The sequence below is a fragment of the Lepisma saccharinum genome, chromosome 18, assembly GCF_977018435.1.
Source record: "Lepisma saccharinum chromosome 18, izLepSacc3.1, whole genome shotgun sequence".
NCBI lineage: Eukaryota > Metazoa > Arthropoda > Insecta > Zygentoma > Lepismatidae > Lepisma > Lepisma saccharinum.
The window spans coordinates 65,078,238-65,219,060 of record NC_139246.1 but is presented as its reverse complement, the minus strand read 5'-3'; the positions used below and the strand labels follow the sequence as shown (position 1 = coordinate 65,219,060).

At 37.7% G+C, this 140,823-nt stretch overlaps 1 protein-coding gene and 1 long non-coding RNA gene across 2 annotated transcripts; both read left to right on the top strand.

Moving 5' to 3' along the window:
- The first annotated feature begins 43,609 nt into the window (after positions 1–43,609).
- On the top strand, positions 43,610–104,521 carry LOC146002136 (uncharacterized). Its single transcript, XM_083139856.1, has 8 exons — positions 43,610–43,707; positions 61,792–61,888; positions 81,859–81,917; positions 83,126–83,161; positions 83,336–83,459; positions 98,515–98,579; positions 103,135–103,187; positions 104,273–104,521. Coding segments are annotated over exons 1-8 (486 nt in total). The 5' UTR covers positions 43,610–43,656; the 3' UTR covers positions 104,274–104,521.
- A 26,413-nt stretch (positions 104,522–130,934) lies between these two features.
- Positions 130,935–132,094, top strand: LOC146002135 (uncharacterized). The gene is made up of 2 exons (XR_014443681.1): positions 130,935–130,999; positions 131,573–132,094. It is a non-coding gene; the product is annotated as an uncharacterized LOC146002135 (long non-coding RNA).
- Positions 132,095–140,823: the final 8,729 nt, after the last annotated feature.

Here is a 140,823-nt window from a genome sequence, read left to right as displayed (position 1 = left end):
TCATCACATCCGAAGTACCTCATTTTTTTTCTTTATGTGGTACTTTTCAGAGCAGTTTTTCCCCAGTGAAGGTCCAGAGCTGCAGCCCTCAAAGTCACCCTAAATCCTGATCTCATCTTGATCATACCCTGCATAATTTTGCACCTCCTAAGCCTACTAGCTGCTTCTAATCATTGAAGTATTCAATTGATCACAGCTTTTCTGTTTCAAACGTTAGAAACGTCCATGATTCGAAATTAATGTGGAAAGAGATAAAGAAATGTGGTATTTACGGAAAGGTGGAGCCGAGTGTCCCACACTTTTTAAATGATCCACATCTGTTAAACACTCACTTTATTGACAGCGCCAGTCCCTCTAACCAAGAAACCGATCTCATCCTCGAAGAGTGCGAACGCTTCCTTACAACTACATTTACTGAAAACGGCGACACCTTCTTCTTTCGACCCGTCAAAGAAGTAGAAATTGCACAACTCGTGTCCAAAATCCGTTCCAATTCCTGTGGCACAGACGGCATAAACCTAAAAATGATAAAGCTAATTCTTCCACACATTCTTTCACCTCTTACTCACTTGATAAATTTCTCGTTACATGAGAACACCTTTCCCCTTGCATGGAAGGAGGCTAGAATCCTGCCCTTGCCGAAGAAACGACACGTGACCGACACGAACGACTTACGACCAATTAGTATATTACCTGTCTTATCAAAAGTTATCGAGAAAGCAGTGTACAAGCAGATAGAAAGTTTTGTTACCAAAAATCAAATATTGCCTGCAGTACAGTCTGGTTTCCGACCTTCCCACAGCACCGCAACGGCGCTCATGAAAGTAACAGACGACATTTTACAAACACTGAACGAAAGTAAGGCTGCAGTCTTGGTGTTGCTTGACTTGTCCAAGGCGTTTAATCTTGTATCTCATCGGCTACTCCTTTCGAAAATGAGTTACTACGGTTTTTCGCCGGGAGCAATAAAATGGTTCCGGTCTTACCTTACTGGGCGAGTGCAATCGGTGACGCTTCCCTCAGGAGCTACATCGACTCCCCTTACGATACCCTCAGGGGTTGCGCAAGGAAGTATTCTAGGCCCTTTTCTATATTCCCTCTTCACCGCCGACCTACCCCTAAATGTACGACACAGTGTACCTCATTGTTATGCAGATGACACGCAGCTGATGATGCCAGTAGACCCCAAAAATGCAAAACCAGCAATTGGTCTCCTGAATCGTGACCTTCATGCTATTTATAAATGGTGCAAACGTAATGGTCTTGTAATCAACCCCTCTAAATGCTGCTTTACATTAATTGGTTCTAGCGCTGCCTTAAATAAAATTCAAATAAATGGGTTATCAATTAATATTAATGATGAGAGGGTCCCACACTGCACAACTGTTAAGAACTTAGGTGTGATATTTAATGAGAAACTTGACTGGCAAAACCACGTAACGTCTCAGAGTTCAAAAGCTTATGGTATACTTAGATCACTCTATAAATCATCGCACTTACTTTCGACTGATGTTAAATTGCGCCTTATGCAAGCTCTAGTTCTTCCAATTTTCGATTACTGTGACGTTGTTTACGGTGTTAATTTAACAAAAAAGAATGCTAAAATTGCACAAAAAGTACAGAATTCATGTATACGTTTTGCATTTAGCTTGAAACGAAGGGATCACATACTGCCTTACTTAAATGAAGTTAATTGGCTGAATATGACACGACGCAGAAAACTTCATCTGGCCTGCACAATATTCAAAATTCTGCAAACAAAAACACCCACATACTTATACGACAGACTCCAATTTAGACACGACATACACAACTACACGACTCGACACTCTAAGAAACTTAATCTGGACAGATTCTCAAAATCCATATTCCTGTCATCCTTCAAAGCTGCTTCTGCATATTGTTGGAATGCGCTGCCACCAGATGTTACCTCGTGTGCGACATATAACAGCTTTAAAAGGGCAGTAACAAAAGTACTTCTACATGAGCAAGGACAAATCATCAGTACACATGACTAGATTCAGCATGCTTACGTTGAAATCAAATCAAAACAAAAATGAGCAGATTCGAACCCAAGATGAACATTTTGATGTGTATGAATGAGAGAAATTGTTTTTTTTTTATCTTTTTAGTGTGTTAATTACTGAAATATTTAGAAGTGAAAATGTAATGGAATCCGTATGTTATAGTAGTAATTGTATTTTGTCTGTTTTATTGTAGTAGATTTTGCGGGTTAAGTGGTAGAGCAGCCACAGGCTGAACTTCGCCCATGAATAAAGAAATTCTAAATTCTAAATTCTAAATTCTAAAATCTCTAGTAATTCCTTTTGCTTTTTAATGACAAAGTTAAGACAGCTTTTGATGGGATGATGATATGTGAACATTTCTAGTATAGATAATATTCATGAGTAAAATATACATGTAATGAATACCAGAATACACTTATTTATTGAAACATTCACATTTCCCAAGTATATGTAAATACTTAGTGAATTTGATTGGGTGGGCAAGCGGGTGGGCACGGGAATTTTTGGGTGGGCGCTTGCCCACCCGTGTCCACCCCTGTCGCCGTCCCTGTTTCTTGGAAAGGCCAGTGACAATAAGCAATTACATCACGTGACAATAGTATATTTAATGAAGTACTGCGCATTAGAAACTGTGGATAAACTGAACCTAAACATATATTTTAATGAGAGGGATTGAGCTGCTATTACCCGTACTGCATTACATTTTAGACTTTGTTATTCTGTACTACTATTGATTTTCAATTGTTTACTTTTGTTGTTTAAATAATAATAATTATTATTATTGTTATAATTATAATGTGATCGACTCACATTCTCGCTTCTGGCGGTTTTTCGTTCTAGAGTAGGCTTGGGAATGGATGTTGCAAGTTGTAAGTTTCCATTAATCAATTATATCCAATCATCATTCATTCTCATCGTTGCGATTTTCATCTTCGTATGTACCATAAATCCTTGTCCTATGGATATTTAATTCCACAAAATAAACACATTATGACAGTGGTATTCAAACTGTGAGGGGCGCCTCCCTGGCGAGGTGCCAAAGTATTGCAGGGGAGGTGCGAGAACTTCTGAATAATGTATATTCCATTTCTATCTAAAAGTTTAAAATTTATTAATAATAATATATTTAAATAATTATCTCCAAAACAAACTATGCACAATTTACTTAGTAATAAGCATGTTTCTTCGTACAATCTTGAGCCGACCTCCGTGTTGAAGTGGTTAACACAGCGCACTACGACGTCAGGGGTCCCGGGTTCGAATCCAGGGCTGGACATGGGTGTTCTTTGTGAGTGTCCTTTCATTACTTTCATCATTCATCCTCCCTCATCTTTCCGATTAGACAAAAGTGACAGAAAACCAAAGTAAAATAAATCAAATCGATCAATCGTATAATCTTGACAAGAACCCAACATGTAGGGAGAGGACAACAACTTATGGCTCACCATCCGAGTGGTGGTTAAAAATCTGAGTAGGATTAGTGTTGCCAAGTGCAGAAAGGTTCACCGGGTTCACACGTTTGTTTTTCAATCGTATATGAAAGTAATGTTTCCGTGGATAAGTTTCTAGGTATGCACGTACAAGAAACATGAAATGGATAATGCAGAAGACAAACTAAAGCTGAAGTGCAGGAAATATGATGGAAGATATTTGGGTTTCGGTTTGATCGGTACTAATGTTGATAATGAAGAACGGAAAGGAAGTTACTGCTTTGGAAAAGAAATACTGAAAATAAAGTTATTGGTAATTGCTTTCCTACATTGAACATGTTATAGAGACAGAACTACAATAAAATGTGTATTTGTGGAACGCTTGCCACAACTTCATCTCCACTTCAAAAAATACTTTCCACAGGACACGCAGCTCAACTTGATCAGGGATCCGTTCAAGGGAGACCCTCCACCAATTTTTTACCACCTTAGTGATCTTTTCTCGGACAACACAGTGAAGATTGTGGTGACCCTCTCATGCACGTAGTACACCCTATTTTGCAGGCTAGCGAGCTGTGACGTCTGACGCCAATATAATCCTCTATGGGGTTTGTGCTGTCCTTGTGCGTTTATGATTGTACCTTCACCCATCTCATCATAATTCATCCTTATCTTTCCGATTAGTCCAAGTGGCAGAAAAGGAAAGTAAATAAACTAAATCAAATCAAATCAAATCAAATCAAGAATGAAGACTGTTTCTTTCTGCAACACTACCTGAAGTTTGGAGCTCCGTGAGGAACGTGTATCCAGAATTAAGTAAGAAAGCCTCACATATTCTGCTTCCTTCCGTGGCTTCCTATCTATGTGAAACTGGATTTTCATCCATTGGAGTGATGAAGTCCAAATACAAATCAAGAGTAAATATCCAGAATGAAATGCACCTTAGAATTTCCAAATCTGTACTCACTTTCGATGAACTGTGTGACGCGAAGCAAGCTCATGCACTCCACTGACATTGCTGAACATTTTAATATCTTATAACTGTTATTAACATCTATTATCCAAATTTACTTACTGTCTGAATGCATTCTCTTTTCTCGTGAATATCGTATCGCTGAATTAACACCAGCTCATAAACATTAAAAAAATGTACATCACCTGTGTTAATCACACATTATTTTATCATTACTTGTATTATACATACCAACGTAAAGAAACAATATTATTATTATTATGTAATATTATTGAGGAGAAGCGCGTGCAGATTTTGGCAGTTCTAGGAAGCCGCGACAGCAAAAAGTTTGAAAACAGTTGCATTATGACATTGCCGCAGATAATAACCCTTGTTTCGTTACATTACTAGAAAGCGCTGCGCTGTATCTTTCCAGTATTTGTATTTCTATTTCTCTTATTTAACGTCACTTTTCTTCCACTTGCGGCTGATCGCGACGATGAGGCTGAGTGAATGCTCAGAAAAAACACCCGTATCCAGCCCAAGATTCAAACCCGAAACTTACGGTGACGACATCGTGAGTTCACAACTTAACGCGTTCGGCTTACATAAATCGGAGAAAGGAGTAAATGAAAGGTTCGACTAATATTAGTGAAACAACTACTTCGACTAATAATCTGTACATTAAAGCTGCTTTAGCGTCAGTGCAGTGGGGGGGGGGGGGATCGAGTGCGCAAAGCGAAGCAGTACACACTGCTGCGAAGCCTGTTAACTGCAGTCCTCTTGCACGCAATCCCATTCCCTTTCACGTGTTCATTGGTGGAGCCGTTTTGCGTCATTACTTGCTCAGTGACTTCTTTTCGTTCGCTTGCTCCAGAGACTAATATTAGTCGAAAAGGTAGTCGACTAATTTTTAACGACTAATTAGTAGTGATGGGCATTAGTCGAATAATATTACTCGATTATGAAAAAAACATAGAAAACTATCCACTAATGAAAATTAGTCGTTTCTGCTAATATTAACCGAAGTAGTAGTTCGTTGTTAGACGATAGTGATAATTAGTCGATTGTGCCCATCCGTCGGACACCTCCAGGGACGTCGTTAGGGGGGGCACGCGGGGTCACTGGCCCCGGCAAACGTCCACGTGGCCCCGGGAAACTGTTCTGTATTTGCTGGAAATTTTACTTTGATGACAAATATTGCAAAATAATTATTCAGTAAATTTTGCTTGCAGTTTGAAACACTTCTTCATTTTCAGTAGCACGAACCCAAGCAAGGCATTTATTTTATTTCCCTGTTTCTTGCTTGTTGAATACAAACAGATGTATTGGGAGGGATGCAGTTAATGGCTTTGTGGTCCGCCCCTTTCAGGGAAGTCTGAGACGTATTGAAAATGCACTTTTCCTCCCTGCTGCACACCAGAACCCGCACTTTTCATTCATCTGGTCCTGCACTGGCTCCATGGGCGCCGAAGGACGACACAAACAGGAAGATTTAACTACGGGTGGCTAGAACTTTCTGCGTCAATTATTTTATGGTTCAGAAAAGATATTCCCATGCGTATCAAATTCTAATAACATAATTCAATTGTTTGTCCCTTTTTCGGCGCTGGAATGAATGACATAGCGGTTCTTCTCACATACACTCAACCCTCCTGCTAATGACCTTCCCTTTCTAAGGAGGGGAAAGGCCACTTTCTGAAAATTTGGAGAAACATTGAAGCGATCGGTTCATCTGTTGAATTATTGGACAGTTGATATCTGTCAATTTGAAGTAAGATTTGTTGTCCGAGCGGTGGTAAACTTCTGTAAACGCGAGAAGAGAGCATCACGAAGTGTTTGTGATCTCCTTTTTCTACATCGCGAGCTGCCAGATTGTCATCCTCTGGAAACAATGTACCAGAATCGACTGATCGACCAAATATCCAACATATTGGCATTCTAAATGAGAGAGTCTGACTACCACACAAGATTCTGGGTTCGACTCCCAGGGTGGTTGATCTCATGCATAATGAAAATAAATGTTTCTTGGGTTATGTGCGACGATGAGGATGGATAATGAGCCGAAGGAATGGCTATGGGATAGATTTGATAGAACCATACCTGTCCAATGTCCGAAACTTGGATCTCTGGTTTCGTAGCGTATTATACTCAGTGGAATTCGTAGGAAGAAAAACTGTAAAAGTAGGGTGAATAGAAGCAAAGTTGTACGATGCATAAAAAGCCATGTTTAGTTCTTCTAAAACCTTCCAATTATCGAGTTCGTGTTTTAAGTCCACTGTAAGGCTAATCGGGGATCCAAACCACTATGTGCCTCCACCGGGTATCGAACCCGGGACCTCTTGATTGCAAGGCAACGACGCTACCACTGCGTCATCGAGGAGGCAGAGAAAAACTTACAATTAGCCAGTAAAATTAATATTGAGGGACAAGGCCTGCGAAGAGTTATTTCATTCGGTTGCGCGTAGTCATCACATCGAGTACCATCTAGTTTCGAGAGCAGAATTTGCTTTCATATCGCTTTCAAGTTGTCCTCACGATGTTGGAGCAGCACAGAAAGTTTGGAACTAATACAAGCAGGCATATACCCAGGAAACGGGCTCGGGGGCTGCAGTCCTTTCCCGAAATCCTACAAATATCTGATTTTAATAATGTGTAGAAGTAATTAAATTAACTTCATTAACAGGATTAAACATCTTGTATATGGTAAGTTGCAATATACCAAGAAATTCATCTTCATCGCATTTACTCCTCCCCCCAACCTTTTCGTCTTGAGATGGCGGCTGCCGGTAAGGGATAAGCCTCTTCCAAAATCAAATTCTGGCTACGGGTCTGATCACCAGCGATCGGGAAGGGAAGTCGAATTGGTTCTTGGACACCCATGAAAATTGACATAGTTCATTTCAAGTAAGAAAAAAAAAAGCAGAAAGGTTATTGTTAATAAGATAAATAGAGAGCAGAATAACCAAAGTAAAAACTGCATTTAGTTGGAAAAATACAGAAACCAGGTTATGTTTTCTCATTCTACAATTTAATTCAAGGAATAAATGGTTTCACAGTTTATGAAAATTCGTTTTATATGAGAGATCACACAATCTTTAGGACTAAAATTTAGCTTTACTTTTGTGGGTAAAATTTAGTAACAATCTAGAATAACATTTCAGTACGCCAACTACATGAAATGTGAAAAGAAATTAAAAACAGTTTTGTTAATCACTTGTCTGTAGTGTTGCCCACGAGACGAGACTTTGGCCTGTCTCGTCTCGTGGAAATGCTGTGAAATGCTGTCTCGTCTCGAAAATATTCGTTTGTCTCGTGACACATGATCAATCTCGTCTCGTCTCGAATTTTTAGAAGCCTGTCCCGTCTCGTCCCGTGAGCAACACTACTTGTCTGGTAGATCGAGTAGAAGAATCTGCCAAAGGATATAATAATAATAATAATAATAATAACAATAATAATAATAATTATTATTATTAATATTATTATTATTATTGTTTAAAATTTGTTCATATCCATGAGGTTATAATAGTCATTGTATAACAACAATCATAACCGTAATAATAACAATTGAGGACCAAAAGTGGTAAACGTTGTAAGTGCCAGTGTTGGGAAATCGAATCGATCCGCACATCAGGCCGTAAGAACGTGCACACTAGTGACCTTTTTACACGCCCTTTGAACTACTTAGAGGGCTACCAGCCACATTTCACGTTTACCACATTATAAAGCATGGCACATTTCACAGTTTAACGTGGAAAACGGTGTTTGAATTATTGTGGCACTTACATCGTTTACCAATTTTAGTCTTCAATTATTACTAATACTCAGGGTACCGGAATGCATCGGATCTCCGTTCTGGTAATTTAGTTCTTTCTGTGGCATTGGACATTAATTTTATTTTTTTAATAACTGTACAAAAGTTAGGGACGTCGTTAGGGCGGGGCCGGGGGGGGGGGCACTGGCCCCCCAAAACGTTCACGTGGCCCCGGCAAACTGTTCTACATTTCCTGAAAATTTTACTTTCATGATAAATATTGCAAAATAGTTATTCTGTAATTTTTTCTTTTAGTTAGAAACACTGTTCTTAATTTGAGTGGCACGAACCCAAAACCACATTTTTTTTCTCGTTTTCCTGGTTCTAGTTATAGTGGATGTCAGTGTAGGAACCTAGAACTTCGTTGTTTCTCGGAATTTTGAGGGAGCGGTCTTTCCACCCCTAGCAGTCGCAGGTCAACAACGGGCAGGGTTGGGCGTTGAGTGTTGCCGTTGCGTCCAAACAATGTTTTGAGCTTGGTAGATTGAAGAACGACCGCTTGTGCAGAGGTAAACCACATATATGCAAACAGTTACAACTGGTCCCGAATCAGAGCGCAATACACGCTAAATAAGTATAATGGTGGCAGGATGCCTCATATCTCCAGGTAAGTAGTATTATTCGCACCAAATATCTATTCTACTATTGAAACAGTCTAAAACACGCAACGTGTTAAAAGTAATTATCTTCACAAACTGTACGATTTCTCGAGTCGCATATTTTTCTCGATATCGTGGAGACCGATTTTGAGAATCCTTCTTAACAAATGATGCCTCCCCGATTGCGCAGTGATAGCGTTGTTGCATTGTAATCGAGGGGTCCCGGATCCGATACATGGGTGAAGGTACACAGTTGTCCGGATCTTACTTTGAACTGTAGGTCCAGTCCCGATTTGCCTTACTGTGCATAAAGTGGACTTAAGAACACCAACTCAGCTCAACTCCTTAACAAACTTTTCGAAGAATCGAAAATTTAAACAAGAACAAGTAAATACATTTTTGTAATTTTGAAGTAAATTATTATTATTTTGGCTATTTTTGGTTTGTATGAATCTGCCTCACACAGTAAGCTTATTTTGTTGAGTCAAGTACAATAACAAACCCGTGCAATAAGTCACTGGAAAGACATGTGAGGTTGCACATATATTTAAGCATCTATAAATAAATAATAACCCATGGTTCGACAGCCGTGGAAGGCCTTGGTCTATCTCCCGACTGCCAGTCCCTCCCACAATCCTACCAAGATTATCTTTAACCAATAATGGGGTGACGTGGGGTCAACACGTCGAACCCCCAACGGGATATCCGTAAAGAATAATTATATTCTTGTGGTAAGGAGTCGTCATTTAACAAAGTTTATTGATTTATTCCATCAGCATTATTTAAAATGTAGTGCCATACTGAACTTACCAACTTAACAAAGGCACATTGATTGCTAAATGAGGCATTTTCCTTGTCTTGCAGAGCAGGTTGTTTTTGGAGTATTGCAATGTTTTACACAGTCAGTTCGAAGAATTTTTAGAATATTGATGTTTTGTCGAAGGGACCACCCCCGAATAAATATCTGTGGATGTTTTACAGGTTTCATCGTATTTAAAAAGGTAATTTTTCCGGTGCAACTTTCCTCCGTACAACATGTATTTTGCCACTCAAGCTGAGTGCAACGACCTTGGCAGAAAGAAACTCTGATTGGCACCATGTTGATAAAAGACTCAAGAACTCGAAGCGCTCGGATCCTACAGTGACATACACTTTGGTTGAACACAAACGGATGCATTAGTAGGAAATGCAGTGATTTTATGGGCCGTCCCTTTCTGGGAAGTCTGGGACCTTTTGAAAACACACTTTCCCTTCATGCACACCAGGGGGCCTAAGCCAGGTCACCCCTTCCCACAAAATCTTCTCTTCATCTGGCTCTGGTTATCGGCCTCGCCGAAACGCACTGCAGGTAGCTAGGACTTTCTGGGTTAATTACTTTATGGTTCAGGATGGACATAGGCTTTTCAAATTGCAACAGACAAAATTCTACTGTTTGTCCCTTTTCTGGCGGGAGATGAATGACAAAGATGTCGCGGATCCTTCAGGTTTCCATACTCAACTCTTGTGCTCAAAACTTGCAATGAAGGGAAAGGCCATAATAAGCCTTTGTAATGTACCGACTTTATATCCTTCTGCTTCTTTTTGCCCTACTGTGTTGATTGGTCGACAATTGATGACTGTCAGCTAGTTCGAAGAACAGTTTGATCCGAGACGTGGTTTCATAGTTAGCTTCTGTAAACGTGAGATTCCGGTAGGATCACGGAGTGCTTGAGATCTCATTTTCATGCATTGCGAGTGAAATTACGATTGATTTGGTTCATTTTACTTTGCCCTTCTGCCACATTTGGCTAATTGCGAAGATGGGGATGAGTAATGATATGATTAAATTGATCAATGGACACAACAAACACCCATGCTCAGTCCGGAATTCGAACCCGGCACACCTGGCATCGTAGCACGATGTGCTAAACACTCCGCCACGGGGATAGGCGAAGTGAAATTTCGAGTGTGAAGCTGCCAGCTCGTTTTCCTCTCGAAAAAATTGAAGTAGGATCGACTGATCAACCAAATGTCCAACACATTGACTTTCTAAGTTGGTGTCCGACTACCACACGGGAGACCGAGTTTGACTCCCAGGGCGGTTGATCTCACATGTGATGAAGGATAAGTCACATTTCAATTAAGGAAGGAAACGAGGTATGTAGTCAAATTTATATAGTAGTGTGCATGCTCTAGAAATAATATGTTTCAAAATTCTGCATATTTTGTGATTTTTCTTCATTTAGCCTTCACCTGGGTTGTCTATAACTTCTATGGATTCTATTGGGTTCCGTTGCAGGACCAGAACCTTTCTTCTCGCACAATTTAAATTCGATCCTAGTAGTGTATTGTTCCATTAAAAAAAGATTACTGGATCGTATTTAAATTGATCGGGAAAATATTCCTGCACCGAATTTTAATTGATCCTGGAAAAAAAGGTTCTTGGAATGTTTAAATTCAGCCGCAAAACAAGGTTCCTGGACCGTATTTAAACTCATACGGAAAAAAGGTTCCTCGACCGAATTGAGGCCTAGAACCCATTTACACTTGCTGATTTTCTCTCCCGGACGTGAAATGAATTTATTTACAATACCTGGACCATTAACAACCCTAGGATTGTTAAAGATTAGGGAACGCATACATTCTAATCCCATTATAGGACCGGAACCTTTTCTCTCGCACAATCTAAATTCGTACCAAGTTGCGAATTGTTTCATTTCAATACGGAACTTTGACCCTATTTAAACTGATCCGGAAAAAAACATGTTCGTTGACCGTATTTAAATTCATCAAGAAATAAGGTTCCTGGACCGAATTGAAATTCATCTGGGAAGAATATTCCTGGACCGAATTGAAAACGTTACAGATGAAGAGGTTCCTTACGGTTCAGAACCCATTTACGCTTGCTAATTTTCTCTCCTGGATGGGAATTGAATTTACTTAAAATTCCTGGACCTTGAACAACTCTGGCCTCCACCCGCAAATGCAGATGCTGTGGCGGCTGCTTAGGCGGGAAAGTTGACTAGACATACAAATAAAATTAATTCAAAGTTATAAAGCGAATAAAAGTTACTTCCATAATAATAATAATAATAATATGGAGAGCCAAATTACTTATCAAGCATTTTCAGTTATTTGTCTATCCTAGTGGGAGCGAAAATCTTTTGCGCCTGCTGGTGAACTCGGTTCCTGAAAATTCAAGACGGCATTTCCTAGTTTTCATTTCTATTTGGGCCGACAACTTCGTGGTGGAGTGGTTAGCAGGTTACGCTACGAAGCAGAATGTCCCGTGTTCGAATTCCGGCCTGAGAATGTCTTCTTTGTGATTGTCCTTTCATCAACTTAATCTTAACTCATTCTCAATTTCACGATTAGCCAAAAAGTGTCAGAAAAGTGAAGCAAAATATACCAAATCAATCAATAATTTCTATTTCGTTATTTTACGCCCCTTTTCTACCTCTTGGGTTAAATGTGACGATGAGATTGAATGATGATCCGAAGGAATAGCGATGCGAGACATGATGCAACCACACCTGTCCAAGGTCCGAAGCTTGGACCTCTCGATTCGTATTGCGTCATGCTCATGCTTCGGGAGTGGAAACTTTTGAATGAAAACTATAAAAGTAGGGTCAAAGAAAACAACATTGTTCTGTACAAAAAAGCCATGTTAGGTCCTCTAAAGAAAACTACAGTTATTCAGTTAATTTAATTTTGAAGGACAAAGCCTCCGAAATGTTTTTCCATTCGGTGACGCGTGGTCATCACATCGAGTCCAATCTAGTTTTGAGAGTGGAATTCCCTTACATATTGATTTGAAGTAGCATCCCAATTGTCCTCACGATGTTAGGCCATCACAGAAATTTTGGAGTTTCTACCAGGGATCGAACCTTGAAAGACTAGAGCGCAATAATGTGAGCGCGTGGGAATTTTGTTGTTTCCATTGCCATCATATATCCAGTTTTGCACACACAAAGAAGATTACTTTTAAGAAATTAGATGTGTGCATAAAATCTCATATATATATTCATCATTCTCCAATGTGTACAGTACGGCGCCACAAAAGACTCGTGCATGTCCCATAGAATAGTGGTTAAGGGTGTCGCCTTGCACTAAAGGCCGCCGGATTCGATTCTGGTATAAACAATAGTAGAGTAGTTTGATTCCTTCTGCATCATACTTGGTACGAGGCCTATTATTTTTATTAATTTAAGCACAATAGAAAACCTATTTTGACGATGTTTTTTGTCGATTTTATACTATTGCAACTCTGTGTTTTTTCACCTCGTACTTGGTACGAGTGGTACGAGGCCTATTGTTTTTATTAATACATTATGTGGAAGAAAGTCATTGGACACCACATGTCAGCGGATACCAACAGTTTTTTTGCAATCAATAGGAGGTCGGTCCGCCTTTGGCAGTGATAACAGCAGCCACTCATCATGGTAAACTGGCCACAAGGTCGTGTAGTACACCAAGTGGGATATTCCGCCATTCCTTCTGCATTACAGTCACCAACCCTGGAAGTGTAGAAGGGCGAGGCGATCTCGACCTCAATTGGCACTCCAGTTCATCCCATAGATGTTTGATAGGGTTGAGGTCAGGTCTCTGAGCAGGCCAATCCAGTCGGGTGACATTATTTTCTGCATACCACTCCATGGTAGCCCTGGAAACATGACAAGTCGAATTATCATCCTGGAACACACATTCTTCGTTTCCATAGAAACGCCACAACGTGGGGAGTGTGGAGTTGTCGAGAATATCTCGGTAGGATGCAGACATCATGTGGCCATACACCGGTACCAGTTGAACCACACCATGCCAGCTGAAACAACACCAGAACATGATGCCGCCACCACCATATTTCACTGTGGGCACTACACACTCGGGTAACATACGTTCTCTGGGTAATCGCCATACCCACACTCTCCCATCTGATCGAAACAGTGTGAAGCGTGATTCATCGTTCCATAGGACCTTCCACCATTGCTCCACCATCCAGTTTCTCCGCTCTTTACACCAGCGTAGTCTCTGCCGTTTATTGTTTTTTCTTATCAGCGGTTTGTGGGCAGCGGTTCGCCCATGATAACCGAGTGCATGGGCCTCCTTGCGAAGTGTCTTGGTCGAAACAGTCAAATTGGCCGCACTTTGAAACTCCTCTGCAATCGAATGAATCGGACAGGTCCTGTTTTTCCAAATCTCCCTCTTCAGCGTTCTCCTGTCCCGGTCGTCCAATTTCGTGGGTCTGCCACTTCGTGGTGCATTGCTGCAGTGTCCCTTTTCCTTCCACTTCTTGATGAAAAAGGTTACAGTTGATTTAGGGACCTGTCGGGCATCAGCTATGCTACGTATAGTCATGCCTCCTATAGAGCAGCCTACTATGATCCCTCTTTCAAACATGCTGAGCTCTTTCCTGTCCGTCATTTTATCAGCGAATGATCTGAGAAGCCTCCTGCTGCCGTACATATACCCATCTGTAGTATCTTTTCCATGAGGAGTTCGTTTCAGAGTTGAAACCGGGTGTCAAATGACTTTCTTCCACATAGTGTATAAGCACAATGGAAAACCTATTTCGATGATGTTTTTGTTGATTTTATACTATTGTAAATCTGTGTTTTTTCATCTCGTACTTCGTACGAATGTCATAATTTCTTACGAGTTAAAGTACGTAACATGCACACCTACGTCCACCCACACTCACCCACACACACCCAGACACACCTACGCCTACACCGACCTACACCTATTTACTTCCGGTCTACTTCCGGTCTACTTCCGGTCCACTTCCGGTCTACTTCCGGTCTACTTCCGGTCCACTTCCGGTCTACTTCCGGTCCACTTCCGGTTTACTTGACAGACTCCTGTGGGTTTTTAGTTTTCTTTATAAGTACAAGTAGTGTATTTTTGGGAGTTCAAAGTAACTCTTGGTACGGGCCTATTATTTTTATTAATTTAAGCACAATGGTAAACCTATTTTGATGATGTTTTTGTTGATTTTATACTATTGAAAGTCTGTGTTTTTTCACCTCACACTTGGTACGAGTGTCATAATTTTTTTTCGAGTAAAAGTACGTAACACCCACGCACACTTATGCACACCTATGCATACCCACACCTACACCCACGCACACCCATGCACACTTACGCAAACGTACACCTATACCCACCCACGCACACCCACGCTATGCAACAAGTTATTACGCAATGTTTACGCAGCAAGTTATTACGCAGACCCGTATCTAGCGTGTTGTTGGTTATGGCCTAATGGGTGTTTTCTGATTGACTTACTGTTTCGGATGTTTTCATCCGTGCTTAGGTTACTTAAAGGGTTTTCGGATTACAGATCAGTCAGTATCGTGAGAGTGTTTGAAGAGTGCGGACGTGTTGTTGCAGTGCTGCTCATATTTTTTTCTTGTGCTAAGCACAGGGTGATATTTTTTATACTTAGTACAAATATATATTATATATATAATAAAAAATAGCTAATATAAAATAAAACGTCATGAATATTTTTGGATCTAAAAAGCAACAACATAATCAGCCTGTAGAGAGAATTCCATTAAACATAAAAATTTATCATCAATTGAAAGGGTTACTTCTTGTTCATTTGAATAGTATTTGGTCTCATGTTGACGAGGATACTGGAAAGCACTTATTTGTATTTAATAATAACTTATCATCATATAAGTTACCTGTTAGTGTGAAAATTCAAATAAATGTATCACCACCCAATGCGGCAGTTTTGCACATAGGTCGATACGTCTTATGATGTGGAAGCTGGTGAATTTTTGTATGCTGAGATAATTGGAGAGTATGATAAATTGATTCCACTGTTTGTCGAAATAAGAATAATCTATCCTGTTATTAATATATAAAATACCTAAAACAAAAAAAAACATGGATATATTTGGTAATAGAAGGCGACAGGAGATTCCAGATAATTCCAGCAAGATTGCTAGTTTAGATTCACGTCTAAAGAAACTGAAATCAGATTTACTCATATTACAGAATTCGCTAAATCTAAATATTCAAGCAGAGATTACAAATCTTCAAACTCAACTGATTGATCCTATAGTAAAAATTGATGGAGAACTCAAATCTTTGCTTGAGAAATATACTAATTTAGCTTCAATAGATAATCTTCAGAACTTAGAAGAGAATATTGCCAACTTGAAAAAAGAACTTGATAAATTTAGACAAATTCCGAGAATGAATACCGAACAGCTGAAACAGCAATTAAATGACCAGGAAAATAGTATTCGTACCGAACTGCAAACCATCATCCAGAATATCAAAACTCAAGAAGAATATGAGCAGGTAAATGCTAGTATTGCTAAATTGCAAGAACAGTTTGAATCTTTCGAAGTTCCTACATTGCAAAGTATCAAATCTGAATTACAGACAGATGAACTGCATACAGCTATAACAGAAGTTCAATGGAAACTACAGACATTGGAAGATTTTATCAATAATTTACCTTCAACTTCTGAATTAAATGCTACTGCTCGGAGCGTTGCCGGCATCAAATTGCAGTTGGAGACTTACGAAGATTTTGGGAAGATACAAGGTACCATAGCTCACATAGAAGATACTATGGGAACTATGAGAAATGATCTAACAAGTGTACAGGAAACTCTGGAATCGAAACTGCCTGGCATTACTGATATCCTAGCTATAGTTCAACAGCAAGTTACTAAGCTTGAAAGCTTAAATACTGAATCAGAATTATCCCACTTCCATCATCTTATTGACGACATTCAGAGTAAATTAGAGACACTGCAACAGTCTACACCTACGCAGGATGACACAATGCAACTGCAAGAAATTTTGAAAATTGCAGCTGATGCAACAGAACTCGATGCTATAAAATTAACTCTTACCACACTTCAGAATATTGTAGCTGCTTTGCCTACTTCTCAAGAAATCAGAGCTATGAGGAGAGCAGTACATCGAATTTTAAAATCTGAAGATATGAAAAACATTCAAGCAGAAATTGCGCAAATGAAAGAAACTGTTGCCACTCTCCCCAACAATCAAATAATTAACGAATTACATGCATTATTTACAGAAATCAGAAGTCAAGTGCACGATCTTGCTACTCAGAGTTCTAAATTGAAACTTGTAGAAAATTTACAAGAGATTATTTCTAATATTACGTCACAAATTACTACTCTTGAAGCAAGTCAAGAATCTGCTTTATCAGGTTTTGCTACTCAACTTCACGATCTCAAAGAGGAAAATAAACAACTGTATGTTGATGTAAAAATCAAACCTAGCTACGATGAGTTGGTTCGTACTATCAAAGAACACTTGGAACCGATATTAAGCAGACTAGATGACGTAGATGCTCGTCAATTTTATTCTATGGAAATAGCTAGGTTACAAAGTGTTCCAAATGCTCGAGGACACTGGATGTACGCCAATGTTGGCAATGTTTGCAAATTATATCCGTACACTCAGGTACATGCATTTTTTGTTGATGGTAGTTTACGATCTCTGAAGTTTAGTTTTCTAAAACATGGAAAACATATTGAAGTTCCTCAGTTTACTATAGTGCGAAAAGATGGTATACACAAGGCAGTTCAAATACCTATTGCATACTGGGATGAGTCTACCAATAAATATAAAGTACATGACGACGAACAATTATCAGTTTTTGATATTGAAATTGGTGACAAGCTAGTATTTGACATAAAGCGGTTATACCCTGAGGACAATCCATTTTATGCGATATTCTCAATTCGATCTCGATGTCAAGACAAGATATAGTTCATGAATTACACAAACTAGCCCGTCGCAATTACAAACGATTAAGCGTAGTAACGAAAGGTATAAATGATTTGTTTCATTCTGATCTGATCGAGATGGCCCCTCGCTTAAAGCGGGGCACTTTAAAAAATTTGGATAAGATAAATCATGGTTACAAATATATGCTTACAGTTATTGATACTTTTAGCAAATATGCATGGGCTGTTCCCCTAAAATCCAAGACTGGTACTTGTGTTACCGAGGCTTTTAAGTCGATATTCAGTGAGGGAAGGATACCAAAATATTTACAGACAGATAGAGGGAAGGAATTTTACAATGCTACATTTATTAAGTTAATGCAACAACATAATATTAAACTTTATTCTACATACAGTGATCTGAAAGCTAGTATTGTGGAACGATTCAACAGGACATTAATAAATCGCATGTGGCGACAATTCACTCTAAAGGGCAATTATAAGTGGGTTCAAATTTTACCCAAGCTAGTTCATGATTACAACAATACAGTACACAGTACTATTAGCATGAAACCTGCTGAGGTAACCAAATCTACTGTTTATTGTAAAAAGTGTACATACACTACCAGGAAGCCAAAGTTTAAAATAGGGGATCAGGTAAGGGTCAGTAAATATAAACAGTTATTCAAGAAGGGCTTTACTAAAAATTGGAGTACGGAGTTATTCTCAGTGGTTCAAGTTTTACCAGGGAATAGAAATACATATATCATAAAATATAATCATAACAAGATATTGAAAGGGAGATTCTATGAAGAGGAACTTAGTAAAACAAAATATCGAGATACATATCTAATCGAGAAAATATTGAAGAAGAAAAATAATAAATTGTATGTGAAATGGCTAGGTCTGCAAGACAAAAATTGAATAGAAGCAAACCAGGTGATTCTTTGACACCAACATGGAATGAGGTACAGCGTTTACCAGATGTAGTGGAAACTAATAAGAAAAATGGAGAGTTGTTACCTGATAATATAAGATGCCTCATTGGAGGCCCATCAGCTTGTGGAAAAACCACTTTGCTGGTTGATATTTTCTTGCTTGCCCCCAATTGGCTAGATTGGAAAAATAGACACTTGTATGTATTCTCAAAGAGTTTAGAACAACCGAAATACCAACAACTCATGAAGCTGTACGAGGGACTGGGCATAGCTACATTTGCATCAACAATAAAACCTCTCGACCAATGTTTGAAAAATTATGTTGTGGTGTTTGATGATGTTATTCTAGAAAATCAGAATGAAATTAGAAATTTCTTTACACAGGGTCGTCACAAAGAAATAGACTGCTTTTATTTAGCTCAAAATTATTCCAAAATTCCCAAACAGTTACTACGAGATAATACAATCTTAACCTGTTTGTTTCGTCAAGATCATACTAATTTGAAACATGTATACGATGATTATGTGGGAGGAGACTTAAATTACAACCAATTTTCAAAATTCTGTTCAACTTGTTGGAACAGCGACGATTTTGGATTTGTCACTATCGACATGACTCGTAAACCTAACAATGGTAAATTCAAAAATAAAATCAACGACTTTTTAAACGTTGAAACGATATAAACACTCCTCTAGTACTCAAGGAACCACCTGCTAAAGCAGCTATAGAAGAATCAGAAAAAATCGAGTTGGGTCCCCTGGCAAGGGATTATTTGAGTACTGGAAAATTCGAAAAAGATGAAGTATTTGGATTGTATCCAACTATGGAGGGTAATGAAGGCGTAGTATGGAAAATTGGCAAGTCTAAAGTAACATTTGAAGAGGGCAACATAAAAATTAATTTGAGTGGGAGAAACAGCCGTAGGGCTATGGGAGCTCAATACCAAAAAAATAACCAAAACATTTTACAGAAGATGATTATCAAAGTTACTCTGAAATTTTGACACTCTCTGATGCTTTGTACCAAAATATCGATGCTAGTCAAAAGCGTGTAAAATCGAGCAGCGGGGATAAATACAAAAATCTGATTAAACCTATCTGGAATCAACTCAAAACCGGTAGTGGTATAAAACAATACAATACTCTAGCTAAGGAATTTGTATGGGTAAACGATGTGAGAAAACTTATAGATAGGTTGCTGGTTATAGCAGGGGAGGAAAATGCTGGGAACAATAATTTCCATAATGAGAAAATGGGTATTGTAAACATGATTAGTGACAAATAAGCTAATTTTATCGTAAACGATCCTAAAGGTATAGGATACTTAATTAAAATTATCAATACTCTACCTGCTAGATTCTGGAATATATCAGAGGGTCGAGGTTTAGTGAATGATATTATTAATAAACTTCCGTTCGAGTTACACGTACCCGGTTACCAATACTGTGGTCCTGGTACAAAACTTGAGAGACGAATAGAGAGAGGGGACAGGGGTATTAATCCTCTGGATGCAGCTTGCAAAGAACATGATATTGCATACAACACACACAAAGATCTGAATGATCGTCATGTGGCTGATCAAAAACTGGAAGAGGCAGCTTTTGGAAGATTAACAAGCAGAGATGCATCGTTGGGTGAAAAAAACAGCGTTGGGTACAACCATTGCTATGAATACAAAACAAAAATTAGGGTGGGGTTTGTAATAAAATACACTGAAATATAATAATAACAACAACAACAACATGAAACCAAAAGGAGTTCTGTACCAAATACCGTATCACGATCTTAAAAATTTAAAACTTAATTCGATTTTAACTAAAAAAACAACAAGAAAAGAAGATGCAATGTATTGCCAAAGGAAACGGAATGAAATTATTAGTCAGTACGCCACAATTAAAAAGATTGCAAAATGCAAGAAAGAAAACACACAGTGGTGGATTCATATTCAGCATTCCAGCTATCCTGGCTGCATTGGGAGCAGTTGGGAGCTTGGCTGGGGGTAGTGCTGCTATTGGCAAAACTGTAATTGATTCGAAGAAGAATAAGGCAGAACTAGAAGAGCAAAAGCGTCATAATCTTGCCATGGAGAAAAAATAGGCAAAGGTGTGAAGTCTAGAGCACTCAGAAAATTTTAAAAAAGAAGCTCTTACCAACCATGACATTGAATCTTTAGTTAAAATATTTAAAATTAAACACTTCATGGGGGTTTTCATGTCTGATTCTCTCCCTAAAGGTAGTCTTCACTCTCGAGAATGTGGCGTGGTGAATTTGGACAAGTCCGCGAACGTTGGTACTCACTGGATATGCTATTATAAACAAAATGACAATGCTTTTATTTTCGATTCTTTCGGACGGGAACCCCCTGCAGAATTAATTCGTTACTTGAAACATGTTAAAATTTATTACAACGACGATCGTATTCAAGATTTCAATCAAATTATATGTGGCCATGTTTGCATTACGATGCTCAGAATTTTAAATAAAATACCAAACATCAAATTAAAAGATTTTCAAAAAGCTCTATTATATATTAAGTATGGGAATTTTTCATCTCTCCAGCGGGACTTCGGTTTTGAAACTACATCTTCACGATGATATTATCTATCCAAAATCCATAGCTCTGAGAGCATTCTACAGCATGTATCTGATTCCGAATGTAACTAGCTACAACAATACTATATTAGTAGGTAATGAAGAAATAATTATTCCTCCTGGGCAGTATAACTTATCTACTTTACAACTTGAACTTCCAATCACTGTCTTGCTTTCTCAAAATTCTGTAACACACAGAGTGGAGATTGTAACTACCAATGAAACAGTGGACTTATCTACCATGGGGGAACTTTTAGGATTCGAGAACAATAGCAAATTAGAACCCGGTGTTAGGCACTTAGGTAAATTTATACCGAAATTCTTAGCTATTGAAACGTTGAATATTCACTGCAACATTGCCAAAGGTATGATTATCAAAGCAGAAGAAAATTCGATTGGCAGCCACAGGGAGACATGTATCATTGCGACATTTAAACCGAATTCGGAATTTATGGAACTTATCTTCTATTCTCCAATCCCACCAGTCTATTTCCCTGTTGCTATTGATAAAGTTAATTACATAGAGATAACAATTACGAATGAGAAAAATGAGATCATCGACTTTGCCGGTGCTAACAGCACTGCGATAATAGAAATTAATATTTAAAATATATAAATAAAACCAAGATGGAAAATATCGAGAGTTATGAATTACAGTCCTTCCCTCCAAACAGAAGAACATTTGCAAATTTGAATCAGCCTAACTTTGGAGAAAATCTGGAGAAACCGAGGTGTCCATACAAATAAAGCGGCGAAAATGGATTTGGATAGGGCATACGTTGAGGAAGGAAAATGAGGCTGTCGAGAGAGAGGCACTAGACTGGAACCCGCAGGGAAGAAGGAAAAGAGGGAGGCCTAGACAGACGTGGCGAAGATCTGTTCACGCTGAGGCCTTGGAGGAAGGAAAGAGCTGGAATGCAGTGAAGAGAATTGCCGTCAGTAGGACCAGGTGGAGATGCTTTGTTGATGCCCTATGTTCCACAGGGAACAACGGGAATTAAGTCAATCAGCCTAACAAGGAGATACAGTATGACATCACAGTAGGGGATGAGTTCATTCATCCACATAGATCTGGTCTGTATATAAAATTTGATATTGTAAAACAAAGTAATGGTGAAGAATATCCCCTCCCTGGGGCTAATATAAAACTTATAGATAATTTTGTTCCATTCTTATTTTCTCAAATTGAAGTTAGAAAGCATGGTAGAGTGATTGAGAGGATTGATTACCCTGGAATTACATCCACAACAGTAGGGACATTGAAACTGTTCAAATCAGAGAGTGCATATTATAAAGTTCGAAGCTGGAACAAAAATGCAAACAACAAGTCACACAGTGCTGTTCCCCATGAGATTGATATTTGGAGTTTTCTCTGATTATAAAGAAATTATGTGGAAAGGTGGTTTGAGTGTCATATTTCGCAGAGCACCCAATGATCATAATGCCATCATGAGATACAAAACTTTGAATGCAGATGGAACAGCCAAAGAGGCTAGTTTACCCGAAGCTGCGAAATGTGTGATCCAGTCTATTTAGTTGCGAATGCCTATAGTTGAATATGAATCGAATTATGCTCTCAAATACAAAGCGAACATTTTGAAAAATCCTCAAATTCCGATTCAGTTTTATACTTATCAAGGCATTCAGAAGCCTGTGTAGGGTAAATTGTTTGAATTTGATCTTACTAATCAGTTCCAATCTTTGCAATATGACATGCCAGAGTTTGTCGCTGTGCTGTTTCAGACAGGGAGAGATGACAATCAGGAAAAGGATAGCAGCCAGTTAGATAATTGTAAAGTTAAAAATGTGTATCTGAAGAATGGCAGAAATGAAGTATTTCCTCGTGAAAATTACAATTTAAACATTGCAGAACAAGATTATTTAAAGTTATATGAAGCTTACAGTGCATTTAAACGAGTAACTGAAGGTAGCATAGACACGTATTATCACAGACCAATAATTTTAATCAACGCATCAAAAAGAAAATTAGTAGTTATAAATGATCGAACTAATATTAAATTAGTATGTGAATTTCATGAAACTCTATCTGAAAATACTACATGCAGTGCAATTTTAATTGTGGAGAAATCATATATTTATGATGTAAAAAATGAAAGAGTGATAGAAAAATTTTAATAGTATAGTAGAGAATAATATATAAAAAATTAAACTACGTGTAGACTGCATTTATTATTAACTTCTAAACTAAAGTGTCCCTAAGGCAAAGTATGGATTCCACACGCGAGAATACACCTCTTGTCGTCATGTGGATCCAGGGCAACTTTTTTTTTATTCGTTGTAATCTCATGGTTTGAGCTTTGTATTCTATTATTCTCTCGAAGTATCCTCGACTGTGAAGAAAGACAACAAATATAATCTTGGAATGTTAGTTTGTTTTCCACAGTATCTTTGCACGTTCCTTTTGCTTTCTTCGTGACGCTGCTCTCTGTTCTGAATGTATACATCTTCGAACGCAAACCAGCAAACTCAACAACAATATCACCGTTACACTCATCTTTGAACTTGCCGAGAACCTTCTTGTTGTGGGAAGAAATTCCAAATCTGTTGGGTTGAGGATAGGACGAAGTGTCGAAATACCCAAGCATGGAAGGATGTTTAAGATCTTCGTAGAGGTTCGAAAATGTTTGTATGTCATAAATAAAACTATCAGTGTCTATGTACAAAATTGACAGCTTATCATTATAGAAAGGTTTCATAATATTATAGTGAAATTCGAACATGTACAATTTCGACAAGTCGAGAACCGTTGCGCCAACGTTAATAGGTTTTCTGAATTTTACCAATTTTATATCTAGATTAAAAAGTGTTAAATTCTCGTTGTAAATTTTTCGCGATTTGAATCTAGGATCAGATACTAATTTTCTACATTTATTGTTATCTGAAACCAATTTTATGTCTACATGCTTTCTGACGTTCTCCATCGTCTTTCCATAAAGGCATTATTCATTAGTTTATAAAAATCTTTATCTAATTCTGAAATGGTAGCTGTCCTGTGTCTCGTGTTGGTCTCAATATAAGATTTTAACCATGCAGAGTGTTTGAACTTGAGAATTCTTCTCACATGTACTACCTGAATACCCTTCCCAATCAAAAACTGGAGATTCGTGTAGTGGACGACATATCTCTCTTTTCTCTCTAGAGTTAACATAAGCTTGCTTTGATTAGAATCAGGTGGACATTTAATTTCTGGAGCCGGAGGCAAATCGGAAAAAGTAGCATGCAAAGTATTTGGAAATTCAATGTCCACCTCAATGAACAGACCAAATTCAAAATCGTCGAAACGATTAATATCAATTGAAATAGGATCTAGAAACTCGAATCCTCCGTATGGAAGTTTCTGTATCATTGCGAACCCGTATAGATTATTTACGTCAGCGTAAAATATGTAATTCGATGGTCGATTTGCTTCGTATTGATTCTCAGACATGTGAATATTGTTTGCCTTTGCGTATCTCTGCGAACATTGCACCATCCCCCCACGTATCCCCCCTTTCTATAAAAAGTAACATGTCCACATCCGATATCAATTCCAACTTGATCCTGGTTTGGAGCAACATAGCAGACAACGCCAAAACAAGAAGACTGTAGAAGTATGCTGGATCTAATTTATAAATATTTATTGCTGTTTTTCTGAATACTTGGAATACATCAGCAAGTATTGTTACGTCTAATTTGAGATACGCATCGTGATAATCGCCAAGAGTATTGCATCTCAATTCCTTCCATATTAATTTCCCATGTTCGTATTCAAAGTTCGTGATTCCGGTTCTTTTCAGTTGACTGAAGAATTCTTTTTGAGATGGGAGAGTGTCATCGTCAAATTTAGACTCATCGGTTACATATTCGTAAGGATAAATGCCTTTACGTGTAATCAGCTCTAGGTGTCCGTTGGGAAAACTAGCTTTTGTAATTTTAAACTATTCATCGGTAAGTTTACTCGCTAAAGCATCGAGACTTGCCGATAGGAATCTGAAAGAACCTAGAAACCGCATCTCTATATTTCATTCGTTGCTGGAATATTAACTTTCTTACTTATAGAAATATAACGCTCTTCGTTTTGAGCAAGAATATCTATTTTTTGCGTATCGTATCCAAGATTTCTAATTAAGCAATGGAAATCATAATTGGATTCATTGTGAAAAAACATTGGTACGAATTTTGGCTTCTGGATCTTGAGGTTGCAGGTGTTACAGATTCTACTAATGTAGTTTCCGGTGAAGTGATTGTGGTGAAATATTTTCCGATTCTCATTCGTCAAATGTTGATCGCACACTGGACACGTCTCAATGTTATTGTAAGATTGAAGTTCATCGCTTGATGACATAAGAAGCTGCCAATGTTCTCAACCTCCTCCACCATCTTCTTGAAAAAGTGTTCAATAACATTCGGTCCGCGATATATATATGGCTTATCTATCCTATCTTGCCAAACAACAACATATCCAAAACTATTTGGATCATGAACCTAGTACGGTGTTGTGGAAGACAATTCTGGATCCGGATCGCAATAAGACAATGGTTTGAGAAAAGCCTCAAAGTCCGCAATGATGATAGCTGGATGTTCCAACAATGCCTTGTGCATTTTAAATTCTTCAAATTCATTTGCTTTGGGCATCAACATGCGAGCCGGTCTGTTAACTCCACAGTAGACTTTATGTTCAGCAAGTTTTTATTTGGCAATTTCTTGATTTTTGAAATGTTGGTAATTACGTTGGTCAAGATCGTCGAATACGGTTAAACACCTTGGACAAACTTCGATGTGTGCACGATACTTGGTTGTTTGGCTTCTGACTAAGCGAGAGAGTGAACGAATTAGCGTGTAATGATAAACATCATCGTCCACGGCTTCGTCACCAACAATATTACTTATTCTAACAGGATGCACAAGATACTTAACTGAACTATACGAATATACATTTATAGCTAATCGTTTTCCTTTCCTATTTCGTACCCTGTTTTCAAACTTTGTTATGTCGGAAATAGCAACAGGGTATTCGATGCCTGTCATAGCATATTCAATCTCATCGATATATTGTGTGTAGTGACTAACTCGATATGGATTATTTGAACGATGAACCGGGTGAAGCGCTGCTAAAATGCACCACATGAAACACTTATTGTCAGTGTTATAAATATTTAGCACAGCTCTCTTATGCAGAATTTCTACCGGAAGTGGAACGTAGCTCGAAGCAGAAAAAGGTGTAAATTTGTTTACATAAGCGATTAACCTGTGAGGATTTCTGCATAGAGACCAACCTGATCCTTTAGCCTCGAACTCATGGTGTTTCCTAATCAAATCACTAGTAAGATTAGAATAAAAACGTTCAAATTATCAATGTCTGCCAAATAAAGAACTTGGTTTCTCGTTTTGTGAAAGAAAACATTTCTTGTACCATTGGGTTTCTCATATTCACAAATTAGATCAACATATACTTTTATGCAGTTGTTTTCTAGTTTATTTTTCAGAATATTTATGATAGATGTTTTAATTTCACTCAAGAAACTAGAAATATCACAGCGTGGGTTCGAAGTAAAACAGAAATCCAAGAGTTGGTTGTTGAATGCAGATCTAATCGGCTTTTGGTCATTAGATATCTTAATTTGTTTAGAAGTAGAAGCTTCAGTTTCAGGATGATCAATTTTTCTTTTCAATGTTCCATGTCCGGTTGATGCTTTGTAACTTTTCATGTGTTTACTTAAATTAGCAATGCTAATTATTTTTTCGCATTGAGTACAAGGCCTAGTAAGTAACGAACGATTTATTTTCTAACCTGCTTCGCAACATCTTGCCCTATGCTTGCTAATATTACTTTTGGAGATGAATTTTCCACAAATGACACATTCGATGAAAGTGGTAGATGACATTTTTTTTAAAATATGCTTTAAGTAAATAACAATAAGACGCACAATCAAGTTAAGATTCAATAAGACAATTTTAAACTTACGATAATTGATAGAATGTAACTTAAAAAGACAATAGTTATAATTATGATAATTTTTTTCAGCTCTGGTATTTATATACAAATTTTCTCCGAAAAATATACAAAATTCAATACAAATACAAATTCATACAAATTCAATCTGTGTGAAAAACAACTTGAACCCTCTTCAAAATAAAATAATTGTAGCTATTACGACAAAATTTTCAGCTACGTTATTTATACAGAATTTCCAGAGACAACAAGTAACGTCCGATCACACCAAAACTCAAGCTGATCGAAATTACTATGAGCTATGTAGCTTTAAAATAAATTAAATACTTAACTTTTAACAAAAAAATTATGAGCAGCACTGCAACAACACGTCCGCACTCTTCAAACACTCTCACGATACTGACTGATCTGTAATCCGAAAACCCTTTAAGTAACCTAAGCGCGGATGAAAACATCCGAAACAGTAAGTCAATCAGAAAACACCCATTAGGCCATAACCAACAACACGCTAGATACGGGTCTGCGTAATAACTTGCTGCGTAAACATTGCGTAATAACTTGTTGCATAGCGTGGGTGTGCGTGGGTGGGTATAGGTGTACGTTTGCGTAAGTGTGCATGGGTGTGCGTGGGTGTAGGTGTGGGTATGCATAGGTGTGCATAAGTGTGCGTGGGTGTTACGTACTTTAACTCGAAAAAAAATTATGACACTCGTACCAAGTGTGAGGTGAAAAAAACCACAGATTTTCAATAGTATAAAATCAACAAAAACATCATCAAAATATGTTTACCATTGTGCTTAAATTAATAAAAGTAATAGGCCCGTACCAAGAGTTACTTTGAACTCCCAAAAATACACTACTTGTACTTATAAAGAAAACTATACAAACCCACAGGAGTCTGTCAAGTAAACCGGAAGTGGACCGGAAGTAGACCGGAAGTGGACCGGAAGTAGACCGGAAGTAGACCGGAAGTAAATAGGTGTAGGTTGGTGTAGGCGTAGGTGTGTCTGGGTGTGTGTGGGTGAGTGTGGGTGGACGTAGGTGTGCATATTACGTACTTTAACTCGTAAGAAAGTATGACATTCGTACGAAGTACGAGATGAAAAAACACAGATTTACAATAGTATAAAGTCAACAAAAACATCATCAAAATAGGTTTTCCATTGTGCTTAAATTAATAAAAACAATAGGCCTCGTACCACTCGTACCAAGTACGAGGTGAAAAAACACAGAGTTGCAATAGTATAAAATCGAGAAAAACAACGTCAAACTAGGTTTTCTATTGTGCTTAAATTAATAAAAATAATAGGCCTCGTACCAAGTATGATGCAGAAGGAATCAAACTACTCTACTAACAATATATGGGATGCCTATCTTGAACTCATTAGGCAAACATTTCATTTTCGCACCGTTGTCATACTTGTGTATCTGATTCCAGCACCTTTTTATATCTAAACTGACGGAAGAGGGTTTTCTCTACTTCTCAATTTTCTTCGAGCAAATTTACAAATCCAAGGAGAAAGGACTAATTACATTGTTCTTGGTGTCTCAAAAATCTGACATAAGAGAAAATACATGGATTTTTAAAGACTGTCTAGATGCCATTCATTTAATAAGTTCATTCTGCATTTAGATTCCCGAATAATGAATGTGGATTTCGCGAGTCTATATCCGTAATTTTTTGGGAGCTACAGGAGAAAATAATGTTATCTTCCAATAAGATTATATATATACATACTGTACATATACTTATGTAGGCCTATATGGTATATTAATAGTTTGTTAGTTTTTAATGGTTTGATAGAAAAAATCTTAAGTTTTGGGCCCCCCGAACTGATCAACCTAGCTACGTCCCTGACAAAAGTCAATCCTTTATGACATGAATTCCTATTTTAAACAATAGAGGAAGAAGAGAAACAGTTCATGTATTAAATTTCTCTCCTGTCGGTGAGCAGTCGGTAGGTTCCAGGCGCCAACATTCCAGGGTGACAGGTGTATCACATGTTTAATCTTCCGTTGGATAGTCCTGAAATGCCCAAAGCGATATTCATACCTTGGAAGGGGGAATTTCCCAGAAGCGAGAAGATAAGCTTTAAGAGAAGAATTATTTCCTATTCCTGTCAGTTTACTATTGTCAGTTGTGTACTGTGATATATAAAATCACTTACATTATTTTACGTCAATCCTTGATAATCTATGAATGGAAGTATACATTTCCGGTTAGTATTCGCTTATTTACGAGTTACGATTATTCAGTATTTCCGAAAATTTAGAAAAATATTATATTTTGGTAAGTGCTATTCCTTTAAGATGTAAATGGGAACCAAATTTCCTGAAACGACAGCCGTCATAGAGCTTGTGTGGATGGAGTATTAATTATTACTTTGGATTGAGTATTAATGCTAATAATAATACAGTTGTTACCTCAGTATGCATTTATTATTGTCATTATTATTAGTAGTGGCAGTAGTCGTGTCCATTCATTGTGGTTCGTGTTCAGGTTGTTGAATGAAACCACTTTAGGCACTGCTAATACTACCACCTCAATGAATAGTACTTTATTTTAATGCGCAGTGGTGTAGAAGGCAAGAAATGTGCCTAATATTTGCAATCACACACAAAGCAATAATAGAATATCTGACAGCAGACAAAGAACCATGTGACTTGACGTTTCTTTGTACCATCAAAACCTCATTTGCCAAATTTTGTACTATTTTTGTACTACTCAAAAATGCTAAAAATAATTTTTGTACCACTCAATTTACCGTCGAAAAACAATAATCAATTTTGGGGTTACAGAGTAACGTCTCAACCTCATCATCAGTTTCCGCTAAGTTATCCACATCAAAATATTGTACTATTTATGTACCATTTTGTACCACTATTTAAAAATTCTGTACCCATCAGAAACAGCTAGAAAAAGGGCGGGAAAATTTGTACCTTACAACCATATATTTTTGTACCGTCTCGAGTTGCTTCAAATAATATGCTATTTTGTACTAATTTTTAAAATTAAACTTTATACACACTACTTTACAACAAGTGGATATCCGATTTTTATACCGTTCTTAAAAATCCCCCCCCCCCCAAATTTTGAAATTTGTATTTATTTCTTAGAGGCAGCAATTCACGGAAAAAATTGGACAAAATGTTATCTAATGTGTGAGGTTTTTGTCTGCTTAATATTTTAATAAAATCTCTAGAATAAGTACTTTCCAAAAAGCCCCTCTATTATTTTTGTACCGTTACGGAAAACCCGAAAATAATTTTCAAATTTTGGATTTTTCACATCAATGTACTAATTCATATGAATACATGGACAAAATATTATTATATTGGTGAGGTTCGGAGCTCCCCAGTACATTATAGATATGTACTTTGTATCAAGTCCCTTTCCAGTTTTCGTAGTCACGAAAAACCCGGGAAATATTTTATAAATTTCACCTTCCTCGCATAGACACGCACTTCACAAGAAAATATGAACAAAATATTAACGAATGTGTGAGGTTTAACGTTTAAATAAATGTTCTAAATGAATACTTTCTATTAGGCCCCTTTTTCATTTTTGTACCGTCACGGAAAACCCAGGAAATATTTTTGAATTCTTACTTCTTCGCTGAGACACGAGGTTCACAAGAAATTATAGACCACATTTTATCGAATGTGTGAGGTTTGTATCTAAGTAATTTTTATGTAAAGTCATCTATATAATTACTTTCAATTGAGCACGTTTTATATTTTTGTACTGTCACGAAAAATCCGGGAAATATTTTATGAAATCCTTCTTCTTCGCCAAGATACGAAATTCACAAGAAAATTTGAACCAAATATTATCAACTGTGTGAGGCATGTATCTAAGTAATCTCTAAATAAAATATTCTATACGATTACCTTCTATTAAGAACGTTTTTTGACTTAAGTATCACCACGGAAAACCGGGAAAGATATTTTAAATCTTACTTCTTCGATGACACATGAAATACACAAGAAACTATAGACCAAATATTATAGAGTCCGTTAGGTTTGTATCTATCTAAAATTTTTATAAAGTCATCTATATAAATACTTTGTATTAAGCCTGCTTCTGATTTTTGTACCATTACGAAATATGCGGGAATGATAATTTAAATCCTACATCTTCCCTGAGACACGAAATTCACAAGAAATTCTAAACCAAATATTATCGAGTGTGTGAGGTTTGTAACTAAGTAATCTGTAAATAAAATATCGTAAGTGATAACTTTCTATTCATCAGGTTTTCGATTTTTGTACCGTCGTGGAAAACCCGGGAATAATTTTTGAATTCTTACTTCTTCGATGAGACACGAACATCACAAGAAATTAGACCAAATTTTATCGAATGTTTAAGGTTTGTATCTAAGTAATTTTTATATAAAGTCATCTAAATAATTACTCTCAATTGAGCCCGTTTTTTGTTTTTGTACCGTCACGAGAAAAACCTGGAAATATTTTTCATTTCTTACTTCTTTGCTGAGACACGATATTTACAAGAAACTATGGACCAAATATGATCAAGTGTTCGAGCTCTGTATCTAGGTATTCTTTATATAAAACCATATGAATAATTACTTTCACCTAAGACCGCTTTAGATTTTTGTACCGTCACGGAGAACCCGAAAAATATTTTTAAATTCTTATTTTCTTCTCTAACACACGAAGTTCAAAACAAAATATGGATCAAATATTATCGAGTGTGTGAGGTTTGTATTTAGGTAATCTTTTTTATAAAATCATCTATACAATTACTTTCTATTAATCCTGTTTATTTTGTTTGTACCGTCACAAAAAATCCGCGAAAAATTTTCTAAGCCTTCCTTCTTCGCTGAGACATAGAACATACAAGAAGCTATAGACCATATTTTATCGAATGTGTGAGGTTTGAATCTATCTAATATTTATATAAAGTCATCTATATAAATACTTTCCATTAAGCCCGTTTTTCGTTTTTGTAAAGTCACGAAAAATCCGGGAGAGATTTTCTAAATCTTACTTCTTCGCTGAGTCACGAAATTCACAAGAAATTCTAAACCAAATATTATCGAGTGTGTGAGGTTTGTACCTAAGTATTCTGTAAATAAAATATTCTATGTGATACCTTTCTATTAAGTCCGTTTTTTATTTTTGTAGCATCGCGGAAAACCCGGGAATAATTTTTGAATACTTACTTCTTTTCTGAGACACGAATTTCACAAGAACCTATGGACCAAATATTATCGAGTGTTTAAGGCTTGTATCAAAGTAATTTTTTTACAAAGTCATCTATATAATTACTTTCTAATAAGCCTGCATTTGATTTTCGTACCGTCACAAAAAATCCGGGAAAGATTTTCAAATCCTTACTTTTCTGCTGAGCCATGAAATACACAAGAAAATGTAGACCAAATTTTATCGAGTGTGTGAGGTTTGAATCTATTTAATATCTACCTATATAAAGTCACCTATGTAATTACTTTCTATTAAGTTAATTTTTATTTTTGTACCTTCACCAAAAATCCGGTAAATATTTTATCAATCTTACTTCTTTGCTGAGACACGAAGTTCACAAGAAATTCTAAACCAAATATTATCGAGTGTGTGAGGTTTGTATCTAATTATTCTGTAAATAAAATATTCTATGTGATAACTTTCTACTAAGTCCGTTTTTAATTTTGGTAGAGTCTGCCCAAAAACCCGGGAATAATTTTTGAAATCTTGCTTCTTCGCTGAGACACGAATTTCACAAGAAATTATAGACCAGATGTTATCGAGTGTGTGAGGTATTATCTAATATTTATATAAAGTCATGTATGTAAATACATTCTATTAAGCCCGTTTTTAATTTTTGTACCGTCACGAAAAACCGGGAAAGATTTTTTAAATCTTACTTCTTCGCTGAGACACGAAATACACAAAAAAATTCTAAACCAAATAATATCGAGTGTGTGAGGTTTGTACCTAAGTATTCTGTAAATAAAATATTCGATATGATATCTTTCTACTAAGACCGTTTTTGATTTTAGTAGCGTCGCAGAAAACCCGGGAATAATTTTTGAATTCTTACTTCTTCCCTGAGACACGAATTTCACAAGAAATTATTGACTAAATTTTATCGAGTGTGTGAGGTTTGTATCTATCTAATATTTATATAAAATCATCTAACTTTCTATTAAGTTTTATCTTTATTTTTGTACCGTCACGAAAAATCAGGGAAATATTTTTTTAATCTTACTTCTTTGCTGAGACACGAATTTCACAAGAAACTATGGACCAAATATTATCGAGTGTTTGAGATTTGTATCAAAGTATTTTTTTTTACAAAGTCATCTATATAATTACTTTCTAATAAGCCTGTTTTCAATTTTTGTACCGTCACAAAAAATCCGGGAAAGATTTTCTAATCCTTACTTCTTATCTGCGACATGAAATACACAAGAAACTTTATGCCAAATATTATCGAGTGTGTGAGGTTTGTGTCTATTTAATATTTATATAAATTCATCTATGTAAATACTATCTATTAAGCCCGTTTTTAATTTTTGTACCGTCACCAAAAATCCGGGAAATATTTTATGAATCTTCCTTCTTTGCTGAGACACGAATTTCACAAGAAACTATGGACCAAATATTATCGAGTGTTTGAGGTTTGTATCAAAGTAATTTTTATACAAAGTCATCTATATAATTACTTTCTAATAAGCTTGTTTTCAATTTTTGTACCGTCACAAAATATCCTTGAAAGATTTTCTAATCCTTACTTCTTTGCTGCGACATGAAATATACAAGAAACTTTAAACCAAATATTATCGAGTGTGTGAGGTTTGTGTCTATCTATTATTTATATAAAGTCATCTACGTAAATACTTTCTAATAAGCCCGTTTTTGATTTTTGTACCTTCACGAAAATCCGGGAAAGATTTTTTAAATCTTACTTCTTTGTTGAGACACGAAATTCACAAGAAATTCTAAACCAAATAATATCGAGTGTGTGAGGTTTGTACCTAATTATTCTGTAAATAAAATATTCTATGTGATAACTTTCTACTAAGTCCGTTTTCATTTTTGTAGAGTCTGCCCAAATACCCGGGAATAATTTTTGAAATCTTACTTCTTCGCTGAGACACGAAATTCACAAGAAATTATAGACCAAATTTTATCGACTGTGTGAGGTTTGTATATATCTAATATTTATATAAAGTCGTCTATGTAAATACTTTCTATTAAGCCCGTTTTTAATTTTTGTACCGTCACGAAAAAACCGGGAAATATTTTATTAATCTTCCTTCTTTGCAGAGACACTAATTTCACAAGAAACTATGGACCAAATATAATCGAGTGTGTAAGGTTTGTATCAAAGTCATTTTTATACAAAATTATCTATATAATTACTTTCTAATAAGCCTGTTTTCAATTTTTGTACCCTACCGTCACAAAAAATCCGTTAAAGATTTTCTAATCCTTACTTCTTTGCTGCGACATGAAATACACAAGAATCTTTACAACCAATATTGTCGAGTGTTTAAGGTTTGTGTCTATCTATTATTTATATAAAGTCATCTATGTAAATATTTTCTATTAAGCGCGTTTTTTTATTTTTGTACCGTCACGAGAAATCAGGGAAATATTTTATTAATCATACTTCTTTGCTGTGACACGATTTACACAAGATACTATGAACCAAATATCATCGAGTGTTTGAGGTTTGTATCAAAGTAATTTTTTGCAAAGTCATCTATATAATTACTTTCTAACAAACCTGTTTCTGATTTTCGTACCGTCACAAAAAATCCGGGAAAGATTTTCAAATCCTTACTTTTCTGCTGAGCCATGAAATACACAAGAAAATGTAGACCAAATTTCATCGAATGTGTGAGGTTTGTATCTATTTAATATCTACCTATATAAAGTCACCTATGTAAATAATTTCTATTAAGCTAATTTTTGATTTCTGTACCGTCACAAAAATCCGGGAAAGATTTTTTAAATCTTACTTCTTCGCTGAGACACGAAATTCACAAGAATTTCTAAACCAAATAGTATCGAGTGTATTAGGTTTCTTCCTAGGTATTTTGTAAATAAAATACTCTGTGTGATAGCTTTTTTAAGTCCGTTTTTAATTTTTGTTGCGTCGCGAAAAAAACGGGAATAATTTTTGAATTCTTACTTCTTCGCTGAGACACGAATTTCACAAGAAATTATTGACCAAGTTTTATCGAGTTTGTGAGGTTTGTATCTATCTAATATTTATATAAAATCATCTATGTAAATACTTGTACTAAGCCCGTTTTTGATTTTTGTACCGTCAAGAAAAATTAGGGAAAAATTTTATTAATCTTACTTCTTTGCTGAGACACGAATTTCACAAGAAACTATGGACCAGATATTATTGAGTGTTTGAGATTTGTACCAAAGTAAATTTTTGTGACGGTACAAAAATTGGAAATTGGAAATTTATTTGTAAGTAAGTATATAGATGACTTTTTAAAAAAATTAAAAAAATTGTAAAATTTGGTCAATAATTTCTTGTGAAATTCGTGTCTGAGAGAAGACGTAAGAATTCAAAAATTATTCCCGGGTTTTCCGGGACGTTACAGAAATTAAAAGTGGACTTAATATCACATAGAATATTTTATTTACAGAATACCTAGGAAGAAACCTCATACACTCGATAATATTTGGTTTAGAATTTCTTGTGAATCTCGTGTCTCAGCAAAGAAGTAAGATTTAAAAAATCTTTCCCGGATTTTTGTGACGGTACAGAAATCATAAACGGGCTTAATAGAAAGTATTTAAATAGATGACTTTATATAAATATTAGATAGACACAAACCTCGCACACTTGATAATATTTGGTCTAAAGTTTCTTGTGTATTTCATGTCGCAGCAAAGAAGTAAGGATTTGAAAATCTTTCCCGTGTTTTCCGCAGAATCTCCTAAGATTAAAAACGGACTTAGTGGTAAGTTATCACATAGAATATTTTATTTACAGAATACTTAGGTACAAACCTCACACACTCGATATTATTTGGTTTAGAATTTCTTGTGAATTTCTTGTCTCAGCGAAGATGTAAGATTTAAAAAATCTTTCCCGGATTTTCGTGACGGTACAAAAATCAAAAACGGGCTTAATAGATAGTATTTACATAGATGAGTTTATATAAATATTAGATATATACAAACCTCACACACTCGATAAAATTTGGTCTATAAATTCTTGTGAAATTCGTGTCTCAGCGAAGAAGTAAGAATTCAAAAATTATTCCCGGGATTTTCGCGACGCAACAAAAATAAAAAACGGACTTAAAAAAAGCTATCACACAGAGTATTTTATTTACAAAATACCTAGGAAGAAACCTCATACACTCGATACTATTTGGTTTAGAAATTCTTGTGAATTTCGTGTCTCAGCGAAGATGTAAGATTTAAAAAAAATTTCCGGATTTTGGTGACGGTACAAAAATCAAGAACGGGCTTAATGGAAAGTATTTATATAGATGACTTTATATAAATATTAGATAGATACAAACCTCACACATTCGATAAAATATGGTCTATAGCTTCTTGTATGTTCTCTGTCTCAGCAAAGAAGGAAGGATTAGAAAATTTTTCCCGGATTTTTTGTGACGGTACAAACATAATAAACATGATTAATAGAAAGTAATTGTATAGATGACTTTATAGAAAGATTACTTAAATACAAACCTCACACACTCGATAATATTTGATCCATATTTTGTTTTGAACTTCGTGTGTTAGGGAAGAAAATAATAATTTTAAAAATATTTTTCGGGTACTCCGTGACGGTACAAAAATCTAAATCGGGCTTAGGTGAAAGTAATTATTTAGATGATTTTATATCAAGAATACCTAGATACAGAGCTCGAACACTTGATCATATTTGGTGTATAGAGTCCAATGAATATGTCTCAGCAAAGAAGTAAGAAATGGAAAATATTTCTGGGTTTTTCTCGTGACGGTACAAAAACAAAAAACGGGCTCAATTGAGAGTAATTATTTAGATGACATTATATAAATATTAGATAGACACAAACCTCACACACTCGATAATATTTGGTCTAAAGTTTCTTGTGTATTTCATGTCGCAGCAAAGAACTAAGGATTAGAAAATCTTTCCCGGATTTTTTGTGACGGTACAAAAATAAAAAAACAGGCTTATTAGAAAGTAATTATATAGATGACTTTGTAAAAAAATTACTTTGATACAAACCTCAAACACTCGATAATATTTGGTCCATAGTTTCTTGTGAAATTCGTGCCTCAGCAAAGAAGTAAGATTAAAAAAATACTTTCCCTGAGTTTTCGTGATTGTACAAAAATAAAAATAAAATAATAAAAAGTATTTACATAGATGATTTTATATAAATATTAGATAGATACAAACCTCACACACTCGATAAAATTTGGTCTATAAATTCTTGTGAAATTCGTGTCTCAGCGAAGAAATAAGAATTCAAAAATTATTCCCGGGTTTTCTGCGACGCTACAAAAATCAAAAACGGTCTTAGTAGAAAGATATCGCATCGAATATTTTATTTACAGAATACTTAGGTACAAACCTCACACACTCGATATTATTTGGTTTAGAATTTCTTGTGTATTTCGTGTCTCAGCGAAGAAGTAAGATTTAAAAAATCTTTCCCGGATTTTCGTGACGGTACAAAAATCATAAACGATCTTAATAGAAAGTATTTACACAGAAGACTTTATATAAATATTAGATAGACACAAACCTCACACACACGATAATATTTGGTCTAAAGTTTCTTGTGTATTTCATGTCGCAGCAAAGAAGTAAGGATTAGAAAATCTTTCCCGGATTTTTTGTGACGGTACAAAAATCAAAAACAGGCTTATTAGAAAGTAATTATGTAGATAACTTTGTATAAAAATGACTTTGATAGAAACCTCACACTCTCGATAATATTTGGTTCATAGATTCTTGTGAAATTCGTGTCTCAGCAAAGAAGGAAGATTAATAAAATATTTCCCGGATTTTTCGTGACGGTACAAAAATTAAAAACGGGCTTAATAGAATGTATTTACATAGATGACTTTATATAAATATTAGATAGACACAAACCTCACACACTCGATAATATTTGGTCTATAATTTCTTGTGAAATTCGTGTCTCAACGAAGAAGCAAGATTTCAAAAATTCTTCCCAGGTTTTGGGCAGACTCTACCAAAATTAAAAACGGACTTAGTAGAAAGTTATCACATAGAATATTTTATTTACAGAATAATTAAATACAAACCTCACACACTCGATAATATTTGGTTTAGAATTTCTTGTGAATTTCGTCTCAGCGAAGAAGTAAAATTTAAAAAAAACATTCCCGGATTCTCGTGACGGTACAAAAATCAAAAACGGGCTTATTAGAAAGTATTTAAATAGATGACTTTATATAAATAATAGATAGACACAAACTTCACACACTCGATAATATTTGGTCTACAGTCTTTGTGTATTTCATGTCGCAGATAAGAAGTAAGGATTACAAAATCTTTCCCGGATTTTTGTGACGGTTCAAAAATTGAAAACAGGCTTATTAGAAAGTAATTATATAGATGACTTTGTATAAAAATTACTGTGATACAAACCTTACACACTCGATAATATTTGGTCCATAGTTTCTTGTGGACTTCGTGTCTCAGCAAAGAAGTAAGACTAATAAAGTATTTTCCGGATTTTTGGTGACGGTACAAAAATCAAAAATTAGCTTAATAGAAAGTAATTACATAGGTGACTTTATATAGGTAGATATTAAATAGATACAAACCTCACACACTCGATAAAATTTGGTCTACATTTTCTTGTGTATTTCATGGCTCAGGAGAAAAGTAAGGATTTGAAAATCTTTCCCGGATTTTTTGTGACGGTACGAAAATCAAAAGCAGGCTTATTAGAAAGTAATTATATAGATGACTTTGTAAGAAAATTACTTTGATACAAACCTTAAACACTCGATAATATTTGGTCCAAAGTTTCTTGTGAAATTCGTGTCTCAGAAAAGAAGTAAGATTAAGAAAATATTTCCCTGATTTTTTGTGACGGTACAAAAATAAAAAACGGGCTTAATAGAAAGTATTTACATAGGTAATTTTATATAAATATTAGATAGATACAAACCTCACACACTCGATAAAATTTGGTCAATAATTTCTTGTGAAATTCTAGTCTCAGCGAAGAAGTAAGTATTCAAAAATTATTCCCGGGTTTTCCGCGATGCAACAAAGATAAAAAACGGACTTAATAGAAAGGTATCACATAGAATATTTTATTTACAGAATACTTAGGTACAAATCTCACACACTCGACAATATTTGGTTTAGAATTTCTTGTGAATTTCGTGACTCAGCGAAGAAGTAAGATTTAAAAAATCTTTCCCGGATTTTGGTGACGGTACAAAAATCAAAAACGGGCTTAATAGATAGTATTTACATAAATGACTTTACATAAATATTAGATAGATACAAACCTCACACACTCGATAATATTTAGTCTACAGTTCCTTTTCTATTTCATGTCCCAGCAAAGATGTAAGGATTAGAAAATCTTTCCCGGATTCTTTGTGACAGTACAAAAAACAAAAGCAGGCTTATTAGAAAGTAATTATATAGATGACTTTCTTTAAAAATTATTTAGACACAATCCTCACACACTCGATATTATTTGGTCCATGGTTTCTTGTGAATTTCGTGTCTCAGCGAAGAAGTAAGATTTTAAAAACCTCTCCCGGATTTTTCGTGACTTTACAAAAACAAAAAACGGGCTTAATGGAAAGTATTTATATAGATGACTTTATATAAATATTAGATAGATTCAAACCTCACACATTCGATAAAATATGGTCTATAGCTTCTTGTATGTTCTATGTCTCAGCGAAGAAGGAAGGATTAGAAAATTTTTCCCGGATTTTTTGTGACGGTACAAACAAAATAAACAGGATTAATAGAAAGTAATTGTATAGATGATTTTATAGAAAGATTACTTAAATACAAACCTCACACACTCGATAATATTTGATCCATAGTTTCTTTTGAACTTCGTGTGTTAGGGAAGAAAATAAGAATTTAAAAATATTTTTCGGGTTCTCCATGACGGTACAAAAATCTAAAGCGGGCTTAGGTGAAAGTAATTATTTAGATGATTTTATATAAAGAATACCTAGATACGGAGCTCGAACACTTGATCATATTTGGTCCATAGTTTCTTGTAAATATCGTGTCTCAGCAAAGAAGTAAGAAATGAAAAATATTTCCGGGTTTTCTCGTGACGGTACAAAAACAAAAAACGGGCTCAATTGAGAGTAATTTTTTTAGATGACTTTATATAAAAATTACTTAGATACAAACCTTAAACATTCGACGGTACAAAAATCGAAAACCTGATGAATTGAAAGTTATCCCTTACGATATTTTATTTACAGATTACTCAGTTACAAACCTCACACACTCGATAATATTTGGTTTAGAATTTCTTTTGAATTTCGTGTCTCAGGGAAGATGTAGGATTTAAATAATCATTCCCGCATATTTCGTAATGGTACAAAATTCAGAAACAGGCTTAATACAAAGTATTTATATAGATGACTTTATAAAAATTTTAGATAGATACAAACCTAACGGACTCTATAATATTTGGACTATAGTTTCTTGTGTATTTCATGTGTCATCGAAGAAGTAAGATTTAAAATATCTTTCCCGGTTTTCCGTGTTGATACTTAAGTCAAAAAACGTTCTTAATAGAAGGTAATCATATAGAATATTTTATTTAGAGATTACTTAGATACAAACCTCACACAGTTGATAATATTTGGTTCAAATTTTCTTGTGAATTTCGTATCTTGGCGAAAAAGTAGGAATTCATAAAATATTTCCCGGATTTTTCGTGACAGTACAAAAATATAAAACGTGCTCAATTGAAAGTAATTATATAGATGACTTTACATAAAAATTACTTAGATACAAACCTCACACATTCGATAAAATGTGGTCTATAATTTCTTGTGAACCTCGTGTCTCAGCGAAGAAGTAAGAATTCAAAAATATTTCCTGGGTTTTCCGTGACGGTACAAAAATGAAAAAGGGGCCTAATAGAAAGTATTCATTTAGAACATTTATTTAAACGTTAAACCTCACACATTCGTTAATATTTTGTTCATATTTTCTTGTGAAGTGCGTGTCTATGCGAGGAAGGTGAAATTTATAAAATATTTCCCGGGTTTTTCGTGACTACGAAAACTGGAAAGGGACTTGATACAAAGTACATATCTATAATGTACTGGGGAGCTCCGAACCTCACCAATATAATAATATTTTGTCCATGTATTCATATGAATTAGTACATTGATGTGAAAAATCCAAAATTTGAAAATTATTTTCGGGTTTTCCGTAACGGTACAAAAATAATAGAGGGGCTTTTTGGAAAGTACTTATTCTAGAGATTTTATTAAAATATTAAGCAGACAAAAACCTCACACATTAGATAACATTTTGTCCAATTTTTTCCGTGAATTGCTGCCTCTAAGAAATAAATACAAATTTCAAAATTTTTGGGGGGGGGATTTTTAAGAACGGTATACAAATCGGATATCCACTTGTTGTAAAGTAGTGTGTATAAAGTTTAATTTTAAAAATTAGTACAAAATAGCATATTATTTGAAGCAACTCGAGACGGTACAAAAATATATGGTTGTAAGGTACAAATTTTCCCGCCCTTTTTCTAGCTGTTTCTGATGGGTACAAAATTTTTAAATAGTGGTACAAAATGGTACATAAATTGTACAATATTTTGATGTGGATAAGTTAGCGGAAACTGATGATGAGGTTGAGACGTTACTCTGTAACCCCAAAATTGATTATTGTTTTTCGACGGTAAATTGAGTGGTACAAAAATTATTTTTAGCATTTTTGAGTAGTACAAAAATAGTACAAAATTTGGCAAATGAGGTTTTGATGGTACAAAAATGTGGGGTTACAAAGTAACGGAGCCGCCAGCAAGCCTATGGTAGCTAACCCGAAGAAATCGTAAGTTCCGGGCAATTGTTTGTCGGTCACTTTTTTTTGTTTCTCCATTTCTTCTTTAACTTCTCGCCTGTAAGCAATCTGTATTTTATCTACGTATTCTTCTGAATCTGATCTTTCCTATGGTGTAAGATACATATTACCATTTTCTTTGATAAGCACTGTCACTTACAACAAAATGTATCCCTGGTGATCCGTTTCCATACTAACTGCATGGGGAACGTACGGGAAGGGCGTTGTATTAAGCCAGGTCTTCCGTTGCTATGGCGACTGCGCCGGAAGTGACGTTTACTTTACCAGCGTATACCAAACTGGAAAAGTGAGCCTTTTAACATGGGTCAACTTGAAGCCAAAAATGTTGAAGCCGGGGGATACTTTAATGGCTGCAAGCATACCTTCATACTTTCACTTGTAACAACTATTTTGAAGATTGTGAGTCAATGCATCACACACGATTGATTTTTTTTTTAAAATTTAATAAGAAGGATACAATTATCTACATCTTCCATTCCACAAGTGAGAACAAATAATTTCTTATAAATATGAAAATTATAACAAGCTCTAATGGGCAGCTCCGCAATTTTTCTATCCCCTCCTGGCTATGCGCGAGCGAATATGCGCGGCTCAAATAAAAGAACATCGTTATGATTGTAATATATGTCTGTAGTGAAAAAACTGGCACCACTGTTACGAGTAACATGGCCGAAAGTATAACGGTCTTTGTAACCTTGCAGTTTTTGTTATACGTACTTCTAAAACTACTTACGTACAATAAAGTACGTGATTTAAAATAACATTTTTCCATTGCTGGCGATTAGAGGCTCATGGGGGCAGTTGCCCACACTTTTTGCCACTTTTGCCCCCACACAATGCTAAACCTTATCTACCAACGGAGGTGTCCTTGCACCCCCTCCCCCAGTTTTGGCACCTTGCCCCCGCAGTTTTGGAACCCAATCGCCCGCACTGCATTAGTCTTAATAATAAAAGCAAGAACGAGACAATGATTGAAGTGACAAAATACAAAAATTACAATTAGAAACGACCGTTAATAAATAGTTTGTTAAATTTGTGATATATTCCAACACCACACTTCGAAGTTTATCTTTTATCGAAGATCTTACATGGTTGCTGCACGTCTATTAAAACTTACTGGTGCATAAACTTCTGAAATTGTGTATCGAACACTTGCAAAGTATTCACGAAGGAGTTGCAGAACAGCTCCTTTGTGGCTTCCGATAGTGTTTTGTTCAATACGGTATTTAGCATGAACTTGCAATGCCATAACCTTGCCACCAGAATTTTCCCCAATTTACCAACTTCTTTTATAGCCTCAGATTTTGATCTACATGGTTGGTTCGGGAAGGAAAGATTCTGCTGCTGAATTTGAAGGAGATGCACGCTCATTTATGTCACTGCGCATCCACGAAGGATACGTTGTTTGACGAAACAACCTTCCATTATCTTCAAGCTTGGCTGGTTTAACCTTCTGCGTTCATTACCTTCAAATCAGAAGCAGCTCTATATATATGAATATATATATAGTTACACCACATTTCCATCATATTTATAACTAACCTGCTGCTGTCTCCCTTATACGAAAATGATGAAAGGAGTTGTGCTTTTGTTGTGCTTGTGCGCTGCTGTTAAAACAGTGAGTAGCTCTTTATCTCTCTCTCTCTCTTTGTCTCTCTCTCTCTATTTCTCTCTCTGCATATATATATATATATATATATATATATATATATATATATATATATATATATATACATATACATATAAATATACATACACACACACACACACACACACATATATATATATATATATATATATATATATATATATATATACACACACACTTTCGCTCGCCGGTGTTACCTTCGGCCACTTCTTGGGTTCCTCCAGGCTCCTTATGTCTTTGAAAAAGTAGCATGTGTTATTGGAGGAAGGGAAACGAATAAGTACGGTCGGATATGTTCGGTTATTTGAAAAGTTTAGAACGCAACGTTATGTTTATACGTGCGCTAACATTGTACAAAAACTCAAAATATTATTGTATTTTTTCTTAATAATATATTGGGTAAATATTGCCCGTTTCAAAATAGCTCGATGTTTTACAGTAACAATTTCAATAGCGACACCAAATCTCAAAAGCAACATTTACTTCTTTTACATTTTTAACCACAATTGAAAAATAATTTGTTTTCCGTCATTCCCCTCAAATTGCTACCTTGCCTCTGTAATAAATTCTGACGCTCGTACTTTGAAATACGTAAAGTCTAGTATAATTCACTTACAGTAGTTTTCGAGATGAAAATAAAATTTATTTAAGTTCCGTAGCAACGTCCGTTTCCATGTTGAACACCAAGCACGGCAAACCCTCTAAATAATTGTTTGTTATTATACCTCTAAACATTTAATTACAACAACTACGATGTAAATATTATCGCATTGAGTTTAAAAATATATATATAATTGTATCTGGACTGAAACTCCTTATGTAGATGTCAGCCTTGTTTGAGGCACCTTTCCAAATCCAGGAGTTTATTCATCTGTGTGTGATATATGAAAAATAATGTAGCTTGACAATGAAGACATGAATAAAACAATGTGTGCTGCAAAAAATGCCCGTCGCAACGGGTTGCTAAGGACACGAAAAAGGACATTTTTCACCTTTAAATAAGGGCAAAGTGAGCGATTTTTAAATTTTCTCGGCCTTTTGGGACAATTTCATGGGGGGGAGGGGGGTTGTAATCGTTTCCTAACCCCAGCTGTAAACGTTTTCCTCTCTTGTCTGTATTTCCAAACATTGTCCCCTCAGCGTAGTTTGGCCCTCTTGTGAAAATCGCATCAAATATTTAACGAACCGGTCCGTTGACCAGCTCCTAGAAGTTGGCATCGTTCATTTCAAGTTACAAAAAACAGAAAGTATATTATTTTTATTGTAAATAATAATAATAATAATAACAGATATAAATTTCAGTTAGATATTATTCCAACCATGGGCGTTGCCAGAATTTTTTGCTGAAGCTCGGAAATGGAAAAACTTGAATAGTAGAAATAATAACAATAATAAAAATTGATAATAGTAAAATTGCTATTTTACAATTATATATATTAATAAAAATAAACAGATGAGTGAATATCTAGTACAAAGTTATTTCATACATTTTTTGTTCACATTTCACTCAGTGTACTAAAATTCATAGTTATTGTATTTGTTATTAACTTTTGCATACATCATTCGCGAAAAGGCTGTAAAAGGTAGGAGAGAATTGTACTCGTAAGGTTTATGTTGTGACCTCTCCCATAAAACTATATTTTTTGGAATATTGAAAACTGTGGAACCATTCACTTCTTGGTTTAAATGGTAGAACATGGAGATACAACTTGGTTCCTATATTTTCCTTTAATTTGATCTAATACACTTTCTACTGTCTCTATATTATGTTCAAATACTAACTAAATGATCTTTATTTCTACTATTAACAATAAAAATAACAAGCTTTCTTCTATCTTTTTACTTGAAATAAAAGATGCCAATTTCCGACTACCCTCCTTTCGATGCCCATGATTCCAACAGAATAATCAAAGTAAAAATTGCGCGAGATCGAAAAAGTTGAGTGTAAAATGGAGGAACCATATTTTTATTATTTAATACATGGAATAAGTGGTCCAAGTTTTCAAAATTCCCAAAATTAGATTTCTTATGTGACCAAAATTTACTCACAACTTATTTTTTTCTCGAACAAGGCGTGTGAATGTAAATAACAAATTATATTACTTTGTATTTCAGTACATTAACTGCTTTTGAAATGTAAAAAAAAAATAATAATAAACAAATAAATAGTTGCGCTACATATTCGCTCATGTGGTGGACCTAATAGAACAGCTTGCGCAAGGAAGGATGTAATAAAATTATTATAGAAAAAGGCTTTTATTTTATCAGTTTATAATAGTTATTGTTGTGTAATAACAATAATAACCATTATTATTATTATTTTTAATGTTTTAACTTTTATCAGAACCTGACCCCCTTCATCCGTACAAAGATTTCTGGCTACGCCCATGCCATGGTAATGCACTACAATGTACTAAAGAAGATCAGTATTTTTAGTAACTTGCACTTTTACATAGCTTTCACAGACCAATTCATTGTTCTTGTAGCTTATCATTCATGTGGCCTCGCCATGTAAATTGCACACAAACAAGTCCTCTTTTTTTTTTTTCATTCGTGCGTGCGTTGAGAAATATCATATTGGAGCATCTGGTAGCCTACTCATATTTGTGTATAATGGTGAAATCTTTACTTTCCATTGTGATATCCACAACGCTGACCAGCTATAAAATTCGGGCTGCTCTGCTCTTGTAACTCACAAGATGGAAACTTGTTTCGGCAACGAAAAATCTTATATGTAATGTTAACTCAGCAGAGAAAACTGTGGTCAAGCACTGATTTAGTAATTGCTTAGTGGTAACGACCATTTCCTGTCCAAGTAGTTACGTATCTTTTCCAATACATTATCTCATAGCAAACAAAGACACGTCCTAACACCAAATGCAGCCAACGTGAAGTGCAGACGACAGAACGAGCCGAACGACGACGTCACAACATGGCTCAGGTGTGTTTTGCGCTCAACGCTCGGCTCGAAAATTAGAAACTCGTCTTTTAACCTAAAAACGAACACACATGAACGTGGGAAATTGCAGGGGTTATTGGTGGATGTGGATTTGAAAAATGATCATTAAAAAAAGTAGTGGAAATGTCCATTCCTTGAGGATCCCACAGTTGGCCGTACCTCTGCCTACGCCCATTACTCTCTTATAATATTCGGTTTGTATGCCACTTATTGTGTTGTCCCCCCTTAACCCCACAGTTCTACTCCATAGTTTAATGTACCTAATATTATTGATTAATAGAGGTTTTGAATAACCGGGAAAAGCATTTGAGGTGCTGTATTTATTGTCCTTATGACTTGTTATATTGCAAATTTTGTTTTAGTTGCTCTTATGTGGTGTGCCCCTATGTATGTGAAGTTTTCAACCCGCTCGATTAAATCCCCCCCGTATGTCCATGTCTCCTGTCTGCTAAATATGTAGCCATTTTTGAAAGCAATGATTTTTGTTTTTTTAATGTATTTTATAGTTGATGCACTCCTCATATATGCTATCTATGCCCCTTTGTAGATAGACCCTTTACTGTCTCGGACAAGATGACTATGTCGTCTGCGTACATAAGGACTGGCATACTTTGCACTCCTATCATCTGTATGTGATCTGCAAGAAATATAATGTAGCTAGACAATTAAGAATTGAAGGAAACAATGCGTGCTGCAAAAAAATGCCTGTGGAAACGGTTGCTAAGGACGTGAAAAAGGACATTTTTCACCCTTAAAATAGGGCAAAGTGAGCGATTTTATAATTTTCTCGGTGTTTCGGACAATTTCATGCTGGGGTCGTAATCGGCTATTTTCTTCCACCGGGGCTTTCTTCATGGAGAACATTTATGTCAGTGAGTCAGTGGGATTGGATATATATTGGATATAATATACAGGGTGATTCAAAAGTCCCGATCCATTTTCAATAAAAAGAAAACAGATGTATTAATGGAAAAACAACACAAATCAATCTAATGCTTCCCTAGGATATGGAATCAATGTAATTCAACATGATCTCCCCCCATGTCTATGCACAATTCCCACCGCTCCACAGTTGATCGTAACACTAGTTGCAAAGTTTCTGGTGTAATGGTGTCCGCAGCAGCTCGAATTCGATTTTTCAATTCCGGGATACCCCCCTTATCTTCACCTGGTAAACCGTTGATTTGATGTAGCCCCAGGCAAAGAAATCAAGAGGGGTCAGATCAGGTGAACGGGGAGCCCATACCATAGACGAGCCTCGTCCAATCCACGAGTGATGAAATACTGCATTCAAGTGGTCCCGGACAATGTTGGCAAAGCGTAGGATTCTCCTTGCGGATGATTGGGATACACCAACCTCTCTGCTTAGTCTGCGTGTTGAGGCTCGAGAACTACGTTCAATTGCGTCCTGCATCCTGTGCACATTTTCTGCCGATATCGATGGTCTTCCTGAACGTCTTTCATCCAGTACAGATCCTGTTCCGAGAAATTTGTTCATAAAGATCCTGATATTTGCTCTGAACGGAGCAGTTTTGTGAAATTTCCGCCAAAACATTGCCTGCACCTCAGCATAGGTTAACCCTTTCATCCATACACACACTATGGCTATTCCCTCTTCTTTAGTAAGCATGGTTTATATTACACTACAGTCCCGTTTAACCGAATTTGATGGGACCGATGGTGCTTCGGTTGAACGAAAATTAGGTTAAACCGAAATAAAGATTTTTTATATACGTACGTACAGTTGGATCCCACACAATTTGACAAAAACTCAAAAAGACGCTCGCGTCAATTGGTGCAAACAAATGCTCAATAAATACAATCGTGGTGCTTCAAAAGACGTATATAAGATTGTAACAGGTGACGAATCATGGATATATGCATATGAGCCGGAACGTAAACAGCAGTCGACTGAATGGGTGTTTCAAGATGAACCCAATCCAACAAAAGTTGTTCGCGCTCGAAGCACGTCGAAACAAATGGTCGCCTGTTTTTTCGGGAAAACTGGTCATGTGGCAACTGTGCCTTTAGAGGAACGTAGAACGGTCAACTCTGAATGGTACACAACAATTTGTTTGCCAGAGGTCTTCGGTCAAATACGGAAAACAAACAAACGCCGTCGGATCATTCTTCATCAAGACAATGCCAGCTGTCATCTCGTCTAACAACCGACTTTATGAACTGTCAAAAAATCTAATTCATGGGTCATCTGCCGTACAGTCCTGATTTGTCACCCAATGACTTCTTCTTGTTCCCGAATGTCAAGAATAAATTGCGTGGACAACGATTTTCGTCGGCGGAAGACGCTGTTGATGCTTTCAAAAACCATATTATGGAGGTGTCTCAAGAAGATTGGAAAAACTGCTTTGACAAATGGTTCGAACGAATGCAAAAGTGTATTGACCATAAAGGAGAATACTTCGAAAAACAATAAAGCAGTTTTCAAAGCCAAATTCCTGTTTTTTCATTGTTAGGCTCAAAATATAAATAGTGACCCTCGTATCATTACATCTAAGCTGCTCGTCAAGTCAACCTTGCAGCAGGTTTTATGTATCAATCCGCGCGAGAACTGAGCTCAGAATCTTCCGTGCCAGTCTTTCCTCAACCGCCGAGCTGCTTACATCGCAGACACTGAGAAAATCCACAGTATTGCCAACCGCACAACACATCAAAACCCGCATGCATGTCAAGTGGAATGTATTTTTGCTTCTCTTTGTCTCCTGAAACATAAAATTTTAAAAGTACTTTCTGCGCATAGATTATTTAATAAATGTCATTACTTAATATAAATGCGAAATATCTTCGAAACATGAGAGCGTGTGTGTATATTTCGAGCACGCAAAAATAAAAATGAACAAAGATAAAAGTAAACAACGATAGGCCCTCTTGAATTTAATGACATTTTTTTTTTTTTTTTTGGTTTAGAAAGAAATACATTTATGAAAAACGTGGTTGCTTCGTCCGCAATACATCCGTTCCTGTAAGACACACGCAATTCAAGTTATACCACCAAAAAAGCATGATTTGTTATTGGTGATATATACAATCAGGTGCATTGTCTGTCGCTATTACTCTGGTTTCAATTTATGAATCACTTCACTAAACCAGGATTCAAATCTTGGTCTGTCCATTTCTTGCGGATAATCACCCTTCCCTTTCTTTGCGCGGAACATTAAATATGCAAACAAGGATAATGATATTTCATACATCAAGTACGGGCAGGAGCGCAGACTTCTCAAAATTATTGGGGGGGGGCCTCTGATCACTGAAATAAATTAATGAATGACTCACTCTCTCCCTTTTTTAAGTTTTGGCCTCAGTGTTCGGAATTTCGTAAAAACCCATTAATTCCTCAAAAATATTAAAATGTTCATTTACAGTTCGAATCAGAATGTCAATTGTTCACGGATGGATATGTCACAAGTTTCGTCAACCATAATAGCAAAATATTCCCGACTTTTAATATCTGGTACCATGGAGCGCAAAACATATCTCCCTTATATATCAATGATCTCGTTCTGAATGTCATGTGAGAGCCATTTGTAGCCCGAACGTCCCATCCACTCTCCTAGTTCATGCAAATCTTCTTTTGAAACTCTTTTTAGTAAAAATGTTAACAATACTCACAATCATATACTTAGTATAGAGTAATAAGTCATGTGTTTTGGTCATAGGCCCCCCCCCCCAAAGTTGATGGTCTAGAACATTTCAAATGTGTTTTTAAAGTTAAGTTCATGTGGCACAATTCAGAGTAAACTTTACAAGAGAAGGAAAATAATACATTAGATTCTCTTAAGCAAAATTATTTGGGGCTCTGCCCCCACATCGTTAACACTGGGGAGGCTCGACCCCCCCAAGCCCCATGGAATCGACGCCTATGAGTACGGGTGTTCTTTGAGTGTGTTCCTTCATCAATTTTTCATATCATCACTCATCTTCGCGATTAGCCAAAAGTATCAAAGAAAGCTAAGCAAAATAAATGAAATAAAAAAATGTTAAAAATAACTTTTTGCGAGGATGAAAGGTTCCGGTATTCTCAATTTTTTTGTGTGCGTCTCTTCGTTTTCGACATAAGAACTACTGAAAACATTGTGTTATGTTCATAAATAATCGTGCATCTTACACACATGCGCGCCCGCACACACACACACACACACACACACACATTTCTTTTGTTAAAAATGTCATTAATCAATTTTATTCTCAATTTGTGTGTGAGTGTCCATTCATCAATTTCATCATATCGTTACTCATCCCCAGCTTCGTAATTAGCCAAAAAGTGGCATAAAAGCGAAGTAAAGTAAAGTACATGTTAATTTTAAAAAGGAGCCTCATTCAAGCAAAATATTACCTTTGTTTCAAATTTGGTTCATTGAAGTTCTTCTACGCCACTCATACTCTCGTCTGAAGAATCGGATTCTGTATCGGATGCCGTGGAAATGACAAGAGGATTCACATACTCCTCATCAACCAAACAATCCATTTTCCACATTTTGTCTTCTTCCCCTACAATGTGCCGAACATAATGGTCCCACTTTTCAGGAGTAACCTGCTTCAGTCCATCCAAAAGCAACTGTTGCACGTCATTTATTTTGAAAGTTCTGTTATTAGCGGCAACATATCGCTTAACTTCACTCCACACCTTTTCTATTGGATTTAATTCAAAATGATACGGAGGTAAACGAAGAAGCACATGACCAGCTTCACGAGCAATTCTGTCCACTCTGTACTCATTAAACATAATTTTAACATTGTTCACAATTTGCAAAAGTTCTATTTTTAGCATGCACGATGTCCACGAAAACCTGTCTTTCATTTCTTGCGTCGTCTGATCTGCAGCTTTTGTTGACAGCCAATGTTGAATGTCAGATTTTTTCCATGACGTATTCGGCACATTCTCCACACGAACAGAATGATATGGTGCATTGTCTGCTACAATCACGCTATTTGGTTTTAATTTATGAACCACGTCACTAAACCATGATTCAAATCTTGGTCCGTCCATTTCTTGGTGATAATCACCCTCCCCTTTCTTCGCACGGAACAGTAAACAAGCGTCTTCGACAAAGCCTTCGTTGCTGCCAATGTGTGTAACAATAAGCCTCCCCCCCTTCCCAGTCGGCTGCTTTAATCCAGTGCTCAGCCCTTCAACGAAAGCCTGGCGGTGGTTTCGCACAGTGGAATCCTCCCACGCTTTATTCAAAGTGTGTCCCGCGTTGACCCATGTCTCGTCCAAATAATAAATATGTTTCTTTTCGCGGCGGTACCTTTTTATAGCGCGGAGATACTTGTGTCGCCAAACAACAATATCTTCCCTCTCCAGCAACACAGACGATCGTTTCCTCCTCCTAAACTCAAAACCCAAATCATTCAACACCCGACACACAGTTCGAGCACTCATCGGCGGTAAATCATTCTCACTTCTTATTGCCTGCGCCAGTTTTTTTGAAGTTGGAAGTTCATTGCGAAGGTAAAACTCGTGTACTTTCTGGCGAATAAGTCGCTTGGAGAAATCATCCAACACCACCATTCTTGAACGATTTCCTTTAGCAAGGGGCCTCTTCTTGCCTGGTGTTTCCATATTACCCGTTGACAAAAAAACACTCTTCGCCGCGTAAATGGAACGTTCACCGACACCTGTCAACACCGACGTCATGCTCATCACCTCACGTCCTGTTTTATCCGGATATTGTTGCCTTAAGGATGAATATACATTTAAAACAACTTGTTTGGCTTGACTTTGGAGAGCTTTCCCTCTTGAATGCTGCCTAAAATAACATTCGGGCGAAACCGCGCGCTCAACAGGAGACCTCGATTCAGCCATTCTCGTTGCTGTGCAGCTCGATTAGCAATGAATCACAATAAATGTAGGGTTAAAATAGTACGGTCTGCAACACTGGTGCCAGACGCATTGGCGATTCCACGCGTACTCCAACCGTCTTCAAGTCCACCGCGACTCGCTCTTGAGTTTAAGTGCTCATTCACCACTACCAAAAGGCTAGTTGGCGATCTGTGGTTCCAAGTTCGTCTGCTCAATGATTGCAACCGATCAGGTACATATCTGCTAATGGATGTATTATTTTGTCTGTATATTACAAATTAAATAACTGTTTTCTTGCAAGTATGCAGTTGTGTCGGAATAGAACCCGTCTCAGTGGAACTATATTCTTGCGCGCACGTTTGGATCTACATATGCGAAACCTGCTGCAAGGTTGACTGGACGCTTATATATCATCGCTTATATGTAAGGTGAAGCTCATATGTTTTTCCTTGGTTATTTTCTTGGTTATCATGTAAGTATTAACCTCACCTGTCAGGTTACTACTTTATACATCTTTTTCATATCTAATCTTATATTAATTTTTATATTACTGTAACACATATTATCATATTATCATAGTATTGTACCTTATGAATTCTGCTGATTCCTTTTTTTTATGTACCAAACAGTGTTAAAATACAAGACAGCGTAAGGGAGCATTTGCCTGTAGTGTCATGTCTTTAAATAAATAAATTAAATTGATGAATGGACACTCACAAACATCCATGTCCAAGCCGGGATTCGAACCCAGGACCAACATTATTATTACTATTATTACTATTAGTTACTATTAGTAGTATCAAATACGTTATTATCCTCGTAAATTATGCAAAAAGGGGCAGAAGTTTGTGCTAAATCATTTGTGTTCGAACAAATGAATTGAATTTTTTTAACACATTCAATTTAACACAAATAACGGAAAACAAGCACATAAAATATTTTCGAAAGACAGGAAATTATTATAAATGCATTCCAAATATAATTATTTTATACATTAACGTAACTTTCATGCACGATATATGTTTCACATATATGCAGCGTGGAGTGACATGGACACTAAATTGTGTACGTATTCAAAGTCTCTTTAATAAATATTATATACAGCATATATTATTTAAATAAATTACACAACAAATTCAACTATCTCACAATAAACCAACAGCAAAAATAACATAAATTGTCTCTCAAATGTGCACACTCCCTTTCCTCAAAACAATTGTTCATGCATTTAAAACAAAATAAATGAAGACAAGTCTTATTTCTCAGATTGGTGATTTACAATGCATTACAGAGAACAAACATAAATTGTGAGCGAAGCGAGGAAGAAAATTTTTGGATTTAATTTTTTTGCAGTCTGAAATCAATATTAATTGAAAAGGGCGCAAATAATTTCACGGAACGCCATGGCATTAGTCTATATCATTTACAACATTTGTGCCTCCCCGATTGTGTAGTGGTAACATAGTCGTCGCCTTGTGATCAAGGGGTCCCGGGTTCCATACCCGATGGAGGCACATGGTGGCTCGGAACCCACTTTAAGCTATAGACCCAGTCTCAATTAGCGTTTCTCTGCATAAAGTAGACTTAAAAAACACAATCAATCAATCATTTTGACAACTTTTTTTTCGTTTAGATCGTTCGGCCCCCTTAGCTGTCTCCTCCCGCCGTGCCCTAACTACGGTACTGAACTTGATAAGACTAAGAAAAGCAGTCATTTCGAGCGAAGCAAGCAAGAAAATTTTACGGAAAGTATTTTTATTTGCATAAAATTTGAAGTTCTGGGCGGTAATTGCCCCCTGCAGATATGCTTGGCCGTTGATGTTTGCCTCCCTTGCCCTCCTAGAACTCATCTCCGACCAAGGTTGGGGGGGGGCAATGCCCTCCCTGCCCTCCTGTGGATGCCCCACTGTGTATTTCAGCGTGTAGACATAAATAAAATGCCTACAAGAATACGTAGTCATTTACCTCAAGAACTCCCGCGTAAAACACTGTCGCGCAAGAGTAACGGCTTTTTTTTTAGCGATTCGGTTAACCCGGAAACTCGGTTAATCGGGATTCGGTTAAACGGGACTGTAGTGTACCTGCAAAAATTAAACAATCAACTTCATGGAAATGGATCGGGACTTTTGACTCACCGTACACACACACACACACACACACACACACACACACACTATATATATATATATAGTTATATTAATCTAAATTTACATTTTTCATCTAATTTTCGTAAACTTGTCAGGTCACAAATACAAAATGTAATGAAAATATTCGACAGTGAATTATCTACTAATTGACTTGGTTACGTAGACCTTACTCAAATGCATGGCCCTTGTAATCAAGGGTGTGCCAGTTCGGCATTTGGTATAGTGTATATATATCCAATCCCGATTAGTATTTTTGTGCACAAAGTATTTTTCAGTATTTCTATCAGATAAACGCTTGCCTACCTTACGTTTACTGCTGCTTCTGTGTTAACCACTAATATTTATTCCATTGTTACTTGTCATGAGCTTAATTATCCAAATGTATCCTCAGGGGGGCGGGGAGGGGGAGATAATGGTGCAGCTGTACCATCATTTTTTTATATAGGATTTGTTTCCTTGAAATTCAAGACGTATTTATTTTTTTAAATATATGTAAAACTGGCACATACTGTAATTCGTGAGATGAAGTGGGGGAGGAAGAATTCAGATATAGACATTTCCTTAGTAATTCATTTGCTTTAGCTGCTTCCAAGTTACTTTTGCTCTGAGGTGCACCTTTTTAATCCTTTAGATAAAGAAAAGTAAGAATTGAGGGTGGGGATGAAGTAAGGTGTTCAGTAAAGTTTCAAAAAGTGGCTTTCCGTATAAAGTAGTAGAAGACCCACTGTCGTAATTAAATACTTATGGAACTATGACATGATCTTGAGGGATGGGTATGGGGGAGGGGGATATGCACCCCTGTAATTACCTGAGTGTGCTGTGTGACACTGTTTATTTGGTTTGTTGGCCTTGTGTCAGGCGAATAGAGGAAGTACATTTTTCGAAACAACGCTAGTTGTCAGTTTGTTTGTGCTTGTGAAAATTTGAGGTAAGTATTTTTACATGAAATAATAAAAGTAATTTAATTTTGTAAATAAAGTATTATCTCACACTGTTAGAAAATAGCCTCGTGTGATGGTGAAAATGCAAAAATAGGGCCTAACGAATTGCCCAAGTACATGAGTATTTAGGGGTTCGATACCCGGTGGAAGCACATATTGGTTCGGATCCCACTTGAAACTGTATGTCCAGTACCGATTAGCCTTACTGTACATAAAGTCGACTTAAGACAGCAACTCCACCAACCAATCAACCAACCATGAATATTTAGGTCTGTTGAATATATGTATATTATTGCTCGGTCAGCTGGCAGGCAACATGATTTCGCTAGGTAAGTAAGTCTCCTTCACACAACAAAATACATCTGGACAGTGCCGCAGCGGAGTTTTATGTGCCCCCTCCAGCAATAAAAGAATAACGGGGCACCTCTCATTGAAGAAAATATCGAGAATACTATAATGTATTTACCACGGAAAATGCCAGAGGGGTGGACGAATATACTCTTCATACGTTCTTTAAAATAACAAATTGGTTACATAAATTCATACAAAGATATTAAAAAAATTAATACCTTGGGGAATTGTTTAAAGTATAGTGAACATTCATCTTTGAACTTTGAGGTGGATGGGGCTTTAGCTCCAAGCATCCCCCTTTGGCTGCGCCAGTCCAAAATGCAACAGAAAAATTGCTCATATTCGCTCATTGATTGAGTTGGTTTTTAAGTCCACTTTATGCACAGTAAGGCTGATTGGGACTGAACCTACAGTGTAAAGTGGGATCCGAACCACTATGAGTTTCCACCGGTTATCGAACCCGGGACCCCTTGATTTCAATGCGACGACGCTACCACTGCGCAACTTACCACTTCAGTTTTGTTTATTGAATTGGACTTCTAGGTTGTCGGTTGTTCTAGGTTCTAGGTCAGTTCAAATCTACTAGAGGGTTATTCCACATCAAATCAACGCAAAAAACTAAGATTTTGTTATTCAGCATTTCCGATTTCGATGAAATTTGATATTCACACTTCCCTTATGGTTAAAAGAAACCTCCTAAAATGTTTTCACTCTATCACAAACAGTTTTTAATTTTACAGCACTTCTGCCCTGAAGATGAGAGTGACGTTAGCTCTCCAAAGCTTGGAATGATTTCCACAACCTGTTGTGAAACCTACATAATATCGGATATCTGATATTTGGCAGGTCTCACTATCCGATATTAGGCCGAACGCTGCCTCGTGGGAAAGATAATGTTAATATCAAGCAATGGCATTTACCGGAACAGGACTAGCATATCAACATACTCTATTATTATATCTTTCTATGAAATATAAGTAAGCTTTAGTTTCCCCTTACCTTCAATGTGAAAACCTATGATGATGAAATGCTTCCAAAAACTCAGAATCTGAAAATTTCTGTTTTCGTCGATCGTGAACGCGCAGCGTGCTCAACAGCGTTCCCACTCACAATGAAGTATTGGAGGCAATCGACGAACGAAGTTCAGTGGATTGTTGCAGATGGCAGCACCCACGAGCCGAGAGATAATGGTATCCGATATTAGGCAGGTATCCGATACAAATATCACACTCCAAAATTTTAATTGTATCTCTTCTTTCTCACTGAATGAATAGCAATCAGTGTGGGCGCAGGATGCGGCCTTTTTTTGGGCTTGTTCCGCAACACTCCACCCTTACCGGGCCGCTTCTGGCAGGAAAAACCCAAATAAACAACTAAATAGGCTCGTTAGTCCTGGGTTCCCATCCCGTTCCTCACCAGAGCGCTCGGAACCAAAGAATCAAACACAGGCAAGAACTTACTGAATTAATGTTGCAGGGGATCGCTGAAAACTCGCAGAAATGGGCTTTATACATTTATTTACAATTCAACAAACAAGGCTCGGATTCTTCCAATAATTCTCTAATTTACATTATTTGCATTCCTCTAACTTGAGCCCACGGCAGAACTGCCTCGGGATGCTCTTTCTCGTGAGAGTCCACTGGAGACCGAAGATCACTCTCCCTTCTGCTATCCAGTTCATCAACACACTCTCCTTCCGTCCTCTGTCAGAGACCATATTTATACTTCCTCCCGCGTCGCACGGGGGAGGGCTGAAAGTTCAAACCTTATTGGCTCTTTTAAACTACACAGAACCATGGAAGAAACCAAGCATACAAAATCATACACAATCACACACAAAAAACAAAAAAAAAATACTGTTTGTAACAGGCTCCCTGCTCTGGTATGCCAGACTGGGGTTCAGGACTTGTGAGTTTGATGAAGAAAATAATCTTGTATATCAAACCGCTCTGCAATGCCGGAGCGGAATCCACTGCGACTCCGAGATTATGCATGCCTGTCTCACGACCCGGGAAACGTTATCGAGAATGTTATTGAAGATGTTCTTCATATGGATTTTTCATAAATAATAGAATTATCTCGGCTCTTAAAACAGTAGAATTTATTAATGATAGGATATCATATGCAGTTTTACAGGGTAGGTGGTGTAAAATTATTTTAATAAACATACATGCACCAACGGAAGATAAAGATGATAATACTAAAGATGATTTTTATACAGAGTTAGAACAGGTCTTTGATAAATTTTCTCAGTATGATATGAAAATTCTGTTAGGTGACTGTGATGCACAGATTGGCAAAGAAGAGACATTTAAACCCACAATTGGTAAAGAAAGTCTTCATGAATTAAGTAATGATAATGGTATAAGATTGATTACTTTTGCAACCTCAAAGAATTTAATTGTGAAAAGTACCACATTTAAACATAAAGATATCCATAAATATACCTGGTCTTCTCCAGATGGTAAAACTCATAATCAGATAGATCATATTCTCATTGATAAGAGAAGGCATACTAGTATAATTGACGTTCGTACACATAGAGGTGCTGACTGTGCCAGTGACCATTATTTAGTAATTGCTAAATTAAGAGAAAGACTCTCAGTGATAAATCATAAGCAACAAAATCTAAAAGTTCTAAAATTTGATACAGGAAAGTTTACTGATGAAAGAATTAAGAAAGATTACCAAATTAAACTGTCAAATAGATTTGATGTTTTACAGGATTTAAATGATGATGAAAATATAAATGAAACAGACGTAAATAAGAATTGATAGCACATACGTAATGCAATAGAATCAGCAGCTAAAGAAAGTATAGGATACCATAAACCGAGAAAAAGTAAGCCATGGTTTGATAATGAATGTCATAATCTAATAGAAATAAGAAATCAGGCTAGACTTAGGTGGTTAAATAACTCTGATGATACAAATCTAAACAATTATAATAGAATAAAGCGAGAAGTTAACCACACGTTTAGAAGTAAAAAAAGAGATTACTTGAAAAGCAAAATTAACGAAATTGAAATAAACAACAAAAATAAAAATATCAGAGATTTATATAAAGGTGTAAATGAGTTTAGAAAGGGGTGGCAACCTAAAGTAAACTTGATAAAAGATAAAGACGGTGATTTTCTAGCTGACCCAAGCAATATTCTAAATAGATGGAAGAACTACTTTAATGACCTTTTAAATGTCCATGTAGGAGATAAATCAGAAGTAAATGAAGTACACACAGCAGAACCTTTAGTTCCAGAACCTAACTTGACTGAAGTTAAAGATGCTATTAAAAGGCTAAATAATAACAAAGCACCTGGCATTGATTTAATACCAGCTGAGTTAATTAAATATGGTGGAAATTCATTAATATGTCAAATTCATAAATTAATTTGTTTAATATGGAATAAAGAAGAAATCCCTCAACAGTGGAAAGAATCCATAATTGTTCCTGTGTTTATAAAAGGTGATAAAATGAACTGCAATAATTACCGTGGAATTTCTCTACTCTCAACAACATATAAAATATTATCTAACATTCTTTTAACAAGACTAACCCCATATGGTAATGAAATTTTAGGTGATTATCAATGTGGATTTAAACGCAACAGATCAACTACAGATCAAATTTTTCACATCAGACAGACACTTGAAAAAAAGGGGGAATATAATCAAAATGTCCATCAGCTATTCATTGATTTCAAAAAAGCATATGATTCTGTCAAAAGAGATAAATTATATAATATATTAGTAGAGTTTGGAATACCTAAGAAGCTTGTTAATATTATAAAAATATGCACCAGTGAAACAGAAAGTAAAATTCGAGTGGGTATTAATATGTCTGACAAATTTACAATTCATGATGGGTTAAAACAAGGAGATGCATTATCTCCATTGCTCTTTAATTTTGCCTTAGAATATGCTGTTAGGAAGGTAAAAGAAACTAAAGAAGGACTAAAATTAAATGGTGTGACTCTGTTGTTAGCATATGCAGATGATGTAGACTTACTGGGGGATGATGTGAATACAATTAAGAATAATGCTAAAATATTTTTCAAAACTGCTAAAGAGATAGGTTTGGAAGTTAACAAAGAGAAAACTAAATATATGTTTACAGGCCAAAACCAAGTGTTAGGTAATAATCAAAATCTAATTATTGATAACAAATCGTTTGAAACAGTTTCCAAATTCAAATACTTAGGAGTAATATTAACAAATGAAAATTATATTAAAGAGGAAATAAAAGTAGGCTTAATTCAGGAAATGCATGTTACTTCTCTCTTCGTAAACTTTTGTCTTCTCGTTTAATATCTAAGAAACTAAAAGTTAAAATATACAAAACAGTAATATTGCCTGTAGTATTATATGGGTGTGAAACTTGGTCCCTTACATTGAAAGAGGAACATAAATTGAGAGTATTTGAAAATAAGATCCTTAGGAAAATCTTTGGACCTAAAAGGGATGAGGAGACAGGTGAGTGGAGAAGGTTACATAATTTAGAAGTACATAATTTGTATTCATGTCCAGACATTATTAGAATAATTAAATCAAGAAGACTTAGATGGGCAGGTCATGTGGCACGAATGGGAGAGGAAAGAGGAGTTTACAGGATTGTTGTTGGGAAACCTGATGGTAAGAGACCAGTAGGAAGGCCAAGACGAAGATGGAGGGACAACGTCGAGATGGACCTAAGGCAAATCGGTAGGGATGGAAAAGAGTATATAGATCTTGCTCAAGATAGGGACAGATGGAAGGCCTGTGTTGCTGCAGCCATGAACCTTCGGGTTTAAGAAGGCTAGAGAGTTAGTTAGTTAGTCTTCATGATGTTGTTAAAAATAATATTATTAATATTGTTAATACTGTCCTACCATGTAAACATAAGAGTCGAAATTAGAAACAGTATAATAATGGAAAATGTTATATTCACACTATTCACAATTGATTTAGAAAAAAAACAATGTGTACATGTAATGTAATGTCACTCACGAGGTTCATGTCCTCTGTTCTGGATCCCAGAGCAGAAATAATATCACATAAAGTATTGTATACATCAATTATATCATGTATATATTCCTTGTATAGCATTACAATTTATTATTATACCTATTTTAAAATGCAATCAAATAGTAATAAATAGAGGAAATAAAGTCGGGGGAACCGTCAAATTCGGAGCAACTGACGTCCTGGTATATTTTTAGGAACCAGGACAATAAGACCATACCCTCGAATGTAGGCGGGAGGAGGCGGGCTTACTTCGGGGGTTCCCCCCTTATTACATGTATTGAATAGCTGTAATACGTGTATATCTGTTGCTTATAGTTGATAATTGTCCAAATTATATGATAATGCAAATTCAATATGTAATGTAATGTAATAATGTAATAAAGGGAATTATTATTATTATATGTCACTAAAATATTACTTTTCCACTCTGCCCATAAAAATTGATATTTTCAAACCCTTCATGTACTGCACATGATTTCTTTCTGTTTGTCAAAAACTACATCTTATCATAGCAAAAATTGCAAAACTGCGAATTATGACACAGCGATAACATGTGTAGGTCTATCCCTTCCAGCAAAAAAAAAAAAAATGGCATTTTTCGAAAATTTCGCTACGTCTTGAGCGAATAATTCATTTCAAGAATTTCCTGTACGGAACAAACTGGCAACTGAAAGTACGTATTAACATTATTCCAATAGATGATGCTTCAAAATGAAGACAACACTTTGAGAATATCTGGCCGAATTTTCATGTTATAAGCGATCAAACTTTTCAAACTTTTTTAAACACTTTATATGTAACAACACAAAATTGAACTTGTTCGTTTCTTCGCAGGAAGAGAAGAGAAAATGCGTACTTTCCAAAGATCACTGGGCAACTGAAAAATCCACGGAAGCAGAGAATTGTAAGAAGCAGTTCCCGGTTAACAAGGGTAAAGTATGAAGTTTTAAATAATCAACGGTCCTGTAAGAGCCAGAAGGAATATTGACTTAATGTAGACGTTTTTTCAAGCTTGTATTGTTTCTTTCTTTATTCGAGCCATTTAAATGAATGCATAAGTAGTGTAGTGTCCCCGGTTCTGCGCCCGAAAGTGGAGCTCGGTGGAGCTCGGTGGAGCTCGCCAAACCTCAAAAACTCACTTTCTCTCCATGTTCCGCGCCTTATTTATTGCGCTGACGATGTTTCACAGCGTAGAAAACAGCACCAAAACATCAAAAACTCACTTTGATTTTTTGGAGCTCACCAAAACCTCAAAAACTTATTTTATTAATTGAGGTTCACCAAACCTAAAAAAACTTATTTTCTCTCTATGTTCAGCGCCTGATTTATTGCGCTGACACAACGTGATGAGTAAATAATGCAGTTTTTTATTCTTGAAGGATGAATGCACCTTATCGTAATTTTCCAAGTCTTGGTCAAATGTTTGTATATCGTGACCTTTGTAAACCTCTCTCTCGGGAACGATGTGCCACACACACGCGCGTGCACGCCTATATTGTGACGCAAACAAACAAACAAATAATATTTTTTTTAAGATTCCTGGCCCCCTAACCCCACTTCCGGTCGCCATTTTGGATTTCCGAACATAGGTTCTATTCATACTTTTTCTCACATATAGGCGTACGTGATGAATCCGCAAACAGATTTTTCCTAAGTCTTGCCGTTTCCAAGATAACCCCACTTCCGGTCGCCATTTTGGATTTCCGATCATAGCTTCTATTCATACTTTTTCTCACGTATAGGTGTACCTGATGAATCACCAAACAGATTTTTCCTAAGTCTTACCGTTTCCAAGATAACCCCACTTCCGGTCGCCATTTTGGATTTCCGAACATAGGTTCTATTCATATTTTACTTACATATAGGCGTATGTGACGAATCCGCAAACAGATTTTTTCTAAGTCTTACCGTTTCAAAGATAACCCCACTTCCGGTCGCCATTTTGGATTTCCGAGCATAGGTTCTATTCATATTTTACTTACATATAGGCGTACATGACGAATCCGCAAACAGATTTTTCCTAAGTCTCACCGTTTCCAAGATAACTAGTAGTGTAGTGTCCCCGGTTCAACGCCTTCTTTTGGGGCTCGGTGGGGCTCGCAGTGTTACCAACTCCTCACTTGAAAAAATCACCAAGGTTTTTGTTTTTGGGTCTAACCTAACCTAAAGCAAGGAGCTGGCAACCTTGCTTGAGGTATTTTCTCGCAGTGTTGCCAACTCCTCACTCGAAAAAATCACCAAGGTTTTTTTTCTTGGTCTAACCTAACCTAAAGCAAGGAGCTGGCAATCTTGCTTGAGGCTTGCCTTAAAGTGCATAAAGCAAGGTTGCCAACCTATTGGTACTTTTGCCATAGCCTTTTACAAGAAAAAAAAGAGAGAGGGAAGAGTTAAACAACCGACAGCTTACCCACAGCCTTTTTTACTCTAACCTAACCTAAAGCAAGGAGCTGACAACTTTGCTTGTGCAATCAACACCCGGTTGACCGCCCTCAAGTAAAAATCAACGTTGCCAAGTCCTCACTCGAAAAAAAAATCACCAAGATTTTTTTTGGTCTAACCTAACCTAAAGCAAGGAGCTGGCAATTTTGCCTGAGGCTTGCCTTACAGCGCATAAAGCAATTTTTGCCAACCTACATATACTAAACAAGGAGAGCCGACACTGCTGTAAAAGAGAGAGAGATGGGTAGATGGCAAGTGTGTTGGCAATTTACTTACAACTAAAAAAAAAAAATAGAGATGCCAACGTTGGTGTAAGATGAAGAGAGAGAGAGAGAGATTTATGGCTGGCAACAGTAACGAGCGAATGCGCCATATCGTAATTTTCCAACTCCCCGGGGGCCAATGTTTGTATATCGCAACCTTTGTAAACCTCTCTCTCTCGGTGGAACGACGTGCCGCGCACACACACACGCGCACGCACGCACACATACACACGCGCATGTGCGCACATATGTATTGTAACACAAACAAACAAACAAATAATAATTGTTGTTTTTAGGAGGCCTGGCCCCTATAACCTCGCCAGGGTGCGTGGTGCCCAACCAAAAATGTAAAAGTTTTCTAATGGCTGCGGTTATAGATTACCGCACCTCTGTAGAGTTTCACGTGTTTTTTTTTTTCTCAAACTATTAAAGCACATATTTGAGGAAAACAACGCCACCCATATATAAATAAACCCTCAAACTAACACTAATTGGAATTAGCCTACAAAATTTTTCTCGTAAGGCATTTTTTGTAAACACTCTACCACCAACAGATCACATATAAATAAACATACCCCCCAAAAAAATGCGCTCCATGAAAAGTTGCCCTGTGTGCAAAATAAGCATATCAAGCCAACATTTTGCAAGACATTGTCGCACCTGCGTGCCAGGCAGGCATTTGGCTGCCACCGAATTATGTTCTGGATGCAATAAACACATCACAATTGCGTATGCCAAAAAACATAAGCTTACTTGTTTAAGCAAAAGTACATCTGGGGCTCAACCGTCGACCAGCTCAACCAAGAGGAAGGCAGAAGCAGCCTCCATCAATACACCACTCGCCAAACGCGTCAAGCCTGCGATAAAAGCAGACCAGTCTGCTTTCCAGCGTTCGTTAGAGGATTTTCCTTTTATTTCGGAGGGCTCATGCGACGTGCGTAGCTTTTTGGAGAACGTGCAAGCACAAATTATTTCCGTCCTCGGCGATGCGCTTGCAACGCACTCCACTAAATTCTACGCATCGCTATGTTGCTGGTACAAGAAGCCGTCTGATGAAATTTACAGCTTCTGCCACAACACCAAGGCGAAGACGTTGCATCTGGCGGATGTCGAAAACCTAGAGGTAATCTACAACAAGTTTGTCGAGGAGCTGCTGGCAAAGCAAGAGGAGCATGAAGCTAAGGGTTCGGGGGGTTCGCTGTGCGACGAGCCTCACGAACTGCGCATCAAACTTTCCAAGTTTATGCCTCTCTCCGCCTCCAGCTACGTCCCCTTACCAGAAGCGATTGAGGATAAAAAGGCCATCCTGAATATTCAGAACAGTGACGCCAAGTGCTTCATATGGTGTGTGCTTGCAGCGTTACACCCCGTCCACCAGAAAAACCACCCATACCGAGTTAACCACTACATGCAGTACGAGTTAGAGCTGGAAGATGCGATGGCTGGGATTGACTACCCGGTGGAGGTCTCGGACATTCGCAAGTTCGAGGCCCGTACACGCAACCCTCGGTTGGCCATCAACGTTTATGGCCTCACCGACGAAAATGTGGTGTACCCCATCCGGGTGAGCGACGTAGACGACGGTGCGCAGGAAATTCATCTTCTGCTCATCAAGGATGAGACCCACCACCATTACACCCTCATCCGTTCCCTCTCTCGGCTTGTTTCGAGCCAGCTGAGCAGTGATAGTCACCACATAGAAGTTTGTCCCAGGTGCTTGTCTATATTTCGTAATCGAGAACGGCAGGATTACCAGCGCATCAGAGGTCCCAACATCGCTGCCGAAAAGCTCGCTAACCACAAGCTCTACTGCAATGCCAACGAGCCTGGGGTGGCAGACTTGCCCGAACCTGGCGCCGTAGAGTGTTTTCGCATGCACGGTGCCATGGTGGAGCACCCCGCTATTATCATCGCGGATTTCGAGGCTTTTCTCAAACCCCTGTCCACTTGCGATCCCGATCCAGAAGTTTCTTCCACCACCCCTTACCAACTCCACGAGGCATCCAGTTTCGCATATGTTGTGGTGCGACGAGATCAACACATCGACCCCGAGCCCTATGTGTACCGTGGTCCCGACGCAGCCAAACACTTTCTTGAGAGGATGGTTGTCGAGGCCATCGAGATAGGGAAGGTGCTGTTGACCCCCAAGTCTATGCTCCCACTGTCCCCCGACGATCAACATAGACACGAGGAGGCTACTACCTGTCCTGTGTGCACCTGCGAGTTTAGCATCAACAATCGTAAAGTCCATCACCACGATCACTTTAACGGTAGGTATGTTGGTCCTTGGTGCGACAACTGCAATCGCTTGGCCCGGGACCCGCGCTTCATCCCTGTATTTTTTCACAATGGCTCGGGGTACGATTTTCACCACCTGATCAAGCATCTTGGATACGACAATGCAAGAATCAATGTCCTGCCACAAAACGAGGAGCGTTATATTAGCGTCAGCAAGTGGGTGCCGATCCCCAACTCAAAAAGCAGGAGCATCGAGCTTCGCTTCCTCGACTCCCTGAGGTTCCTCTCGGCTAGCCTCGATGCCCTTGCAGGGAAGCTGAGCAATGAACAAATGCTCATTACCTCTGCGAATTTTCCAAACTTGGACGCCAGTCTCTTCAGGCGTAAAGGGGTCTACCCCTACGAATACGTCACCGACTCTACCAAGTTTGCGGAGACGTCGCTTCCTCCTCGAGCAAACTTCTATAGCAAGCTGCGAGGCTCGGGCATCTCTGAGGATGACTATAACCATGCTCAGTCCATGTGGCGCGAGCTGGATTGCCAAAATCTCGGGGACTACCACGATGCGTACCTCAGACTTGATGTGACGCTCCTCGCCGACGTGTTCCAGACGTTCCGGGCGACTGCAATGAACATCTACCACCTGGATCCCGCCTACTTCTATAGTCTCCCCGGACTGGCATGGTCAGCCATGTTTCTGGTGACGAAAATTAAGCTGGAGCTTCTTTCGGACGTGGACATGATGCTGTTTGTGGAACGTGCCAAGCGGGGTGGAATGGTCCAGGTGTCGCAACGGCACGCGCGCGCCAACAACCATCACATGGCTACTGGCTACGACTCCACCCAACCGTCAAGCTACATCATGTACACGGACGTAAATAACTTGTACGGGCACTCTATGATGCAGCGACTCCCCTTTAGAGGGTTCGAGTGGGCTGATCCTTCTGAATTCGACATCAAAAACTTCGACGATTCGGAACATGGGTTCTTCGCCGAGGTGGATCTTGAGTTCTCCGAGAAGCTGCAGGATTTGTTCTGCGATCTTCCCCCTGCACCCGAGTTCAAGTGTCCACCCGATTCCAACCAGAAGAAGCTCGTCATGGATTTCGAGCCCAAAGAGCGTTATGTCCTGCACTACCAGAATCTCCGGTGGTTGATGCAGCGAGGGGTCACGGTCTGCGCAGTTCACCGCATCCTCAAGTTCGAGCATTCTCCATGGTTGAAGCCATATATTGAAGTCAACACCAAACACCGCACCGCAGCCACGTCCGAGCTCGATAAGGATTTCTTCAAGCTTATGAACAATGCGGTGTTCGGCAAAACTATGGAGAATGTACGGAATCGCATGGACATAAAATTGGTAACGAGCAAAGCACAATGTCGCAGGCTCATAGCGAACCCGTTATTTAAATCGAGGATTATTTATAACGAGCAGCTTGCTCTGGTGCATATGAGGAAGGGTGAGGTAAAACTCGACAAGCCAATTTATGTTGGTGCCTCAGTATTAGACCTGAGCAAGCTGCACATGTTCGAGACGTACTACGACACATTACGTCCATATTATAGCCACAACATCTCGCTTCTCTACACGGACACGGACAGCTTGGTGTACCACGTCCACTCAGCCGATGCATACAGGGATATAGTCACGGTACCAGCTTTGCTTAACCTTTTCGACACCTCGGGCTATCCCCAGCCGAACCGGTACAGTATCCTGCCCCGCAACAAGAAGGTGCCTGGCAAACTCAAAGACGAGAAGGACGGTGATGTAATTCTCGAGTTTGCAGGTCTTCGCGCCAAGGCCTATGCCATCAAAGCCGAGGGCAGCGTTACCAAGAAGGCCAAGGGTGTCGGCAGACAGGTGGTTCGGGAGCATCTCGCATTCGAGGACTTTGTCGATTGCCTCAAGACCAGGTCGTCGGTTCTAAGAGAAGAACAGCGCATCCAGAGCGTCGACCATGTGTTGACCACCAACAAAGTGAGGAAGATTGCCCTGGATCCCAACGACGACAAGAGGTGCGTTCTCGAGTGTGGTATTCACACATTACCGTGGGGACACTATCGCTTAGCAGAAAACAAAACCTGCAACATATGTCCATCTTCAACAGAAGATTCATAAAACAAAACAAAACAAAAAAAAAAAAACACTTTGACTGTCATTACAAAAAACACTTTGACCGTATTCTTAAATAACCAGCATGCCTATGAATTTGTTCGGTTTCAAAAAACAGATCATTATGGAAACCATACCAGATCATGAAGTCTTACCTTCCGTGTTACCTAAACTCAACGGTCTGTTGATCATTCACCTCAACAGCATTTGGACGAAACTGAATGACGATGTGGGCAAGATGTTTTATGTTTTTAATAACAATTTACATTTCTACGAAATTCCGATCGACGGGAAACTTCAAATTACCGTGAATCCGGAAAACGCAGGCGAAATCAAAATTTCTACCGGCAAGAACATTTTTCGAATCAAGCACGACAAGATGCTTTCTAACATTACGTACGATGTGTCCGCAGGAGATTATTTTTACATGGAACTCCTCGGAGATTACGACAAACTTATTCCTCTCTTCGTAGAATTACGAATCGTCTATCCTATTATAAATAACCGTTAACAAAATGCCTAACGACATTTTCGGCAACACCAAGCGTGTGGACCATGCAGAAGAGATTCTCATGTTGGACATTCGAGTTAAGAAGTTAAGGACCGATTTGATCGCTTTGCAGGAAACCTTAAACAAAAGTTTAGAGTCGGAAATCGCTACGCTCCAAACGCAATGTCTCGACCCTATTCTGAAAATCGATTCCGAACTGAAAACGCTCATAAAAAATTATGTCGACGTACCTTCTTACGACAACGTTCAAAATATACAGTTGAGCGTGGATTCGCTTCAAAATGATTTGGCCAAATTACAGCAATTTCAATCGAAAAATGAAGATTTGGAAAAATTGAAACTCGAAATCGAAGAACGAACTTCCGCAATAGAAAAGAATTTCTCTGAACTTCAAACTGTGGTGAACGATATAGACGCAGAACGCTTGCATGTCGTCGTTTCCAAATTACAAGAAGAATTTACCAGCACGTTGGAAGAAATTAAATCCAAGTTGCAGACTTTGGAAGATACAATGACGAACCTACCATCGTCGGACGAACTGCAGGTCATCGGTAAAAGCGTTGCGAACATAAAAATTCAACTGGAGGCCTATCGAGATTTCGAACACATTCAAACCACCATCGCTACGCTTCAGGCGTCCTTGGAATTGATCAACGAAGAAATTAAAAATATTCACGCTGAAGCAAGTATGTTGACGAGTATTCAGGACACGTTGAGCACGGTTCAGCAGAAGATCGAATATTTAGAAAATTTGAACGTCGAAACGAATCTCGCTCATTTTCATCACGTACTCGACAACATACAGGGTGACTTGGAATCGTTACGGACGAGCGTGCCTTCGAGCGAAGATTTGGAAAAATTGAAAACGGCGGTGACGGCACTATCCGATTCGAGCGACATCAAAAGTTCATTGAGCGATCTCGAGAGTAAAGTGGCCAATCTCCCCACCTCCAAAGAATTGCACGCTTTGAAAAGAAACATATCTCGAATGCTGAAACGACTAGAAACGGAAACGGCGAACGTGGAACAGATTCGAGACGAACTTGCTTCGCTGGTGTCGACGCTGCCCACTTCGCAGAGCGTCGCCGATCTTCACACGCAGTTTACAGAGATGCGAAGCATCGTGAACGATCTTACCGAGAAGAGCTCGAAATTGAATCAAGTCGAGAACCTTCAGAGTATCGTCGTCAACATCAGAGATCAAGTTGGACTGCTGGAATCCACGCAGGAATCGACGCTGGCCTCTTTCGGTGCCAAGTTGCAAGAACTCAACGAAAACTACAAGCAGTTGAACGTGGAAGTGAAAATCAAACCGTCGTTTTCTGCCGTAACGGATACCATAGTCGAGCATTTGCTGCCCATCGAAAATAAACTCGGACAAGTTCACAGTAATCTGCTCGGCGTCGACACTAAATTCGCTAAACTGCATTCTCTGCAAGCCATCGAAATCAACAGCGTACCCAATCAACAGAGAATCTCCACGTTCGTCGAAGGTAACAAACTGTACATGTTGCATCCTTATCATCCGTACTACAAGTTTCTCCTCGATGGCACGATTCAGATAAACGAATTTTCGTACTGGTCTCACGGTAGAAAAGCTAGCGTTCCCACCATGACTTTGATATCGAATCGTGGTGTCCAGAAAGCAGGAAACATTCCTCTGGCACGTTGGAACGAAACGCGCAACATATATGAAATACACGAAGACGAAGATCTCACCGTTTTCGACGTGAGTGCCGGCGATAAGCTGATCATTCAAAACACGAGCGAAGTGCCACCCTCTTTGAATCCCATCACGCTTGTGCTTCTCTTGAAACGTAATCTCTAAAAAATGTCTAGGCAAGCCATCGTCGAAGAATTGCATAAACCTGCACGCCGCAACTACGAACGTTTGGCTGTGGTAACCAAGGGTATCGACGACCTCTGGCAAAGTGACCTCGTGGAGATGAGCAGCGGCAATTTGAAAAACGTGCATAAATTGAACAAGGGCAACAAGTACCTCCTCACCGTCATAGACACGTTTTCGAAATTCGCATGGGCTCTACCTTTGAAGGCGAAAACGGGAACGTGCGTCACGGAAGCATTCAAATTAATTTTTCGCGAAAGCGGCGGCAGACGACCACGGTTTCTGCAAACGGACAACGGTAAAGAATTTTACAACGCCGTATTCCAAAAATTTATTCAAAAACACAAGATTCGACATTATTCGACCTTCAGTCACATCAAAGCCAGTATCGTGGAAAGATTCAATCGAACCTTGAAAACACACATGTGGAAACGATTCACGCTTCGGGGAAATTACAAATGGGTCGACATCCTGCCGGAACTCGTCGACACCTATAATGAAACGGCACACAGAACAATAGGCATGAAGCCAGCTGACGTTACCAAGTCTGACGAGCAGCGTTTAATTTCTACCGTTTACTGTCCAAAGTACACGCCCACGACAAAAAAAGCTAAATACAAAATTGGAGACCGGGTGAGGATCAGCAAATTCAAACGCACCTTCGAGAAGGGGTTCACAAAAAATTGGAGCACGGAACTCTTTACGGTGGTTCGAGTTCTACCCGGAAACCGACACACGTATATAATAAAAGATAGTAGCGGCGAGATTTTGAAAGGAAGATTTTACGAAGAGGAACTCTCTAAAACGAAACACCCTGACACGTACCTCATCGAGAAAGTATTGCGTAGGAAAGGTGACAAACTGTTTGTCAAATGGCTGGGACTTCCAGAAAAGAGTTGGATCGACGCGAACGAAGTGATCTTGTGAGTACGTGGAACGTGGTGAAGCGTCTACCGGATCCAGAAAGTCAAACGAGAAAAAAAAAGAACGGCGAGTTGCTTCCCGACAGCATCCGCTGTCTGATCGTAGGTCCTTCGGGGTGTGGGAAAACAACACTGCTCGTGGACAATTTTCTCCTCGCACCGAATTGGTTGGATTGGAAGAACAGGCACCTGTACGTGTTCTCGAAAAGTTTGGAGCAATCCAAATACCAGCAACTGATGAAACTGTACGATGGCCTGGACATTGCAACGTTCGCCTCGGAAATAAAACCACTCGACGATTGTCGTGAAAATTCAGTCGTCGTGTTCGACGACGCCATCCTGGAAAATCAAAATGAAATTCGCAACTTTTTCACGCAAGGTCGTCACAAAGGAATGGATTGCTTCTACCTAGCTCAAACGTTTTCCAAAATTCCAAAACAGTTAGTGCGCGACAACGCCAATTTCATATGTTTGTTTCGTCAAGATCACACCAACCTCAAGCACGCGTACGATGACTACGTAGGCGGAGACATGAACTACAATCAATTTTCGGAACGCTGCTGCTCTTCTTGCTGGAACGGTGACGATTTCGGATTCGCGACGATCGACATGACGAGGAAACCCAACGATGGAAAATACAGAAACAAAATCAACGACTTTCTAAACGTTGCAACGTTGTGAGAAACGACGTATATAAATAACGTCATGACGAAACGAAAAATCGAAGACGAAAATCTCAAGCTTCGCGATTACCTCGCGAAACGCTTCAAAGGTTGGAAATCCGAGAATCGCGGATTCTACGAAGAGAAGAAACGTCAGGATCAACCCGTGATCGATGCCATCAGCGGTCTAGGTAAAGAAATTAAAAGTGTCACGGAACAAAATAAAAATTTGATCAATGAACTCGTACCGCTCGCAGCTAAAAGTTACGCCGTACCCACGCCCATTTCGAGCATTCCTTCGACGCCGTTCGAACTGAAGGATGCACCGGCACGACGTCGAGCCATAGGCAGCACGTCGTCGTCTTCGGATAAAATCGAGTTGGGACCTTTGGCACGAGACTACCTGAGCACGGGGAAATTCGACAAGGATGAAGTGTTCGGATTGTATCCCAGCATGGAAACCAACGAAGGCGGCGGTGTGGTGTGGAAGATTGGGAAATCGAAGGTGACCTTCGAAGGCAACGACATTAAAGTCAATTTAGGCGACAAGGATAGTTGGAACAGGTATCCGGGTACGGTGGGACTGTGGGAACTCGTCGCCAAAAAGCAGCCGAAAGATTACACCGACGAAGATTACCAGAGTTACAAGGAAATTCTGATCATGACGGATGCCTTGTACCAGAACAACGACGCCTCGCAGAATAGGGTGAAATCGAGCAGCGGCGAGAAGTACAGGAATCTCATCAAACCGATTTGGAACCAGGTCAAAACAGGCAGCGGCGTCAAACGCTACAACACGTTACCCAAAGAATTCGTTTGGGTGGACGACGTCAGGAAACTCGTGGACCGATTGTTGGTGATAGCCGGCGAAGAGAATGCAGGTAACCGTAATTTCTACAACGAGAAGGTTGGCATCGTGGACATGATCAGCACGAAACTTTCCAACTTCATCGTGAACGACGACAAGGGTATAGGTTACCTGATCAAAATCATCAACACGCTGCCTCCGAAATTCTGGAACGTGGCCGAAGGAAAGGGACTCGTGAACGACATCATCAACAAGTTACCTTTCGAGATGCATTTACCTGGCTACCAGTACTGCGGACCGGGTACCAAACTCGAGAAAAGATTGGAGAGAGGAGACAAGGGTGTGAATCCGTTGGACGCCGCATGCAAAGATCACGACATCGCCTACAACACCACGCAGACGGATCTGGATGCACGTCACGAAGCAGACAGAAAGTTAGAGCACGCAGCTTTCGAAAGATTCGTGAGTAGAGACGCATCGTTGGGTGAACGGGTCGCCGCACTAGGCACCACCATCGCCATGAACACGAAACAAAAATTGGGGTGGGGTATATAAATAACATACAGTAAAAAAAACAACATGGATTACATAACTAATTTGCCACCCGAGCTACTATCTAAAATATTCAAAAAGGTAGTTAACGGAGATGTTAATAAACTTGTAAACATGGCAAGAACGATGCCGGAATTTCGCATCCCTTGTGAAATGGTTCTCAAGGACCTTCTTCGGGAGATCAGCGGCCTGAGGTGCGGTGATCTCAACATTCTGCTTTTGGCTGCAGGGCAAAAATTGGACGATAGGTCGGACGAACTGTACGAGGCAAGGCAGGGAAGAAGACAGTATACTGATGATTGGTACAAGTCTATGCAGGAGACGGAAGATATCACTACGCACATCCTCGCGTTTTCCGAAGCACGAACTTTCTTCCTCTGTTAAAAAAATAATAATATATATACGTGTCAAAAAAAACTTGATATATAAATAACACACATCATAAAAAAATAATCTTCAGTATATATAAATAACACACATCGTGAAAAACAATTAAATTTCTCTCTAACACTTTGAAATTTTTTTGATATGACGACCGAGAAAATAAGTGATCTCCAAGCATTAAAACAAATGCTAAATTTGTCAGTCGAGTATGTAAAAATTCAGGAATTGGAAGTCGACAAACCTTACACGATAACTTCCGGTTCAATCGTTTCTACCCAGTATGGTCCCAAGGTACGCCTGTTGCTCAACGCACAATACAGTCTATTTTTACCAGATCGATACGCTAGCATGTTATGCGACGAGAAGCTATCTATTTTAATCGAGAACAAAACTCGAATCGTGTACAAGGGGACAAAAGAACTTCTTGGCAAGAAAACGAAGCACGTTATAGAATTTGTGTAACGACTGCGAGGCTTTGAAAATATATAAATAACATACCGTAAAAAACTACACAAGAAAAAATCTCAGAATATATATATAAATAACATACCGTGAAAATAACACATAGAGCATCAACATGAAGCCCAAGGGTGTCGTGTACCAGATACCATACTCCAATCTAAAAAATCTAGGTGCTCTCGATGAGTTACTCACCAAGAAACAACGCGAGAAGAAACGTTCTTGCTTGTCGAAAGGACACGGAATGAAATTGCTGCTCAGCACACCTCAATTGAAAAGGTTGCAGCGTTCGCGGAAACAGCAAAAAATCGGAGGTTTCATATTCAGCATCCCGGCCATCCTGGCAGCATTGGGGGCCGTTGGAAGTTTGGCCGGCGGAAGTGCCGCCATCGCGAAAACCGTCATCGACTCGAAGAAGAACAAGGCGGAATTGGAAGAACAGAAACGTCACAACCTGGCCATGGAGAAGAAGGGGAAAGGTATAACCAAAAAACAAAAAAGCAACCTCGATGCTTTGAAGAAATATAAAAAAAAGAAACAGAAGCACTCACCAACCGAGACATTGAATCTCTGATTGAACCGTTACAAATCAAACACTTCAGAGGAGTTTTCATGTCCGACTCGTTACCTTCAACCGCTAAAAGAAGAGAATGCGGAGTAGTCAACTTGGACGGTCAAGAAAATCCAGGCACGCATTGGATATGTTACCACAAAAACGATAATAAAGCATTCGTTTTCGATTCTTTCGGAGGTGTTCCACCTACAAATTTAATTTATTATCTGAAAATAAGTAAAACCTCCATATACTACAACGACGAACGCATTCAAGATTTCGGAGACGTGAACTGCGGTCATCTCTGCCTCTCCGTGCTCGCGTTTCTCTCTAAAATAAATAACCCTACGGTCGAAGATTTCCAGAAAGCATTGTGGAACCTCAAACAGCATCACTAGGATGGGCGTGTTCCATCTCACGAGCGAATCTTCAATCTTGAAACTTACGCTGCACGACGACATCGTTTATCCTAAATCCGTGGCTCTGCGTGCATTCTACAGCATGTACCTCATACCTAATGTTACGCAGCACAACAACAAAATTAGCGTCGGAAGCGAACACATCGTCGTCACGCCAGGACAATACAATCTTTCCACTTTGCAAGCTCAATTACCCAAAGGCACATACCTTTCTCAAAATTCGGTCACGCACAGAGTGGAAATCCTATCCGCGACGGAGACCGTGGACCTGGGCACCATGGGAGAACTTTTAGGTTTCGAGAACAACACCAAACTCGAAGCTGGCATCAAGCACGTAGCAACCAACATTCCTAAATTCTTGGCCATAGAGACTCTGAACGTACACTGTAACGTGGCCGAAGGTATGATCACGAAATCTTCGGACGGATTGTTAGGAAGTCACAAGCAGACGGGAATCATAGCCACTTTCAAACCAAGTTCCGAGTTCATGGAACCGATCATCTACACGCCCTCTTCGCCGATCTATTTTCCAGTATGTCGCAACCGCATAGACGACATAGAGTTGGTGGTGACGAACGAGAAAGGAGACGTGGTGGATTTCGCAGGTGCCACTACGACGGCCATCGTGGAGATCAACGTATAATAAATAACATACATAGTGAGAATGGAGCAAATCGAAAGTTACGAATTGCAATCTTTCCCTCCCAACCGTCGCACGTTCGCCAATCTCAACGAGGCGAACAGGGAGATCGAATACGACGTGGACGTAGGCGACGGGTTCATTCATCCTCACAGAGCGGACCTCTACCTTCAATTCGACGTGGTGAAGAAGGAAAGCGGAGACGCGTTTCCCGCAGCAGCAAACTTGATACTCGTGGACAACTTCGTGCCTCACCTGTTCTCGCAGGTGGAGGTGAGGAAACACAACACCGTCATCGACAGAATAGATTATCCAGGCATCACGTCGACGGCAGTGGGAACTTTGAAATTATCCAAAACGGATGCAGCGTACTACCAGGCCGGGGGATTCGAAGCCGGGACCAAAATATCGACGACAAGTCACACGGTGCTCTTTCCCATGCGTCTGCTGCCTGGTTTCTTCTCGGACTACAAGGAGATCATGTGGAAGGGAGGACTGAGGGTCACGTTTCGAAGAGCGCCCAACGACAACGACGCACTGATGCGATACGCTACTTTGGGTCCGGACGGCACCACGCCGATAGCCAACACTTTACCCGAAGCAGCAAAATGCATCATCCGGAGCATGGAATTGAGAATGCCGGTGGTGGAATACGAAACGAACTACGCCCTCAAGTACAAAGCGGAGATCTTGAAAAGTCCGCAGGTGTTGATTCACTTTCACGGTTACCAGTGCGTGCAGAAAATAGCGTCGGGAAGTCACATGGAATTCGACGTGACGACGCAGTTCAACAACATACAGTTCGACATGCCAGATTTCGTCGTAGTGCTCTTTCAGACCGGGCGCGATAACAATCAGGAAAAAGATTCCAGCAAGTTCGACGACTGCAAAATCAAGAACGTTTATCTGAAGAACGGACGCAACGAAGTGTTCCCGCGTGAGAATTACAACCTCGACGTAACCAAAGACGATTACCTCAAACTTTACGAAGCGTTTTCGGCTTACAAACGCGTGACCGAGGGAAGCGTGGACATGTACTACACGCCCAGCGAATTCAAAGCCCGGAGACCCATGACCGTCATCAACACATCTAAGAGGAAGAAGGTTGTGGTCAACGATCGAACCAACATCAAGGTCGTCTGCGAGTTCCACGATGCCTTGCCCGAGGATACCCTATGCAGTGTCATCCTGATTGCAGAGAAGTCCTTCGCCTACGACGTGAAGAACGAGAGGGTCACAGAGCAGTTTTAACAAGTTTTTTAACATCTATTTTCTTGCACAATAAGAAATTTTCTGCACTAGCACAATCAGTTACAATGGCACAATACGAATTTCACTAGTTCAGATCACTTACAAATGTTAATTTCATTAGTTATCAGTCACAATATCTTTTTTGCACTATAGCACGAGACAATCAGAAATTGCACAAAAAAAAAATTTGTTGTTGTTTTTTACACGTGAAAATTAACAATAAAATTTCTTTCTTATCGTTTCAGATGCTGTCGAAACATCAAAAAACACATACACACACACTAGAAAAAAGCATGCAATTTTATTTACATACATTCTCCATCTTCATCAAGAAAATATTATAATAAACATAATCATTTTTTATCTATCTCATAATAAAACTCTATATCCAAAAAATATCACAACATCAAATAACACTAGAGTCGTTAGTACACGTTGCATGCATTACGGAGGTCCTCTGTAGGGTTTCATGGAAGTTTGGGGAAAAAAAAAAAACACGTGAAACTCTACAGAGGTGCGGTAATCTATAACCGCAGCCATTAGAAAACTTTTACATTTTTGGTTGGGCACCACGCACCCTGGCGAGGTTATAGGGGCCAGGCCTCCTAAAAACAACAATTATTATTTGTTTGTTTGTTTGTGTTACAATACATATGTGCGCACATGCGCGTGTGTATGTGTGCGTGCGTGCGCGTGTGTGTGTGCGCGGCACGTCGTTCCACCGAGAGAGAGAGGTTTACAAAGGTCGCGATATACAAACATTGGCCCCCGGGGAGTTGGAAAATTACGATATGGCGCATTCGCTCGTTACTGTTGCCAGCCATAAATCTCTCTCTCTCTCTCTTCATCTTACACCAACGTTGGCATCTCTATTTTTTTTTTTAGTTGTAAGTAAATTGCCAACACACTTGCCATCTACCCATCTCTCTCTCTTTTACAGCAGTGTCGGCTCTCCTTGTTTAGTATATGTAGGTTGGCAAAAATTGCTTTATGCGCTGTAAGGCAAGCCTCAGGCAAAATTGCCAGCTCCTTGCTTTAGGTTAGGTTAGACCAAAAAAAATCTTGGTGATTTTTTTTTCGAGTGAGGACTTGGCAACGTTGATTTTTACTTGAGGGCGGTCAACCGGGTTGATTGCACAAGCAAAGTTGTCAGCTCCTTGCTTTAGGTTAGGTTAGAGTAAAAAAGGCTGTGGGTAAGCTGTCGGTTGTTTAACTCTTCCCTCTCTCTTTTTTTTCTTGTAAAAGGCTATGGCAAAAGTACCAATAGGTTGGCAACCTTGCTTTATGCACTTTAAGGCAAGCCTCAAGCAAGATTGCCAGCTCCTTGCTTTAGGTTAGGTTAGACCAAGAAAAAAAACCTTGGTGATTTTTTCGAGTGAGGAGTTGGCAACACTGCGAGAAAATACCTCAAGCAAGGTTGCCAGCTCCTTGCTTTAGGTTAGGTTAGACCCAAAAACAAAAACCTTGGTGATTTTTTCAAGTGAGGAGTTGGTAACACTGCGAGCCCCACCGAGCCCCAAAAGAAGGCGTTGAACCGGGGACACTACACTACTAGTTATCTTGGAAACGGTGAGACTTAGGAAAAATCTGTTTGCGGATTCGTCATGTACGCCTATATGTAAGTAAAATATGAATAGAACCTATGCTCGGAAATCCAAAATGGCGACCGGAAGTGGGGTTATCTTTGAAACGGTAAGACTTAGAAAAAATCTGTTTGCGGATTCGTCACATACGCCTATATGTAAGTAAAATATGAATAGAACCTATGTTCGGAAATCCAAAATGGCGACCGGAAGTGGGGTTATCTTGGAAACGGTAAGACTTAGGAAAAATCTGTTTGGTGATTCATCAGGTACACCTATACGTGAGAAAAAGTATGAATAGAAGCTATGATCGGAAATCCAAAATGGCGACCGGAAGTGGGGTTATCTTGGAAACGGCAAGACTTAGGAAAAATCTGTTTGCGGATTCATCACGTACGCCTATATGTGAGAAAAAGTATGAATAGAACCTATGTTCGGAAATCCAAAATGGCGACCGGAAGTGGGGTTAGGGGGCCAGGAATCTTAAAAAAAATATTATTTGTTTGTTTGTTTGCGTCACAATATAGGCGTGCACGCGCGTGTGTGTGGCACATCGTTCCCGAGAGAGAGGTTTACAAAGGTCACGATATACAAACATTTGACCAAGACTTGGAAAATTACGATAAGGTGCATTCATCCTTCAAGAATAAAAAACTGCATTATTTACTCATCACGTTGTGTCAGCGCAATAAATCAGGCGCTGAACATAGAGAGAAAATAAGTTTTTTTAGGTTTGGTGAACCTCAATTAATAAAATAAGTTTTTGAGGTTTTGGTGAGCTCCAAAAAATCAAAGTGAGTTTTTGATGTTTTGGTGCTGTTTTCTACGCTGTGAAACATCGTCAGCGCAATAAATAAGGCGCGGAACATGGAGAGAAAGTGAGTTTTTGAGGTTTGGCGAGCTCCACCGAGCTCCACCGAGCTCCACTTTCGGGCGCAGAACCGGGGACACTACACTACTTGCATATTATTGGTTAACTGAAATATATGGTGCTTAATCACACAAGCAAGTTCTTAATAAGTTTTGAAACGCGCATTATCGTGTTCGTAGTTTTTTAGTTGATAAACAGAACGTTCGGGACGAGTGGGAAGATTGCACTATACTCCGTTCGAGGAATCTGTGGAGCAAGGCCACGCATAAAGGAAGAGAAGGGGAGAAAGAGAGTTGGCAGAGTAAAGCAGTAAGCGCTGCTGCAATGGCTGGTAGCCTCTCTCTACTTGCGCAGAGATTTGTTTTGGTACGCTCCCTCCAGAGATTGTAGTATGTACCGAACTGACCAGTAGGCCTGAAGCAAAGCATGTTGGGCAATCTCCATAGATTTTACAAAGATGTTAGATAAAATTAGGTAAAATATTTTATAAACTACGAAATTACGGTAAAACAGCCTTCATATATGAATAATTTAATCGGCATAATTTAGATTAGAATTCATGTTATTATCGTACTATTACATATTAGAATAATTTGCTTATCTTATGACTCATTGTGGTCAGAAAGTACGTGTTACATTTTAAAATAAGTTATTTTCAGAGCATTATTATCAAACGAAGACGTTATTTTCCAGCACAAGATTTCTACAACAAACACCTCTCCCGGTATCATTATTGAACGTACCAAATATGAAATTTGAGAATGGATTTCCTCTTTTGTTTTTGAGGGTCAATCAATCTTCAGACTCCCTTACTTTTGCCGATGGTTCTAATGTTTTTCATGAGCTAATTCTGATCTTTCTCTACAGTGAAGTGAAGATATAGATTTTCAGAGTATTAACTGAGTGGACATATAATACAGTAAAATACAGAGAAATGTGTTGTATATAAAGTTTAGGTTTAAATGCAAATAAATAATACTTTTCAACATAAGCTATTCTTATTTTGAATAACATTTTCCATATCTTCCTTAATCATGTTGTAGAATTCAGGACTAAAAGTTGTAAACGTTGTAAGTGCTAAAAGCGAAAGTGTTGGGAAATCGCATCCTTCCGCACATCAGCTCCTAAGAACGTGCACACTAGTGACCTCTTTACACGCCCTTTGAACTACTTAGAGAGCTACCAGCCACATTTCACGTTTACCACATTATAAAGCATCGCACATTTCACAGTTTAACGTGGAAAACGGTGTTTGAATTATTGTGGCACTTACAGCGTTTACCAATTTTCGTCTTCAATTAATCTCAGCAAAATGATGGAAATAAATATATTGAATATTTTATTAAAATATATTTCTCGATGTATTGTATTATTTTATGAATGAACAAAATTAATAGATGACGATCTTTATTTATCAAAGTCCAAGAATGTTCAAATATGTTGTTTACATTTCTACACACAGAACCCAAAACGTGTCAAGAGACACAAATGTGTTGACTCCAATAACAGATTAAAGTGCATAAATTGCTAATGATGCACTTTCACACAGAAATGCATCAAATGTTACTATCATCAGCTCTGTTCCATATGATGCATTTGAAAGAAACAAAAATTACACGTATAACTACGTGAATTGATGCACTTGGAGTTCTGTGTGTAGATATCTCTTGAGTGGTAGCAAGGGCACTATGAACATTTTATGTCCAAAAGGTCCCTCACTTGATGTGTCTTAATTTGGAACACATTTTCCAGGAAACTTGTTTTTCATATGGACATTTACTTTTATGCTTTCTAAAATATTGTTTTGGTCAAATAACCTGTTACGATGATATTACAAATGCAATTTTGTCGATATATTGAATTTCAAAATGAAAAAAACACAAAGCTAATGAAATATCATCTTTAAATTGTTCTATATAGTTGATATTAGGTAGAATTCAATATTAAATTGTTGTAGATGGTAACAAAATTTGCCCATAGCAATGAAAGGCATCGAAGAACCTCAAATCTTCCAAGAAGAATCTGAATGTATTGAACTCTGATACTGTAATAGGTTTTACCTAAGAAACAGAAACTACTTATTTAGAATCTATTTGGTTTATTCATCTATATAATAACTGGGTGGTAGCATTTTGCACAACAAGCTATTTACAGAATTTATCGGATTTGTAAAACTATGGCCAATTTCCCCATTAACCGACTTACCGATTGCCTGGACAGATAGTGATAGAGAGTCGATTGATTTGTTTCTATTCGATATACTCTTGTTAATGTTTTTAAGGGGAATATTTACATTACACACCTTTAACATTCTAACATTCTATGTACAATTATTATTATTATTATTATTATTATTATTATTATTATTATTATTATTTTATTTTAGAACACCTGGCCAAGTGGCTGGAAGGCATGGAAGTTTCTGAGAAAGAACCAGAGCTCAAGGTATGAACTCCTTTATGCTTATAACAGTATGATAGTGCTTCTCTGTTAAATTTGGTCTCTGAAAACTACTTTCATATTTGCAAGAATTTAGATTTTCTCCTTGTATAAATGAATGAGTTGTTTATGGAGAGAGATGCAGGCTTCATTTTGCAATATTTTGTAATGTTCGTTTATAACCAGTCATGACCAGACGTCTCCATTTAGTTAGTCGGGACAGCCTATTCTTTTCAAATCCTGTCTCGATGTTTCACGAAGTGTAGTCGTGATGCGAAAATGTCCCCCTTTTTTGTTATCTCACATTCAGACGTGTTCTTCAGTAAAGGAATCCTTGCTAATAGGTATACTAACTTAAATTAAAAATAAGATGTTCTACACATAGAAATATCATGGTTCTTTAATGGTGCTGGTGCATGAATATTAAGGGAAATTTGAAAACATTGATAATTTGCGGAATGCAGTAGTATTTCAATAGTTTCAATACAACTCTAAACAATATCCTACAAGGATTGTTAGGTTCATTGATAAGTAATTCAATTTATTTTTTTATTTACTTATTGAGAACATTTCAGATACAGCACAAGTGGCCATTTTACGCTGAAATTGTCAACAATGGAAGAAAAAAAGAAAACTAGCAGAATAACAAAAAAATATTAACAAAAATAAGTCAAGATTGCACTATTACCTATGCATTTAATCATATTTTGAGTCTGGTGATACAAAATTACAAAAAGTCTACTAGTACTTTTTTTCCCCTTTTGAGAAAATTAGCGTAGTTGAAAACTATGTGCAGACATTTGATTGAATTTATTGATTTTATTAACGTGCAGTGAAATTTTGTATTAACATCATGTGTCATGAGAGTAATTTACATAGAAAGAAAGCAATCACAAGAAAATTGTAACAATATACATAGATAGGCAGATATAGTAGATGTTTAAATTCTTTTGAATTGCACAAGAAACAGAGATACTTTTTCACTGCACGTTACTAGAATCAATAATTCACTTAGATACACCTATGGATTATTTCTGGTATCAAGAATGAAATACAATTCAAAAATATTGATTTAAAGTTTCAGTCAGAAATGTCGCATGCAAATGTCGTATGTCGTATATTCAATCCACACACACACAAATATATGCTAACCTTATGCTTAATAAATTATCTTGAAGTTTATTAACCACAATATGTATTTTCTTCATTTGCAGTGTTTTGCACATTGTTTGATGATTGAGCGAAATATGGTGAGTATTTTTTAAATTTCATTTACATACTGAAGACCATTATCAATATGAATTTTAATTAGTGTATATAATTTGTATTAAAATCATACTTTTTTAGTGAACTTAAGTGTAGCTATGAATTTGCCTGGTTCACCTAAGAAAGTTTCTACTTTTCCCACTAATTATTTTCCGCAGATAAACGACCAAGGGACTATTGAAGTAGAACAAGTGAAGAAGAACCTGGTGGATATTTTCACAGAAGAGGATGTGATTGAAAAAGTTCATGGCATGGCTGACGAATGTATTGAAGAACATAAGGGTAAGTGCAGAGACAGAAACATCGTGTTCAGATTAGTCTGACCAGTGGCGGCGATTGGGTTCAAAAAGTGGGGAGGAATTTTCCAAAACTTTCCTTCGTTAGATAAGGTTTACCATACTTCAGAGGCAATAGTGGGTGGGGGGGGGGACAAATGCCCTCTCTCCACGACCCCCCTATCGCCGCCACTTAGTCTGACGTATAATACAATGACGAAGGTATAAATCATTTCAATAAAATAGGCAATTATTATTACCAGTGGTGAGATGGGGGTAACGCGATCCCCCAGAACTCAGGCTGCCCTCGTCTAGTTTTAGACACATTTTTTTTAAACATTGGCATACCCGTGCTCTGCTCTGCATTAACAATAGCATTTCTCCAAAATATTGCAAAATAAACTCTTATCAACCTCCATGTGCAGCATATTTTTCTTTAATGTAATTTTGAACAAAAAATTGACTTACATCTTGCAGTTTGAGTTTTGTGTCCACTTAGACTAATCTGTACTGACTCTCCAGTTAAAAGTAGGATCCGAACCCATTATATGCCCCACTGGCTATCTAAACCGGATACCTTTGATCACAAGATGATTGATTGATTTGTTGTTTTAAGTCCACTTTATGGACAGTAAGGCTAATCGGGACTGGACCTACACTTTAAATTGAGATCCGAACCACTTGTGACTCCACCGGGTATCGAACCCGGGACCCTTGATTAAAAGGCGAGCGAGACGATCACAAGATGAAGAAGTTACCACTACGCCATCGGGAGGCGAATTACATCTTACATAAATCATTTTCTTTTTATAAAATAATGATGAAAAAAATGGTGCATGAGCTTTTAATATGTAACTTCACGACGATACATAATGTTAAGTAACATTATGAATTAAAAATTTCAATGAATATTTTTATAGCTCGTAAATTCACTACATGAATCATCACACAAAACGCCGAACGCGCATTTCTGATATTTTAACATTTCCAAATTTCAAAACTTAGCTCAAAGTAATATATATTAGTGATTACTTGGTATGAACATCTTCATTAAAATCCATAGATATTAGATAGTATATAATAAGTGTTTCGAGTGATGAATATAAACTTCAGGTGTCTCTTACAGAAACATTAATGCCACAGGTAATTACTAACAGACCTACGATGAAAATATATGCTAAATAGATGACATATCAACAACAATATTAATGTAATGTTCTCATTATTTCATGGGGAGTTGCGTGGTTTATTCTTTTCCAAATATTTTTCCTTTTATTTATTCGTTGTCCTCTCATATCAGCGACCGAGACCGTCACCACTTAAGTTTTGTCTCTGAGTTATTACTACAAAAATTTTAAATATTATTGAATGTCTTTGTGGACGCCCTCCTGGTAGTCCGCCCCCTCTCGACCCCTCTATAATATTATAACTTCGATATCGAGTCTCATCCACTCTTTGGCTTCTGTTCAATCACTGAGCGATTGAACTTCAATTGGTTGCGTTAGGTTTCTAGAAATTAAATTAATTAACAACTATCTTTGCGAGTAAAATGAGTCATCGAGATAAAAGTAACTAAAGTATAGATATATTTTACATTGGTCTGTCTTTTTGCTAGTTCGGCTCCAGGAATGCTTTTTATTGCGAAATCCAATTTTCCCATTTTCAAGGGTAAGGGGGGGAAATTTTCCTAAATATTGAAATGCACCGTTGCTTCCACCCCACTCATGCGCTAGCCTCTACCTGTCTTTTCCTAAATTCTGCTTTTGTATTAAAAAGAGAAGGCTATGTCCTTCGTTCAGGCCCGTAGCTAGAGGGAGGGCAGGGGGGGCAACTGCCACCCCTGTGAAAAATTCAGAACACATTCCTACCAGGAATTCTCAGTAATCTTTACAATTATATCCTGTATTACTCTAGTAACATAACAAAGACATTTATTGATTTTGTGGTTTATGAAGGTGTGTGGGATTCCGTGTAATGTATCAGGGTGGGGAAAAATTTCCCTTTCAGATTCAGACTTCTGGAAATGTTTTCGCAATTTTCAGTATCTAGAACAGTTGTGACATTTTGAGTAGTCTTGTATTAAAGGTGCCTAATGTATTTGGATGTTTTTCTTGGATGTATTGCTATGAAGTTTGAACTACATATTTTTTTTGTTTCCCAAGTCTACCTTTTGGTAATAGCGATTCATGTGACAGAGAGAGGGAGTGGATATTTGATTTTTGTTACTTAACGTTGCTTTTATGCCACATCTAGCTAATCGTGACAATGAGCGATGACGTGAAATTGATGAAGACACACTCACAAACAGTGCTGCAACTACAGAAGGGGAGGGGGGGTGCAGAGGCATTGGACGGAAGTCCAATCTAGGGGGGGGGGCAAACATTGAAGTAAAGAAACATGACTAGCAGAATCTAAGAATAGCAGGACAAATGGATACTCAAGATGGAATTAGTTTTCAAGTGTTTCTTGCATTTCTCTTCCAGACGGTTAAAGTCACTTGCAGGGGACACAGAGGGGCAATTGCCCCCTCGATTTTAAATTTTATGCAAATAAAAGTACATTTCGTAAAATTTTCTTGCCCGCTTCGCTCGCAAACTCAATATCTGCTATTCTTATCAGTGACGTGCGGTTACGTCACACTTGGATAGCAATCAGTGGCGTGCCCAAGGGAGGTTTGTGTGGGTCATAATCCCGCCTCCCCCCTTTAGGGCCCAGTATTCCTAAAAATAGAACGTCAAAGAAAGGAAAGGATTGCAAAATGAGGAAGGACTACTGAAAAGAAGCACACGTTAATCCCACCCACCTTCGAAATAGTAAACATGTTGATTTGATTATTAAGCCAGAGATCCTGGGTTCGAACCCCGACCTGGACATGAGTGTTATTTGAGTTTGTATCTTCATCAATTTTATCGTATCATCTTGACGATTAGTCAAAAGTGTAGGAAAAGCGAAGTAAAACAAACCAAATCAAACAATCAATCAATGATTTGATTTATGCTACTTAGCGTCGCTGACACATTTGGTTAATCGCGAAGATGATACAATACAATTTATGAAGAGACAAACACAAATAACACTCATGTCCAGGTCGGGGTTCGAACCCGGAACTCCTCGTGTCATAGCATGCAGTGATAACCACTCCCCCGCGGCTGGTTGATTACATAAAAGCTAATCGGGACTGTACCTACAGTTTAAAGTGGGATCCGAAGCACTATGTGCCTCCACTGGGTACCGATCAGGGGCCGCTTGTACTCCTCTACGGAGGTCGGCCGACAACAAAGCTCTAACTATTCGGATACGTGAGTATCGGTAAAGCAAACTGCGTATTTACTCAGTGGTATGCAAATTTCAATTAGATTTTTGAAACACCATATTTGTATATGATTAACGTTTTTCCAAAAAAAAAAAAAAAAAAAAAAATTGCATTGCTTGATTTCCCTAATTTCTCCATCTCACGATCTCGTTACTGAAGGATCCGGGCTCGAGCCCTGGCCTGTGCATGAGTGTTCCTTTGTAACCACTTTTCATCCGTTTAATTTAATCAACGTTCATCGTCATGGCAGAAGTTAGGTAAAGTGATGGAAAAGCAACGCCGAAGAAAGGGGGAAAATACAAATAATTTCATCCCCGTGCATCTGCAGGCCACTGTGAAATCAGGAGTCCAGAGTTCTCTGTTTATGATTGTAAATACAGAGAACATAAGTACTGCAAAATAATTTCCCCTGAGTTCTTTAGAGGATTTTCAAAGGAATCAAAGGGAAACCAATCCCCTATCTGTCCTATAGGAGACAGACTGGAGGACCTGAAACCACGGGCTTTCAACCATTGAAGCGGGGTTCGAGGGGGCAAGGGAAGTACAGGCAGAAATCTTCCCTTTGCCTTCGGGCGGTTGTCTATACCTGGAACTGGTAAGGCGGAAGAAGAGCCAGCTAGGGTATCCAGCCTTGCCAGCTGATCACATCGAGGGACGAGAAGCGCGTGGAAAGAAGTGTTGCATATGAACTGAGGCTTCAAGACAATAAATATTGTGATTTGAAAATAATTAGAGACGTGAGATTGATTGATCTATCTCTGCTAGACTAGCTACTTCTCAGTGCACGTCACTGATTCTTATAGTCCAAGTTCAGAGCCATAGCTAGGAGGGCGGGAGTCAGCCCTGGGAACCAAAACGATCTAAATGAAAAAAATGTTAAAGATAATTCCATGGCACCCCGTGAAATTATTTGCGCTCTATTAAATCAATATTGTTTTCAGTTCGCAAATATTTGGATCTAAAAATTTTCCTGCTCGCTTCGATCCCAATATGATTCTTTTCTGTAATGCATTTTAAATTACCCGAGAGAGAAGAAAGGCCAGATATATACTTCAGATTGTTGTTGCTAAAATGCATGAACATTTGAGAGACAATTTGGCAGATGAATTGATCATGTAATGTATTTAAATAATATATATATAATATATATATTAAAGAAACTTTGAATACGTACACAAACATAATTTAGCTTTAACATGTTGCATATGTATTTCTTATTTTACGTCGCTCCATGTTGCATATGTGTAAAATATATGTTACATGAAAGTTATACGTATCATATGTACAAAAAGAATAATGTTCGTCATGCATATTCTGTCTTTCAAAAATACAGTTTAGGTGCTTGTTTTCCATTATTAGCTAATATGAAATTGAACGTGTTGAAAAAATATTTCAAATCGTTTGTTCAAACACAAAATTTTAGCACCAACTTCTGCCCCCTTTGGATGATTTACGTCGATAAAAACGTCTTTTAATGCTACTATTATTACTACCACTACCAGCACTATATTACTATTATTATTATTGCCACATTTGTCCTAGTACTTGACCCCCTCTACAGATAAAAATTTGTGGTTTCGCCTCTGCTCACAAAGAACACTCATGCCCAGGCTCGAACCTGGAACCCCTGGCTTCGTAGTGTGTTATGTAACCATCCCACCATGGAGGTCGGCTAGTGAAAGATGTAGGACAGCTTACTGGCTCAAATTATTATCAAACACAATGAAAATATGATAGGGTTTCACATTTATTATTTCGGTTAGAAAGCGATAAAATTTGTAGTTTGATACGGGTTACACTAAGCATCTTATGGAGAGTAAATATAAATTTCAAATCTTCTCTATGCAAACGCATCAAATATGATAAGCAACATAGGTGTGTGTTATGAAATATAGAAATAAATGACATTTGCAACTGCGAAGCTATCAATGGGAATGCATACATTATTGACAGAAGATGTCATACATCGAAAGAAGAATTAGACGAGCAAATAGTGACTGAGGAAAGTTGCTTGTCTTGATGTCCTGTACACACTGTGAAAGTTGTCTGTGTTATCAGGGGGCACCCTATGAATATAGGTTCAAGATAATGACAAGTAGAAAAAAAGCTGCAATGAAATAAATACGATTGAAAATCTCTCAAATTATATTCTATTTATTTTATTATATTTATAATATTACATTGTGTCTGTAGCAGACGTTGTCTGTTAAAGTACCTCAGGCACAACCTAATTTTTTGACAAATAATTATGTCAACTCTTCTGCTATGAAGTGGATTCTCCTAATTTTATTCATATATCTTAAGCCATTCTGTCACTGGCAGAAATCAGTATCAGCGTAAAAAAAATGATATTTGGGGTTTGTACGCTTCTGCTCAAAAAGTGGTGGCGATAAGAGGCCACCTCGTGCCGCGGAAATGGGGTAAGGCGAAGTAGGCCCATAATATCGTTCGGTTTCGTACCATAGTCATTAAGGAAGTCATACTTTAGAGCATGCTTATAATAGTAAGGAGCCTTGTATTCAAGAGGTCCCGAGTTCGATATCAGGCTGAGGCATATAGTGGTTCAGATCCCACTTTAAACTGTAGGTCCAGCCCCAATTAAGCTATCTGTGTATAAAGTGAACTCAAAACAAGAACTCAATCTCTTAGTAAAGAATGAGATGTCTCAAACCTCTATTGGCAAGCATACATATTTAATAGAATCTTTGATTTTTTTTAATTTTTCCTCTATTTTATTCAGACTTCACAAGACTCTGGAAAAGTATTGGCCGGTATTGATTATTAAATTCTAACCAGTACTTTCCAATACTGGCTCAGCCCCAATTTACATACAGTTAGATTTAATACACATTTCAGATTCCCAAAGGTATGGAAGTAATCTCTTGCAGCTGTACAGTTCTGGACTTTTTCAGTTTGTTGTGAGACATTTCAAGCAATTTATCTCATGATATGATCTGTATGGCCCAGTTGTTCCAGTTTTTGCTCTCCCCTGTCCTTATCACATTCTTCGATCAGTAAGTTTTTCCAGTGACAGTGTAATATCAACATTATTTACAAAGATATTAAATAACGCCAGGGTTCATTCACAATTAAGAATTCATTTTTGAGATCTAACAGACTTTAACTTTTTTACCTTTTACCCCCAAGGAAGACTTATTGTCAGAGAAAAATAAATGAAGATGAGGTACTTATTTGTAATCCCATTGTAGTAATTGTATACGTATACAGTAATATATGTCATTAGGTAATGCTGTAATGGAAGTGAAATGGAATAAGGGAAAAATGTTTAAGGGCGAAATGGACTAAGCGAGCGTGAAAAGTTTAAGGCAGAATAGAATAAGCGCGGAAGGTTTAAGGGTGAAATGCAATAAGCGTGAAAGGTTAAAGGGCGAAATGGAATATGGGCGAAAGGTTTAAGGGCTAAATGGAATAAGCGCGAAATGGAATAAGGGCAAAAGGTTTCTCGTAGAGCTGAGATATGGTTGGAGAAAATATGGCGAAACGACTTGTTTCTGTTTGTCTTGTGTAGTATCGGTGGTGTGTATGTATGTCTCTTGTGTTGTATATTTGTGTAGTAGTTGTGCTGTCTAGTATGTTTGTTTTGTCTTGCGTAGTAGTTGTGCTATCTAATCTGTTTGTGTTTGTCTTGTGTAGTAATTGTGGTGTGTAGTTTGTTTATGTTTATGTTTATATTGTGTAGCAGTTGTGGTGTGTTTGTGTTTATATTGTGTTATAGTTGTGATGTGTTTGTGTGTGTCTTGTGTAGTAGTTGTGCTGTCTAATGTGTTTGTGTTCGTCTTCTGTAGTAATTGTGCTGTCTAATGTGTTTGTGTTTGTCTTGTGTAGTAGTTCCTCCATTCATATTGGGGGTTGGGCGTAGAGCTGACAACTCTGCACTTTAAAAAAAATGTCAAGAAACAGCAATATAAGGCCATGGATGTTCCCAAGGTAAAATATTCCGGAGGTAAAATAGTACCCCGTTCGGATCTCTGGGTGGGGACTACTTTGGGAGGTCCCTGGACTAAGGATAAGATCTACGTTAGGAATAAGGATATTAAATTAGGCACCTGGAATGTTCTGAGCCTTTACCGGCCTGGGGCATTTCAGTGTACTGTTAATGAGATAGTTAAGTATAAATTAGATGTAGTAGCTGTCCAGGAAGTTAGGTGGCCAGGAGAAGGGAATTGTAAAACTAAAAATTATACTTTTTTCTATGGTGGTACTGAAAATCATAAATTTGGAACAGGCTTTTTCATAAATAATAGAATTATCTCGGCTCTTAAAACAGTAGAATTTATTAATGATAGGATATCATATGCAGTTTTACAGGGTAGGTGGTGTAAAATTATTTTAATAAACATACATGCACCAACGGTCTTTGATAAATTTTCTCAGTATGATATGAAAATTCTGTTAGGTTACTGTAATGCACAGATTGGCAAAGAAGAGACATTTAAACCAACGATTGGTAAAGAAAGTCTTCATGAATTAAGTAATGATAATGGTATAAGATTGATTACTTTTGCAACCTCAAAGAATTTAATTGTGAAAAGTACCACTTTCAAACATAAAGATATCCATAAATATACCTGGTCTTCTCCAGATGGTAAAACTCATAATCAGATAGATCATATTCTCATTGATAAGAGAAGGCATACTAGTATAATTGACGTTCGTACACATAGAGGTGCTGACTGTGCCAGTGACCATTATTTAGTAATTGCTAAATTAAGAGAAAGACTCTGTGATAAATCATAAGCAACAAAATCTAAAAGTTCTAAAATTTGATACAGGAAAGTTTACTGATGAAAGAATTAAGAAAGGTTACCAATTTAAACTGTCAAATAGATTTGATGTTTTGCAGGATTTAATCAGGCTAAACTTAGGTGGTTAAATAACTCTGATGATACAAATCTAAACAATTATAATAGAATAAAGCGAGAAGTTAACCGCACGTTTACAAGTAAAAAAAATAGATTACTTGAAAAGCAAAATTAACGAAATTGAAACAAACAGCAAAAATAAAAATATCAGAGATTTATATTAAGGTGTAAATGAGTTTAGAAAGGAGTGGCAACCTAAAGTAAACTTGATAAAAGATAAAGACGGTGATTTTCTAGCTGACCCAAGCGATATTCTAAATAGATGGAAGAACTACTTTAATGACCTTTTAAATGTTCATGTAGGAGATAAATCAGAAGTAAATGAAGTTCACACAGCAGAACCTTTAGTTCCAGAACCTAACTTGACTGAAGTTAAAGATGCTATGAAAAGGCTAAAGAATAACAAAGCACCTGGCATTGATTTAATACCAGCTGAGTTAATTAAATATGGTGGAAATTCATTAATATGTCAAATTCATAAATTAATTTGTTTAATTTGGAATAAAGAAGAAATCCCTCAACAGTGGAAAGAATCCATAATTGTTCCTGTGTTTAAAAAAGGTGATAAAATGAACTGCAATAATTACTTTGGAATTTCTCAACTCTCAACAACATATAAAATATTATCTAACATTCATTTAACAATACTAACCTCATATGCTAATGATATTATAGGTGATTATCAATGTGGATTTAAACGTAACAGATCAACTACAGATCAAATTTTTCACATCAGACAGACACTTGAAAAAAAGTGGGAATATAATCAAAATGTCCATCAGCTATTCATTGATTTCAAAAAAGCATATGATTCGGTCAAGAGAGATAAATTTTATAATATATTAGTAGAGTTTGGAATACCTAAGAAGCTTGTTAGTATGATAAAAATATGCACCAGTGAAACAGAAAGTAAAATTCGTATGGGTATTAATATGTCTGACAAATTTACAATTCATGATGGGTTAAAACAAGGAGATGCATTATCTCCATTGCTCTTTAATTTTGCCTTAGAATATGCTGTTAGGAAGGTAAAAGAAACTAAAGAAGGACTAAAATTAAACGGTGTGACTCAGTTGTTAGCATATGCAGATGATGTAGACTTACTGGGGGATGATGTGAATACAATTAAGAATAATGCTAAAATATTTTTCAAAACTGCTAAAGAGATAGGTTTGGAAGTGAACAAAGAGAAAACTAAATATATGCTTACAGGCCGAAAACAAGGGTTAGGTAATAATCAAAATCTAATTATTGATAACAACTCGTTTGAACCAGTTTAATTCAACTACTTAGGATTAATATTAACAAATGAAAATTATATTAAAGAGGAAATAAAAAGTAGGCTTAATTCAGGAAATGCATGTTACTTCTCTCTTCATAAACTTTTGTCTTCTCGTTTAATATCTAAGAAACTAAAAGTTAAAATATACAAAACAGTAATTTTGCCTGTAGTATTATATGGATGTGAAACTTGGTCCCTTACATTGAAAGATGAACATAAATTGAGAGTATTTGAAAATAAGATCCTTAGGAAAATCTTTGGACCTAAAAGGGATGAGGAGACAGGTGAGTGGAGAAGGTTACATAATTTAGAACTACATAATTTGTATTCATGTCCAGATATTATTAGAATAATTAAATCAAGAAGACTTAGGTGGGCAGGCCATGTGGCACGAATGGGAGAGGAAAGAGGAGTTTACAGGATTCTTGTTGGGAAACCTGATGGTAAGAGACCTGTAGGAAGGCCAAGACGATGATGGAGGGACAACGTTGAGATGGACCAAAGGGAAATCGGTAGAGATGGAAAACAGTATATAGATCTTGCTCAAGATAGGGAAAGATGCAAGGGCTGTGTTGCAGCAGCCATGAACCTTCGGGTTTAAGAAGGCTAGAGAGTTAGTTAGTTAGTTTTAGTTAGTCATTAAGGAAGTATTTTTTTTTTCATAATGTAAGGAGGATACAACATTTCCCTCTATAAAACTTGATATGAAATATTAATGATTGATGACACTGTAATGCAAGAAGTCATTGATCAATCAAGGGATTCCTATTTGTTTGTCGGGTGTCAAACACATGTATTTCGACAACACAATATTTTGCAAAGTGGTTAACGTAACCAGAAGGCAAACATTGTCTGTAGTGATGAAAGAGTCTTTCATTTGAAGCAAATAGAATTCGTGGTGGAGTATAAGGGACCCATGTTTTAATGTTTTAGCAAGTAGGCCTACAAAAAAATGTATTACAAATTTTTACACAATTCATCAAAGTGTAGATAATATGTAACCATTATTATTTAATTAATTCGATTTTTCTTGCAAAACACAAGACAATTGTGTTGTTGGATAATCGTTAGATATCCTTTGTGCGTAAAAATCTTGCATACTGGAAACTAGAGGGTAACGTTATGAAGCACGATTTATAAAGGACTTTCTTAATCAGTTCTGCAGAGAAGCCAAAAGCTGTTGGTACATATTAATCGTCTATTAACATTTTTGACCTGTAAATATAACGTAGATACAGTCCAGATTAACCTATTTATGTTAAACTTTATTCTTTGGTAGTCCGAAAAGTCATTATCGAAATATTGTTATTTGATGTTGCTCGAAATTGTTTTTTCTTTGAGGTTTCAAGATATCATCCCTTTCCTGTCACTTATCACTTTTGAAGGAGGGGGGCAAGTGCCCCTCTGTACCCTGCTATATGTGCCAATGCAACACAATATATTAAAAATTTGCCCCCTCTAGGATTGACTTCGGCCCCCCTACTAAGAATTCCTGGCTAGGGGCCTGTGACCGACGACATGACGCAACGTGGGACAGCCGGCTGATTTCTCCTTGAACCTAAGCGCCTGTGGGCATCGTTTTGCCGCTTCTCCTGTCCAGAAATGTATAGGGAAGCCTTGATTCAATCCTTTCAGCACTTACGTCTAAGGAGGGGTCCGTTTTTGCCGAAAGGTGGCATGTCAGTGTTGCCAACCACATTTCGCTTACCGCAGCAGCGATCGCAAACCCCTTAGAAATTCACTGTTTCTATATATAAATTATACTTAATATTCCGTGTTGAATACCTTCATTCAATCACAATCAGCATAAGTTCATTATATTATAGTATTAATAATATGTTTAGACGTAGTTCAGTTTATTGATGGGAACCAGGTACCTGGATATTGTATGGGAGATGTGTGTGTTATTTGATTGATAAATTGGGGCATTTGTGTGCAGTGAAACAGTGTATTGGTGGGTGATAGTTAATGAATGTAACGGTGACATGACAGCAAAGTGATGGATAGAAGACTGGAGATTTTGTTCGTCGTGTGAGTGTTTGCGTCGAGAAGTCCCTAGATGGCAGCTCCGGACAGTAAAGAAATCTTCGGGATCCCTGCAAGCGACAGCCCCAGGGCCGTATCATGGACAGAAGAATGGCCATTGGGCACTCTTTAGATTCGGTGGTCACACCAAAGGAGGGGATGATGCCAAAAGATGTTGCAACCCCGAAAGCGAAGGTGACCCGACGAAGAGCAATGAGATAGGGGGAGTCGACAGTGGATTTAGAACCGTTACGGGACACAGAAGTGAGTTACGGGTGTTAATGTAGAAATCAGACGAATAAAGTTGACTTCGAACTGTGATGTGATGGGAGAAGTAAGTCGAGCAGTAAGATCCCTGAGTATGTGCTTTAGTTCGACTGTGATGCCATACTACCGTGAAAGGGCGGGTTGACCATAGTTGTATTGTCGGCACGCAGACTTCCTGCCGCATGCCGTCGGGACTCGACCCAAGGACCCCATCGTGACTCTGCGCACGGACCAGTGCTGGACGGAGGACGCACGCATCGCGTGGACAAGGTAGGATTGTGGCCACCATCCCACGACAGTGATTAGTGAATTATGATAGCGCGCAACACTATTTTGGGCCCAGGGGGGAATATATGCTTGGGATACGTTCATGGCCGTAGGCAGGAAAATATTTCGGGGGGGGGGGCTTCACTCATAATTGTTCCCATGCGCATCGCAAGAAATTTGAATAATAGAAATAATAACAATAATAATTATTAACTAATAATAATAATAATTAAAATTTTATAAAAAATAACTAATTGATACAAACATATTATTATTATTATTTTTACGTTTCATGCAGTGTGTACTGAAATGCACAGTTATTATATTTTGTTATTAAGTTTTAGGTACCACCTCAACAAAAAGTTTTAAAAGTAAGAGATAAATTTTAGTCATAAAGTTTATATTGTTTGACCATTCACATAAAACTTAATTTGTGGAAGTTTGAAAACTGTATTGTAACCTCAATTTTTCGATCTAACGCTATTTTTCTTTGGTTATTCTGTTCGAATACTAACTAACTGGACATTATTTTCGTTATTAACAATAAAACTAACAAACGTTCTGCTATTTTGTAACTTGAAATAAAAGATGTCAATTCGGGGCGAGGGGGGGGGGGTTCTATGGACCAGTTCGATCCCACTTTCCGACGCTCATATTATTCCTATATTTACCAAACAACATTATATACAAAGGCTGTCGCAGAGAAGGTGAGACAGATGTTTTCCTGGCTTGGCAACACTTCCTATGGTTTCGGCACTAGACACGTCGTGTAGGATGACTCATTCTGATTCCGTAGCAAGTTCTCACATGTTGCGAAACCACGTTAGTGAGCAGCTGTGTTGATTTACGTAGAACGTGTTTCGTTTACCCCTCCAGGTTTTTGTGTATAACATTGCTTTTCGCGATGAGTATTCAAGATGAACAGCGACATGCCATAAAATTTTGTTGGCGTTTAGGTAAAAGTGCTGCGGAAACATGTGCAATGTTTCAACAGCCATATGCCGATTAAGACAGACTGAGTAGAGCCACAGTGTACCGATGGCACAAGCTGTTCGAACATGGGCGCGAATCAGGTGCTTTGCTTCCCCATCCTGGACAAAGACCGACCGTGATTAACGAGACGCTAGTGAATACTGTTGCAGCAATTATTCGTGATGATAGGCATATGTCCTTGAGAGCGCTAAGTGCACATTTGGGCATATCGATGCTCCGCATGGATACCGCATTTTCTTACAGCAGAACAGATGCAGCAACGTGTGGATGTTTGCACCCAGTGGAAGAGACGTATGGAAGATGAACCCCTCATTCTGGATCGAACCATAACTGCCGATGAAACATGGATCCATTCCTTTGACCCGCGTACAAAACAAGAAGTGCCACAGTCGCCTCGCAAGAAGAAAATGCGGCAACAGAAGAGCGCAGGTAAGGTGATGCTAATCGCATTTTGGGATCGAAGAGGCATGGTGTACCAACACATTGTCCCTCCCTGGCAAACGGTGAATGCAGAGTATTACCAAAGAGTCATTGAGACTTTGCGCCAGCACGTAGCAAAAAAGAGGCCGCATTTGAAGAACTCCTTCATATTGCTCCACGATAACGCACGCCCGCATACCGCGCGGGCTTTTCAGGATTACGCGACGAAGAGAAAAATATAAATTTTCCCGCATCCAGCATACAGCGCGGACCTTGCACCCTGCGACTTTTGGCTATTTCCACTTTTAAAGGCCGCTTTACGTGGTCGTCACTTCATGACGAACAAAGAAGTGATCACCGCAGCGCAAGTTTTCTTCAGTTCGCTACCTGACGACGAATTTTCAAAGACATTCACAAAGTGGCGGGAGCGTATGGACGCTTGCTTAGCTGTCAATGGTGCCTATTTTGAAAAAGATGTACGTCTACACGATATGGCTGATTCTGAATAAAAATTTTGTGGTTTGTAATATTTTTGTTTCATTTTAATGATTCTTGGAGGGATCCATGTACATGCTTGCCTTTAACTGCTACGCAGTCACGACTTTTTGACCTATTGCGGTCATTTTGGTCTCAATCGGCAGCTAATGAACCATATTTTCACCCTCGTACATTTGCTAGCCAATGCAGGTCGCTGTTTTCCTATACAGGAATTAGTCTCACCTTCTCTGCGACAGCCTATGTACAACCACTACACACTATACAAGTAGCCTATGTGCTTTTTGGGACCGCATATAGGTTAAATGTATATACTAAATCGACCGCTGGGTGAAGGGTAGTAAATGTAATGCGCCACGAAGCTGGATATCCTAGGTTTGAACTCTTATAAAGGGGGTTTTAAACCCTTATCGAACAGGTAATTTAAAAGTTGGAACTGGAATTTTGGGACAATCACAAGGGAACTTTCAGTCTGATACAGGAACAGCACTGGAAAGAGGACAACAGAAGTGAAAATGAAGGGGTCGCGGGTGGGCTGCGATTCTTAGAATTAAACCCGTTTCGCTCAAATTTAAGAATTCAAAATGTTTGAAAATTCTAGCTCGATCATTTCAGAATTGTCTCGCTGTTGTATTTTTGTGAAACTGCATATAAGTTCTTGAAAATGTTTCAAATTTTGGTTTATAAACTTAAAATTCATCCAATATGCCAGAAGGTTTGGGGTGGTTTGAACCCTAAAAACACCCCCTCTAAATACGGCCATGGATACGTTACCCAACGTACGTAGCTGTGTGTGTCTGATAGTAGCTTGCCTTATGTGTGTGTGTGTGTGTGTGTGTGTGTATCTGTGTTGTCTCTATAATATATGTAGAAAGTCGACGTTCTTTGATTTCTTACGATGCATCACTCTCTTCTAGTGCAGAGGTCGTGGGCAATGGCTGGCGACTTGGTGAGGTAGACGAGCGTATCAAAATTTGTTTCAACTCTGGCAATTTTTCGCTTAAGAATCCATGTTCTACCGTCTACCGAACTACAGCCGCCGCCGTGCATCACACTTTCACAGTGTAAAATCTTCAGACGGAAAATCTATTTGCTCTGTTGTTTCTTCTTTTTGCAGACGAAAAGGAGATGTGTGACAGAGCCTTCAAAATTTTCGATTGCGTCCGTGAGAAGATTAACGAGGTAAGGACATCAGTGTTAATGAATATCATAATGGCATCAAAGAATCAGACATCGTTCGTGTACGTATATGAAGCAGTGGAAAAACCAATAATTTAGTAAACAGGTGAAAGGGGTGACCTTACACGTAGTAGACCCAATTGTCATCCTCACTTCCAGGTAGTACACCCTGGACTGCATTTTGCAGACTAACGAGGCTCTGTTGTCTTGACCTGCGACAAGTGTGTGTGTGTGTGTGTTGTCCTGTGTTTTATCCTTGTGTGCTGAGTGTCCCTTTACAGCCTCAGCTTTTGACCAAAGTAAGAATATTTTAGTCGGACATTACCGTTTACTTTTATGTTAGTTATAATTTAGTTATGATAAGGGGCTGGACCCCGTACAGTGTGATGGGTGCAAAATGGCCTACAGTGCAGACGCACCCAAAACTTTTAATTCATTGAATTAATCAAGAATGTAGTAATTTTTTTTTTGTAAGGGGAGTACCAATACTGCACTTACGATACCAGTATTATATCTTACTATCATCCACTTATCGAAGCAAAGGAAAAGGGTTATCATGAACTATATCATGTTAACCAATTCATATAAATTTTAAAAGTGGTTTACCAATGGATTATTTACAATAATAGAATCGTCACATTTCTATCGACAATGTAATAGTTATGTACTCGTATCAGAGTTCTGTATGGCTCGTAGTCGTTCGAGGCTCCCATCCTCGAGTGTGCTACTCTAGAGCGTATGCTTTCGAATGCTATTTTAATGTGACTATAATCGTAGACAAAGATCGTATCGTATGTAAAATGTCTGCCTTGGTAGTTTCAGCCCAGAACCATTTAATTAATTTTCATATATCACTGTGTATTGGTAAGATAGACTAAACTATATTTGAACATTAAGAGGATGACTATGTTTACTTAGGTTTCAATTTCACTACATCTTACACTTCACGATCCAATTTTGTGGGTCCACTAGCACAGACAAATTACGGTTATACGCAGTGGCGGCGATTACGTTCCAAAACTGCAAGGTGGCAAAACTGGGGGGTGGGGGGCAAGGACAGTTTATTTTCCCTTGGTAGATAAGGTTGACCATAGTGCAAACGCCAATGTGGTAAAAAGTGGGAGACAACTGCACCCCTCGCCCCCCCTAATCTCCGCCAATGTTTATACGTGTATTACTTGGCTTCGAGTGTATGCCGTTCGTTATGTCTGTTCGAGCGTAGAAGCTCTCTATTCCGTACGCTATCTAGCGTCGTCCGTGTGAACTATTTGGCGCTCGAAGTAAAATCCTCTCCTTGCAGCACTCTATTATGTATGTTAGAGTTTGATATCGCCTAATGGGCTTATTACGGTAGTTAGCTGACTGCTCATGCGTAGGTAATACGTTGTGATGTATATGTTACCTAATTTTTCCGATGTAGACCACATCTTTAATACCTCTTGAATTAATCGGAAAATTCCATAAGCATAAACAAATACCGTGCCACATAAATACACCAACCATGAGTCGTCATACCGATTCCATTATCCAATTTTTAAAACTGTTTTGTTATCTTCTTATTCACCCTAACGTCTTCCTAACGCTTCAAACAAGTCACATATCAGTAGAACTCGCCACTTTTTATAATACAAAGTACCATATGGTAGATCTTTATATCGCACCTGCGGATGACGTCTGGAACTTAGTACGCTGACCCTTTGGTTATGCACCATAAGTCTTTCTCTGTTATGTTCTGTAACCTGAAGACTTCGCTGGATGAAGTCGTTTCCTGATGAACCATACTATCCAACTTGAGTCATCTTCCACTTGACTAACCACCCTTACACGAAACCATCTTGCATGCTCTTTTTCTTTAGCTTTACTGATTGATTGATTTAAAATTTTTGGGTGCGTTGGCACGTGTGGCCATTTTGCACCCTTCAGCGCATACGGGGAAATATTCAATTATCCAAAATTATTACTTAAAAGTTTAAAACAAAGGGAGAGTAAGTAGCCCCTTGAGAAAGGGTAAAAGTGCCAGATTGTAAAGGGACCTGCACAAGACAAATTAAAAAGGAAGAATCAACTGAAACCTTACTCACAGGTAGTGAAATGGACCAGCCCTTCGTACAAAGCTAACAACAGAGTGACAAACAGTTGGGAAGATGATAATTATCACAGGTTGTTTGTGTCCTGTTTACCTCGAATAATATTACCACAATAATAGATTATCAATTTTATTTATTGGAAGGTGGACCTATAAGTACTTCTCTTGCTAACTCTTTATCAATGGGCAATCTCAAATCAGTTAATCCCGTAAAAAATAAAAATGAGAAAACCCTGGATTTATTGTTGACAAATATAACGATAGCATGACCCTTATTAGAAATTTACGCCCATTACTTGAGGAAGACCATCACCATCCATCACTACTTATCCAGGTCTTTGTAAACAAAAATGTTACTTGTGTTAAATCAAATCCAGTTGATGTATAAAATTATGCAAGGGCAGATTTCTACAATATGTACAAACACTTGGAAAATGAAATATGGGATAACTTTTGCAAGGTCATTAATGGTATTCCGTATTATAGAAATACTGTATATGTACCGAAAAGATAAATATGTAAAGAACGTTCTTATCCATGTTGGTTCACGTCAGATATAATAAAAAAAAATTAAAAGAAAAAGAAACACACAGAAAAAAGATGAAATATTCAGATTATTATCAAACTAAATTTGTTGAATTACGTAAAAAACTAAAAAACATGATAAATATAGCATATAAAACATAGAATGTATCAGAAATAGAGAAAAATTTAATAAGCAACACGAAACCTTTTTGGAATTTTATAAGAAACAAGAAACAAACAAATAGGAAACTAGCTCATATGATATGTAAGGGTAATAGATTTGAAACGAACATATTAAATAATAATGGTTTCGCTGAATATTTTCAAACAGTATATGCTTCCAATCCTTCAACATATAACATCTTTGAATCCTCTGACATGATAGTATCTCAGTCGTTGGTGGTAGATTCTATCACTAACGCAGAATACAATGAAGCCATAAAGAAACTGAAATCCTCCAAAACTAGTGGTTCCGACCAATTGCCAACATACATATTCGAAGGTTGTGCCGAATTATTATGTACCCCTTTGTGTTATATTTACAATATTATTCTAAAGATGCACATTATTCCTGATCTTTGGAAAATCAGTAAAATTTGTAGTTTTAAAAAGGGGGAAATCCATGCGAAATCACAAATTATCGACCTACTTCATCAATCATAGCTCCTTCAAAAATATTTGAATATATATTATATGACAGGATATATAACCACATTACACCTTACATATCAATAGATCAACATGGATTTTGTCCTGGGAAATCAACTTCAACTAATCTGGTCAAATTCGCACAGACTATATTCGATTCCCTTAATGATAGGAATTATGTTGATGCAATGTATTCAAATGTATTATTATGTATGTCAGGGTATCACTTTATAAAACTAATGATGGGAAAAGTCGAGGCAAATAATTTGATAGAAAAATTACCTTTCTATGAGAAATAATAAGGGTACTGGATGAATTCAGACACACTTGTTGAACAACTCTCAAACTTTTTTTTGGTTATTAACTTTGACCAGGTTTTGTCCAAAATATATCTTAAGTCCACCTGCAACCAAAATAAATTACACCTGGTACGATCATATATCATGTTAAAGGCTACATTTCCAATCACTTTTATTTGAATACTTAGTTCAAGGTTTCTCTACAAAATGTATTTCTCAAATAAAAAATATTTTTCACCTTAATTGTATTTTTTTAAAAAAGAAATATTTTAAAATTAACAGAAAATACCTACAGAAAATTTGCTGATATTGAATAGAATGCAAGGAAAATTAAAAAAGATCAAGTATATTTTAGTAGCTTAGTACTAAACCGATGTATGCCAACCAACGTTGCTGATTTTTTCAATATGGTGTACTTTCCCGGAGGGAAAAATCCTTCCAATTACAGGTAATCCAGTAATATGTCTATCTTACCTAATTTCCCCTATGCTCATCACACCTATAATTACTGAACAAGTTACCGACATGTCCGGTGACCATACACCTCTTAATAATAATCTTCTCCTACACCTAAATAATAACGGCCTGCCCGATGGCACAGTGGTAGCGTCGTCGTATTGTAATCATGAGGTACCGGGTTCGAAACCCAGTGGAGGCACAAGTAGTTCGGATCCCACTTTAAACTGTAGGTCCAGTCCCGATTAGCCTTACTGTGCATAAAATGGGCTTAAAAAACAATATATGTAATCAAGGGGTCCCGAGTTCAATACCCGGTGGAGGCTTATAGTGGTTCAGATCCCACTTTAAACTGTAGGTCCAGTCCCAATTAGCCTTACTGTGCATAAAGTAGACCTAAAACACCAAATCAACCAACCTAAATAATGCCATAGTACGGCTCGTCATACCAATTCCACAATATTAAGCATGTGCACATATTTTCTCCTGTGTTTCGTTACTCCCTCCATGTCTCTATCCGTGTCTTGTTTCTTCATATTCACAGGTGTGTATTCTGGAAGGAGAAGAAGATGAAGATGAAGAGGAGAATGCAAAATAGTAAGTTATTTAGTAGAACTGAATTTATATAATTTTTAGTGTCCCATTTGATGGATATTAAAGAACATTCACCAGATCACAAAAATGAATGCACGTATTGATGAGTCGATTTACAATTACTGCAGAACAGTAGCTAGAAATTCCTGTGCCAGCGGGTAGAAAATAAATCAGCGTCCACAGAATGAAATCCACTCCCAACCGAACCTAACACTGTCCGCCGCAAAGTTACTATTTTCCTTATTAACATTTAATAGCAACTAACTTTCCGAGAGAGTAGCGAATTCGCTTCATAAATAATATTAAGTTTGTTACAACTGCGTGCATATCATTTCAACAAAACCTCCTTGCTCTTAACTTTATAAGCCCTTTTGAACTACTGCTACGAAAGTTAGAATTCGATATTTGACCTTTTCCTCTCCCTCTCTCTCTCCCCTATGGGGCAATTTGTAATACACTGCAATTATTACAGTTAATATAAATAGTATACTACTCTGACTAAAACATAATAAAATTGTGCATAGACTTCTATGTTTTAAAAATAGAACATTCATAAATTATAATTATCATATTATTGATTACATCAACAATTATTGCCTGTATTCTCCAGTTCTTCATATTCATTTATCAAAATGCTGGACAAACGTGTCAGTATTGGCCGTTTCTGACTTGTTAAATGCCTGTATATCACATCATTATTAACAAATCATATATAATAATTGCGTTTTAAGTAATACGCATAAACTTTTTCTACGAGTCGTACTTATAGGAACTTTTTGTCGCGAGCAGAGCGAAGGAGAAAATTTTCGCCAAATTGTTTCATTGCAATGCAAATACTTTCACAGTACACCATGTCCTTAACTGTTTACATGTATTGTTTTTGCAACTACAAACTTGACAAATCAAAACCCCAAATGAGGATTATCTGCTGAAATAAAGGCAATAGAGATATGAAAACTAAGGTCAAGAAACTAACTGCATTATAACTTAGATGCCACATATCCATCAATAAGAGAAATTATTATAAACACAAAATTGGGAATATGTTTTCCTCGTGCACGACTCTATAAATTCTTATTTCATTACAGGTTACGAAATCGACTTACGCTGAAATCCGAACGTCCCAGGAAGCTTCTTAATACTTTGTAACGCTTAGGTCGTAGTTAGAAGATTCACGTCTTAGCTATGCATTAATTCAATATAATTATCACACTTTCCTGCTCAAGAGTATGACTAATTTATCACTGGTTCAATTTTAAATATTATTTTGTAGAAAATGAGTTCAGAAGTCAATAAACATTTTAAAAGTAACAAATACATTCTTTACTAGTATTAGTTTCATCCTCTTACATAATAGGAATATGTTAACTATGGTTAAGCACAGCAGATAATAAAATTATTTTAAATAAAAATGTAATTTAAACTGAGATAAAAAATATATAGACACACGTTGTTTCTATTACTTCAACTCAGAACATCTGTTGTGATTGCATTCTGTATATTTCTCTCATCGTCTAAAGTGACGTTGCTAGAGTGATAGTAGTTGCCAATACCCTGTTTCTGCTCTCCTTAGGCCCCTTTTTTTTATAAAATATATTTCCACTATTAATATATAATGTTATCATTATAACAAATCATGAATTTTGACATAATTTTTAAATTTCTGGGAAAAATTTCTGAATTTGGAAAGTACGACACACCCAACAGCAAGTTCGAATCTCAATGATAACATGAAATTCCTTCTTACGTTCTCTTTCTTTTTTAAAATAAAAACTTGTTTTATGTATATCTACATTTTATCAATTTAGTTTCTAAACACAAAGGTTGTACTTTACGCTTATGCAAGGTAACGCACTCAGTGGCTATTGCTCCCTAATACCAATTGATCAGCAACTTCATTCCAATCAACCAGGAGGATTGATTTAATACCGACCTAGCATTCTTTGAATGCTTGAGAGAGTAACGGCTGACGAAGGAGGTTATTGCTTGCTTCCGGCTTGCTACTTTTCTCTAATCAGGGGAACCTGTTACGATTATCATTTTAATATTTGTTGATATTGAAATTGTAGAAGAAACAAATGAACGAAGTAAAACACATGGGTTTTAGCTAGTATAAGTGAGTGTTGCTGTTAAGACTGAGAACGGAGAAAATATGGTTGGTATAAATTCAGGCGTGGGAACGTGAATTCATGCATAGAGCCCAGCACACATATTTCTGCCGTGTGATGCGCGTCACAACTCAAGAAGCAGTGTTGCTAATGGAGCAGATAGAAAAATCGCTGCAGTGCGTCGATGCACAGCTGTTACGTACAACAAGGAAATTAGAGAATTCAGGTCTATCTAACGTTGAGTTTTAAACGTCATGCATTATACCAGGACTAGGATTAATATGTACTAACAAGTGGCTTTCTATGTAGCTACATACCTATGGACTAAAAATTCGCAAAATATGGATTAACACATACGTAAAATTACCAAAAATGCTGCAAAGCAGACTTCTTCATAGTGATTCCTTATTTGAGTGATTTCAAACAAAATAAAGACTTTATTATTTTCCATTGCATTAATGCACTGGTGGCGCTCTAACTGTTCACTACCAAAACCCGTTTACACTGGTACGGAACTCAGACCCGTAGCCAGGAATTCTTTGTAGGGGAGCGAAGTCAATCCTAGAGGGGGCAAAGTTTGAATATATTGTGTCGCATTGGCAGATATAGCATGGTACACAGAGGCACTTTTCTCCCCTCCCCAAAATATATAAGTATCAGAAAAGGGATGATATCTTGAAACTGCAACGAACAAAAAAAAACTTCCAGCAACATCAAATAGCAATATTTCAAGATTGCTAAACAATATAAAGTTTAACATGAATAGGCTAATAGGGGCTGTATGTAATTGATATTTACAGGTCGATAATGTTAATAGGCGAATCAATATGTACTACCAACAGCTTTGGGCCTCTCTGCAACTGATTAAGGGAGCCCTCTATAAATCGTGCTTGATAATGTTTCCCTCTAGTTTCCAGTATGCAAGATTTTTTACGCACAAAGGAATCTAACGAGAATCCAACAACACCATTGTGTCGTGTTATGCAAGAAAAATCAAATTAATTAAATAATAATGGTTACATATTATCTACACTTTAATGAATTGTGTAAAAATTTGTAGTACTTTTTTTGTACTTCCTAAAACATTAAAACATGGGTCCTTAGTCCACCACGGACTCTATTTCCTTCAAAGGGAAGACTCTTGCATCACTACAGACAATGTTTGACTACTGGTTACGTTAACCATTTTGTAAAATAGTGTGTAAATTGTATTATATTATAGTTGAAATACATGTTTTGACACCTCACAAACAAATAGGAATCCTTTGATTGATCAATGACTTCTTGGATTACAGTGTCATCATTAATATTTCATATTAAATTTCATAGAAAGAAATTGTTTTAATAGGGCCCAATAACTTACGGAGCGCCATGGTTTAACATTTTTTTTCATATAGATCGTTTGGCTCCCAGGGCCGACTCCCGCCGCCCCATAGCTTTGGCTCTGAACTTGGACTTTAAGAATAGAAGAAATTGCGAGCGAAACGAGCAAGAAAATTTTACGAAATGTATTTTTATTTGTATAAATTTTGAAATCGATAGGGGGCAATTGACCCTCTGTGCCCCTTGCAAGTGCCCTTGACCGTCTGGAAGAAATATGCAAGGAACACGTAAAAACTAATTGCATCATGGGTATCCAATTGTCCTGCTATTCTTAGATTCTCCTAGTCTTGTTTTTTTTTACTTCAATGTTTGCTTCCCCTAGAATAAACTTCCGTCCAAGGTCGCGGGGAGGATGGAAAATGTCATCTACACACCTGTGGTTGCGGCACTGTTTATGAGTGTCTCTTTATCAATTTCACGTCATTAGTCATTGTTGCGATTAGCTAGAAGCATAGGCGCCTACTCCATGGGGCTTGGGGGGCCTGGGGCCCCCACAATGTTAACGATGTGGGGCAGAGCCCCCCAAATAATTTTGCTTAAGAGGATATAATGTATTATTTTGCTTCTCTTGTAAAGTTTACTCTGAATTGTGCCACATGAACATAACTTTAAATACACATTTGAAATGTTATAGACCATCAACTTTGTGGGGCTGAGACCGCTAAACCATCAACTTTGGGGTGGGGGGTGGGGGCTATGACCAGAGACAGCAAAACACATGACTTATTACTATATACTAAGTATATAATTATGAGTATTGTTAACTTTTTTACTAAAAAGAGTTTCAAAAGAAGATGTGCATGAACTAGGAGAGTGGATGGGACGTTCGGACTACAAATGGCTTTCACATGACATTCAGAACGAGATAATTGATATATTAGAGAGATCTGTTTTGCGCTCCGTGGTAGCAGATATTAAAAGTCGGGAATATTTTGCTATTAATAACATTATTAAAAACATCCGAACACATTAGGCACCTTTAATAAAAACATACTCAAAATGTCACAACTGTTCTAGATACCGAAGTCTGAATCTGGAAGGACATTATACGGAATCCCATACACCCTAATAAATCACAAAATCTTTGATATGTTGCTAGAGTAACACATGATATAATTGTAAAGATTAGTGAGAATTCCAGGTAGGAATGTGTCCTGTATTTTTCACAGGGGGGGGGCAAATCAGGCTCTCAGGGGGGAGTTGCCCCCCTTAAACCGCGACAATTGGACCACAACACTCCTCCTCAAGCAGTATTATTGCCTCTCTGTGATCGGCGACAGTCGGTTGCCTTTGTTGTACATTTACAAACGATGCCGGTCAACAACAATAACAAGTACATGTACTGCCACTAGACAATAAGCTGCGCGGCCTTCTTTATTTATTTATTATTATTATTATTATTTTGCTATGAACTTGTCACCCATCAAAGCATGGCAATTTTAACACAGAAAACAATATGCATCGCATTAAGCAGCAAAAATGACAGCCTCCTCTACGCAATTTCTACAATAACACGTGCCGGAGCCAAGAGTTGAAATATTCATGGAGCCACATAATTTATTTCTTTTGAACAATTCCAAAATTACGAAATATGAACAATTTGTGAATTTCCCGAGCTTGGCTATGCAGCAAGGTTTTTGATTTCAACTTTGACAGAACTGGAGGCATTATGGAATTTAACGTTCATTAACAAACACACACTTTCACATACACACGCAATACACGCACATAACGTCAAACCGGTCAAATATTTAGTATAAAATAAAAATATGGTGCTTCCAATCCAGTAAAACTCACCGTCACTTTAACTGCCGTTCTCCTTCCGTGACAGAAATTCATTATTACAATTATTACAGTTGGCAACACTAGTTACTAGCTAGCCAATGAACATGCACTGCATAAAAGAAGCAACCATTTCGTCATGCTATATTGCCACATTACCGTACCTGCCGATCGGTGTGAAGCGCGAGCTGGAGCGCTATTCAGTTGTTTTCAATGATGTTTGCGCGAGTGTGTCCAGAAATGGAATGACAATATGTCAACAATCGCGAAGGTTGGCGAGCAGCGTAGAACACGTGATGCTAAGAGAGAGGGAGACGAAACGAAAATTGGTTTGTGCGCAACGGCAAAGATATGTGTGATGCACTCTACATGCGAGCATTCTTCACGCCAAGTGGTTGTCATAATTGGAATCTTCTATTGGGTGACGCAAGTAGTTTCTTTGGCTTAGTTCAGAGGAGGTATGTCCCAGGTCTCCTCTAGGCCTTCTAAAAGATGGACCACTTGCAAGATCCGCCCCTGGAGCGTACTTGGTTGATGGGTCTATTGAGTCTCGGCTTCACACTCAGTAACCCTTCGGGGCTTGAAACTCCTCGTCCCGAGGTTCGGGCACGGAGGTTCGGGTGTTGAAAGAAAAGACGGTTATACGAGTTCCACATTTATCAGTTTCGAGTATAAAGGCCACAAGTCACCGAACTCCGCTGCTTAGAGCTGATTCCTCGGTGCCGTGATTCTACACACTTTCATCTCTACACAAATACTACCTCACAATAAAATACAAATCAATAAAGTATCAATGAGAAACATATCCACTTACATGTTCAAACTATCACCTTCATCCCCTGTGATTCAGGCGCCTTAACCCGGCGTTTGGTTCATCCCACACATTGGAACTTTCAACTAGGGATGGCCAAACGGATCCGGATCCGGATCCGGGTCTGATAGTTTCGATCCGGATCCGGATCTGAAAGTTTCGCATCTGGATCCGGATCCGAAAGTTCCGGATCTGGATCCGGATCCGAAAATTTCGAATCCGAGAGTTTCGTATCTCAATCCCATTATAATATTACCACACCTTAAAAGGTATTATGATCTTCGATTACAAAGAAATTTTTCATTAGTTAGTCCTACAAGAATTTTTTTCAAGTGTTGTTCCTAAAATACTTTGCTACGCATCGGCTAACACACTCGTGCACAAAAATAATCTTACTTGTTTAACATAAAATGTCAGAGGTGATTTTGTAAATCCCATTGAAACGAATATGTATTCATTCCAATGTATTGGAAATGAAAACATACATAAATGTGAGACATTCAATTCCAGGATGAAACCTTTGACACATATAACAAGATAGAAATGTTATACAAAAATTATACAATTCTTCTACAGTTACAGTTTTACAAATTAAAATAAAATATTATAATATATGCAGTGTTATATAATTACAAAGTGTAAGACTAACAAGGGAGGTTATCTAAGTGTCCCCCTCCGATTTCCATGAAACTTGGCAAGCGTATAGTGGGGCCCAAAGGAAGAAATACGTGTTTTTTTTTTATTTGAGCTGAAAAACTGTTTTAGGGGACAAAACCCCCTCAAATGTCAAGATGAGGACAAACTGAATTCAGGATCTGACCCCTGTGTCCCCCTCCGATTTCCATGATACTTGGCAGGTGTGTGTATAAACGGGCCCAAAGAAAGAAATACGTGTCTTTTTTTGCTTCAGCTAAAAAACTGTTTCAGTGGGCAAAACCCCCTCAAATGTCAAGATGAGGACAAATTGAAGTGAGGATCTGACCCCTGTGTCCCCCTCCGATTTCCATGATACTTGGCAGGTGTGTGTATAAACGGGCCAAAAGAAAGAAATACGTGTTCTTTTTTTGCTTCAGCTGAAAAATTGTTTTAGGGGGCAAAACCCCCTCAAATGTCAAGATGAGGACAAATTGAAGTGAGGATCTGACCCCTGTGTCCCCCTCCGATTTCCATGATACTTGGCAGGTGTGTGTATAAAGGGGCCCAAATGAAGAAATACGTGTTTTTTTTTGTTTCGGCTAAAAAACTGTTTTAGGGGGCAACCTCCCCTCAAACGTCAAGATGAGGACAAATTGAAGTGGGGATCTGACCCCTGTGTTCCCTTCCGATTTCCTTGAAACGTGTTAGGTGTATAGAGGGGCCCAAAGGAAGAAATATGTGTTTTTTGTTTCAGCTAAAAACTGTTTTAGGGGACAAAATCCCCTCAAATGAAAAGATGAGGACAAATTGAAGTAAGGATCTGACCCCTGTGTCCCCCTCCGATTTTCATGAAACTTTGCATGTGTATAGAGGGGCCCAAAGGAAGAAATACGTGTTTTTTTGTTTCGGCTAAAAAACTGTTTTAGGGGGCAAAACCCGCCTCAAATATCAAGGTGAGTACAAATTGACGTGGGGATCATCTGACCCCTGTGTCCCCCTCCGATTTCCATGGAATTTGACAGGTGTATAGAGAGGCCCTATGCCCCTTGTTTCTTCCTATGCCATATTTACGTGGTTTCGGGGTCAGATCCCCACTTCAATTTCTCCTCATCTTGCCATTTGAGGGTGGGGGGCTCTATACACCTGCCAAGTTTCATGGAAATCGGAGTGGGAGACTTAGACCTCCCTTGTAAGTGTATTAATTAATTACAAATCACGCACGCGCGTACACACACTATATATATATATATATATGTACGTATATATATATATATTAGCAGGTAACAATATGTTATAAGCAGATTCTTTCTTTCCATTACTTTCCAAAGAAGCGCATGTAGGATGGCAAAACGGATCTGGATCCGGATCCAAAAAATTTTAGGATCCGGATCCTTAGGATCCGGAATCAACCGAATCCGGATTTCGGATCCGCTAGGATCCGGATCTGGCCATCCTTACTTTCAACGCCACAACTGCACTCAATTTTTTGACCAGGGAGTATAGCTTCTTTCAGCTCACCTCTTCTCCCCGCAACTGGCACGCGATATGTTAACAAAGGAAAAAAAATATATGCAACGTGAAAAATGTTAAGAAAAATAATATATATCCAGGTTTCGTTTTGCGCGGGCATAACTTTATTTTGCTTCCACGTAGCTAAATTCTGTAAATACTGCCTTGAAGCTAAAGATCATGGATTATTATGATATAAGTCTAATTACTGCCCGCCAAGGGACACGACAGATATTGAGTCGGAATGACAGCCTAATCTTTCGTCTTTTTCCCTGTGTCGGCGTTTTCGTAAGATCGTGGCTGCCTGGTGTTTACACAATAACAGTAGCTTTTTTGCATTGTTGCTACCATTAACAACTTCCAGCTCAGATTGCTGGCAGAAAGAACAAACCCTTGAAACTTATAACCTACACCATGATGATATATAGTTAATATACGAGGCGTGTTCCACATTACTAGGTAATCAACTATTAACATATAGAAATATAGATACATATATAAAAATTATTGAGTTTATTTATCTTTGAAACGTGGACACTGCTTCACGTTACACACTTTGATGCAAAAAGTCAAAATTTCTTTAAAATCTCTATGGGAGAATTCACACCGGCGAGACACGCGACATGCGACACGATACACGTGTCGATTGCAAGCGAACCCTCAGGAATTAATGTAACCTTTCGAACTGAAGAGACACGCAAGATGCACGTGTCGCATGTCGCTTACGTGTCTCTGTCCCCTTTTCACAATACCGTGCTTCGTGTCGCCTCAATTTGTTGTTTGCGTATGCTCAGTGAATGCTTCACTCCAACGAGCTACAGTAAACCCTCGTTAACACAAACTATCTTAGGACGAACACTCGGTTAACATGAACAAAATGTTGGTCCCGGCAGGGATGTATTATATCTTATAGAAAGTTTTATCGGTTAAAGCGAATTTCGGTTGACACGAATTACGAACTGTTTTTTAGTCCGTTGCGTCGTTAGATCTCATTAACACGAACTTTGAAAGTTTTTCACAATTTTTTTCTGTTGTTCCTCTGTCTTTCCTCTGCTAAGTATATAAGAAATTGGTCAACAATCTCTATCATCTTGTCAACAATCAACTTATATAGTATTGTAACCAACAGATTCAGATCAACTTTAAAACATAGCCAGTACGAGTAACATAAAGATTAAAACTTGGGTACAATTGCTCGACAATCGCGATCATCGCGTCAACTATGAGCTTCTACGTATTTAATAAACATATTTTGTTATGTGTTCAGATGTGTTTTTCTATTATTTAAAACGTAGAAGACGGAAACCCCAAATTAGAGTGTGCTTGATGCAATAAAAGCTATCGCCGCATCCTGGGAATGTGTGTCATCACAAAATGATCTGTAAGTACTTTTATTTTAAGTTAATTACTGTAGTACTGTAGTAGTGTTTTCTATGATGACATACATAATACGTATTGTAGAAAGAACTATATTGCAACAATAAAATTTGAGTCTCCCGGTTAGCATGGATTTTTTTAACACGAACTCTTGATTTTTCGGTCCCTTGGGATTCGTGTTAACGAGCGTTTACTGTATATTTAAACTCTAGAAGAGAGTCCAACAGGGGACTTTACAACATGTTTGAACCTCTAATTTGTTGATATAATATAATATAATATGTAAAACGTTTTAACAATTTTCAAGATTTAAACACAACGTTCCTTTCGCTTTATCAAGTTTTTGATGCAGTTATTGGCTGTAATTTTGCCTTCTACATCGTGTAAAGAGGCCGTGTTTTCGCCAAATACGACGAGACTGTTAAAAAAAAACAGCGTATGGAGGCACTTAATCCAAAATAGATCAGTGAACTTGGTAAAGTACTCTAGTGCATCGTTTCTCAACTGCCGGGCCGCGACCCGATACCGTGCCCTCGTATCAACTATACTGAGCTGCGAAAGGTTCTCCTGAAAGTGATTGACAACTATCACAATCCCAATATCATGTTTGAATTGTAAATTTTCGTTTTTTAAGTCCATTTTATGCACAAATATATGTACTTATCAGGACTCGACCTACAGTTTAAAGCAGGACCCGCTCCACTATGTGCCTCCACAAGTTATCCAACCCGGGATCACTTAATTACAAGGAGACGACGTTACCATTTCGTCATCCATATTATTATATTTGTCAACAATCCTACACACGTAATAAAATTATTATTACTCTTTATGATTGTGCTAAAATTAATTTATCAATATTCAATTTCATAGGTACACGTTAATTCATGCATAAAATCTTAAATACTGTAAAGATTTACTATGAAAATTCTTGGGCTAAAGACATTGACAAAAAAAATACCAGGACATAGTTTCAAGAAGGTTGATTGATTTATTGCTTGATTTGCTTTATATTAATTCGCTTTTGTGCCACGATTGCTTAATTTGCGAAGAGGGGATGAGTGATGAATTGATGAAATTGATGAATGTACACTCTCAAACAATTAATGCCAAGGCCAGGATTCAAACCCGGGACCCCTAGTGTCGTAGCGCAATATGCTAACCACTCCGCCACGGAGGCTGGCTCAAGAAGGTTGAGAACCATTTGTCTGTTGTGTATGTTTTCGCTTTATTCAGGCTGGAAAGTCTAGCGTATGCAGTTTCAGGTCAGTGCATATTATTTCTAAGTTTCCTTGTGCACAACATGCCCCTCCCGAATTTCAATAACTTGAACAAATTTTACAATGCGATTTAGATGTAACAATGTCTCTTGTTACTTTTTTTTCTTCTGGTGACTAATAAACTGATTAATGCAATTATATCGGTACCATCATGCAAAGTGAGCATGTCGCTTCCCGCGCGTCGCGTGCATTTTGTCTCTTCGGTGTGAAACTCTCGTGTCGCGTGATGCATATCGCGAGTCGCGTGTCTCTTCGGTGTGAATTATCCCTATCAGAAACACGTTTGGAATGCAGGCTGGAGTGTTAAAAGCCATAAGACTCCAGCCTGATAACATTTGTGAAGCCTTATAAAATCTTCTTGACACCCATGTGATTAATTATTCCCTAGGCTGCATTACTTGTATATCGTACATAGAGGTGCAAAGCTGTTACGATAGATTTAATTGTGTATCAGTAAATTGTACACTGGTACTGACATGAGGTGCAGTTGTTTATTGTACCCTAGCATACATCCTGTGGCCTCCTGCAACGAATTTGGCCTGTAGGCATAGGCCCAGCAAGTGCATTTTGACTCCTATTTACATTACATTTTTATCATTATGAACAAATGTAATGCAGATATATATTAGGAACAGTCTAGGGAACAATGTAATTTATTTTCAATTCTTATAAAAATTTTCACAGTTGAAAAATCGGAAAAAAAATAGATGTGGTAAGCCTGACAGCCCCCTCGTCCCTTGTGTAAGATACGCTTCTACAATTCAGAAAGACCTCACCTATGACGTAGTGGTAACGTTGTCGTCTTTTAATTGAGAGGTCAAGGGTTCGAACAAACAATTCAGAGTATCAGCTTTGTATGGGAGCTAGTACTGTCATTCGGATTCTGTGTAAAAATGAAGATCTAGTTCCAATGTGCGTAAATTGGTTTGATTGATTGATTGAGCTGGAGTTCTAAGTCCACTTTATGCACAGTAAGGTTAGCTAATCGGGACTGGACCTATAGTTTAAAGTGGTATCCGAACCACTGTGTGCCTCCACCGGGTATCGAACCCGGGAACCCTTGATTACATGGCGATGCATAAATTGGACTTAAGTATAAATTATTAACTTTACCGTGAAATTTTGTTTCAAAAAAGATGGGGGGGGGGTGCTACAGTTTATGGGTGAGCGCATCATAACTGAACGGTTGGAAAAAGTGGGCTCCCTTGCTCCCACATGAACACCACCATCATTGATTGTTGTGGCTGCAGATGCACGAGTGTTCTAAAATGCCAAATTAGAAATGCAACGTGAAAGCGAAGGCACGAAACCACAGTGAACGCGTTTCAATGTCTAGGACGTGCTGAGGTTGCATTTGGTGGATCTCGACGACACGCCTGATCGGTGCGGGCGGCTACGTCTCCACCCTTCGCCGGTTTTTCTCCTCCGCAGGTGTCACTGATGCTCGGCGCAGAAAAAAACCCTTTTGAAAGTTCTGCGGATGCGCACCACCGACCGTCTCTATCACGCCCGAGTGCCAGGAGCAGCTCTCGCCACGAATCATCGGATGGATCGGCGAATTTTCCTCGCGAAAACAACTGAAAATCGTCTTTCTTTCTTTTTTTAGGTCGATGCTTTTCTTGTATTCTGATGATGCAGCCTTCCTCGGACATTCTGATTTTCGACTAAACGGAAAAATAGTTCGTGCTCTATATAAAAGACGAATCGTTTCACATTTCGTCATACGTTCTCAAGATGGAGTGCAGGAACATTCCGATTCAGGTAAGAAACAATTAAGAGCATCTTATGGGTCTTTCCAACCTCTCTTGGATTATAGTCTGGATACCAGAGGCCGGTGGGGTACCTGGAACTGGGACACCTTCTCAGTTTTATAGCTAATTATTATTATTATTATTATTATCATCATCATCTCGCATTTCAAAGTGTTTTAGGTTCTTGTCATACGCACCTCTGTGAAAAAAAAACACATGTAAACAAATTTCATGCATAACTTAACTCGGGTTTGCTTAACCCTGTCTTCAAAGTGAATTTCGCAAAACACTCTGTTACAGTAACCTACTATTATTATTTTATGTGAAAGATTAAGAAAATGAAACAAGAAGTCAATGTTTAACTACATGATTGACAAAACGATAAATATTTATTCTGTCAATAGATTCGTTGGTTAATCGACTTCTTGCTATGTGTATTTTGGAGACAACCTTGAGTATCTCAAAATGCCAGAGTAGCATCAATCGGATGTGATGTCTATCTGATATCTGAACAGAAAACATACTCCAAATTAAGGCATTTTTACCCTTTGGCGTCCAGACTATTACGCCGAGGCCCCCACGAATTATGTACATACGTCCTTTGGATTATGAAAAACATCATTCGAGAGTTGAAACCTTTGGGGAATTCGAAAAAAATCAGCCCAAAGTATATATTTTATCACACATTATTTATGTCTCGTTTTTTATATGGACAGATTCATTGTGTTAAATCCAATTTAAAATTTATTTATTTATTTTATTATTTTTTTAAATATCTGAAGTGATAGATTACCTGTTGCAGATGGCAGCCACACAGTACACAACGACGTATTTGACATGTTTACATGTTTTGTTACCAAATTAAATCTCGCAGCCGTCCCATGCAGCAAATTTACATTTTTGTGTGGTGGTAAATCTGGCATTCAGTGGTTACAATTTATCTATATCTGGCACAACCAAGGTACTAGATGAGAACTCAATATTTGTATTCTCAGACCACTTAAGATTTATCACTAACTATCTTAACCTTCTTAAACCCGAAGGTTTTTGGCTGCAACAACACAAGCCTTCCATCTGTCCCAATCCTGCGCAAGATCAATCCAATCTTTTCCATCCTTACCGATTTCTTTTATGTCCACCTCAACGTTATCCCTCCGTCATCGTCTTGGCCTTCCTACAGGTTTCATACCATCAGGTCTCCCAACAAGAATCCCGTAAACTCTTATTTCCTATCTAGCCGCCCCCGTGGCGGAGTGGTTAGCACATCGCGCTACGACGCCAGGGTTCTTGGGTTAGAATCCCGACTTGGCCATACATATTTGTGAGTGTCCATTCATCGATTTCATCATGTCATCGCTCATCCCATTCTTTGCAAATTAGCCGGAAGTGGCACAAAGAGCAAAGGAAAGTAAAACAAATCAGTCAGTCAATCAATCTTCTTTCCTGTGCCATTCGTTCCATATGGCATGCCCACCTAAGGCTTCTTGATTTAATTATTCTAATAATATCTGGACAGGAATACAAATTGTGCAGTTCTACATTATTTAATCTTATCCACTTATCTGTCTCCTCCATATTAGGTCCAGATATTTTTCTCGGGATTTTATTTTCAAATACTCTTAATTTATGTTCCTCTTTTAATATAAGGGATCAAGTTTCACATCTATGTAATACAGCAAATTTACTGTTTTGTATATTTTAACATTAAGATTTATCACAATATTTTCTCCAAAAAAAAATATTACTGATTGTGTGTATATTTACAGATGCTGCTGCTTGCAGCGCTTCTCCCGGCGATATTTGCTAAACATGGTGACGTCACGGGAAGCAAGAGGGTTCCTAAACAAATCAACACAGCGAGCGGTGGTAAGTTATGAATAATGCTGCAAACTGTATTCATCGTCCAAATTACTTACGTAGTCCAGTTATGTTCGAAACGTGCTCTTTACGTTACCCGCCTCTGGTTGCGTAGCAACATTGTATGAAGCACAATCACACACAGGCTCTGGATAGAAATGTAATAATGATGATGGGTAAACCATATGTTTTAATACACGAGTACGTAATTATAAATTGTAATGCTAACCATGTTCTCAAATTCCTTTGGAAAAATTAATTAAATACATTTCATTCATATTGGTTAATAAATTTTGTTCACTTCGGGAGATGGAACAGTGACTATTCCAAAAGGGGTTGGTTGGTTTATAAGTAAGGATTCCGACTTCATCGGCGTTCGATCTGACTGGGTCTTCCAAGTGGCTATTTCAATGGGTGACGTTGGTCAACACGTCGAGTTCAATCGCCGCAGATTTCTGGCTTCCTAGACAGAAATTTCTTAAAGAAATATATGTTTTGTTCCTGTGTTCGAGTTGTAAACACAGTTTTCTTCCAAATATACTAGAAATAATTTGCCATTATTGTTTTTTTAATCTGATTTTACACTTCTTTGTAACTGCATACTTATAGTAACAATATCTTTACATGTGTTGTAAGTAAATAAATAAAAACTATTAAGCAAAGAGAAATGACCATTAATGAAGAATTCGTACATTTCCTCATTTAAAACAATACATTTTCCAGACCAAAGTTACCGAATTAGTGGTTCTAGCAACTTCCTTGGTTCAACTTTCCTGACAATAGTGTTTGTTTCTTTGTTCGTTTATAAATACATTTTATGCACAGAAAGGCTAACTGGAACTGGGCCTACAGTTTAAAGTGAGATCGAAACCATTATGTGTCTCCACTGAGTATCAAACTCGGGAGCCCTTGATTACAAGGTGACGACGTTACCCTGACTATAGAGCGTCAAATACGTGGACATATAACATTGACTTCTAAAAATACGAAATAAAAGTTCCCCACCGTAGAGTTATTTACATTTTCATAAATAACTGCCTGGATACATTGACTTTGCAAGGAATAAATACGAAGTGAATTCTACGTCTTACGATACAGCTGGAAAAGCTACAAAGAGGAAAAATAAACCCGGGGAAGCGTTTTTCCTTTCTCCAAGACACACAGCAATGATAAATCAATTGAAATTATGGAAAATAGGCTGTGCATGTCTTTATCATCCACACTATTCTCCGGATCTATCATTGTTTCCTCAGTCTTTTATCAATTTGGAGATCTTGAAACACATATTTCCCTGCTACAAAAGCCAGGTTTTTTGAGATGTACGGTGACTATCTTATGGAGGGCTTCCAATTCTTGGCTCAACATTGTAGAAAGCGAAGTTGACTCGAAGAGAGCGTGTTGAATAATTATCAAGCACGATGGTGCTATCACGTTCACTCTTAAACTAGGCTCACGACTTAGCAGAACTCGGCTTATACCCCCAACCAACACTATCCTCTAGAGAGGACGTATGGTTTAAAATGAAAATATAATTGGTACTAATTGAAGGTAATTTTTAATTTCAGCCGCAGTCCTCAGTTCCAATTCTGACCACAAAGCATCGGAAACTGGGTTTGGCGTGAGCGGTGTGGGAGCCCTAGGCGGACACGGCAAATACTTCCAGTAAGTATAGACAAATCAGAGGACCTAGGTTGAAAACCGTGTATAATGTGACCAAGCATGATTCTCCATTCATTCTCGCTCTTAAAAACAGACACGCCGTTATCGTTGAATTATCAGAGGGGCCCACCCAGCGTCGAATAACATGGGTACCTGGGGGAAACCCTGGGGGGTAAAGGCGGTCAGGGGCGTGATGCTGATCACATCACCCCCACTCACGACCGGATCAAGAAAGTGTGGGGCGTTACCCCCACACCCCCTATACGCCTTCATGGCGTGGTGCTATGCACAGGGGAACACTTTACCTTTTTATCAGAGGGGCATTACCACTATCATATATGCACAATACCTTCGATTCCAACTAGTAAAAATGTATAACGTAAAGTTATCAAAGTAAACCTTTACATACATTAATTTGTAAATAAAATAATCGAATGATAAACTATTTTCAAAAAGAACAAAAAGGGTGTGCATTAGGATGGATCGCTTTTGTGAAAACTCTTTAATGTCATGATAGCAATCCCTGAATATGCATCCCTCCATTTACCCACCCATACACACACGCGCGCTCATTCATTTTCAAATTATTCATTTCGTGCATCATGTTTGTTCATGAACTTAATTGCTTTTTATATAAATTTAATGCAAATGTGTGCAAATTTTCAAATTGTGTCGTGAAACATGAAACTGATGTGAGCATCAGGAAACAAAATGCAACATTTGTATCGAACATGTTTTTGAACTTCCTATATTTTCGATACAACCTACTGTACATTGTTAATTCCTTATCTAGTGATCGGATTAAAGCAGTCCTGAAAATCCAAATTGGACCCATGTTACTTCTTATACCCAGTGCGGATCTACAAACCTTGGGCCCCCGCAAAATATTACCAATGACCCCCCTCTACCAAACTACCTTCCCTCACACATACATTATATATATATATATATATATATATATATATATATATATATTACACATATATAGTGTATGTGTGTGTGTAATTCTTGAAAACTCTATAAAAAGTAAAGGAGTTAGGCTGGTTACAATTGGTCATGTAGAAACAGGTTAGCCTTAGGGGAAACCACATTGGTGTGCACCAGTACAAAGAAAGTCACTCATACTGAGTGATAGTCCCACACTATTGATTCTTCCCATTTCAGAGCAGAATTCTTCGAAATTTCCCACCTGTTGTGTACGAAGTTTCTGTGTGCAAAACTTATGTCATATATTGAAAGTTATACATTGGATTGGACAGCCAAACGAGAACTGAGGGACCTGGGCCTCCCCCTGACCCCCGGTTACGGCGCCCGTGGTGTTTTCTCACACCTGGAAAATTATACTTGTTACAATCATGCAGTTGTAACTTTTCCTGATTAAAGATAGGTTGAAGAAACCTTCACCACTGCTTTTCTCGTGAAATTCTAGCCTGATTTGATTCTAGTATGACTGACACGCGGAACACTCGAGGTGAATGATCTAAGGTAGGAATTTTTCCAGTTTAGTCCCCGCATAAGGCGGCCCCAGTGCCCACAGCAGCCTGAAATCAAATGGTACCCGATGGGAAGGTAATGGCGGCCGTGTGGTGTTGATCACATCACCTCCAAGATATCAGACGTGGAAAATATGTGGGGCCCTAGCTCCACATACCCTAAATGTGCCTTCATGGCATGGTGCTATATGCACCGGGAACTTTACCTTTACCTGTATATATTGTATTCATTTCTGCCCACCTGAGTAACTACGTTTATTTTGTTTTACATACGCGAACCCTCTACTATGTCAATGACTAAGAGCCCCCTTAAAGGTTTACTTGTTTCCGCCCCTCCACCCGTACTGCGGGGTTTCGCAGCTTGTAGATCCGGCACTGCTTATACCTATATTTCAACACTTTATCCTGTATTTTCATCCTCGCAATTAACATGAGGTACAAACGCGAACCAAAGATAAGAAAGTTATTAAAAATTCAAGATCAAGCATCACCATATTGAGGTGGAAATTCAGTTAATTCTCGACAGGAGTCACATTGACACATCCATTCGTCAGTCAATTTCATGATGTGAAAACAGAGGCAATCAAGAACAAAATGACCTTGCCATTATAGAATCTGACAACCTCGTTGCAAAGCACAACTGGTATTCAGGTTCAAGGAGAAAGCACAAAACATTCAAGCGAGAAGCTCAGACGTCATCGTGCAAAGAGAGCTTCAAAATGAAGGATTCAGATCTGTTTCACCTTGAGACTGGTTGAGCTGTGAATTACTTTAGTTGCAAAGCTAAAAGATTTTAAATTAGCCATAGTTATACTACAAATTAGGATCCGCGGTGGTCTAGTCGGCAAGGGATCTGAGTCCCACACGGCAGACCCGGGCAAGATTCCCCGTCGTGGGTGATCAAAGGTCGATTGTTCCCTGTAAAACGCGTTCTGGGGTTCAGCCTCAAGTTAAAGGTGTGGTGTGTTTGGAATGAGGAACGAGGAAGTGTAACCGTCAGCATGAGCTGTAATGCAGAGTGGTGCGAGGGAAGATGTGGCAAGGGTGTTGACATAGAGAGGTGAATGGTCGAGGTTTTGGAGGAAAGGAGAAGAGGACAAGAGTTGGGGGGGGGGGTTCAATTAGAGACAGGAATGAGAGAGCATCTATAGGAGATGAAAAGGTCTTCACGAAACCCAGGTAAATCCTAATCAATCTAGAACCTAAAGTTGCGTCTGTCTGTGGTTGTATTTGTAACGTTTCCGAATAATTCCGATAATTATTACTATTGGAGCAAATGGGTGTTTTATAATTCGTTTGCATAAATTAATCGGCGTTCATGTATTTATTTTGCCAAGGATGAACGACCGCCGAACACATCCCCATTGAAATAACGCAATTGACTTCTCGCAGTCCATCCTAATTTCTAGGACGGTAAAGACCACTGAATAAGGCCGCACCAAGGTGCTAATCAGTCATCACATCACCTCGAAAAGTGGCCCAGATCGAGAATGTGAAGAGCTTACCTTATCATCCTCACCCCAATGAGCCTTCATAGCACAGGCAATTTTACCTACTTTATCTTACCTTAAATACAATATAAATTGGTATTATTTCAATAGATAAAGTGTCTAGATTTTATTTACCTCTTTACCTAGCAAACTACACACTAATATACAGTATATAGGCTATATGTTGGCGTAAGCATGTCACAAGTTGTTGGAAGAGTGAAGAAAATATTTTCCCTTTGGTACGTTTTAACTTTTACGCAGATCATGATACTATTTCTCTGCTAGCGGGGATGGAAATGAATACCTACGGAGTTCAGTGAAATGTGGCCAAATAGAGGCCTAGGATCACTCATGGAACGATTCTCAAAACCGTGAAATGACTGAAGACACTTTCTCCATCACTTGAAAGCCCCAATGAAAATCGCTTATAGAGTTGTAGTCGTATTACTTGTAGTGTTGCCCACGAGACGAGACTTTGGCCTGTCTCGTCTCGTGGAAATGCTGTGAAATGCTGTCTCGTCTCGAAAATATTCGTTTGTCTCGGGACACATGATCAATCTCGTCTCGTCTCGAATTTTTAAAAGAATGTCCCGTCTCGTCCCTTGGGCAACACTAATTACTTGATGGGGTTTTATATTTAAGAGCGATTTCATTAACGCAATGAACTCAATTCCTTATGTAAAAATACTATTTCGTGTGTGCAGACCCAATTAGTGTTCGTATTAACTAATTTTGGTAGCATTAATTTGTCTTCTTTCTTTCATGACATTTTTTTTATTTGGTGAACTGTTATAAGGCTTCTTTTTTAATTTAACAGGACTCTCCAGAACTAAATTGAGGAATAAAATAAATGAACGATAACGGTGGTGTTTTTTTTTTGAGGGAATTACTTCCGGCAGACACTCCGAAAACTCCCTCCCAAATTATAATGTAATTGATAAAGTGTTTAGAAAACGTAATTTATGGTAAATTTGGTGCTAAATTTGGCGTTATACGTATATACCATTAAAAGATGCATATGTCCTTCAAGACTGAAAATCTCTAAAGTTTACATTTGATGTGGTTGTACTGTATATATGTATTGATACAAATGAAGTGAAAAGACAGCTAGTTTTTCATGCCTGTTATATTATTGCTCTTATTTCGAACACTATCGGATTGTCGTGCCAGAAATTGAAGTATCTTGTAATTGTAGAGTTTGAAGTGGGATCCGAACCACTGTGTGCCTCCACTGGGTATCGAACTCGGGACCCCTTGATTACGAGGCGACGACGCTATGTAATTGTATTCAATAGCTCGTTTATATACCTGTGTTATTATACAACATTTTAAGTATTGCTTTTTTGATATAAAACGTATTGGAACATTAAGCAAACAAGTAAATTTACTTCCCCCAGAAACATACTTGATTTGTTTCAAAAGAAAGCTGAGTGAACTACAATTTCGCAATGTGTCATGTAATTCGTCTGCAGGGACTTTTATCTTCACATGTTTGGGCCCCAGCAGCTAGAGTTTGGTCACGTGTGCGAGAACCCCCACGAGTGGGAGCAACGCTTTGAGAGGCTCGACAGGCGCCGGCGGCAAGGACAGGTATATTATTAAAAAAATAATGTCATTCTTTTCTTGCAGTCATGATCTTCTGTTCATATATCGTAAAATAGTTTTATGCTGCGAGCCAAAGAATGAAGAAGGGAAGAGAAGAAATAAAGAAGCAGTTGTCATTCTTCTGTTTGCTTTAGTATACACGTATATATACGCGAATTGCAATGTGTTAGGGGGGAAAACCTCAGCCGCCGTTTTTTAAAAATGTTTCTAGTGTACCTTCATCAATTTCATCCAGTCACAATTCATGCTCATGGTTGGGATAACCAAAAGTGAAAGAAAAACACTGCAAAATACAACAAATAGAAAATACAAATAATAACGTTGAAATCTGAAATACACAAATCTGATTTCGAAATGGGTTACATTATTCCTTAAGCTTGTTTGGTACTTGCATTGTATTTATTAATATTATTACAAGCATTCCCTCTGAATTTCGTTTTTCCAACAGTTTAGCCTTTAAAGATATAAGTTTTGCATTTTCATGTTGATCGGTCGGTGTCTATCTTTAGTCTTTTTGTATCTTCATAGGATTTATTCTTTCTGTCCTTTATCAATTATTTGTCTACTGGTTAGCCTATATTTAGGGAGGAGGGCTATGCGTTAATACTATTACGCAGTGACAACCCCAGGGACAAGATGTTCGGGTCGTGCCTATAGGATTAACTCCTAAAGGAAGAGAATGCAAATTATTGTATGCTACTTTATCCATACGCACAAATATCTAATCCTGGGCACGGAGCTGATAACAAGCAAGGACGTTTTTGACTGAAACAGCAATATTTGTTTCTGAAAGAGCACTATATACCAGAGGGTGATCGAGATTGAACGTTCAGATACTAGCCACAGAAATGTGTTTCAAACAGTAATCGTACATGGAATCTCTTCATTTTACGACCACGCTATTATTAATTAGGTTACCGTGAAGCAATAAAGCAATTGTGCGAAGAAAATAAAATCTCCGTCAACAGATCTCTCGAGTAATAAACACCAGTAGTCGCTTTCTTCCAAAGTTCAGTCTTGTAGACAAATTAGCCAGTATTTGAAACAGTGGCTATTTCTTAAGAGTATGTTGTATTGATTGTATCACTTAGACTGACAGTCCTACGCATGTACCATCAATACGATGTTCGTTCACAGACAAGAAACAAAAAAGAAAGGCTTTTTCCAAAGTAGCACAACCCAGAAGTGCTCTGAACTCAAGTGCGTGTATGCATGCACGCCCATCGTAACAGGTTTACTTGAGAAGCTAATTACCTAATTGCTAAATAATAACTGCCTCCACTTTCCTCTTTCCATTCTGACTGGCTCCAGCAAACATTTACGATGTGTAACCTTAATGTTGAATACGCTATCTCTCATTTATTTCTTTCTTGTTTGTTTTCCATCTTTCTGACGTCTGTCTGTCTGTCTGTAGGTACGCTCACCAGCCTGACCATGGGCACTACGAATTCGGGTACAGGCGTGGTAACGAGCACCATTTCAAAGAGCGTTACGAGAAGGGGGCCCCTCATGACGGGCATTTCAAGACAAAAGTAAGGCCCAAAAAACTTCTGCTGATAAGATAGATAAGGCCATCTCTATTCAGTTTTTTCTCTTTTAACTAAATGTTACTACTACATAAAGACAGTATTGATCAAATATGAGATGTTTACTGTTTCATCCAAGTAACTAAAATACACTGCATGATAAAAACATATTTATATCCTTCACTTTCGTAACACCAGGGTTTTAGGAAAATTCTGTTATGTTCAATATATTTAGGATTCTTACCACCTATCCCTAATTGGAATAAATGTTATATAGTTATTATTTATTTTCAATATGAAAAAGTTTTGACAGATTGTTGTAAACAACTAATAGTTTTTCTCACTCAGTACAAATAGTGAGTTGGTTCACATAAGCTTCATCACAATCCTCAAACTTCAATTTGCTACTGTACACTGCATTCAGACTTCTTCTCTATTCTTTATCCAATGCACTTCTTCGTTTTCTTAAAATTTACGCAATTCTATCTTGTTTTATTAGCGAATTCATGCATTCACTTTTTCAAGATTAAGTTCACAAATTCAAGATTCAGGATTTCAAAACGCATTTAATTAATTTTATATTATTGAATGAGATTTTATCAAATGGACAATTATCATATCTAATCCTGAAGTAGATAGCCTTATCTCTCTTGAAAGCATACTTCCCTTTCAGTAGGTAGAAAATTTCCCCCTTCCATGTTTATATGACAGTAGTAATCCAGTAGCTTGTAGTTGCATTAATTATTATCCCACTGCTTTACTATAACAAAATAATGCTTGAGTTGGTACACCTCGAGATCATTATGACTAGATGAGATGCACGTGTAATTGTCACAAACCTGAAATAAAAGTTGATTTTTTCAATATTTACTTATCTTTAGCTTCTCAGCTAATTTGATTTTATTTAATAATTGCTTCGTTTATTTTCCTGCAAATTTCACCTTGCACATTTCTCAGAGCACCTGATAATACCAATTGATAATAACTGAGAACTTCGTAGAATAAGTAATTGAATTGTCCTTTTGAAGAATAGAAGATAAAACACATTTATTAAATTGCCAATGATAATGCTACTGAAGTTACAGACATGCTTTTCTAAATTCTATCGACATCTGTTTCTTGATTAGGCGATTCTTCCTTATAATGAAATTGAAATTATGAACTTCATCAACAATCTATTTGGGAAAAAACTATTTTTGATGTTAAATACATTCACTTCATTTTCTCAGTAAATAAACACGTAAGAACGCCAAGTCTTTAATAGTTATGAACAAGTAAACCAAAGCCGTTCATTACAAAATGACAAATTTTGATATGAAACAGATTTCTAAATTATGTTCTCTTGCGTGAAGTAAAAACTATTGTGTCCCAAAAATACAAATAAAAGCTAACCCGTTTTGGAAAATAGGGAATATTTGTGCAGGTCTTAGCAATAAATAGTGATTTTTTGAACAAGCACTGAGCACAAGTAGAATTTACCTCACGATTGGTTTACGGCTTATTTCTCGATGTACTCTATCACTTGTACTTGATATTATTTGTGCTGCTTTGTTTAGTTAAATTGTAACCTTTTTTTTCCATTGTAGGTCCGCTGGGGAGACAAGCACGGAGGGTACGGAGAGCACTACTGGGACTACAATCACGCCGGACACGTATGTGCATCCATTACAACTTTTCTTTAAAACTAATGTACAAAATGTTCACGTTAAAATGCTCGAATTTTATAGACAATCGAAATGATCATTAAGCAGCAACAAATGAAGAAATAATTCAATTGTGGCCAGCGTAACGTATTTCTCGCAATCTCGAAATATCTTGCTTACTTTGGAAGATTTTATTGAGTCTTGCCTCTGAAGTATTATGTTGTATTTAAGCAAAACTCTTTGGAATTTTAAAGTAAATATTCAATGTACATACTACATCGACATGTAAAATATTATTTTAGGAAAATGGAAAGAAATTCGGAGGTTGCAAGCAAATGTGAATGTACAAAGCTTGCAAGGAACACGGAAGTGCCACAGAAGCAGTAAGAGCACTTTCTTTCTGTTTTCTTAATGAGATTGTAACCTTCAGCCAAAATTCAGCTTTCCTGTATTCTTCTGCGATTGAAATTGATAATGTTTTAAGATATCCAAGCCGTGCTCTTTATACTTTTTAGTCTATTTTAATCAAACCTTCGCTCTTGATTCAAAATTCCTGGAAATCGCAAATTAATTACCCACATTTTGCTCTAATTGACTGCAGCGCAGCGAGGATCTCCTTAAATACTGTAAAATTTTCATCCTCAAACAGCCTTTGTGATGTAGCGGGGTGAGTACCGTTGACAAGAATAACGTCTCACGCAGTTATCTCTTTATGTACAGTTTATTTACACTTCTACCCTTCGCCGTATATACATCTTTTCATTACATATCCAATCGCAAATGCTCGAAGTTACGTTTGCCCCATCACAGAGAGAAATGAGCTACCCAGGACTTCACTCTACGAGCGCACTATTTTGCATAGCGCTAACCCACTCTCGCCGTTTATCACGCAGAGGTCCCTAAACATACGGCGCTCACTCTCTGTGTATCTCTATGCATCCATAAAAACTGCCTAAATCCATCGGGCCTTGTACCGGCAACTTCCTGCGTATCTGAGAGCCTGGGATTCTGAGATAAAAGAGACATAAAAAAGTCGGAATCCGGTATTTATACCTCGGACAAACGACCGCCCCCAACCACCGGGGGCAAGGCCCTATTGTTTGTTCCCTTTCAAACAGGGAAGACGTTGAGAGAAAGGAACCGTTGGCTTTCCCGGCTACCGGGCAAAAAGCAACCTAGGCCAGAGCATTTACAAAGAAATACAGCTACGTGCGTAAAAACCATACAGCAATAGTACTTCAGGACATTTTGTTGTCGATATTCAGTTGGAACAGTTGCGCATTTACATCATTTCGTAATACTATTTTTGTGTTTAAAGACTCCGAAATTGCATTGTTTCCTTCTATCTGTATCTTTTGACAGGCTTTACAAGATAAATATTTTGCAAGTCAACAAGCTATGACAATGATAATATACTTTCATTCGAGAACATTTGACGAACATGTGACGAATCATGCTCACGGTTCCCTCTCAATTATGCCACTGAGTCAGGTGAATCGAAAGCATCTGGTAATGCTTTCCAAATATAACAATCAGAAAATGAAAGTTTTTTTAAAAAAAATTACCGAAAAAGCCGCAAAATATTAACTATTTACTAGGACTGAGCCGATACTACTTTGAACCGATACCAATTCCATCTTAATCGAAACCGATACTTAATAATTACAATAATTAAAATTTGTTCAAAATTTTGATCAATATTGATGTGTAAATATTCTTCTCGAATTATTTTCATGACTTCACCAATAAATTTGTTTTATTATGTTCCAGAATTACATCAGAATATTAAAATTGATGCTATGTAATCACAAAACAGCTTTTTGGTGCATAATTGGTGCAAAATGAAAAGGAAGTTTGAATGTTGCATAATTTCCAGGGTAATTGGACTCTACGAAAGTGTTGCGTGGCATGTTCGATGACCTCGTGAAAAGCATCGGCCAACCGATACTTTCTGATACATAAGAACGGTATCGGCTGATAGTGATACATCGCCATCGGCATCGGCTCAGTCATACTATTTACATTGAAGTGAATAAGTAAACAAGAAACATTAAAAGATTGAAAGGAGATAATTACAAATGTTCAAGGGCCAACGTTCTTTACCTTGCATACACAAAAATAAACTACGGTAGTTTCTCGGAAGATACTTCGGTGCGAATGACTGCTTCTGTTTCTTTCGTAAATAACTCTATTATCGCATCACAATTTAGTTTCACTAAATTTGCAATAGATTTTAATGTTCTTAAGGATATTTTAAAATTTGTTTATTTTTTTTTCAGGGACATGAAGGGGGTGGGGACGGAGGTGGTGAAGGCGTAAGTAATAATTTATTTATATAACCATGCTTATGTATTTACGCTACACATTTATTTGTATATTTCTATGTGATTTGTTTTCTGATTATGCCGATATTTTGTAAAGTGATGAGCAGAAGTGGATTGGAGGAGACATGGAAAACATAAAATAATCTTGAAATTTGTATTAACCACCCAATCACCCAATCCTTACAAAAAATATTCTAACAGACAAACATTTGTCATTTATCGATTTTTTTTATTGCCAAGCAAAGTATATTGTACGTTTCACTTGACTCTAGTATACAAGCAATTAGCTGCAGATTGTGGTATTTTAGAAGAGACAAAAAAGACAACATTAAAACTGAATAAGGCATAGTTAAAGAAGCCACGGTGTGTTACTTGACATTCCACCGTACTTATTTACGAATATCCTTGTGGATCAGAAATATTTATCCTTACCTGGTACGGAATGCTCCATCCTTTAACGTAGCTTGTGTCGCCTGCCTACAGGGAAATTTGGGAAATGACATACATTTCTGCCTTGGTACGTGGACTCAACTGGTGGAGTATTAACTGCGTTTGCTTTATATGCACGGCCATGAAAATTGGCGGTTGTGCATAAGTGTACTGGTCCCACAGATCGGAAAAGTAATGTAAAGATCGCGAGACGAAAAGAGATTGCACAAGATGTGGTAGAGTTGTCGTTTTGGGAGGCAAACGAGGCATGTTTTCTCCCATAATAATATTGCACCCTCAAAATATACGCCTTCAGTTTGAAGCTATCATACTCCTGTAATAATTAACATAAATTACTATGACTAAAAATAAAATTATGTGAGTGAAATTTGTAATATTATGTTAACATTCATCGTCGTCACCTTGAAATTAAAAGGTCCTGGGTACCTAGTGGTTCGGGCCCCACTAAACTGTAGGCCCATGACGATTAGCCTTCCTGTGCATAAAGTGGACTTAAAAGCAATCTCAAGGTTTAAATTCATTTTCGAGGGGCAGATGTGAACTCCCCTTTCGGACGTCCATGTTATCGTTAAAAAATGTCTTGAAAACTACAAATAAGGAACAAGAAACTTCTGTAAAAGATCAGACAAGGGGGGTTGAAGATTTGGGAGGCCAAATAGATGTTAATATTTTCAATATCTCATAATGTTTCGAGAAATTGAATAGACCTCTGCTTTTGGAAAAGCTTCAAATTATTTTGTAATGATTAGAATGTAGCTTCGAATATCTTCCCTGCAGTGGCGGCGATTGGGTTCCAATACCGGGTTGGGCAAGTTTACATGTATCTTGTTTTTCAACTGAGAGACTGTGTTGTAATAAGAGACACAATTATAGGCTGAAACTGCCAATTAAGCAGTATGTACTTTCTTCTTCTATTATTCCTACATAATTATTGCTGGTTAAACAAATGAAATTCTGTGTGAAGATGTGTAGCCACGGAGCTTTAAAATGTATTTTGCAGTTTCTAAAAGTATTATTTTATTAAAATAGAAGATTATGTTGCTGAGCTAAGTGCTGAGTATAGGGGCTGAATCCTCTGATCGGTTGGATATTGAATATTAATCCAAATATTCTGCATTAAGAATGCAAAAGGTTGTGTTACTGGGATTGATATTGCTACCATGTTTTGTGCATTTTCATTTTGCTTAGTTCAGTGACTAATTAGAAATACCTACACACAGAACCCAAAACGTGTTAACTGACACATATATTTTGACTCCAATAACACATTAACTTGCATGTGTGATGCACCAGAATGCATCAATGGGGAAGATCAGAGAAGAGCATTTTATGGATAACAAAATTACACATTCAACTGTGTGAATTGATGAATTAAAAGTGTAATTTTGTTATATTTGAAATTATCTTGTCTGATCTTCCCAATTGATGCATTGTCAGTGCATCACATGGAACAGAATCTGATAAAAGTGTCCATTTATACATTTCTTCGTGTATTTTAACACACCAAAAAGTGCATCATTCGCAGTTTGTGCACGTTAATGTGTTATTGAAGTCAAAATATATGTGTCAGTTGACACGTTTTGAGTTCTGTCTGTAGATGAGATTTTAATATTAGTTGTCTCAGTGTGTCTGTGTATGTGCTTGTAAGTGCCGTCAGATAAGACGTGTCTAATGGTAAAAATGGTATTGTTTATTATTCAAAAGGGTGGTTATGGAGGATATAGCGAGCCTGTCCCGTCCTACCAGACAGCACCAAGTTCCAAGATGCCCACCAAGCGAGAGTCCTCCCCCGACGTGGCCCTGTTCGTGAACAAGGACGAGCGTGTGAAGCGCCAACCGACACCGTTCACCAAAATTCCGAAGACGCCTAAACTTGTTCTAGACATAGACAGCGGCCGAGTCTTCGACGAATCTAACGGCAAAGTTTACGTCCTTCAGCCAGTCAATTGAAAGCAAGCAACGCGAGATAATGCAGGAAAACCTTGCTGTCTAGTCTAAGGTCATCAGAAATGAATCAAAGGTCAAAATAACATGGATATACTAGATGCATCCATGCTTGATGCATATTCTTTAAGAGATTTTATTTTCACGGAAAGCAACGCAGTTGAGCACTTTGCTGCAACAAATTGTCAACGATCGATAATGCATTACACATGACAAGGACATACCATGGACGTTGCTTAATTGTGTAAGACATATTATAGGCTCATTGTAAGTTGGTCTGTGGTTTTCCTTACATATTTATGGGAATGTGTATTGTTATACTGTTATTTTATTTTGTTATTGTATTGTCTTTTGTACATGTTTTGTATGTTTTTGTATGTTTTAATAAAATACATTGAAAATAATAAGTAGTTTCAATACTTACTACAAGGATCTGTTTTCATCACAAGGTATTCGTCAGTAGATGTGCAATTTTTGTAGTTGTTTCTCAACATCTGTTTGCTAATAATATTTTGTATGCCTGTATTTCTAACATCGTGACACACACATATAGAAAAATTCATATGAAGAAGAAGGAATAATACAGGGTATGGTCAAATATAAATGGGAAAGATACCTCTTTTCTGGAACAAATTATCATACTAAGGACGTGTTATCTTATCAGTGAGGCAGAATCATAATAATAAATTGCAGCTATCTTTATTAAGTATCACAAGAATGTCATTCCTTCTGCAATAGATTTCAACCAGATTTCAAGTACGTGTCAGCAGTAATGATTTCGTTGCATAAAGTTAAATTAAAGAGCTATTAAATACAAATCAATTTATTATACAGATGGCCACTCGACACATACACACTTCTATTTGCGAAGAAACCGCCTTATCACCGATCGCTAGTTAATTGCAAAATAATAAAATTGATAGTTGAAATTAAGATGGATTCACTTTACAGTTTAATGTGTAAAAATAAAGTCTGAACTTGTAGCACATGGGTTTATTTAATTAAACTTAATTAAATTCAATTCTCAAATTGTATTTAGTTAATTTGTTGAGCTCGTATATAACTGTCATTTACAAGTAACACATATAACTGAACACTACAACCATTTAAGGAACACGTGAAACTCGTTGTCAGAGATTCTGTCTGATCTTCTATGTCCTCTCGTTTGCTTCTGAATTTTGTTGTCATTGTTCTTACCTCTATTTCATCAAACCACCATTCATTCTCGTCGTCGCGATTAACCTACAGAAGTAAAAAACCAACATTAACTAATATAATATTCAATCAAGCCAACAATTATGAATTTATATTATATTTTGCCTATTTTACTTTCCACGACTTAGTAGCTCGACATCCAAAGAACACAACCTGTTTTTCAGTAACCGTAAGTGATCCATCCTATTCAAGGTAAAAGGTGAACCCAACACAGCAACATGACTAATTTCTTCCGAGGTATCCACAATAAATGACAAGGGATCACCTGATCTTACAGAATGTGGACATCACGACATTAAGATTATTTAAAAATAAAATCCTTAGAAAAATATTTGGACCTAAAAGGGATGAGGAGATAGGTGAGTGGAGAAGGTTACTTAATTTAGAAATGCATAACTTGTATTCATATCCAGATATTATTAGAATAATTAAATTAAGAAGACTTAGGTGGACAGCCATGTGGTACGAATGGGAGAGGAAAGAGGAGTTTACAGGATTCTTGTTGGGAAACCTGATAGTAAGAGACCTGTAGGAAAGCCAAGACGAAGAAGGGGGAATAACGTTGAGATGGTCCTAAAGGAAATCTGTAGACTTATTTTGCTGCCGTCTTAAACCTATTGATGTAAGAAGGCTAGAGAGTTGGTTAGTAGTTCCACTAAGTCGCCAGGGGACTTATTATAGGACATATTTGTTTTAATGTCTTGTGGCGATTCATGCTCCTTTTCTTTGTGTGTTGTTTGCCAATTAGAGAGAAGGAGAAGTTATAATTATAATTCCATTAAAAAATGTCGTTTTCATTTACAAACATGACTGGGGAAGTAACGAGCACGTGTAGTAGTGAGTGTACTGGATTTCCACTCCAATAGTCGCAAGCGCAGAGCTCTGTTATGGCAAAAATTGATCTCATTGTTGTTAAATGAAATGCTTCTGTTTGACATCAACGATCAAAAATTGTAAGATAAAATTCCTCTACGTACATCAATGTAATTTTACGACTTTGTTCAATTTTAATAACCTTTTTCACAAATACATTGTGGTGAATTTTGTACCTTTGTCCTTAGTAATGTATGTTATGTTTTCCCTTTGTCGATTATTTCTGTCAAAGACAGGAAGAAATCTTTAAAATTATTGCGATTTAGTTAGCGAACTGTAAAAAAATGTGTACTTGTGTTACCAGCTTTTAAGATAATTGGAAATGTAGAACGAAAATCAGTAGAGAAGTTGCTAAAGTGAAAATTTACTAGTATATAAAGTATATAACGATTCGTTTCGTTCACTTGCACAGTCAGTCATTGTGCTTTCATGTAACCTATTTTGCTTTATTTAAATTTATGTCTGTGTAAAAGTAGGAGAGCGAGATTTTATCTCAACCTGTTCTAAATATCCAAGTCCAAGGGGTAAATATAATTATTATCAACTTATATGTCAGCGAATTTTGCATGGTTCAATTTTAATACATGTCCAGATACAGTTACAAGTAAATTGCCGTTCTTAGGGATGAATGAAACACCGCTGATATTCCTAAAACTTACGCCGTATCCTAAAAATCAACTTGTCTATTGATTTTTACCATATCTAGCTTGTTTACCGAAAATGATAAGGATTTTAGAATACGAAATTCTTCTAACAATATTCTCTTGATAGAGAACATGAGAAATATTGTGATCTCTTGCTTTTTCCTTGGGACTTTTAAATTAACGTAAGTTGCTTGCATTAATACAGTATTATCATTTTCCGTGTGATCGTAAATCCCTTTCCATAGGCTTCAATAAGGTTAGTGTTCTTAGCATTCGTGTATTTAGAATAGGTTAGGCTAGTTATGTTTGTTGCATTAGTATGTGTACACTTTCTCTCTTTGCTTCATGTAAAATTTTCTATGCGAAAAATAATTTTAAAAAATTTTAAGCAAATCAGTGAAACTTGTGGACCCAAATATTTACCGAATTTCTAGAAAATTAAATATATATATATATATTCAAATTACACACGAGAATTGAGTTCATAAAGTTGGAAAGTTTATTTAATACGAAATTCCAATCTTACAAATTAATTCCTCAACCTTCTGTGCGTTAACTTTTACATAATTATCTTGCATACATAACTTGAATCGTAAGTGTTTATTCCACATCAATTCAATAGCAATTTTATACTAACGATGATAATTCTTTACGAATTTATAGGAAGTTTCAAATATAGGATATATTGCCTTTCTTCCCTTGGTAATTTGAAAATAAAGGTACATTATGCAGAACGGATTTTGCTTTTATCAATATTATTTACATATTTTCTAGTGCCATATAAGATTTGAAATGTTCTTGAGGTGAAAGCAACGTTCTGAACCAATAAGAAAGGGTGATTCAGTCTGAGAAATAAATAGTATACTCTTATAATGCACTTTGTTAAATGTTGTAAATAGACTATAATTGACTAGTTCTGTGACGTCACGGAAGCTGGTGTGAAGCCCCTATATAGGTTAAGTATCTCGGAGGCCCCGACCCAAGTCTCCTCAGGCTATCGGCCAGGATGACAAGAATTTCATTAGGATATCTTCGAGACTTCGTCTAAGTACATTTATCCCTCACATTTACAATAAATAGTCAAACTTCGTAATTCATGGACTTTTGCTACCGATATTGTCATAGATTTAAACGTTGTATTTAAAACTGTATTTAAAACGTAACTTCTCACCAAATATTTCCAAGGTGTCTCCAACCTTTTCACATTCAAGCAAGATCTAAGACACATTTTCTACATGGTTCACATGTATTACCCTTTATACTAATCAAGGTAGACAAGATAGTTTAAAGGGAATACCATACCATAGATGATTTTTATTTTAACTGTTAACACTTCAAATGGACCCTAAAACTCAGGGTGCAATAATACCCTTGCCCCAAGCGTAAGTACCCCTTGTCGGTCGTTCAGAGTGCAGTACATTAGTTCAATGTAACCATTATTTTTTGTTATTTTGTGAACTTCACTTTAATTACGTATTGAAATTTTCTGTCGAAGAAGTTCTTCTTTCTCAGTCCGTTTTGAAGTTATGACGATCTACAGGAGTACAGTCCACGAGGTGGAAATTCCCCTTCTAATCCATGTGCTGTTCATAAATTTTGTTACATTTTTAGGTCAAAGATACATAAAATTGCTGTTCACATTTATTTATTAATGTACGAACTTGAAGTACAAACAAAGATTTTATAATTATGGGTAGGACTGGGGCTATCGCAACACAGAAAAAAGTATTTACGGCTGATAAATATACGTAAATATTTGGATTAAAATTAATATCTTATTTGGAAAATTATAGAAACATATGCAACAACCAGTCTTTTGTTCATTCTGCATGAAATTTTCCTAAGCTACAAAATGACATTTTGACGAAATATTATCTGAAAGTAATAAACAAATAAAATTGAAAAGGCTGTTAGGAATCATGCGGAAAGAAATGCACACACGCTTTGATAGCAATATGCGCAGTGGTTGAGGTAACAAATAGTTCACATAGTTGATGGATTTCTTGTGGCCAAATAGCTTTCTCCAAATGTCTGTAATCAGCTGTTCCGATTGTGGCTAATTTGTTTACTATCTTCTCGGCTTTAATTGTTGTTGACGCGATGTGCGCACTAAAGGATACCTTTTATTTTTATGAGTGGGTTCCTGTTTATTCTTAGGTTAATGTGTTTTTTAAGATGCAATATGTAGTTTTTCTTCATCACACCATTCGTTTAGACTGTTTATCACAGTGGTGGCTTTGAGTTCCAAATTTCTTCTAGAATTTGCTTCAATTATCAGTACTAAATCGTCTGCATAAGCTATAGTTCTCACTATCTCAGGGATGGTTTACAGCTTCTCGAGGCGCGGTTCCAAATTGATATTACACATTCCTGGTCCCAGCCTTTACTGATCTTCTTAGTTGCAGTTATGTCCGCGGTTTGTATTCTCACCGTTCTACCATCACAGTAATTCTGAATTGTCTTATACGCGTATATGGTGGCTGGGAACTTGTTTTCTCTCGTAGTCTTAAAGAGATGTTATCTAACGTTCCGCTCCCCTCTCGCTGCAGTTCATGCAAGGATTCAACTGTTGATCTTCCCGATGTGAAGCCATATTGGTCTCCGGTGATCCGCTTCATCTTTCTGTATTCTTTTATTCTCTTTAGGAGAAGTTTTCCTGCAGTTTCCTCAATGTATTTAGACTTTATTTTGATCTTTTTGTTTATGACAAGCACATTTGTCTCCTTCCAAGATGTTGGAACGACATTTTGTATTACACACTCATTAAATACACTATGTGGAAGAAAGTCATTGGACACCACATGTCAGCGGATACCATCAGTTTTCTTGCAATCAATAGGACGTTGGTCCGCCTTTGGCAGTGACAACAGCAGCTACACATTGTGTTTCACTGGCCACAAGGTCGTGTAGTACACCGAGTGGGATATTCCGCCAATCCTCCTGCAGTACAGTCACCAACCCTGGAAGTGTAGAAGGGCGAGGCGATCGCGACCTCAATTTGCGCTCCAGTTCGTCCCATAGATGTTCAATAGGGTTGAGGTCAGGGCTCTGAGCAGGCCAATCCAGTCGGGTGACATTATTTTCTGCATACCACTCCGTGGTAGCCCTGGAAACATGACAAGTCGAATTATCATCCTGGAACACATATTCTTCGTTTCAGTGGAAACGCTACAACTTGGGGAGCATGGAGTTGTCGAGAATATCTCGGTAGGATGCAGACGTCATGTGGCTATACACCGGTACCAGTGGACTCACGCCATGCCAGCTGAAACAACCCCAGAACATGATGCCCCCACCACCATATTTCACTGTGGGCACTACACACTCGGGTAACAGACGTTTTCCGGGTAATCGCCATTCCCACACTCTCCCATCTGTTGGAAACAGTGTGAAGCGTGATTCATCGCTCCATAGGACCTTCCGCCATTGCAACACCGTCCAGTTTCTCTGCTCTTTACACCAGCGTAGTCTCTACCATTTATTGTTTTTTGTTATCAGGGGTTTGTGGGCTGCGGCTCGACCATGATAACTGAGCGCATGGGCCTCCTTGTGAAGTGTCTTGGTCGAAGCAGTCAAATTGGTCGCACTTTGAAACTCTTCTGCAATCGAATGCATTGGACGGGTCCTGTTTTTCCGAATCTCCCTCTTCAGCACTCTCCTGTCCCGGTCGTCCAATATCGTGGGTCTTCCACTTCGTGGCGCATTGCTGCAGTGTCCCTTTTCCTTCCACTTCTTGATGACAAAGGCTACAGTTGATTTAGGGACCTGTCGGGCATCAGCTATGCTACGTATACTCATGCCTTCTATGGAGCAGCCTACTATGATCTCCCTTTCAAACATGCTGAGCTCTTTCCTGTTCGTCATTTTAACAGCGATTGATCTGAGAAGCCTCCTGCTGCCGTACTCTCTTTTCCATGAGGAGTTCGTTTCAGAGTTGAAATCGGGGTGTCCAATGACTTTCTTCCACATAGTGTATATCAGTAATGTATTGGGAACGTCTAGGTTGTAATATCTGGATGATTTCTACTGGAAATATCCGGTCAGAGAAGAGGGTTGGATTTGAACCCGCGACCTTTCATGCTTACGAAAAATAAGGATACCACGTTTTAACCAACTGCTCTACAAAAACTTACTGACAACGTGCAACTAAAAACATGTTGACGATTTGACGTGTGTGAAAGCATCCACTATCCTGTGTTCCAAGCACATTTTCTCCACAAGTCATGAAAATGATGATTTTTTGAGAACTGTTTGATATCATGCAGGGTATTGTGAATAAAATGACGCATAACCTCCTCATAAATTTGCCTCTTTCTGTTCAAACTTGATGGCGATTTCCTCCGGGTGGAGAAAAGCCCTATTCAGTGATGCAAACTTAACTAATTTCAACTCGAGCACGCAGAATGGTAAAAATTCCTCAACATACTTACTACAATCTACTATTTCTGTCTGAGTGTGTGTATTATATTAGCGGTGTATAGTTTCTAAGATCATATGGAATGTGCGAAATTGGAAACCTTTCGTCAAGTTAAATGACGGACTCAAAGTTGGCTACCCTCAGCTGGCGCTCAAGTGCAATGTTGTGTTGCTACGTTTACGAATTCAGGACCTAGAATTCTTTCGGGGCGGTCAATTAAGAAGTTGCGAAGAGTACACTTATTTGCCTGCCCGTGGGATGCGGCACCACATTACTTAATTCTAAGTGCTTGCGAATTGCTATTTTATTGTAAACTTTATTCACCTCTACTCCAATTAGCTGACAGTAAAATTAGCTACCAGTTTGAAAGAAGCCACTCCACTATGATGTCATTGAAAGTAGGAAGTAAAGTCCTTTCTATTTTTTAGTCGGCTTCAATTGGGTACATATTAAATACGTTGCATTCGTTCATATTTCGAATACTCAATAATTTAGGACACTTGATCACGATTGTGTAGTTAAAATTTGTCGCTCAAGTGCTACGAAACTGACATGTTTTGAAGGTGCCTGGTCGCAATTAGCCTTAAACCCCTAGAACCATGCACTGGTAGCCCCACGAACAATGCACGCGTAGCCCCACAAACCATTCACGCATGGCCCCACATACCATTAACGCATAGGCCCACAAACCATTCACGGTAAGGTTCGGGTTAGTTAGTAGGATAAACGATGCCTTCTAGATCACCCCCCAAAATCTAACAATTTTATAGTGATCTCTTCAAGTGTAATTTAATCAAAAATAAAAAAAAATAGCTGTTTTTCTAAGTGTAAAAAGTGAAAATTTGATTTATGAAAAAGTTCAACATTCAATTTTTATAGAGCAAAATCGCAAGATTTAGATAATTTCCTCTTATTTTTTTTTTTTGCTTTTTTTAAAATTCTAAGTGTAAATAAATAACATTTTTTAAATATTAGTTACTTATTTGTTTTGAATAGGGTTGAATTTCAAAATACCCTTTCTATTGTAGATGTTTCTAATTAAAAAACTTTTTCTTAAGCAGTAACTTTAAGCAAATTAAATATTAACACAAATGTTGCAGTAATTCTCATGTAACCTATTTTTTTTACTGAGACAAATCAATACTCTTGTCACGATAATTCTTTGCATTCCAACATTCCTGAGTGTGTGCGTGTGTGGACATTGATGCACTTACAGCTGCGTGTGAACATTGACCTGTTAAGAATGTCACATCAATAATACTGGCTCGGGAATGTCATGCCCACAAGGTCATGTGACTTGTGCTGATTGGTTGGCTAAGGGGAATTGCCCGATTAGTAAATTGAGGTTATAATTAGAGGTTTGCTATCTTAAATTATTATTTGTGAATTAGAGGTTGTAAGAAGAGGTTTGTTAATAATTTATTACCTAAAATTATATAGTTTTTGAGAAGAAACATATAAAAAGTAAATATTTATTGCAGTATATAATATATTTTTATATTTTTTGTTTTTTCTACAGATTTATAATAATATAAATTTATAATTATTTTAATTAAATATATTAACCTAAATTTTATATATATATATGTATATAACCTAATTATAAAAATAAAATAAATAACAAACAAATGAAATTAAACCAAAACAAGAAATTTTATATCATGTTGTATATGATACAACAAATATAAATAATGAAGCATTAGATATTCCAAATTTTCTAGCTAATCTTAAATCTAAAATTAAAAATGAAATCTGTAAAAAAAACTTACAGAATGTTCTCTCAAAATATATTTTATTTTATCATCAATGTATAAAAATTCTCGTAATGAAAAAGAAAAATATTTTCATCCTACCCGTGTGTT

What these genes read in the sequence shown, in the direction of transcription:
- LOC146002136 (XM_083139856.1), top strand. Translation starts at nt 43,657, where the DNA reads ATGATGAAAGGAGTTGTGCTTTTGTTGTGCTTGTGCGCTGCTGTTAAA. An exon ending in ATGTATTGAAGAACATAAGG is followed by an intron (nt 83,460 to 98,514) that starts GTAAGTGCAGAG and finishes TTCTTTTTGCAG; the next exon opens with ACGAAAAGGAGATGTGTGAC. An exon ending in TCCGTGAGAAGATTAACGAG is followed by an intron (nt 98,580 to 103,134) that starts GTAAGGACATCA and finishes TCATATTCACAG; the next exon opens with GTGTGTATTCTGGAAGGAGA.